The sequence below is a fragment of the Heterodontus francisci genome, chromosome 18 (assembly GCF_036365525.1).
Source record: "Heterodontus francisci isolate sHetFra1 chromosome 18, sHetFra1.hap1, whole genome shotgun sequence".
Taxonomy (NCBI): domain Eukaryota; kingdom Metazoa; phylum Chordata; class Chondrichthyes; order Heterodontiformes; family Heterodontidae; genus Heterodontus; species Heterodontus francisci.
Window position 1 is genome coordinate 51,582,653 of NC_090388.1, and position 123,261 is coordinate 51,705,913.

The 123,261-nt window shown below is 45.2% G+C and overlaps 1 protein-coding gene across 5 annotated transcripts; it reads right to left on the reverse strand.

Annotated features, from left to right (window-relative positions):
- Positions 1–8,176: 8,176 nt before the first annotated feature.
- On the reverse strand, positions 8,177–109,455 carry LOC137379865 (polyglutamylase complex subunit TTLL1-like). 5 transcript variants are annotated; one of them, XM_068051257.1, is made up of 11 exons: positions 109,374–109,455; positions 106,185–106,339; positions 68,026–68,234; positions 46,670–46,850; positions 39,008–39,142; positions 38,382–38,490; positions 36,354–36,497; positions 30,948–31,034; positions 27,850–27,963; positions 11,843–12,006; positions 8,177–9,453 (listed from the first exon to the last, which is right to left on the reverse strand). In XM_068051257.1, the coding sequence occupies exons 2-11, from the start codon at positions 106,295–106,297 to the stop codon at positions 9,324–9,326; spliced, it is 1,386 nt and encodes a 461-aa protein (XP_067907358.1). In that variant the 5' UTR covers positions 106,298–106,339; positions 109,374–109,455; the 3' UTR covers positions 8,177–9,323. The 5 variants fall into 5 exon arrangements, with proteins under 5 accessions (XP_067907358.1, XP_067907362.1, XP_067907360.1 ...); XM_068051261.1 differs by lacking the exon at positions 39,008–39,142; XM_068051259.1 differs by lacking the exon at positions 27,850–27,963.
- Positions 109,456–123,261: the final 13,806 nt, after the last annotated feature.

The following is a 123,261-nucleotide window of genomic DNA, read 5'->3' on the forward strand; positions in this document are numbered from 1 at the left end:
TTGCCATAAGCAAAATAATGGCACGACAGAGTGACAAATCCTCTGGAAAAAATGGTTTCCATCCAGAAGTTTAAAGGAAGTGGGTGAGAACATTGCAGATGTCCTAACTATAATCTTCCAATGTTCTCTCAATTTGGAAACCATTCCTTTAGTTTGGAAAATTGCGCATGTCATTCCACTATCTAAGAATGGTGAGGGGGGAAAACCAGGGAATTATAAACTAAATAGCCTAGCATCTGTTGTTGGAAAATTACTAGAGTCGAAAAATAAGGATAGTGTGACTGAAAATCTTGAAAATTTTCAGCTGATCAGAGAGCCAGCATGGATTTGTAAAAGGTATGTCATGCTTGATGAATTTGATTGAATCTTTTGAGGAGGTGACTGAAGTAGTGGACAGGGAAATGTCTATGGACTTCGAGAAGGCATTTGATAAATTCCCTCAGATGAGATTATTAGCTAAAGTTGAAGCTAATGGAATTGAAGGCACATTATTGACCTACTTAGGAAATTGGCTGAGTGACAGGAGGCAGAGATTCGGGATAATGTGCAGGTACTCCAATTGACAGAATGCGACTAGTGGTGTCCTGACGATTTAGATGATGCGATGGAAAGCTACACATCCAGATTTGGCAATGACACAAAGATAGGCGGCACTGTAAGCAGTGTAAATAGAAATGTAGCATTACAAAGAGATATTGATAGGTTAATTGGGCAAAACTGTGGCAACTAGATTGCAATGTAGGCAAATGTAAGGTCATTCCACTTTAGACCTAGAAAGGATAGAACAGTGTACTTTCTAAATGGTGAAAAGCTAGAAACAGTGGAGGTGCAAAGAGACTTGGGGGAGCAGGTACATAAATCATTAAAATGTCATGAACAGGTACAGGTACAGAAAATAATCTAAACGCTAATGGAATGCTGGCCTTTAGAGGACTGGAATACAAGGGGGTAGAAGTCATGCTTCAGCTATACAAAGCCCTGGTTAGCCCACACTTGGAGTACTGTGAGCAGTTCTGGGCACTACAGCTTAGGAAGGATATATTGGCCTTGGAGGGAGTACAGCATAGATTTACCAGAATGATACTTGGACTCCAAGTGTTATGAGGAGAGATCACACAAACTAGGGCTGTATTCCCTAGAATTTAGGAGGTTAAGGGGCGAGTTGATCTAAGTTTTCAAGATATTATGAGAAAGAATAGATAGGGAGAAACTATTTCCACTGGTTGGGGTGTCTAGGACTGGGGGCATAATCTAAAAGTTAGAGCCACACTTGCAGATTACAGCACTTCAGGTGCAGGTCTAGGTACCTTTTAAATGAGTTGAGGGTTTCTGCCTCCACCACTGATCCAGGCAGCGAATTCCAGACACCTACCACCCTCTGGGTGAAAAGGTTTTTCCTCATGTCCCGTCTAATTCTTCTACCAATCATCTTAAATCTGTGCCCCTTGGTAATTGACCTCTGCGCCAGGGGAAACAGGTCCTTACTGTCTACTCTATCTAGGCCCCTCATAATTTTGTACACCTGAATTAAGTCACCCGTCAGCCTCCTCTCTTCTGAGGAAAACAACCCTAGCCTATCCAGTCTTTCCTCATAGCTGAAATTTTCAGCCCTGGCAACATTCTTGTAAATCTCCTCTGTACTCTCTCCAGAGCAATTATGTCCTCCCTGTAATGTGACCAGAACTCTATGCAATACTCCAGCTGTGGCCAACCAGTATTTTATACAGTTTTAAAAAATTCATTTGTGGGATGTGGGTGTCGCTGGTTAGGCCAGCATTTATTGCCTATCCCTAACTGCCCTTGAACTGGATGGCTTGCTAGGCCATTTCAGAGGGTAGCTTAAGAGTTAACCACGTTGCTGTGGGTCTGGAGTCACATGTAGGCCAGACCAGGTAAGGATGGCAGATTTCCTCCCTTAAAGGACATTAGTTCCAGCATTACATCCCTGGTTTTGTATTCTATACCTCGGCCAATAAAGGAAAGCATTCCATATGCTTTCTTCACCACTTATCTACTTGTCCTGCCATCTTCAGGGACCTGGGGACATGCACTCCAAGATCTCTCACTTCTTCTACCCCTCTCAATATCCTCCCGTTTATTGTGTATTCCCTTGCTTTGTTTGCCCTCCCCAATGCATTACCTCACACTTCTCCGGATTGAGTTCCATTTGCCATTTTTACGCCCACTCAACCAAACCATTGATATCATTCTGGAATCTACAGCTATCAACTACACGGCCAATTTTTGTGTCATCTGCAAATTTCCCAATCATGCCTCCCACATTTACATCCAAATCATTAATATAAACCACAAACAGCAAGGGACTCAACACTGAGTCCTGTAGAACACCACTGGCAATCGCTTTCCATTTGCAAAAACATACATTGACCGTTTCCTGTCACTGAGCCAATTTTGGATACAACTTGCCACATTCCCCTGTATCCCATGGGCTGTTACCTTTTTTTTTACCAGTTTACCATGTGGGACCTTTTCAAATGCCTTACTAAAATCTATGTAGACAACATCCACTACACGAGCCTCATCAATCTTCCTTGTTACTTCCTCAAAAAATTCAATTAAGTTGGTAAGACATGACTTTTCCTTAACAAATCCATGCTGACTATCCCTGATTAATCTGTGCCTAAGTGACAGTTTATCCTATCTCTCAGAATTGATTTTAATAATTTGCCCACTACCAAGGTCAGACTAACTGGCCTATAATTATTTGGCCTACCCCTCGCATCCTTTTTGAATAATGGTACAATGTTCTCAGATCTCCAATCCTCTGGTACCTTGCCTGTATCTAGTGAGGATTTGAAAATGATTCTCAATTTTTTTGAGTAAATTAAGGGTATGTCATTGCAGGGCAGCTCGGCAACGTGGAGTGCTCCTCCTTTGCAATGTGAAAAGTCGGGACACTTCCAGTGTCCAGTGTGCAGGAAGTGTCTCCAGCTGCAGCTACTCGAAATCTGCATTTCAGATCTGGAGCGGCGGCTGGGGACATTGTGGAGCATCCGCTCCCTCTCTAACAGATATTCCGCTTTGAGTACTGTTGGGGGAGATAGCTTCAGAATGCAGCAAGAGCCAAGTCTGTGGCACCACAGGTGGCTCAGCTGCACAGGAGGGAAGGAAAAAGAGTGGAAGAGCTATAGTAGTAGGGGGTTCTATTGTAAGGGGTACAGATAGGCGTTTCTGTGGCCACAAAAATGACTACAGGATGGTATGTTGCCTCCCTGGTTCTTGGCTCAAGGATGTCATGGAGCGGCTGCAGGACATTCTGAAGGGGGAGGGTGAACAGTCAGAGGTTGTGGTTCACATTGGTACCAACGACATAGGTAGAAAGAGGGATGAGGTGCTGCAACAAGAATTTAGGGAGCTAGATAGCAGATTAAAAAGCAGGGTCTCAAAGGGTCTAATTTCTGGATTACCCCCACTGTCACGTGCTAGTGAGTATAGGAATAGGAAGATAGAGCAGATGAATGCATGGCTGAAGACATGATGCAGGAGGGAGGGCTTAAGTTTCCTGGATCACTTGGTCTGTTTTTGATTAGATTTTTTTTTTGATTTAGAGATACAACACTGAAACAGGCCCTTTGGCCCACCGAGTCTGTGCCGACCATTAACCACCCATTTATACTAATCCTACACTAATCCCATATTCCTACCACATCCTCACCTGTCCCTATATTCCCCTACCACCTACCAATAATAGGGGCAATTTATAATGCCCAATTTACCGATCAACCTGCAAGTCTTTTGGCTGTGGGAGGAAACCGGAGCACCCGGAGGAAACCCACGCAGACACAGGGAGAACTTGCAAACTCCACACAGGCAGTACCCAGAATTGAACCCGGGTCGCTGGAGCTGTGAGGCTGCGGTGCTAACCACTGCGCCACTGTGCCGCCTTTTGGCAAAGGTGGGACCTGTACAAGTTGGATGCGTTGCACATGAACCAGAACCGAACCAAGATCCTTTCTGGGAGGATTGCTAGTGCTGTTGGGGGGGGGTTAAACTAATTTGACGGGGATGGGATACAGAGTGGAGGGACAGTAAGGGGTGATGCACAGCCAAATATAGAAGAGAAATTAAGTCAGTCCAGAAGGCAGAGCAAATATAGACCTGTTAAGGCACAAGTGGATAATGCAAGGCTGGATTGCATCTATTTTAACACAAGGAGTCTTACAAGTAAGGCAGATGAATTGAAGGCATTGATTAACACATGGGATTATGATATTGCTGTCACAGAGATATGGTTGACGGACGGGCAGGACTGGCAGCTCAATATTCCAGGGTATAGAATCTTCAGGCATGACAGGGGAGGGGATAAAAGAGGAGGTGGTATTGCACTGTTGATCAAGGAGTCAATTACTGCAGTGAGGAGGGATGATATCTTAGAAAGTTCCTCAAATGAGACCAAATGGGTAGAACTTAAAAACAAAAAGGGGGCAATCACTTGGCTGGGAGTGTACTACAGGCCTCCAAATAGTCAGGGAGAGATAGAGGAGCAGATATGGAGGCAAATCTCAGAGCGGTGTAAAAATAATAGGATAATAATAGTAGGGAATTTCAACTTCCCCAATATCAACTGGCATTGTCTTAGTGCAAAAGGCTTAAAGGGGGTGGAATTCTTAAAGTGCATACAGGAAAGCTTTTTGAGCCAGCACGTGGAAAGTCCAACAAGAGAAGGGGTGGTACTGGACCTAATCCTAGGGAATGAAGCTGGACAAGTGGTAGAAGTGTCTATGGGGGAGTATTTCAGGGAAAGTGTCCATAACTCTGTCAAATTTAAGGTAGTTATGGAAAAGGACAAAGATGGACCGGAAATAAAGGTACTGAATTGGGGGAAGGCCGATTTCAATATGATAAAACAGCATCTGGCCAAAGTGGACTGGGAACAGCTACTTGTAGGAAAGTCTACATCAGAACAGAGGGAGTCATCCAAAAACGAAATAGTGAGAGTTAAGGGCCAACATGTTCCCGTAAAGGTGAAGGGTAGGACAAACAAGTCCAAGGAACCCTGGATGTCAAGGGATATGGAGGATTCGATAAGGGAAAAAAAAGGAGGCTTATGACAGATTCAGAAGGCTGAAAACAGCGGAGGCCCTAGAGGAGTATAGAAAGTGTAGGGGGGTACTTAAAGTAATTAGGAGAGCGAAGACGGGGCATGAAAAAACATTGGCAGGCAAGATAAAGGAAAATCCCAAGGCGTTTTGTCAGTATATTAAGAGCAAGAGGATAACTAGGGAAAGAGTAGGGCCTATTAAGGACCAAAGTGGCAATGTGTGTGTGGAGCTGGAGGATGTAGGTGAGGTTTTAAATGATTACTTTTCATCTGTGTTCACTATGGAGAAGGATGATGTAGGTGTAGAGATCAGGGAGGGGGATTGTGATATACTCGAACAACTTAGCATTGAAAGGGAGGAGGTATTAGCGGTTTTGATGGGCTTAAAATTGGATAAATCCCCAGGCCCAGATGAGATGTATCCCAGGCTGTTATGTGAGGCAAGGGAGGAGATAGCAGGGGCTCTGACACAAATTTTCAAATCCTCTCTGGCCACAGGAGAGGTGCCAGAGGACTGGAGGATAGCGAATGTAGTACCATTATTCAAGAAGGGTAGCAGGGATAAACCAGGTAATTGCAGGCCGGTGAGTCTAACATCAGTGGTAAGGAAATTATTGGAAAAAGTTCTGAGGAACAGGATTAATCTCCACTTGGAGAGGCAGGGATTAATCAAGGAGAGTCAGCATTGCTTTGTCGGGGGAGATCATGGCTAACAAACTTGATTGAATTTTTCATGGAGGTGACTAGGTGTGTAGATGAGGGCAAAGCAGTTGATGTAGTCTACATGGATTTCAGTAAGGTTTTTGATAATGTCCCGTATCGGCGATTGGTTAAGAAGGTAAGAGCCCCTGGGATCCAGGGCAATTTGGCAAATCGGATCCAAAATTGGCTTAGTGGCAGGAGGCAGAGGGTGATGGTCGAGGGTTGTTTTTGTGATTGGAAGCCTGTGACCAGTGGTGTAACGCAGGGATTGGTGCTGGGACCCTTGCTGTTTGTAGTGTACATTAATGATTTAGACGTGAATATAGGAGGTATGATCAGTAAGTTTGCAGATGACACAAAAATTGGTGGTGTCGTAAATAGTGAGGAGGAAAGCCATGGATTACGGGATGATATAGATGGGCTGGTAAGATGGGCGGAGCAGAGGCATGGAATTTAATCCTGAGAAGCGTGAGGTGATGCATTTTGGGAGGACTAACAAGGCAAGGGAATGTGCAATGGGTGGTAGGACCCTAGGAAGTACAGAGGGTCAGAGAGACCTTGGTGTACTTGTCCAGAGATCACTGAAGGCAGCAGCACAGATCGATAAGATGGTTAGGAAGGCATATGGGATACTTGCTTTTATTAGCTGAGGCATAGAATATAAGAGCAGGGAGGTTATGATGGAGCTGTATAAAATGCTAGTTAGGCCACACCAGGGGGCATAGATTTAAGGTAAAGGCAGGAGGTTTAGAGGGGATTTGAGGAAAAAAAAATTAAATTTGAGTGTGGTTGGAATCTGGAACACACTGCCTGAAGGGGTGGTAGAGGCAGGAACCGTCACAAAATTTAAGAAGTTTCTCGACGAGCACGAAACGCCATAGCATACAAGGCTATGGGCCAAGTGCTGGAAAATGGGATTAGAATAGATAGGTGCTTGATGGCCGGCACGGACACGATGGCCAAAGGGCCTGTTTCTGTGCTGGATAATGCTATGACCCTAACATTTAAGAAGTATTTCGCTGAGCACTTGAAACGCCATAGTATACAAAGCTACGGGCCAAGTGTTGGATAATGGGATTAGAATAGATAGGCTTGATGGCCGGCACGGACATGGTGGGCCGAAGGGCCTGTTTCTGTGCTGTATAATTCTATGAATCTATTTCCTCCCTGGCTTCTTTTAACAGCCTGGATACAATCCATCCAGCCCTGGTGATTTTTCCACTTTCAAGGATGTCAGACCCTCTAGTACTTCCTCTCTCATTATGCTTATTGTATCTAATATTTCACACTCGTCCTCTTAACTACAGTCTGCATCATCCCTCTCGTTTGTAAGATTTAAAAAAGTTGGAGAGAGGGTGCCTCCATCTTGAAGCGCCCTCCCTCTTACTTACATCCCATAGTAGCCTGCCACACTTTTCAAGCTGGAACTTCTCTGATTGGCCCTCCAGCTTCAACAGCCTTCCCACCATCCTTATTTGGACAGCAGGCCTGTCTCCATGCCAATTAAAGGGGCTCCCCCTGTGAAAATCACAATGAGTGTCTGTTTCCCCCCAGGTGTGTAGGGCACCAGAAACAGTCCCGACCCCTGTTTCCCACCCCTGTCCACGTCTTCTGCATGCACGCATAAGTTCCCTTGTACATCTCTGATAGGCTCTACCCTTTCCTTAGTTATCCTCTTGCTCTTAAAGTACTGATAAAACATCTTTGGGTTTTCCTTGATTTTACCTGCCAATATTTTTTCACGTCCTCTCTTTGCTTTCTTAATTTCTGTTTTTACTTCACCCCTGCACTTTCTATACTCACCTAAGCTTTCTAAAGTATTAAGTTTTTTTGTGACTGTCATAAGCATTCTTTTTCTGCTTTATCTTACCCTGTATGCTTGTAGATAACCAGGAGACTCCAGATTTGGCAGTACCACTCCTTTTCTTTGTGGGGACATGTCTACACTGTGCCTGTGGAATCTCACTTTTGAACGCCTCCCACTGGTTTGCCACTGATTTTCCTTCAAGTAGCTGTATCCAGTCCACTTTCATCAGATCACCTCTCAGCTCCGTGAAATTTGCCATCTCCCAATTTAGAAATTTTACTCCTGTTTTATCTTTGTTCTTTTCCATAATAATGCTAAATCTAACTGTATTATGGTCACTATGTTCAAAATGGTCAGCCACTGCTACTTCATCCACTTGCCCAGCTTCATTTCCTAAGACTAAATCTAGAATTGCGTCCCCTCTTATTGGGCTTGTTACGTGTTGGCTAAAAAATAAAGAATGATGTCGGAAATGTATGAATTAAGCCAGTTGAAAGTTATTCTGGAAAATAATGTCCTAAATCACATACATTTATATTCTGATTTAAGGAAATTGTGAATATCATCAGTCATATTTTTTGACTGCTGACTATATAGTGCTGTTTTAGTTTCCATAACTCGCTGCATTTTACAACAACGATCCAACTGTACAATAGTAATTCTTTGTCTGCTATGCTACATGGTACAAACACCTGGATAATGACAAAGCCTACAGAGAAGAAAGTTGATACTTTTCACATAAAATATCTTTGGAACATAGGAAGAGGTTGATTTTAAATTTACCTCCATGCCCACCCCTGGCCTGGCAGGAACAATGGAGTTGGGGGTTTAAGATGGTAGGGGGGCTTCCTAACTCCATGTTCCTGCTGTCCCCAACCATCGTAACTTACCATAAGACAGCACAGGCAAGGGAATACTTTGCACTGCGGTGCTAATGAATGAAATTTTAACTGCTGAAATCGGGAAGCCTGCACAAGACCGACCCTGACAGATAAACCACGGTAGGAGTCATATAGGATGGCCAAGTGCTCCCATTAAATATCTGCTCCTGCCCAATGGCTCTAACATCACTCACACCGGTTCTGGGAGGAAACTGTGATGGATCATTTAAGCAGGCCTGGGAGTTCTGATGAAGGGTCGCAGACCTGAAACATTAACTCTGTTTCTCTCTCCACAGATGCTGCCAGACCTCCTGAGTATTTCCGGCACATTCTGTTCTCATCTGGGAGTTGATGGCTTGGGTCTGGGCTTCGTGCTGAGCTATCTGTTAATTGTATCAATTGTTTGATTATATGCAGGTGGAGGATGTTAATTGCGGTCTTACTTGAGCACTTATAAGCAGACACATACTGAGCCTAGTGGAGGATTTTGAGTGAGGAGCTACGTGTTTGTAATCCTTTTACTCTGTACAATAAATGTGAAACTGAGTAAAGATAGGCTCCAGCATTATCCTTCCATAACAAGCTTTCTGGAGTTTAACACTCTTCCCCAGGAGAAAGTGCACAAAAAACTGTTCGAATGGTATATGTGCGAAGGGAAATTTCACCTGCACAATATTTGTCCTATTTTCTCCAAAACATCAAACTGAGCATCAAAATGAATTATGTGACATGCCTAAAATGTGGTCACAGTAACAAGAAGCAAATTGCAAACTAATTTTCATCACTCATTTCGCACAGTTAGGACAGCTGCCTCAATGGACAGCATTGTTGGAGTTTAGCTGCTGCCATCAGTTTCTTCACTACTTTAATATTATTTCCAAGTCGTGGTGATAGGTCGTCCAAAATCTTTTGCTCTTCCACCTTTTGAACCAATGGACTGACCCGGGCGATTTTTCAAGTCACGGTCAGGTCCTTCATTCACTGCTAATTCTTCATCACAGCTGACAAAGAAGCAAAAAAATACAAGCAATCTGATTTAAATAGATTGGCTTTAAAATTTAAAATAGCTATTTGTTTAGCTGAGGATTCATCAGTGATTTTGTACTTTTCTAATCTGCATTATGCTTTGGGTATGATGTAATGGTGAGCAATACATTAGCTTCTATGTATGAGTTATCAGAACCAGGTAAATTTGACAAAAGAATTAAATCAGGAAAACCTTTGAAATGGCATTATGCCTTGAATCTTTCCCTTTAGATCCTCAGGTGTTGTTGAATAATTTGTAGGGCTACAATCTTTAACTAAACATATAGGAGAGTCCTGTTTCCAGGCACCTCTGGGTAGATGGCAACATTCTAAAGCATGATTATGGACCTGCTGTGTCTGTGGGAGTCTAGACTGCTCTCCTTGGACAGGAACATGATTCTTATTAATCTCACCAATCACTGGTGGTCTTGTGCAGGGGGATGAATTGGCCAAGCAGAGGATTTTATGGTTTCTTGACGCTGCCACCACTTCTGTGAAATCTTTCTCCCCAGAGGGGGTTTGTGAATGTCTGAATGAGCAGACTACTCCCATGAAGATGGTGCCCATACCCATGCAAGTCAACCCCACATGGCAGACGCAAAGTTCAAAACAGGGTTCATTTCAAATTACTTTATTGGGTGATGGTTTGGGAGGCCTCCCTATATCTCTCAGATTAATATTTACACTTTGTTTTGACTGTTCATGAGGGAGTGTAGTTTGACTGGTGTAGTTCCAACTAACACCAGGATTGCCTTAGCAGTATTATCCCAATCATTGCCAAACACTCTGAGCAAAAGTTTCCATTTCTGAGGGGAATTTTGTACCATGAGACATTTCTCCTTAGAAATATTGTCTGTAGAAATGGAATCAGATTCAATATGTAAGTATAAAATATCCAGCTATATCTCTCTCACCACTATCTTTGATTCTGTAGCCACCACCTAATACTGATCAACCAGGAGCCATCCTGCCAAAATCTCCAGATCCTATCCCTGAACTCTGCTCCTTCTCTGGATCAGGCTGAGCTTAACTTGTGCAACCTCAGTGCCCTGTTTGACCTTGTGCAGTGCTTCAAATTCCACATGCTATCCATACCAAGACTGTCTGTTTCCACCTCCATAACATTGCCGACCTCTACCTTTCCCTCATGCCTACTGTTACTGAAACCTTCATCCATGCCTTCATCACATAACTCTCAATTACACTTCCTATCAATTTCCCAAGTTCCATCCTACATAAACTGCAATTAGTTTAAAATTCACCCTTTTCCATTGGCTTCCTGTCCCCAAACTAATTGAATTCAAAATGTTTGTCCTGATTTACAAATCTCTTCAGGGTCACTGTCCCTCCCTAACTGCACGATCTTCAGCAGCCCTAGATGTCAGCACATGTCCTTTGTTCCTTTGATTCTGGCCTCCTGTGCATTTCCCTTCCCTCCTTTCCACCTTTGTCTGTTTTGGCCTCAAATTCTGGAATGTTCTCACTAAAGCTTACCACTCTCCCATCCTTCAAATGCTTCCTCAAAACTGACCTGTTTTGACCATGTCACTTTTTCCTCTCCTACTTGGGATTCATTTTCTCTACTGTGAAATGCTTTGTATATTTTACTATGTTAAAGGTAATATATAAATAGTGGAAGTTTCTGCCTTCGATGGATCAGATGTAATATGTCTCTGGTTTTAGATTAAACTCAGTTCCTGTCAGTGCTGACATTCCATCAGTGCCAATCAAATGTTGATATTCTCTCAATGCCAGTTGGTATCATTGAACTCTTAAAATGCAAGGATTTAAAAGCATCTTTAGCACTGCTCAGTGTTGGCTCTGTTTCAGTGTTCTCTGATACTAATGTGTACAAGTCCTAATTGGACATTTCTACATTTTGTAGTCTTATTGCCACTGCATATCTTGTTTGGAACAATACTAAAGTACTCAGCTGTTCATGAACTCAAGGCAAATTTGGCAAGTCATAATATCATGATTAGACCTTGTTGCAAGCTTTTGTTTTGAAGGAGGTAATAAATTTTACCTCAAGGGAAATGAACTAGTGCACTGGCACAGGTTCTGGGTCTTTATATGATTTAGGAAGAGGAGATCACATGTTGCATCAACTATTTGCAACATCAAGACAGCTTTTTCATGTAAATGCTTTCCCCATAATCTATCAAGCGAGGCAATATTTTTATAGTGGATGAAGAATAAAGAAGAAATAGCAATTGGCTTGGATTTATTTTCAAGCTATATGTTAAGGGGTATAACACATGACTTCTGTATTTTCTCAGGAAAATTTTTGTGACAATTTTGATTTCATCAACATTTTTGTAAAAAAAATCCAAAGATTTCAATTATTATTTGTGAATAACTTACAGGATGACGTAATTTCCAAGAGCTTCTTTGGAAGGATTTTTGCTCAACTTGCAATCTGGGATATCACCATTAGGTACAACAATATTCAACGTGTCATTGATGAGATTGTATTTCATGATTCGGTCATTAGCTGTGCTGGATGCCAGTGAAGGAGAAGCATTCACCTACATGGGGGAGAAGTCATTTTATAAGAATGGAAATATATGCAACATTTGAGCTAAAAATTGGATAGAGCCAGTTTTTGAGTGCAGGGACTGTGATGCGTGCTTACTCTGTGCTCACTTGAGGTGATGTAGGTAGCACGCAAACTTCATGCTGTCTTCTCATCGCCATGATTGCAGTTTTCACCCTTTTCCATTGGCTAAACATTCTGCAGACACTGCACGCGCAGCAGGGGCCCAGGTGTGTGCGTGGCTAGCACGAGTTATAGCTAGCCTGCACTTCTTAAAGCCAGTCAACACCTTTTAAAGGGGAGGTGCAGCAGGTGGTGGAACTGTCTGTGAAAGTGTTCCTCAGAAGGAATAAGACTGTTAATGGAGCAGCAGGCCAGAGAGAGGGCTCCGAGGTTCTCTCATATGGCACTGGAGGCCTTAATCCAGGAGGTGGAAAGAAGGAGTGATCTCATATTTCTGCAGTGGCCAGGAGGCTCTCAAGGCATACACTGCAAAGAATATGGGTGCAAGTAGTGACCGAGGTCAATTCAAGGAGTGTGGCCAGAAAGACCTGACAGCAGTGCCGCAGAAAGTTCAATGACCTCAGATGATTAGTCAAGGTCAGTTAATGAATCGTCAAATGCTATATCCTACCCACCGCACCACCGACCTCACATGTCATTCAATGCATCATACTTCCATCACTAACCCATCAGCAATCTCTAGGAATCAGGACTTAAACCTAACGCTCATATGCTCCACATCACCCTCCCACACTTACCAAAATTCGGCAGGAGCTGGGGAATGTAGATTGGGAGCAGCTCTTTGAAGGTAAATCCACATTTGATATGTGGGAGGCTTTTAAAGAGAGGTTGATTAGCGTGCAGGAGAGACATGTTCCTGTGAAAATGAGGGATAGAAATGACAAGATTAGGGAACCATGGATGACAGGTGAGACTAGCAAAGAGGAAAAAGGAAGTATACATAAGGTCTAGGAGGCTGAAGAAAGACGAAGCTTTGAAAGAATATCGGGAATGTAGGACCAATCTGAAACGAGGAATTAAGAGGGCTAAAAGGGGTCATGAAATATCTTTAGCAAACAGGGTTAAGGAAAATCCCAAAGCCTTTTATTCATATATAAGGAGCAAGAGGATAACTAGAGAAAGGATTGGCCCACTCAAGGACAAAGGAGGAAAGTTATGCATGGAGTCAGAGAAAATGGGTGAGATTCTAAACGAGTACTTTGCATCGGTATTCACTGAGGAGAGGGACATGACGGATGTTGAGGTTAGGGACAGATGTTTGATTACTCTAGGTCAAGTCGGCATAAGGAGGGAGGAAGTGTTGGGTATTCTAAAAGGCATTAAGGTGGACAAGTCCCCAGGTCCGGATGGGATCTATCCCAGGTTACTGAGGGAAGCGAGAGAGGAAATAGCTGGGGCCTTAACATATCTCTTTGCAGCATCCTTAAACACGGGTGAGGTCCTGGAGGACTGGAGAATTGCTAATGTTGTCCCCTTGTTTAAGAAGGGTAGCAGGGAAAATCCAGATAATTATAGACCGGTGAGCCTGACGACAGTGATAGGGAAGCTGCTGGAGAAGATACTGAGGGATAGGATCTATTCCCATTTGGAAGAAAATGAGCTTATCAGTGATAGGCAACATGGTTTTGTGCAGGGAAGGTCATGTCTTACCAACTTAATAGAATTCTTTGAGGAAGTGACAAAGTTGATTGATGAGGGAAGGGCTGTGGATGTCATATACATGGACTTCAGTAAGGCATTTGATAAGGTTCCCCATGGTAGGCTGATGGAGAAAGTGAAGTCGCATGGGGTCCAGGGTGTACTAGCTAGATGGATAAAGAACTGGCTGGGCAACAGGAGACAGAGAGTAGCAGTGGAAGGGAGTTTCTCAAAATGGAGACGTTTGACCAGTGGTGTTCCACAGGGATCCGTGCTGGGACCACTGTTGTTTGTGATATACATAAATGATTTGGAGGAAAGTATAGGTGGTCTGATTAGCAAGTTTGCAGACGACACTAAGATTGGTGGAGTAGCAGATAGTGAAGGGGACTGTCAGAGAATACAGCAGAATATAGCTAGATTGGAGAGTTGGGCAGAGAAATGGCAGATGGAGTTCAATCAGGGCAAATGCGAGGTGATGCATTTTGGAAGATCCAATTCAAGAGTGAACTATACAGTAAATGGAAAAGTCCTGGGGAAAATTGATGTACAGAGAGATTTGGGTGTTCAGGTCCATTGTTCCCTGAAGGTGGCAACGCAGGTCAATAGAGTGGTCAAGAAGGCAAATGGCATGCTTTCCTTCATCGGACGGGGTATTGAGTACAAGGGTTGGCAGGTCATGTTACAGTTGTATAAGACTTTGATTCGGCCACATTTGGAATACTGCGTGCAGTTCTGGTCGCCACATTACCAAAAGGATGTAGATGCTTTGGAGAGGGTGCAGAGGAGGTTCACCAGGATGTTGCCTGGTATGGAGGGTGCTAGCTATGAAGAGAGGTTGAGTAGATTAGGATTATTTTCATTAGAAAGACGGAGGTTGAGGGGGGACCTGATTGAGGTGTACAAAATCATGAGAGGTATAGACAGGGTGGATAGCAAGAAACTTTTTCCCAGAGAGGGGGATTCAATTACGAGGGGTCACAAGTTCAAAGTGAGAGGGGAAATGTTTAGGGGGGATATGCGTGGAAAGTTCTTTACGCAGAGGGTGGTGGGTGCCTGGAACGCGTTGCCAGTGGAGGTGGTAGACGCGGGCACGATAGCGTCTTTTAAGATGTATCTAGACAGATACATGAATGGGCAGGAAGCAAAGAGATACAGACCCTTAGAAAATAGGCGACATGTTTAGCTAGAGGATCTGGATCGGCGCAGGCTTGGAGGGCCGAAGGGCCTGTTCCTGTACTGTAATTTTCTTTGTTCTTTGTTCTTTGCTGTAAGCCTCACACCTAAACATATTGGAAGACACACACTGACATTCTTCCCTCTCTCTTGCAGGACAAGGTGGCACATAACAAGAGGGAGCACCAGAGAACCAGCTGCAGACAGGCATACCCTAATTGCCTGAGCCTTTTGGAGGAGACAGTACTACAAATTATTGGGCTAGCAGTGACTGAGACCTTTGCAGTTGGCTTCACCCAGAATATCCAGGATGATGGTATGTTCCTGCCTTATGCACCTTCTCAAGTTGCTATCTGACATGAATTACAAACTGCAGGTGGTTTGACAAGGGGAATCTCTTCCTTTCCACGCAAGCGCCACCACCCCCACCCCAGTCCCTCACCCCAACCGTTCCCTTCTGCATTTATGCTTTCAGATACCTAAAGAACTGCCACCTGGCCAGCCACTGCAGCTTCATGTTGAAGCAAGCAAGCAAGAGAAGACGTCTGATGAAGAAGCAACACCACTTGATCTGACACTCGCTGCCACCAGCTCAGATACTGGCATTATGTGTACGTTAAAGGGTACTATAGAGTCATGAGCAGAAAGTGGTGAGTCACCAGGCACAAGGGAAGAAAGGAGCAGAGGAGGAGTAGCAGTATTGATTAAGGAGAACATTACAATACTGGAGAGAGAGGATGTCCGAGAGGGGTCAAGGATCGAATCTATTTGGTTGAAGCTAAGAAACAAAAGAGGTACTATTACATTGCTGGGTGTATTCTATAGGCCATCACACCAACTAGTGGGAAAGATATCGAGGAACAGATTTGCAAGGACATTACAGAGAGGTGCAAGAATTATAAAGTAGTTATAATGGGGGACTTTAATTGTCCTAATATAGACTAGGATAGTAATAGTGTAAAGGGCAGAGAGGGCCAAGAGTTTCTAGAGTGTTCAAGAGAATTTTGTACATCAGTATGTTTCCAGTCCAATGAGGAAGAAGGCACTGCTGGATCTGGCTTTAGGGAATGAGGTGGGTCAAGTGAAGCATGTGTCAGTAGGGGAGCATTTAGGGGATGGTGACCATTGCATCATCATGTTTATGTTGGCTATGGAAAAGGACAAGGAGCCATCCAGTGCAAAAGCAATTAATTGGGGGAGGGCCAACTTCAATGGCGTGAGAACAGATCTGGCCCAAATAAACTGGAATCAAAGATTGGCAGGCAAAACTGTAGCTGAACAATGGGCAGCCTTTAAGTAAGAGATAGTCTGGGTACAGTTAAGGTACATTCCCACGAGAAGTAAAGGTGGGGCAAAAAGATACAGAGCTCCCTGGATGATGAAACAGATAGAGAGTAAGATGAATCAGAAAAAGGGGGAAGACAACATATGTTAGTTGAATTGAGAACCAGGCTGAATATAGAAGGTTCAGAGGGGAAGTAAAAAAGCAAGTAAGCGAAACAAAGAGAGAGAGAGTATGAGAAGAAACTGGCAGCTAATGTAAAAGGGAATCTGTAAGTCTTCTCTTGGCATATACATAGCAAAAGTGTGGTAAAAGGAGTTGGGCCAATTAGGGACCTAAAAGGGGATTTATGCATGGAGTCAGGGGACATGGCTGAGGTACTAAATGAGCACTTTGCATCTCTCTTTACTAAGGAAGAAGATGCTGCCCAATTCATGGTGAAAGAGGAGTTAGTTGAGACACTGGATGGGCTAAAAATTGATAAAGAGGAGGTACTAGATAGGCTGGCTGTCATTAAAGTTGATAAGTCACCAGGACCAGATGAGATGCATTCAAGGATATGTGAGAAGTTTGGATGGAAATGACAGGTCATAATGGTCATTATCTTCCAATCCTCCTTAGATACAGGTGTGGTGCCAGAGGACTGGAGAACTGCAAATGTTACACCTTTGTTCAAAAAAGGGTATAAGGACAAGCCCAGCAATTGCAGGCCAATTAGTTTAACCTCGGTGGTGGGAAAGCTGTTAGAAACGATAAGTCAAGACAAAATTAACAGTCACTTGGACAAATGTGGATTAATTAAGGAAAGCCAGCACAGATTTGTTAAGGGCAAATCGTGTTTAACTAACTTGCTTGAGATTTATCGTGAGGGACAGAGAGGGTTGATGAGAATAATGCAGTTGATGACTTCCAAATGGCATTTGATAAAGTGCCACATAATGGGCTTGTCAACAAAGAGTCATGGAGTAAAAGGGATAGTAACAGCATGGATACAAAATTGGCTGAGTGACAGGAAACAGAGAGTAGTAGTTATTTTTCAGACTGGAGGAAGGTATATAGTGGGATTCTCCAGGGGTCGGTGTCAGGTGACCCCTGCTTTTCTTGATATATATTAATGACAGGGCACAATATTATATATTAATTGTGCAGGGCACAATTTCAAAATTTGCGGATAACGCAAAACTTCAAAATGTTGTGAACTGTGAGGAGGATAGCGATAAACTTTAAAAAGGACATAGGTAGGCTGGTGGAATAGGCAGACAAGTGGCAGATGAAATTTAATGCAGAAAAGTGTGAAGTGATTCATTTTGGTAGGAAGAATGAGGAGAAGCAATATAAATTAAAGGGTACAATTCTAAAGTGGGTGCAGGAGCAGAGGGACCTGGGAGTATATGTGCACAAATCATTGACGGTTGCAGGACAGGTTGAGGAAGTGGTTAATAAAGTATACGGGATCCTGGGATTTATAAATGGGGCATAGAGTACAAGAACAAGGAAGTTATGATAAACCTGTATAAAACACTTGTTCGGCCTCAACTGGAGTGTCCAGTTCTGGGCACCACACTTTCGGAAAGATGTTAAGGCATTAGAGAGGGTGCAGAAAAGATTCATGAGAATGTTTACAGGGATGAGGAGCTTCAGTTAGGTGGATAGGTTGGAGAAACTGGGCCTGTTCTTCTTGGAGAAGAGAAGATTAAGAGGAGATTTGATAGGGGTGTTCAAAATATTGCGGGGTCTGGACAGAGTAGATAGGGAGAAAGTTTCCAATTGGCCGAAGGATCCAGAACCAGAGGACATCAATTTAAGGTGATTGGCAAAAAAAAACAGAGGCGACATGAAGAAAAATTTTGTTATGCAGTGAGTGGTTAGGATCTGGAACGCACTGCCTGAGAGTGTGGTGGAGGCAGATTCAATCGAGTACTTCATAAGAGAATTTGACAATTATCTGAAGAGAAAAAAAATAAGGCTATAGGGAAAAGGTAGGGGAGTGGGACAAGGTGAGTTGCTCTTGCAGATCCAGCATATACCAGATGGGCTGAATGGCCTCCTCCTGTGCTGTAGACATTCTATGAGTGGTTGCAGACAAGCTAGTGGGAAAGCACATAAGCCAGCACACCAGTGGACAAGGTTGTAGGCTCCAATTCGGTACAGGGCATTGCAGGTGCCTGGAACTTGGAACCCAACTTTCCAGCATGGAAGTGATGACCAACTCCATGACAGCACTTGCAGACCCAACTGTGATACAGCGTCTGGTGGCCAATCTCTCAACTTCCATTGCAACACAGGCAGAAGCCACACAACGTCTTGAGTGCTGCAGTGGAAGCTCAAACTGAGGTCATGAGATCCATGTTTGTTGCTATGTAAGCAAGCTTGGTGCCATGCAGGTTCAGACTGCTGCCATCATGGCTGTGGATACCAGCGCTCAAAGGGGAAATCAGGATCTCATAGCGTCAAGCAATTTGTGCTCCAGCAGGTTACTAGGATTGCTGAGACACCGGCCCAGGGGAGTGGCAGTAGCTCCATGGTGTATGAGCCTGCTGTCCTTTGTTAGGACAGGATTCATGCTCCCACCATTACCACTCCACCAGTGCCCCTGCTGATACCACTTAGCCAGCCAACCCAGACTGCTGCCACCCATGCCAAGGTGGTGCAGTCTGAAGCCGGGCCCTCAAGGCCCAAAACTGCTCGAGGTCATCCTGCAAGGTCACCTGCAGTCTCCCACAGTGAAATTCAGCAGCCTTCCACCAGCCATGCAGCAGCCACTGGGATAGCATTGCATAGGAGCACTAGGCCAGGCAAAGGCACCCACAAGACAGGCACGAAGGGAAAGCACAAAGGTGAATAGTTCAGTTTTGTATGTAAGACTGGAAGTGTTGTTGGGATAAAATTGTTATAGAAATTTTTGTTTGGTGTTTTTTATTGCAGGATTTTGACCAAGAGGACACGGTGTGTTGGTCTGTAGCAGAGGGATGGAAAGTGGGGAATTGTGGAGCAACGGTGATGTGGGGATGTTTTCAGGTGAAGCAGAGTCTGATTAGCCTTCAAAGACAGCCTGCACAGAGCAATGGCATCCTGGTTGCCTCCTCCCTTCTTCCTCCTCTTATTTTTCTTCCTCCCGGGGGACTCACCAAAGACCCAGTGACAAGGGATGCACCCCCGGAAGAGCCAGGTTGTGTAGAACGCAACAGACTACCACAAATTTGGAGACACACTCCAGCAAGGCTTGTACTCCCCCTGAGCAGCCCAGGCAGAGAACCTTTATTTTAAAATGCCAATGGTTGTAGAATGGCGGTTGTACACACACTGCACACGTTTGATAGAGGTATTCAAAATCATGAAGGGTCTGGACAGAGTAGATAGAGGGAAACTCTTCCCACTTGTGAAAGGATCGAGAACGAGTTGTAGCTGAACACGAATTGCAGACACACGAAGCAATCTTTCAAATTGCTCAAACTTCATCAAACATTGACTTTGGGAGTTTCAAAAAGTATGTCAGAATGTTCTTCAGACTGTAATCTCTCGAATGAAATGTTAAAAAAAAATCAATCCCATCCTTTCATCATCATGTTTCTGTTGTGTATTCAGAGTAAAACTAACAGGAAATCTTAACTGGAAGCAGCCATATTGGAAACTTCATTTACACCTCTCGAAAGAGAGGGCAGCCAGGAGGCAGTATACAAAAAATATTACAATACAATAAGCCAGTTTAATACCCTATACTACACACAAAGGATTCCACTCTCAATGTGCAATTGGTATGCAACCTTGCACAGAGCATCATGTCAGTGAATTCCCACCATCCTGGCAACAACCATGAAAATTTTATCCTACGCCAGTCAGCCATTACTGCCATATTCGAGGTGGCTGATTGGTGACATGGACCACTCTATCTTTCCCTAAGCTTCCAACATGGCTGTTTCCAGTTAAGATCTCCTGTTAGTTTTACTCTGAATACACAACAGAAACATGATGATGAAAGGATGGGATTGATTTTTTTTACACTTCATTTGAGAGATTACAGTCTGAAGAACATTCTGACACACTTTTTGAAACTCCCAAAGTCGATTTTTGATGAAGTTTGAGCAATTTGAAAGTTTGCTTCGTTTTTTTGCAATTCATGTTCAGCTACAACTCAGTGAGTACATAATATTAAAAATATGACGCTGGCATATTTTGGGACAATGGGGGAATTCAACCCTAACAAAGTGGATTGGTTTAATTATGAATGAAGGTTCCACATTTGGCTTAAAGCTAACAAAATCGAAGATCATGATAGAGTGAATGTTTTCCTTACCAGGATGGTACCGGTACTTTTGAGGTGGTGTTTAACCAATGTTACCCATGAAACCCCAGTACCTTGCACTATTCTGTGTCAAGAAAACACAAGATGTTAAATGAGAAATATTAATTCATTCATTAACTTACATTAAACTTTTAAGATTTTAAAGTTAACTTTTAAAAAACTGGTAGTCAAGATGGTCACTACAATTTGCATCTGAAACACCCTTTCACATTCCAAGGCCTCCAACAGGAGACAGAAGTCTGAGAAGCCTGGACCCAGAACAATGGCTTGTTCTAAGTAATTGAATTACCTAGGATTGCTTCATTAGTACAACAGTCAAGGCAATCCTGACACATTGACTTTGAAAGAACAAACCCTTCCAAGGGTAAATATTGGCATCCTGGGGTCTGTGGAGCCAACTCTGAACCTTGTATCTCATTAGAAAGTTCCAGAGAATACAGAGTCGGTCATGTGATTGTCCATCTCTGAAAAAGCTGGGAGTTTCCTGGAACAAAGAGACAAGCAGTAACTGAGACTGCAGCAGCAGAAAGGCTGTATGCCTCCCTCTTTCTCTCTAGAAAACATCAAGTTTGAAAACCGTCTGCAACTGTGGACCTACAGTTTGCTATAGAGACCAGGAGAAAAGAACCACCAACAAGTTTGCCTCCAAGAAAAACCTGAGCCAAGCAGGCCAGCCACAAAGTGCACTTTGACCAGCCGAAGACTTCAAGAATACAACTTCATCTAGAAGACCACCGAATCATCCGACCTCACAGACTGTGTATTTAAGTTTCATTTATTCTGGACTCTAATCCAACCACAAAACCTACTTTCCACTCTGTAATCTATTTGTGTGTGTGTGTGTAATTCTCGTGTGAATGTGTGCATGAATGTGTAACGCATTTTTTCTTACAAAATGGAATAAATCCTGTTGCGGTCAAATAAGAGGAAGGGCAAGAGGGGCGACTGTGACCTCCTTTCTCACTTGGCAGTAACATCTGAAATAAATGAGATTCTGGACTTATATTATGGCTCAACCAAGAATGAAATTGCACTCGGTGTTGTACTCGTGGAAGGGAGCAGTTGCCAAATGAGCCTTTTGCAGATTATACTCGAGTTAAAGAAACTTTCTTGTCACTGTGGTTATGGTGCAAACTTAGACATCAACTTTAGAGACATGTTCAAGCTTTTGTGCAAAGACAATAAGCTGACATGGAAGGAGGCCTGCAATGAGGCCACAGCCAGGAAAATTGAAGGAAGAGATTGCAGGGAAGTTATTTTCCTGAGCTGGCAGAGAGGTCCACCAGATTTCAGCAGAACCAGGCAACCAAGTTCACAGACTCAGAGTCAGAAATTTAGATGCTATTGTTGCTATGGTAGCCACCAAATGCTCCCACTTCCAGTCAAAGTTCTATGCCTGTGGGAAAGTTAGTCTTATCCAGACAGCATGTAGGAGCAAAGGAAACAGTAATGCTCCAGATCGTGGTAATGCTTCAGGTCGCAGCAATGCACCAGGTCGAGGCTGTGGTAGACCTGAAGCTAGTTCAGGCTCCTGGAAGTCCTCGAATGCGTATATGATCGATATGGAAACAGAAGTTGATGTTATTGAGCAGGAAGATCAATCTCAGTAAGAGAGCAAGGAAAACAGCATATAGAAGTTGAGAGAAAAAGGGCTGAAGATATAATTCCAGTGCCCGCAGTAAAAATGAAAGTTGGAGAGTCACAATTTACCTTTGTCGTTGAAGCAGCTACAGCAGTGTCTGCTACTTTGGAAGGAGAGTACAAGAAGCCCCTAAGTCCCATTCCCTGATGAAAAACTGGTGTGAAGCTGACTAGTTATTTCAATAATGGTATTCCAGTATTAGGTGAAGTGAGTGTTAAGGTGAACTACAATAATGCATCCTATTATTTGCCGTTGGTAGTAGTAGGACGGAACAAAGTCTCCCGATGGGAAGAAATTGGCTTAAGAACATACATTTAAACTGAGCCGGGTTATTTACGGTAGGGATCAGTAAGAGTATGTCTGACATTGAGGAAGTGTTAAGAGTGCAAAAGTAGTCTTTTGAGCAAAGAGGACCAAATGATAAAAGTAGACACAAGACCAAAGTCAAGATAAATGACAATGTACAGCCAACATTTTGCAAAGCTAGGCCTTATGCACAGTTAGAAGTGGTAAGTTAGGAGCAGGATAGATTAGAATGAACAGGGGCAATTAAAATGTGAAGAGCAGTGAGTGGGCTGCACCCATTGTGGTAGTTCAAAAGCAGTGGGGTCTATTTGAATGTGTGGGGATTATAAACAAACGGTAAATAAGGTGATAGAAAATGATACCACTGCCTACTAGTGATGATTTGTTTTCTAATTTAGCAAATGAAAAGGTATTCAGCAAAATAGATCTGACAAATGCATATTTGCAATTAGAATTAACAGACAAGAGCAAGGAATTGCTTATCATTCATGCACACAAAGGGTTGTACCAGTAGAAATGGTTACCATTTAGGATGTCTACTGCTTCCACAGTGTTCCAGAGCTTCATGGATCAGGTACTGAGTGGAATGAAAGGAGTGTGCTGTTTCTTGGATGACATTTTAATTAGCACTAACACAGAGAAAGAGCACATTGTAAGGTTGAATGAAGACCTAGATTGACTTCGAGAGTATGGCATCAAAGCTAAAAAGCACAAGTGTTGCTTCATGGTGTGAAATGTAACATACCTTGGTCACCAAATAGACGGTGAAGGTATCCACCCAACACAGGAGAAGGTTGAGGGAATTTTAAAAGCAAACAGACCAGAGAACAAAGAAGAACTTAGAACATTCATAGGAATTGTTGTGTATTATTCTAAGTTCATCCCTGAATTGTGTATTGCTCTAAGTTCATCTCCAACTTAGCTAATACATTCGCTCCATTGTATCGACTGCTCAAAGATGGAATGGATTGGGAGTGATGTGTGGAGTGTCAGAAGGTAGTGATGCTGTTTTGACCCCCTATGATCCCGAGAAAGTATTGGTTTTAGAGTGCAATGCCTCAGCGTAGTCGTTAGGTGTGGTGTTATCTTGCATAATGGAAGATGGTATGTAGAAGCCTGTAGCATATGTTTCATGTATTTTAACAAAGTCAAAGCAAAATCACTCACAAGTTGAGAAAGAGGCATTAACGATCATATACTGTGTTACAAAGTTCCATAACTACCTGTACAGTAGAAAGATCACTTTCTTAACTGACCACCAAGGCCTTACAATCATTTTTGGTTCAAAAAATGAAGTACCATCTCTAGCGGTAACACGGCTTCAGTGATGGGCATTGATTTTGATGGCCCATCAGTATGATATTAAATGTCATAAGTCAGTAGATCATACAAATGCGGATGTTCTTTCGAGATCTCCCATGAAGAGTGATTCATTTTTAACCCATGAATTACTGGTAAATTACTTTACATACACAAATGATATGCCAGTGTGTGCCAGAGAAACTTCTGCAGAAACTTACAAGGATGTGGTGCTCAGTAAAGTACTCAATTATCTAATGAATGGTTGGTCTAAAGAGTGTGATGATGAGAAATAGATCAAGGCTGTCTCCTATGAGGTTTAAGAGTCATTATTCCGCCAAGGTTTAGAGAAAGATTGTTAGAGGAATTTCATTAAGAGCACACAGGGATAGTCCGTATGAAAGCAGCAGCAAGCAGCTATTTTTGGTCTCCAAAGGCAGATAGAGATATTGAGGAGTTAGTGGAAAGTTGTTAAGTGTGTCTCAGAATGAGAAATGATCCGACCATGGTTCCTTTCATTCCATGGTCAAATACAAGAAAACTATGGGAACGAGCACCTTTCGATTTCTTTGAAGTGGAAGGTAAAGAGTATTTTGTTTTGGTCGATAGCTATAGCAAGTGGATAAATGTAGAGTTTATGCCCAATACTATGTGCCAAAACTATTGAGGTTTTGAGAAGTTGGTTTGCAATTTATGGATTGCCAGAAGTGTTGGTGCCAGATAATGGCCCACAGTTTACGTCAGAAGAATTTGAAATATTTCTGAGTAAGAATGGAATCAAACATACAGTAATAGCTCTGTATGACCCAGTATCAAATGGTGCTGCGGAAAGAAGTGGACAAATTGTGAAGAGGTCTTTGCAGAAGTGTTTGCTCGGCAGTAACTTCCAGGTTTCTCTTCGACACAGGCTAGACAATTTTCTGTTTTCTAACAGAATAATCCACAGTCTACAACAGGTTACGAGTCAGTGTTTAAACATGCTCCTAGGACAAGGTTTAGTTTACTTAAGCCAGATGTCAATAGCAAGGTAAGAGAAAAGCAAGACAGAGTGAAGATGAGTCATGATGCTCAAGGCATGTAACTTAGAAAGTTCAGTGCAAGTCAGCAGGTAATGGTGAAAAACCACTGAGGTGATAAGAAGTATGTAATTGGAATTGTTGTAAAAAGACTAGGTGTATTCACATATCAAGTGAAGGTTGGAGAGAGACTCCGTCATTGTCATGTCGATCATTTGCTTGAAAGAGGAAATCTGACAAAGGGAGAGCATTTTGAAGCCACATCGGTAAGAGGAAGGAAGTAGGGAGGAGGCATCCAGGACCCCTTCACTTCAGACAGGCTGTCTGTGAGCAGATACTGAGACACTGCTTCCGCTAAGATGTTATCCCATCATCATAGTTGCTGTACAATTCCCCACCTTTCAGTCCCTCATCTACATACCATCACAGCATCCTCTTGCCTAAAATCCTGAAATAAAAGCCACCAACAAAAAACCATTCCACAATAACTTTATCCAACAAACACTTCCAATAATACATACAAAGCAGAAGTTTTCACCCTTTTCATCTGTTTTCATGATTACTTTTCACTTGTGTTCACAATGGAGAAGGACGATGTAGGTGTAGAGATTGGGGAAGGGGATTGTGATATACTTGAACAAGTTAGCATTGAAAGGGAGGAGGTATTAGTGGTTTTAGTGGGCTTAAAGTGGATAAATCCTCAGGCCCAGATGAGATGTATCCCAGGCTGCTATGTGAGGCAAGGGAGGAGATTGCAGGAGCTCTGACACAAATTTTCAAATCCTCTCTGGCCACAGGAGGAGTGCTAGGAGACTGGAGGACAGCGAATGTGGTACCATTATTCAAGAAGGGTAGTAAAGATAAACCAGGTAATTACAGGCCAGTGAGTCTAACATCAGTGGTAGGGAAACTATTGGAAAAAATTCTGCGGGACAGGATTAATCTCCACTTGGAAAGGCAGGGATTAATCAAGGATAGTCAGCATGGCTTTGTCAGGGGGAGATCATGTCCAACAAATTTGATTGAATTTTTTGAGGAGGTGACTAGGTGTGTAGATGAGGGTAAAGCAGTTGATGTAGTCTACCGTAAGGCTTTTGATAAGGTCCTGCATGGGAGATTGGTCAAGAAGGTAAGAGCCCCTGGGATCCAGGGCAATTTGGCAAATTGGATTCAAAATTGGCTTAGTGGCAGGAGGCAGCGATGGACGAGAGTTGTTTTTGCTATTGGAAGTCTGTGACCAGTGGTGTAGCGCAGGGATCGGTGCTGGGACCCTTGCTATTTGTAGTGTACATTAATGATTTAGACGTGAATGTAGGAGGTATGATTAGTAAGTTTGCAGATGACACAAAAATTGGTGGTGTCGTAAATAGTGAGGAGGAAAGCCTTAGATTACAGGATGATATAGATAGGCAGAGCAGTGACAGATGTAATTTAATCCTGACAAGTGTGAGGTGATGTATTTTGGGAGGACTAACAAGGCAAGAAAATATACAATGGATGGTAGGACCCTAGGAAGTACAGAGGGTCAGAGGGACCTTGGTGTACTAGTCCAGAGATCACTGAAGGCAGCAGCACAGGTAGATAAGGTGGTTAGGAAGGCATATGGGATACTTGCCTTTATTAGCTGAGGCATAGACTATAAGAGCAGGGAGGTTATGATGGAGCTGTATAAAAAGCTAGTTAGGCCACAGCTGGAGTACTCTGTACAGTTCTAGTCGCCACACAATAGGAAGGATGTGATTGCACTGGAGAGGGTGCAGAGGAGATTCACCAGGATGTTGCCTGGGCTGGAGCATTTCAGCTATGAAGAGAGACTGGATGGGCTAGGGTTGTTTTCCTTAGAGCAGAGAAGGCTGAGGGGGAACCTGATTGAGGTATACAAAATTATGAAGGGCATAGATCTGGTAGCTGGGAAGAAACTTTTTCCCTTAGCAGACGTGTCAATAACCAGTGGGCATAGATTTAAGGTAAGGGGCAGGAGGTTTAGAGGGGATTTGAGGAAAGACTTTTTCACCCAGAGGGTGGTTGGAATCTGGAACACACTGCCTGAAGGGGTGGTAGAGGCAGGAACCCTCACAACATTTAAGAAGTATTTAGCTGTGCACTTGAAACGCCATAGCATACAAGGCTATGGGGCAAGTGCTAGAAAATAAGATTAGAATAGATAGGCTTTATGGACGGTGTGGACATGGTGGGCCGAAGGGCTTGTTTCCATCATGTATAACTCCATGACTCTATGACCCTTGTGCATCCCCATAATGCTTGTCTTGTGGGTGCCTTTCCCTTGATTTTCAGTGCTACCCCCTGTGGCTGCAGCATGGGTGGTGGAAGCTGCTGAGTTTCACTGGGGGAGACTGCAGATGGCTTTGCAGGTTGACCATGAACAGCTCTAGGCTTTGTGGGCCCAAGCCAACCCATGATGGAGCACTGTGACCTCCAGAGGGCTCAGCTGATACAAGTGTACCTGTCCCCCTCTGGTTCTGCACTTCTCCCTCCAGTAATGGGCCACCTTGTCCTGCAAAGAGAGGGAAGAATGTAAGTGATTTTGTTGAAATGTTTTTGGGTGATGTACCTGCCATATTTGAATAGCTGGAGGTATGTGTAAGTAGCGAGAGGTGGCTGGAAGCATTGGTACATACTGATAATGAGGTGGAGTGTCTAAATATTAGGCCTGAGCTCTGATTGCCAGAGATTCCTGATGGGTGAGTGATGAGGCTGTGGTGTATTGAGTAGTGTGAGAGCTTGGTGGAGCAGTGGGTAGGAGATGGGCGGCACAGTGGCGCAGTGGTTAGCACCGCAGCCTCACAGCTCCAGCGACCCGGGTTCAATTCTGGGTACTGCCTGTGTGGAGTTTGCAAGTTCTCCCTGTGTCTGCATGGGTTTTCGCCGGGTGCTCCGGTTTCCTCCCACCACCAAAAGACTTGCAGGTTGATAGGTAAATTGGCCATTCTAAATTGCCCCTAGTATAGGTAGGTGGTAGGGGAATAGAGGGACAGGTGGGGATGTGGTAGGAATATGGGATTAGTGTAGGATTAGTGTAAATGGGTGGTTGATGGTCGGCACAGACTCGGTGGGCCGAAGGGCCTGTTTCAGTGCTGTATCTCTAAATAAATAAATAAATAAAAAAATATGAAGATACATTCACTGACCTTGTCCACTGGTGTGAGACCATTGAACTTCTTACAGCTCGGCTGCCAGGTCCCTGGGGCCAGACTCCGGGAATTGACTTCCCTGGCCATCTGCTCCCATTCCCTTCTCGTTTCCTGTGGAAACATGGCCGCTGTCCTGTATTAATGCCTCCAGCGCTGCATCAGAAAAACTGGAAGCCCTCTCACTTGCCTGTTGCTGCGTTTTCTGTGCTTTTGCTTCTCTCCAAGTCTTCCACAGACAGTCTATAGCAAATTCTGTGCAATGAATGCAGTTCCCCTTTAAGAGGGTCAGACTGCTTTTAAGTAGTGCAGGCTAGCTGAAACACAAGCGAGCCATGCACACTACTGGACCCTTTTTTCAGCGTGTAGCCAGCTAGCAGCATGTTGCACGCTGGGCTGCATGCTGAAATCATTGAAATGAGGAGGCAGCCCAAATTTGTATGTTGCCTACCTCAATACGACCAGGCATGGGGTGATCACACATTACAACCCGCACGCCCAAAAAAGGCCCTTGATGTATTTTCCCCCAAGATCTTTTACATCCATCTGAACAGGCAGACGGAGACTCTGTAATATTTTGTTGATAAAGGTCACTTGTGATAGTGTAGCACTTCATTAGTATTTCATGGAAGTGTCAGCCTAGATTGTGACCCTGAATTTTCGTGACCCCAGCGATCCACTCCTGGCCTAATTCAAACAGGAGTGCAGCAGACGGGGTACAAAACCACCTGGGATGTGGATATGTTGAGTCCCAATCCAAGGCACAAGGCATTGAAACCTGTTTGGGAGAGAACTTCTGCTCGCCTCAAACATAGCTCATGATATCAGAGTGGATGGGACCAAGGGAGGGAATTCCCCAGCCTCTCTAATGCTGAGCAACCTGGAGTTCAGAATGAGCCCAGTATACAGCAGCAGTCGTGGGGCCCACAGGAGACCAGCCCTGTGTCCTGTCCTGGACCTCCTTTAAAATCTTGGCAGCAGTATGGTTTTCAAACCCTTTGTAAAGATGGCCAGCCAGAACAATCAAATGACTGGTGACATCTGCAGCCTAAAAAATGGCTTGCCAGCACCACTTTTCATATGCTTTTCCTCAGTGAGGGAGTTACGACCTCAGTGAGACCCTTAATGTTAAAACATGAGCTATGAACTCCCCAGACCAATTTAAAGTATGTGACAAGATTCCACGTTTTAAGACTTTTACTATAACAACTAAACTAAAAATCAACATTATCTAAAAAATACTTTGTAAGTAGTTAATACACTAAATTACAGAAAAAGGTATTTCCCTTTAAACTTATTAAAACACTTGAAACCCCACACCAAATTAATACATTACACAGTGTCCGCATTGAAGCAATATTTTTGCAGTTAAAACTCCTCCCAGTTGCAGTGGGTTGGATCTCCCTGTGTCCTTCTCAAAGTCAATGTCCTCTTTGCTCACTTCTTCCGAGCACTTTCGACCTGGACTTCCGTGAATAAGGCAACCTTTGGTGACCCTGTTGGTCTGTTTTCCTCCGCAAACCTCAGCTTTCGATTTAGGTTCATGTCTTAGCAGCCTTTTGCTGTATCATTGTTCTGAGAGCAGATGTTTACTCTCTCTCTTCTGAGGCTGTCACTGCTGGAATTTTTTATTTTCCGGTCTTCCATACTGCCTCCAGACTTAGGAAAAGCCTGTCGAATTTATCCAGAATCAAAAGTCAATAGTCATTTTCCTTTATCAATATTCAGAGTCCATGGTCGGAATTTTACGTGGAGGTGAAGGCCTGCCCACCAGCTGAAAAGTCGGGGGACAGCCCGCCTCCGCCAGGCCTGGAAGCCATGCAGTGATTTTGTGTTGCCCAGGCCCTTAATTGGCCTTGGGTGGGACTTCCACCCCTCTGAGGCAGGAAGTCCCGCATCCAAGAGCTGCCAGCCAATCAGCGGGCCGGCAGCTCTCAGTCCCAGCATCGCCACTGGGATCGGTGGCCACTGCACCCAGCGTGAGGAGCAAGAGGAACGCTGGCCCCGCAAAAGGTAAGTGGTATTTCGGGCCTTGCCAGGGACAATCGGCTGGGCCCCAGCGAGTGGGGTGGAGGTCAATCAGGCGGGCGGGGGGAGGTGCTCCAGCTGGGCAGCTTATGCTGCTGGGGAGTACCCTTTGTGGGGCACACGGTGCGCGATCAGCAGGGACCCTCCCCCCCCCACCCAGGCCTGCAAGGAATCTGCCTGGTATTACTGGGCGGCCTCCTCAGCTGTCGAAGTGCCTGGTTGCCACTGGGAAAATATCAGCAGCAGCAGGAGGAGGCCATTAAGTGGCAATTAATTGGCCACTTAAGGACCTCAATTGACCTGGAGGGGTTGGGCAGGCCGTTTTCTACCTTCCCCGCAGCTGGTAAAATGGCAATGAGGGTAGGTAGGTAGGTGACGGAAACAGCACTCCCCGCCTCCCACTCTATTTGACACCCCTCCCACCCACCCCACCACCTCCAACCCACTTCTGGGAGGGGAGTAAAATTCTGGCCCATAAGCCTGACATAGCAGAACCACCCAAGCCTTCCTTTGTTTCCAGGTGTTAAAAAATCCAACTCATGTTTGCACCTTCAGAGCCCCTGGCTCCCTGTTCATGATCCAAGAGTCTGGGAGACCGAAACCCATTGCTCATCAGATGTTACAACCTTGCATTCTGCTTTCAAAAGGGTCTTTGATCTGGGTTCCTTGTTCGCCTGGTGGCCGAGATCCCTGTCTTGTCTCTAGGTAGAGTCGGTGTGAGGTCACATATCTCCTCTGAATCCTTCTTACATTGCATTAAAAATCACAGTTTTTAAAAACATAATCATACTTCAAAGTCCAGCGTTCATAACAAGTGCCCAATATACACCCATAGTAAGGTGGGTATCTACCATTGTCCTGGTAATTAGGTGATCTGGATGCTCGAAAAGGTCAGGAGCTCCACTGTGGTTCCAATGGTGGAGCAGAATAAAGATTTTTTGGTTGCATTATATACACTGCTATTCAATATTATTGTCCTTTTTCCAAAATTGAATGAAGCAGTTAACAACAGCAGTTATAAATTACTGAATTATGTAAACATCAATCTTCAGTTATTCAGTGCCATTTACCTCAATAAGCCAAGGCTTCAATTTGCTATCAATGATAATGTCATAGCCATAACATTCAAAGCAATGTTTGTCATTGATCATCACTGGCTGCAAAAACAAAAATAAAATTTTCAGATGAAATGTGACAATCTGCGTGAATGTTAAAATAAATGAGATCTTTCAAATTGATGACAATTCACACAGAGTTTTTTTTGTCTCTTGTGCAAGGCTTATTATTAAAAGGACATTTCTTCTGTGTGCAATACAATTACTATTTAATACAAAATGATAATAAGCCCTATATTAGAGACATCACAATACTCTTGTGCAAAATGATTAAAAGCATTCAAACCCTGACAGGCATTTGAAAGCCTTTGTCTCATTGTGAGAGATTAACTCAACCATATATTTTAATTACTTCATTCAATCCCACAAAAGTAAAATACAGCTTTCTCTAATTTAATTATTGTAGATAGATAAGCTTCAGTTCCTGACTTGGCATGATTTTGTCATATAGAGCTAATTGGGCAGAGGTTTTGCCACAGAAACAGCAGTCGGGATTCAGGTCAGGAACCTGCCTCCGGTGGGAAACTGGTTAAAGTCACAATTTTTGCGGGGGTAAGACTTTAATTGATATGCAGACTGGTTCTCTGTCCAATTCGAGCCAGTAGGAGCAGGAACTGAAGTGGTTCAGATGAAGTGGAAACTGATTTAGATTCCCCACGGCAACCATCACTCAGGCTGCTGGTTGTCTTAAGGGAGAAATCTGTGGCTTGTGCTAAAGCCTTCCACAGCGGCAGGGGGAAGCGAGATATCACAGGCGAGCCAGAGGCCTGGCACCCAGCAGGGTTGCCCCTCAATACATCAGTGCCGACCTGGATCTATTGTTGGAAGCCGTGAGGAAGAGGAGGCCACAGGCGCAGATACACTCACTCCAGTGAGTCCTCTTGCCTGTATAGATAGGGTGGCACAAGGTGATGATCACAGGATTAGTGGGCCGGAGGAGGTCCCAGAAGCAGAGGGAGCTGTGGTCAGTTCCCCTTGGAGGAGAGAAGACAGACACAGCCCTGTTCAGCTGGGCACAGGAGCAGGGCCTCAGGAGTTACTGGAAAGGAGGTTCTACCTTGAACAGCAGCAGGAGATGTGTTCCTGCATGGCGGAGTTCCCTGAGGCAGTGTGGGGTTTTGGGCAGAGGATGGAGGAATCCATCCAGCACATATGTGCCACAATGATTCAGGACTATGAGTACATGAGCTCCTCCATAGAGAGAGTGGCCAACCCCTTGGAGAGCCATATGCGGCAATACTCGGAGTGCATGTAGGAACTGTGCACTGACGTCCACTGGATGCATGTGATGCTGTGTAATGTGGACTGGTCAGTGGTACTGCTGGCGCAGAGATCTCTGGAGAGGATGCCAGCTGTGCCTCAGCTGGTGTCCTCTGCCAGGCATCCGGGGCGCCTAGCAGGAGCTGAGGCAGTCACCAAGGAACATAAGAACATAAAAAATAGGAACAAGAATAGGCCATTCGGCCCCTCAAGCCTGCCCTGCCATTCAATAAGATTATGGCTGATCTGCCCCAGACCTGAACTCCTCTTTCGTGCCAGCTAATCATAGCCCTCAACTCCTCGATATTTCAAAAGTCTATCTCACTCTTCTTTAAATACTTTCAGTGATCTAGCCTCCACAACTCTCTGGGGTAGAGAATTCCAGACATTCACTCCCCTCTGAGAGAAGAAATTCCTTCGCATCTCAGTTTTAAATGAGTGTCCCCTTATTCTGTAACTATGTCCCCTAATTCGAGATTCCCTCACTAGTGGAAACATCTTCTCAACATCTTCTCAACCATCTCCCCTTGACCTTCAATGGCGTTACCATGACCTCATTACAGCCTTGGGTTCAAACAGGGACAAAAGAGCTGAACTCAAGAGGTGAGGTGAGAGTAACTGCCCTTGGCATCAAGGCAGCATTTGACCGAATATGGCATCAAGGAGCCCTAGCAAAACTGAAGTCAATTGGAATCAGGGGGAAAACTCTCTGCTGGTTGGAGTCATACCTAGCGCAAAGGAAGATGGCTGTGGTTGTTGGAGGTCAATCATCTGAGCTCCAGGACATCACTGCAGGAGTTCCTCAGGGTAGTGTCCTAGGCCCAACCATCTTCAGCTGCTTCATCAATGACCTTCCGTCAATCATATGGTCAGAAGTGGGGATGTTCGCTGATGATTGCACAATGTTCAGCACCATTCGCGACTCCTCAAATACTGAGCAGTCCATGTAGAAATGCAGCAAGACCTGGACAATATCCAGGCTTGGGCTGATAAGTGGCAAGTAACATTTGCGCCACACAAGTGCCAGGCAATGACCATCTCCAACAAGAGAGAATCTAACCATCTCCCCAATGGCATTACCATCGCTGATGCCCCCACTATCAACATCCTAGAGGCTACCATTGACCAGAAACTGAACTGGAGTAGCCATATAAATATCGTGGCTACAAGAGCAGGTCAGAGGCTGGGAATCCTGAGGTGAGTAACTCACCTCCTGACTCCCCAAAGCCTGTCCACCATCTACAAGGCACAAGTCAGGAGTGTGATGGAATACTCTCCACTTGCCTGGATGGGTGCAGCTCCAACAACACTCAAGAAGCTCGACACCATCCAGAACAAAGCAGCCCGCTTGATTGGCACACCTTCCACAAACATTCACTCCTTCCACCACCGACGCACAGTGGCAGCAGTGTGTACCATCTACATGATGCACTGCAGCAATGCACCAAGGCTCCTTAGACAGCACCTTCCAAACCCGCGACATCTACCACCTCGAAGGACAAGAGCAGCAGATGCATGGGAACACCACCACCTGCAAGTTCCCGTCCAATCCACACACCATCCTGGCTTGGAACTATATCACCGTTCCTTCACTGTCGCTGGGTCAAAATCCTGGAACTCCCTTCCTAACAGCACTGTGGGTGTACCTACCTCACATGGACTGCAGCGGTTCAAGAAGGCAGCTCACCACCACCTTCTCAAGAGCAATTAGGGATGGGCAATAAATGCTGGCCTAGCCAGCGACGCCCACATCCCATGAATGAATTTTTTAAAAATCATTTTTCTCCCTCTTTATTAGCTTTTTAGTCATCCGCTACTGGTTCCTAAAAAATTCCCAATCCTCTGGCCTACCACTAGTTGTCGCCGCTTTGTATGCCTTTGTTTTTGATTGGATACTCTCCTTGACCGCCTTTGTTAACCACGGGTGGTTCATCCTTCTCATCGAGTCCTTCTTTTTGACCAGGATAAATTTTTGCTGAGTGTTATGAAATATCTGCTTAAATGTCTGCCACTGCTCATTCACTGACCTTCCATTAGTCTCTTTTCCCAGCCTGCTTTAGACAACTCTTTCTTCATACCTCAGTAATTGCCCTTGTTTAAGTTGAGGACACTGGTTTGCTCACCCTCAAACTGAATTTGAAATTCTACCATGTTGTGATCGCTACCCCCTAAAGGATCCTTAACTACGATATCTCTTATTAATCCTACCTCATTACACATTACTAGATCTAAAATAGCTTGTTCCCAGGTAGGTTCTGCAACGTATTGCTCTAATAATCCCTGATGCACTCTACAAGTTCATCTTCCATGTTACCTCTGCCAATCTGATTTGTCCAGTCAATATGCTTAAAATCACCTATGACAATTGTAGCGCCCTTCTTACACGCCTCCATTATTTCACGATTTATACTTTGTCCTACAGTGCGGCAACTCTTCGGGGGCCGATAGACGACTCCCACCCGTGACTGCTTCCCCTTTCTATTCCTTATTTCCACCCAAACTGATTCCACATCACGATCTATTGCACCTATATCACGACTCACCACTGCACTGCAACCTTCTTTTATTAACAAAGCTACCCCACCTCCTTTTCCTTTTTGCCTATTTTTCCGGAATGTCGAACACCCTTGAATATTGAGTTCCCAGTCTTGGTTACCCTGCAACCACATCTCTGTAATAGCTATCAAGTCATATTTATTTCTATTTGTGCCTCAACTCATCTATCCTGTTACAAATGCTGCGTGCATTCAGATAAAGAACCTGAAGCTTTGACTTTTTATCATTATTACTCATTCTGGTTCTAATTTCTGCTGCACTCTTCTGCTTATATTTTCTGCCCCTTCCTGTCACACTTTAATTACCGTTCGCCTCTTCACTACCCTGCACCTCTGTTCTCTCGTTTCTTTTTGATTTTTTAAAAACTTACCTTCAATTGAGCCCTCCCCCCCACTAATTCGTTTAAAGTCCTATCAACGACCCTAGTTTTATGATTTGCCAGGACACTGGTCCTGGCATGGTTCAAATGAATGCCCCCACGGGCACCTCTACGACGAGGACGACTACCACATGCATCTCAGCCGCGAGCCACGATGAGTGAGCAGGCTGCTTCCTCTGAGGCCACAAGGGAAGACAGCTTCGCAATGGCTGAGGGCAGAGGCCATCACATTGTGTGGAGCACTAAGTGGGTCACTGGGGTGTGTTCTTACTGTCTCTGTCTACTGTTTTTCTATCTTTGCAGAGTATAAATGATGTCACTTTAAGCCAAACAATTCTGGACGATAAATATAAATGTAATATTTATGGTCATGCCCACATGCTTCTTTTTTTCCCAGCAGGTCCCCCACCTGGAAGCCAGCCTGATTGACAGGTTTGACACCCTGTTGGACAGGGAATGCACCAGAGGAGCAGGTAGGAGGAGCCTGCTGCTGAGATTGCATTGGGAGGGGGTTTGAATCTTGAGATTGGGGAGGTACAATCTAGTGGGGGCTGGGGTTGTGGTCATTGATTTGGGGAAGGACAGGGTCAGCCATCTTGCAGGGGCAGGACATGGTCAGCGATCCCGGCGGACTGGTTTGCGATCTCTGGTGGGGGGAAGTTTGATCCTGTGGGTGGAGGTTGGGTGGGGGGAGGAAAGCAGGTTAGCTTATGGAGCCAGTTGGAAGAATTCCTACTTCACATGGCCCACAAGCAGTGCTAGAAAGGCATTTACCTCGTCCATGCAGCAGTCTTTGCCTCCCTTTAGCTGCCGGGTTTCCTGATGCTGGGGAGACCCAGTTGGTCAGTGTGAAACCTGGAAGACAGATAAAGTCTGAAGCACGCAGTTTCATTATAATATTTAAATGATCAACACATCTTCTGAGAGTGGCTTGGTTGCCTGCTCCTGTCCTGCCTCTATTAGGACTGGAATTTGGTGGGTTGGAGGTGGATTGGGTTTGAGATTGACACTTTTTAAATTTTCACACCCCACCTGACCCAAGCCCACCCACTCTTTGGGGGTTAAAATTCCACCCACAGTGTTGGTTATGTACCAAGTGTTCTTTTCAATGGTTTTACACCTGTTTCCTTCTCTGCATAGTCACTAAATGTCAAAGTTATACTCACAGAAACAGCTTTGAGTGACTGTACAATCATCCAGTGAATTTCATCAAACAGTTTATCAGTGACCTTCTTTCCCCGTGTGCTTTCCAGGTAGAGTTGTAAATTTGCCACAGTCCACTTCCCACCATGAATGGGATTGTAGTCATCCTTTAAAAAAACAGAATCATATTTTAAATGTTTTCTGTCATTGCTCATAGTAAGAGTTCAAAGTAGCTTGCAATGAACATGAATTTCTATCACAAAATTACCATAATTTGCCACTAATTACCAAATTGGTAATTGTGTTCAGAGAAGCCAATGATGGTGGTATGGGAAAAGGAACATTCTCTGTGAAGCAGGGAATTGTACCAGTGTTTGGAGTGGGAATTGGAGGGAGTTGTCCCAAATTACTATTTACTAGGAATGACTAAATTAGTATTGGCAGAGGTTTGGTGCAGTTTTCTCAGCTCGGAGAAAGGGTTGTGATTCAGGAAGACTATACAAGGAGAAAAGGGGAAGAAACTAAGGAGCCGGAGTTTGTGAGTTTGTGCTGTTAGTTGGGGAGTTCACAATTTCTCCTTATGCATAGCTGGTCAATTCCATAAAGTAAAATATAAAAAAAAGGAAAAAATTATTTGTGATGAGCGGTGCTTCCTTGGTACAGCCCTGATGGTCAGGGCAGGGTTTGCACAACTTGACCATGCAAGCTAAATGACCTATCTGCAACCTACACTCCAGTCAATTGAGACTATGCAAATTTCTCTCCTTCCCTATGGAGAACTTTTGGGCTTTTTTGTTAGCTCAAGAATTCACTATGTGGGGAATCACAGGTCTAAAGTTATGTTTTGCTTTCTGCTCACTGTGACACTACAGTCTTGTAGCTATAAAGAAAAAGGAACAGTATGGCTGCGTTTGCTGACAACACAACCACTAGGTGGTGCTGTACTAGCACATGCACAAATGTAGCCTGTTCCACTGAAACATCACTGTCTGTGACGTTCAGGCAGTGCCAGGATTAAAGATGGTGCTGCTCAATTTATCACAGAGAAACAACTGCAACCCATGGCAGCACACAATGCACACATTTGATACTCAGAGAACATTGCGCTATTTAAAGTTTCATTCGAAGGACAGCACCTCAGAGTGCTACACACCCTCCGTAATTCTGTGAGGTTTCAGTGCCATCCCACTCTCTGGCCACTCACTCTCACTTCCCCCCCCCCATCCCGCTCTCCGGTCACTCGCTGTCCGCTTCCCCCCCTCCCCCCTCCCCGCCATCCCTCCAGCCACTAGCTCTAGGCCGCGGGCTGCGCCATTTCCCTCCTTTCAGCCACTTGCTACTACATCGCCCCTTCACCCCTCGCGGCCCGCTTTGTTTCTTCGGGCGGAGCTAGTGGCCAAGAGGAAGAAAGCGGCCTGTGGCCTAGAGCTAGTGTCTGGAGGGTTGGGGAGGCGGGGTGGAAGAGGGGAGCAAGCAGTCAGAGAGCGGGGGGGTGGGGGAAGCGGGGAGCGAGCAGCGGGAGGAGTGGGGGGAAGCGGGGAGCGAGCAGCCGGAGAGAAGGGGGTGGGGGGGGGGAAGCGGGGAGCGAGCAGCAGGAGGGGGTGGGGGCAAGTGAGGAGCGAGCGGCCGGAGAGCAGGGGTGGGGGAGTGGGAAGCGAGCGGCCGGAGAGTGGGAGAAGGAGGAAGCGGGGAGCGAGCAGCGGGAGGGGGTGGGAGGAAGCAGAGAGCGAGTGGCTGGAGAGCAGGGTGGGGGGGGAGAAGCGGGGAGCAAGCAGCGGGGGGGGGTGCGAAGCGGGGAGAGAGCAGCTGGAGGGTGGGGGGTGGGGAAGCGAGGTGCGGGGAGCGAGCTGCCTGGAGTGAGAGCATGCGCCAGTTAACATTTGCCTGTGCCAGTAAGTCCTGGCAAGGCAAGACGTAGGCTGCGTATGCGCAGCATCTCAGAGCGCAGGAGACCGTTTGTGCATATATGTAGCTTGGAGCGCTCTGATGATCTCAGCAGGCCTCCGCGTTGTCAGGACTCACTTTGTTTTTTTATAGCAACCAGATCTTACCCCATGTTTCTGTATAGCAACATTTGTAAGATGCACAAACATGTTGTCCAGTTCATTGGTATTTGGAGTGTATTTGACAGTGCAGAAACGGCAAAAGCCCAGTTTATACCTGGAAAAAAATTTTTTTTTTAATGTATTTTCAATGCAAAAAACAATGAAAACAACAACTGGCTACAGCATTCCAGTGCAAAGATGAAGTTACATTCTGATACTCCAACACCTGGAGACAAGGACTCCTTGTAGGGCCCAGGGAGCTCTCCTACCCCTTCTGGTTCACAAGGATCCCCAAAAAGTAACATTTTTAAACTTACCTTGGCCTCCGCTGGCCACTTTCTGGATTTCTGCCATGGTCGAGCTGTTAGGGTTAGCCCTCCCAGTTACCATTCCCACCAGCTGGAACAGGAGTTAACATCAATGCCATAGTTTCTGTAAGCAAGACAACTTCTGTTTTGCATTGCCAGATATCTGTAGCTCAGCATTAGCACCATGCTTATATGAAGTAAGCTTCCAATGGACGTCTATGTTCAAAAGATGCGTCCACTGTAGGTGCACCCATGGGCAAAGTTAATAAGCTGCAGTATCATTGGAAAATAAAGTGGTTCAGGTTTGAAATCAATTGAACTTACACGTAACATTTTAACGGACGAATTGAAGTCACTAACACATAGAAACGGAGGTCAAACTTCTTCCCACCAATTAGTAATGGACTGTCTATGTAGAGGGAGATGACGTAAGTTTCCTTGCAGGGGGTAGTCACAAAACTGAAAAAGAAATGAAAATCAATAGGGGCATCCCAAGAAGCTGGTGTTAAGTCTTGCATCTAGGGTCCCCTCAGATTGGTGGGCCTGAGGAGCTCATGCAGCAAGGTGAAGTGGGCCCAAAAGATAAGTCTGACTTTTTTTACAGGAATCCAATATGGGCTTTGTAGCTGCTTTTCTCTAACTGCAGACCTTTAAAGTACTTGTGTTCCTGCTACCATTTCCATGTGCAAAACTCTGTACTGGGATGTGACTTAGCCATACCATTGACTCTGCCTACTAAATTGGCATTTTGCCTGTCCAGTGCCTGGGCAATAGAAAGGGAGAAATATCAGGGCCACTAAGACCCATTGTGGGCACCCTACTTGAGGAAGGATGTCAAAATCATGGAAAGGGCGGGCTAACATGATATAGGTAGGCTAGCAGAATGGGCGAACAAGTGGCATATGGAATTTAATACAGACAAGGGTAAGATGATTGTTACAACCGCAGAGGGAGAAACGCATTCTCAGTTCAGTCCTGTCACTCCACAGGTCGCAGCATATTATTAAGCTTTCACACCCATTCAGAAAACAGCCAAATTAAACAGGTTAGTAACCCCAGAATGGAACAGACCAAACCAGATATCTTTAGACAACAACAAATTAACTATTTATTTAAAAACTAAATCTTAAACACTATTAAGATAAACCTATGACTAAAGACCTTATAACTTCTTATTTTAATCTAACTCCCCATTCACACACATACACTCAAAAACTAACAGTAGTTAATTGTTTTTTAAAAAGTGGAGTTTTAAAAAATTAAGAATAAATCTTAAGAATAAATAAAATAAGTAAGTTTTTTGTAGGTCATGTTCCTGATGGATGAGGTCTTCTAATGTGGAAATAGTCAAAAGCCACTCGAAGTCTTCCCGTGAACTTGATGAAAATAGTCCTTCAGAAGATAGGCATTCAACTCTTCGGCTGCAGCAAGCATTAAACAGTTCTTTGAACGATGAGCACAGCAATAAAAACAGTTTTTGAAAAATAAGGCTTTCCTCTTTACTCGGGGAATTAACTTGGCTTGTAGCTCCCTGTAGAATTTCTACAGAGAGAGAATAAACAGCTCCTTTTCTCTTCAGTACGCCTCACTGGAAAGTCTCTCAAAACTGACTGGTTTCTGCCAGTTCCACACACAGCTAAGTGGAAACATTACCAAGTGACCTCTCTCTCTCCTGCTGTTGCCCAGGGTAACAAAAATGCAGCAGTGGCACACTGTGTCTCCAGAACTTTCTCGCCCTTAAAGGTGCACTGTTTTAACATAGTCTTAAAGGCACACACACTGTTTTTAATCCAAGGAGAAAAGTAATTACATGTCCATGACATGATGTATTTTGGCAGAAGGGATAGGGTGAGGCAATATAGTTCTAAAGAGTGTGCAGGAAAAGAGGGACTAGGGGTGGGGGTGGGGGGGGGGGGGGGTGCGTGTGCATCGATCTTTGAAGGTGGCAGGACATATTGAGACAGTGATTAGCAAAGCATATGGGATCTTGTGCTTCATAAATAGTGACGGAGTACAAAAGCAGGGAAGTTATGCTGAACCTTTATAAAACTCTGGTTAGGCCACAACTAGAGTATTGCATCCAGTTCTGGTCACCACACTTCAGGAAGAATGTGAGGGCCCTTGAGATGGTGCAGAGGAGATTTACCAGAATGGTTCCAGTGATGGGGGATTTTAGTTACAAGGTTAGGTTGGAAAAGCTGGGGTTGTTCTCCTTGGAGCAAAGGAGATTGAGGGGAGATTTAATGGAGGTGTACAAGATTATGACAGGCTGAGATAAGTTAAACAGGAAAAACCATTCCCATTAACAGATGGTGCAAGGACTAGGGGACACAAATTAAAGGATTTGGGCAAGAGATGCAGGGGGAATGTGAGAAAGAACTTTTTACGCAGCAAGTGGTAATGACCTGGAACTCACTGCCTATGAGGGTGGTGGAAGCGGAGACAATCAATGATTTCAAAAGGGAAATTGGATGGGCACTTGAAGAAAATAAATTTGCAGGGTTACGGGGTTCAATTGGGGCAGTGGGACTGAGTGGATTGATCCGCAGAGAACTGGCATAGACTTGATTGGCCAAGTGGCCTCCTATGCAGTAAATGACTCTATGACTCTGAGAGCCTTTAGTTAGGGGGAGATATTGGAGAAAATCGGGCCTTTCTCATTGGAACAAAGAAGGTCAAGAGACGATCTGATAGAGGTGTTCAAAGCTATTAGTGTTTATTGATAAAGTAAATAGGGAGAAACAATTTCCACATCAGTGAGACTCTTTTTAGGCTGCTCTGTCCTCTTCTGTTCCTCTGTCTTTTTCATTTCTTATTTCCTTTTGAGTGAGAGATGATGCATGGTACAGTGTGATTTGGTCGGGAAAAAAGCCATCAACAGCTGCAAAAAGCATTTATGGTGGAAAGTGAAGGAAAAATGTAACAGACAATGCACAAAGATGATGGCTTCAGTCTTGCCAGTACTGTCAAAAAACCATGGACACAGGTCTTCATGTAGTACCTGGCTCAGTTTCCCAGTTGTGTCTTTGATGAAGTGCACTCTTCAAGTACGGAGCTCCTCATGAAGTCTTCCTGGGACCTGTGTACCCTGTAAATTGCTTGGTGGGTGGAGGGGGGTAATAAATTGAAGGGTACATGCTTTTTATATGCTTTTTTACTCCTCTCCCTTATTCTTTCCTGTTATCGTTCCTCCTCCATTATAATGACAAACAAATGAGTGCCCATTGGAAATTCCGTACCTGGCCCATTGTTCCTCACACTTTGGTGGGGTGGCAGGGAAGTATCCCAGGCGTCTCGTAGTCTCCCATTGTCTGCGACAAATCTAACACTGGACTGAATTTTCTGATCACACCGCTGGAGCAGTGGCGGGTACACAAAATTGTGGCACTCCCACTTGTCCCATGATAGGCTGTGTGCCGTGATTACATGGCAGGCGGCCATTTTATATAATGGAAGCAGCCGTCCCCACAATCACATGGCAGGGGTTGGCGGGGGCGGAAATGGAGACGGCGTTCTCAGCATCACCTGATGTAGGACCAGGTGCTGGCGCCATCTTTAAAAACCTGCCAGCCCTGCGTTCACTGTCTCCCTGCATTCTATAGACGTTCACTGAAGCAATTCTTCTGTGCTGTTCCAAAAAGTTAATACTCAGCAAGCTGCCCCACTGGGCATCCTTCTGATCATATCAGGGGTCCAAGCAAGATTGGCCCCAATTGGCATCAGTGATGCCTCCCTGCTTATTCTCCCCCAGGCTGCAAGGGAAAGGCAGGAGGTCCTTTTCCCCAGCGTTGGCAAGAAGAGGTCCTCCCGCCTGACCAAGCAAGCCTAAATGGAGATTGCAGAGGAAGTTAATAGCCAGTGCAACTGGGTCCAGTGCAGGAAGAGGGTCAATGACCTCCTGCAATCAGCAAAGGTAAGTGCCATGTTCCAAATTTGCTTGTTGTGATCTGGTTTGTCACTACACTGTATGCCACATGGGTGCCACTGACATTTCAAAGACAGGGAGGTCATAGCAGATTGCTGGCAGATGACTGGCTGCATTTGTGAATCAAGTCTCCCTCGTTCATACCTCGGAGCACGTTAGATCCTTGACTGGTTGAGTCAGTATGCCAGACAAAGCATCCCCAGGTGTTGATGAAGCTCCCATGTTGTGATGTTGACGTTTGGCAATGTTCAATATCTGCATCCTTGCTCTTTCAGAAGAAGACGGCCCATAACGAGCTAGATGGCCAGGACCAGGGGCAGAGTGCCCGACCTGTGTCCTTTAAGTCAGGCCGAAGAGGAGGCACTGTAACTAGCTCGGAGCTAAAGAGGATGCATCATTTCAGACATGGAGCTCAGGGTCCAGGCGCAACAGAGTGACTATTGCCTTTCAGTTAAAAATGCAATAGTCAAGGTGAATTAGCTCTGGCATGCTGTCCTTAATGGGATATATGTAGTCTAACCCACACATATGTTGTTTGCATTGTATCTTGCAGGTTGCCATTTGCAGGAGATCACAGACCCTGAGAGACTGACGACAACCTCTGAGGACGAGGAGCACTCAGAGAATGCATCGTCCCATGATTCTCCTGCACCTTCCACCAACATAGATATTTTCATCTTGGTGGGAATTGCTTGGCTTTACAATCAGGGTCACAATCTGGTGAGATCACAACACATGCGCCCAAGCAGCTGGCAGAGGCTGACAGCCGAGGTCTCTGACAGTCGGAGGACTGTGGGTGGCCAGGTCCAAGCTGAGCCCCAGGCTGTTGATGAGCTTTTGGTTTTGGCAGCACAGGGCATACTGGAGTTGCAGGGAGGGGTAGAGCAACATCTGGCGGAGATGCCAGAGGCCATGCATAGCCTTGAGCGGATGGTGGGGGAGTCCATCCATGCCATTACTGCTGGCCTGTCCCAGGCATACGAGTGCATGGCTTCACCCATTGAGAGGTTGGCGACCCTCTTGGAGAACCACATTCTACAGATGTACCAGGACCTGCAAACCCTCACCTTGGCCATGAGGTCCACTCAGTAGTGGCAGGGTGAGAGAAGGACCAGGAGGCCAAAGAATTATCCAGCTCCTAGTCCTTCTCTGGTGAGCAGGGAGGCTCCAAGGAGCCTCGAGAGGGAGGAAGAGAGGATGCGCTCCACATTTCGGGTCTCCCCTCAGGGTGATTCGAGTGTGCACACCGGCTCCTCATCCCCTCCGCCAGTGAGCCACGCTCCAGCAGCCGCGACATCTGAGTGCACTCCTGCATCAGTGGAGGAAACCTTCAGGCAGCCGGGGCCCTTCAGGCGCCCAGAGGACGCCCGCTGAAGTCATTCCAAGCCAAGGGGCATCATGATCAGCAGCCTGCCTCCAGTCCAGCTGCTGTTGCAGGGGGATATACCAGGCAGGAGCATACACAAACATATAAAAAAGACACCTTGACACAGATGGGTATTTACGGGTGAAAGATATCTCATGTGTAATGTAAATAAAAGTTCATTGGCGCAAATCTTCAGCCTTCATAGATGAATAATCGCATTTCACCATGGTGTGAGTGCAACTACAGGAATCCTTACTACATTGGCAAAGTGACCACTGACATCATGAACATGCCAAAAAGCATGATTGTTTCATTACTCGAATAATGTCACATGGGCATTGGCTGAATTGGATGTTGCCATTCATGCTGGAGGGCAAGATAGTACAGAAGCAGAAAACTTGACAATACATGCATGAGGGTGAGTTTTGGTCAGAAGTATATTTATTGCAAGTCATGGATTTCGGAAACGCTCCATTATAAGGCTCTGCCCTGCCTCCCTTGCGTGCTGCTCAAGATGTCTGCCCTCAATCACTCTGCTAGGATCTTCCATGGCTGATTGGCTTTGTGTGCCCTCTATGTCCTCTGCGTCAGAGGAAGTTTTACATGTCTTCCTCTGTCAATGCCTCCCCCCACTATTGTGCAATGTTATACAAAATGCAGCAGACCACAGCGATATGCCCAACCTTCTGTGGGGCATACTGAAGGGCTCTACCAGATCTATTGAGGTAGCAGAAGCGCATCTTCAGCATACCAATGGCCACTCGATGGTCGCTCTGGTGGAACGTGACAGGCATTGTAATGCTGTTCTGCATCATTGCTGGGGTTCCTTACAGGCATCAGAAGCCATGTCTTCAATGGGTATCCCTTATCCCTGTGAAGGTGAGTGGAGGGGGTGATAAGATGTGGCACCTGGGACTGACGAAGTATGAATGAGTCATGGCAGTTTCCCGGGAAGGGGACACACACTTGTAGGAAGCATTTTTTCTGGTTGCATACTAGTTGTACATTGATGGAATGAAACCCCTTCCTGTTGATGAAGGCGGCTGGTTGGTCTGTGGGAGCCTTGATGGCCACGTGTGCAATCGATCACACCATGGACCTGTGGGAGTTCCGCAATGGCCCCAATTCCAATGGCCCTCTCGGCCTGACTCTCAGGGTCTGTCCCATAGCGTACATACTCTCTGGGCCTCCTGACATACCTGCAGATGTCTGAGTGGAACTGCCGGAGAAGACTGCAGCTGTCCAGAGAGGCCGTCACCAACCTCTGCGCACTGCTTAAAGAAGATTTGCGACCAATGGGTTTTGGTGGTTACCCTATGCCTGTGGCCCTGAAGATCGCTGTGACCCTAAATTTTTATGCCTCTGGATCATTCCAGGGATCCACCGGGGATTTGTGTGGGGTCTCTCAATCCGCAGTGCACCGCTGCATCAAGGAGATGACCAATGCTCTCTGGACAGCCGCAGTCTTCTCTGGCAGTTCCGCTGAGACATCTGCAGGTATGTCAGGTGAGTTCTACATACTCGCTGCTGTAACTGTGCTCTTCATTACGTTCTCAGCTACTGCTGTTCACTTCTAAGAGGCTCCTCCTGCACTGCAGCTGCCTCTTGGGCCCGCCTCCAGCAGATTCACCTCAGCACAGCACTGGGATCCAAGAAAACGGGGTGAATCATACCCATCTCTATCCTTCTTGGACCTTCGGCTTCCTTTAAAGGTTAAATTTACCAATCTCTGCAATGAATATGTTGGAATTTTAGTTCCGGGAAGTCTACATTAGCTCCATGGTATGGATTGATGTTGGACCTGCACCATTTCCAAAAGTGCGGGCCGTCATGAGCAGACCAACATTTCAGTGCCCTGCACTGGCCTTCCAAAAGAAAACCACCGCTACACTTGCCAAGTTTTCCCAACCACCACCCTGCTGCCCTGTCACAGACACACCACTTGCAGAGTTCTCCCAACCACCCACCCTCTGCCTCGTCACAGTCACACCACTTGCAGAGTTCTCCAAAATGCCCCTCACAGACAATGGAGTTGCAGAGTTCTTCCAATCAAACACTTCCCCCAGATAGCAGCGTTAGAGTGAATTACCCTTTCGAGTCACTGATGACTCTCACCTTGGTGCCACCAGCATTTTAAAGACACGAATCTGAAGGTACGTAAGTGCTGCAAACCCAACACAAGATTGCGAACGCCTGGTAAGATCGCTATTAATTATATTCAGATATATGCTAAAGAATGTTTAACATATGTAAATACCAATGCTGTCACAGCGGTGCGGAAATCCCGCCACAGCACTTTGCCGCCTCCGACAGAATCAGAATGCAGCATTACGGCGTTGAGTTCTGTGGTGGACGAATCCACACCAATTCCCCCACCCAAAAAAACACCTGACAGAGGAGCCTAAAATGCAGCCCACAAATGTTCCCAAAATTCATTCCCAGCTCCAGTAATTGGTAGGCAAAGTTTCATCACTCCAGGCTCAAATGTTCCACACCTCCACCAGTCTCAGCTGTTACTGGCAACTGGTATACAGTAAAAAAAATTCTAAGTTACCCCTGTGTATTGCAAGCATAACTCCTGAAATTTCAACACATCAACTCCACTGTGTCTTATTTTGGTATATTCCCCATAAGTTCCTATGGAGCTTATTTACTTTCACAGAGTTAAAATCAGGCCCTATATTTCTATACTCACTTAGGGGCTTTGTTGTCACGAGACCATTTCTTGATTTGTGAGAGCTTGTTGATAAGGAATATTCCTTTTCCCTGAGCCTTTCCACAGGGTTTCATAATCCAGGTGCTGGATGGATTCCTCCTAAATTCTTCCACAAACATGTTATAGTCTGCCGGTAGCATAAATGTAACTGGAACAAAATCTTTAAAAACAAATAATGAATCCTTGAAAAATGCAATTTATGTAACAGTAAATCCAGGTGCATCACAACCAGACCGTGTCAGTGTAAAAAGTACTACCTGCAACTTGCATCAAAAATACTGGGTAGCACAATGTCAATCACATTGGTGCAAAATTTGCAGCACTTGGGCTTAAGGGTCAGAAACCTACCTTAAAATAATGTTTTAGGGCAAATCCTTGATTATCATCACTGGCATGAAGTCACAGTAGTTTAATGGTTAAAATATACTTTAAAAACTGAATTGTGCCAGTTTTTGGGCGCGGGGATCATGACACACAGTTAACCTATGCCCGATCGAAGTGATGCAGACAGTATAGGGGCCCAGGTGTATGTGTGAGTAGCAGGAGTTACAGCTGGCTTGCATTTCTTAAAGCCAGCCTGCACCTCTTTAAAGGGTGATGTATTCTGGTTGCAACAAGTGGTGGAACTGTATCAAAAAGTGTTTTTGAGAGGAAATAAAGAACACCGATGGGAGAGGCAATGTCCTATTTCCACAGAGGTCCATAGGCCCTCAGGCATACACTGTGAGGGGAATGGGAGCAGGTAACCACGGAGGTCAGTTCAAGGAGTATGGTCCCAAGGACCTGGCTGCAGTGCTGCAAAAAGTTCAATGACCTCACACAATTGGTCCAAGGTCAGTGAATGCATCCTGTTACGGCCACGTGATGAGGGGTTTGGGTGGTTCCCACTGTTCAACTCCCACCTGCCCGCAGCAAGTGTTTTTGTTATTAGGGTTTTAACCCTTTTGTGTTTTATTTGCCAAATAAACAGACAGCAACAGGCTTTCTTGTAGGTTTAAAACAGAAGATTAATTATTTATTGAGCAATATGCCTTATCCCAATCTTGTCGCAACTGCACCCACTCACGCATTCACTCGCGCACACACAGATGATAGTGAGGAAAAGGGGTAAGTGGTTTTTAAATGAATTAGGGTTTTGGAGTTCACGGTAAACCTGTTCAATTTTCTTGGCAGTCAATTTCTCTTTAGTTGCAGATCTGAGGTGTTTGTAGATTTGTGTGTTTGAAAGCTCAGTTTGAAGACAGAGGATTACTTCCAATTCACTGCACAGGTTGAAATGTAGCAGGGCGCATTCTTTTTTGGCTTGTTGGATTTTTCTCCCAGCTCTCAGTTGGACAAGCTTTTGTGATACTTCTTCCTGAGTCTCCCACCCTCTCTCCTCAAGGAGCTACCTTAAAAGTTAAAAGTTTCGCACATCTCACCTCAGGGAGATAGAGAGTTTCCTCCCTGTGGTGACCGACAATGGCCCAGTGGCTACTTCACGCCTTCTTTGTTTCAGAAGAACCCATTCAGTTCACAAATGTCTCTTGATGGATTCAGGATGGGTGTAATTGACACCTCTTAGCTTTGAATGTATCCTTTTGTCCCTGCCAGACAGCAGACAGGTTGAATACGCAAACTAGGTCTTTTGAACATTGGTGGCCATTTTGAAACACATTGCCAACTGTTTTTTTAAAAAGTCCATTTTTATAACTCTTCAGGGTGAGTTCTTGTAGTTTCAATCACTGAGCCAGACTGGGGGAAAGGACAGCACATGTACCAGCTCCCCAGAGGGCGAGGTTGCAGATGAGAACTCAGATGAGGACTTTGATGTGGCAGTGTATGGGAAATGGCTGATGGGTATGCACACAGAGCCTGTTGTCACTGTTGAGGAGCATGGACGGGTGCGTCTCCAGTTTGGCACAGAGCTTCACATAGGGCTTGGAGCCCAACTTTCCAATGTGGAAATGGTGGCCAACTCCATGACATGTGGACCCAGACATGATGAAGTATCTGGGGACCGATGCCTCAGCTTCCATTGCAGAACAGCCAGAATCAGTGAAAGATCAGACTGAGGTCATGAGATCCATGTTTGTTCCCATATAAGCCCAGCTTGGTGCCATGCAGGCTCAGACTGCTGCCTTCATGGCTGCAGATACCAGTGTTCAAAGGGGCCTTTAGATTCTCAAAGCATTCCAGTAATCTTTGCTCCTGCAGATTACTAGGATTGCTCAGGCACTGCTTTGGGGTTTGGCAGTGGTTCTGTGGTGCAAGAACCTGTTATCCTCTCACAGCAGGACAGAATTCATGCTTCCAGCATCGTCACTCCGCCAGTGACCCTGCTGATGCCTCTCAGCCAACCAATCCAGACTATTTTCATCCATACTGAGGTCATCCTGCAAGGCGATCTACAGTCTCCCCCAAGGAAAGTTGCAGCCTTCTGCCAGACATGCTGCAGTCATGGGGATAGCACTGCGTAGGAACACTCGGCCAGGCATATGCGCCTGCAGGACAGGCACTAAGGGAAGGCACAAGGGTGAATACTTCCATTTTATATGTATTATTGGATATATTGTTGGATAAAGTTATGAAATGCTGTTTTTGTGATGTCTTTTATTTCAGGTTTTTGGCCAGGAGGACACTGTATAGCAGGCCCATAGCAGAGGGATGGAAAGATGGGGAGGTGTGGAGCAATGTTAATGTGGGGATGTTTTCTTGGGAACCAGATTCTGATTAGCTGCTCACAGACAATCAGTCCAGAGCAATGGTGTGCTGGATGCCTTTCCCCTTCCTCCTCCCCCCTTCCTCTTCTTCTTCCTCCCCCTTCCTCTTCCTCCTCCCCACTTCCTCTGCCTCCTCCTCTTCATCCTCCTGAGGTGTTCACCAAAAGCTTGGTGGCAAGGACTGCACCCTCATGAGAGCTAAGTTGTGTAGAACACAGAGGACCACCACGAATTTGGAGACACGCTTCAGCGGGTATTATAGGGCTGCCCCCGAGTGGTCCAGGCAGTGGAGCTATTGTTTTAGAATGCTGATGGTTTGCTCCATGATGTTCCTGGTCACAGCATGGCTCTTGTTGTACACACACTGTCCAAGTGTGGTCAGGTGGCAGAGGGGAGTCATAAGCCACATCTATACTGGGTAGCCCTTGTCACCAAGCAGCCACCTTCTGGTTTGTTAGAAGTGAGATTGTTCGGATGCTGGGTGAGAGGTTAGATTGAATAGTGCACACATGAAAAATAGACACATGGTCAAGGCTCCCAGTAAATATGGACACAAATCCTAGCTTCTGGGGAAGTGTTAAAGGAATTAAAAACTGAAAATAATAAAATAACAACACAGTACATCTTAACAAAATACCTCCGGGATGGCATTCAATTATATTTAGATTTGATAACTTTCTTTTTCTTGGCATCAAACAATATTAAATAGTTGAATGTCCTATAAATAGAAAACAAAACTAACAGCTGCTGTTCCATAAATAGTTTAAATCCCTTGACTGGCCAGACGTTACATGCTTACAAAGAAAAATATCCTGTCTGTAATGAGCATTAGTTACTAGATGCTTATACAATGAGAAATTTTAAAACAGTTTAAAATAAACATTTTTAAATCAGCACCAAGGTCATTTAATGCATGAAAATCTTTTTTTTTTTAGCAGTGGCAAAGGGCCAACTAATAAATAAAGGAATGGAAAGGGTGCTTCAACATTGAGAGTGCACCTCCTGTGCTATGTGGGAGCTCCAGGATGCTTCCCGTATCCTGGAGGACCATTTGTGCAGGAAGTGTTGTCAATTGCAGCAGCTTGAGCTGCTGGTTTTGGAACTTGAGCGGCAGCTGGGAACACTGTGGTGCATTCACGAGGATGGCAGCTACATGGATAGCACGTTTATAGATGGTCACCCCATAGCTTAAGAGTATGCAGGGAGATAGGGAATGGGTGACCACCAGACAGTCAAAAAGAATCAGGCAGGTAGTGCAGGAGACCCCTGAGTTCATCTCACACTCCAACAAGTATTCAGTTCTGAATACTGAGGAAAGTGATGCTTCACCTGGGGAGTGCAGCCAGAGCCAAGTCTATGGCACCATGGCTCAACTGCACAGGAGAGTACAGGGAAGACTGGAAGAGCCATAGTGATGGATGATTCAATAGTCAGGGGAACAGACAGGCATTTCTGTGGCTGCAGATGTGAATCCAGGATGGCGTGTTGCCTCCCTGGTGCCAGGGTCAAGGATGTCACTGAGCAGCTGCAGAGCATCCTGAAGGGGGAGGGTGAACAGCCAGCAGTCATGGTCCACATCGGAACCAACGATATAGGTAGAAAGAAGGATGTGGTCCTGCAGTCAGAATTTAGGGAGCTAGGTAAGAAATTCGCAAGCAGGACCTCAAAAGTACTCATCTCCGGATTACTCCCAGTGCCATGCGCAAGTCAGTATAGAAATAGAAGGATAAGACAGAACTGGAAAGATGGTGCAGGAGGGAGGGCTTTAGATTCCTGGGACATTGGGACTGGCTCTGGGGGAGATGGGACCTGTACAGGCTGGATGGGTTGTACCTGAGCAGAGCCGGGACTGAGTTCCTTGTGGGACGTTTTGCTAGTGCTGTTGGGGAGAGTTTAAATTAGTTTGACAGGGGATGGTGACCTGAGGGTAGACTTAGTTGGGACAAAATCAGAAATGAAAACGGAAGGCAGAAAATTAATGGATGACTCTGGAAAATAGAAGGAACAAAGGTTAGAAAATTTAAAAAAAGAGTTTGGCAGTGCTCAAGGATATCTATTTCAATGTAAGGACTATAGCAAATAAAGCAGATGAACTGAGGGCACAGATAGACACGTGGCAGTATAATATCATAGCTATGACAGAAACATGGCTTAAGGAGGAACAGAAATGGCAGCTCAATGTTCCTGGTTACAGGGTTTTCAGACGTGATAGGGAGGGGGATAAGAAAGGAAGGGAAGTGGCAATTTTGGTCAAGGAAGCTATTACAGCTGTGAGGAGAGATGATATGTTGGAAGGTTCATCAAATGAGGCCATATGGATTGAGCTAAGGAACAAAAAGGGGCAATCACACGCTGGCAGTGTACTATCGACCAGAAAACAGTCAGAGGGAGATAGAAGAGCAGATATGTAGGCAAATCTCTGAGAAATGCAAGGATAATAGGGCAGTAATAGTAGGGGATTTTAACTACCCCAATATTAACTGGGATAGTTTTAGTGTGAAAGGAATTGAGGAAGCTCAATTCTTGAGGTGCATTCAGGAGAAACATTTTGGCCAGTATGTAGCAAGCCCAACAAGAGAGGGCGCAGTTTTAGACTTAGTTTTGGGAAATGAAGATGGGCAGGTGGAAGGAGTGGCAGTGGGAGAGCATTTTGGTGGTAGTGATCATAATTCAATCAGTTTTAACATAATTATGGAAAAGGACAGAGATAGAACAGGAGTTAGAGTTCTTCATTGGGGCAAGGCCAATTTTACTAAACTGAGGTGTGATTTAGCAAAAGTGGACTGAAAACAGCTACTTGAAGGTAAATCAGTGTCAGAGCAGTGGGAGGCATTCAAAGGGGAGATTCAAGGGGTTCAGAGTAAACATGTTCCCACAAAGAAAAAGGGTGAGACGGCCAAATCTAGGGCCCCATGGATGTCAAGGAGCTTACAGGGTAAGATAAGGCAGAAAAGGAACGCTTATGTCCGACACCAAGAACTCAATACTACAGAAAGCCGAGAGGAGTATAGAAAGTGGCGGGATGAAATCAAAAAGGAAATTAGGAAAGCAAAGAGAGGGCATGAAAGAATATTGGCAAGCAAAGTCAAGGTGAGCCCAAAGATGTTTTATCAATATATTAAGAGTAAGTGGATAACTAAGGAGAGAGTAGGCCCCATAAAAGACCAAAAAGATAACCTATGTATAGGGGCGGAAGATGTTGGTATGGTTCTCAATGAATACTTTGCATTTGACTTCACAAAAGAGGGGGACAATGCAGATATTATAATTAAGGCGGAGGAGTGTGAAGTATTGGATGTAATCAACATAGGGAGAGAGGACGTATTAGCATCCTTGAAAGTTGCTAAATCGCCAGGGCCAGATGAAATGTTAAAAGAAGCAAGAGAGGAAAAAGCGGAAGTTCTGACCATCATTTTCCAGTCCTCACTGGCTACAGGTGTGGTGCCAGAGGACTGGAGAACTGCTAACATTGTACCTCTGTTTAAAAAGACAGCGAGGGATAGACCGAATAATTACAGGCCAGTCAGTCTAACCTCAGTGATGGGCAAATTATTGGAATCTATTCTGAGAGACAGGATAAACTGTCACTTCGAAAGGAACAGATTAATCAAAGATAATCAGCATGTATTTGTTAAGGGGAGATCTTGTTTGACCAACTTGATCAAATTGTTTGATGAAGTAACAAGGAAGATAGATGATCATAGTGCAGTTGATGTGGTCTACTTGGATTTTAGCAAGGTACCACATGGCAGACTGGTTAAAAAAATAAAATCCCATGGGATCCAGGGAAATGCAGCAAGTTGGATAAAAAATTGGCTCAGTGGCAAGAAACAAAGGGTAATTGTTGATGGCTGTTTTAGCGACTAGAGGACTGTTTCCAGTGGCGTTCCGCAAGGCTCGGTACTGTGTCCCCTGATTTTTGTGGTGTATATTAACCATTTGGACATAAATGTAGGAGGCATGATCAAGAAGTTTGCTGACGACACAAAGATTGGCCGTGTGGTACATAGCGAGGAGGATACCTGTAGGCTGCAGGAAGATATTGATGATCTGGTCAGATGGGCAGAAATGTGACAAATGGAATTCAGCCTGGAGAAGTGTGAGGTGATGCATTTGGGGAGGTCAAACAAGGCAAAGGAAAACACAATTAATGGGAAAATACTGCGAAGTGTAGAGGAAGTGAGGGACCTTAGAGTGAATGTCCACAGATCCCTGAAAGTAGCAGGACAGGTCGATAAGGTGGTTAAGAAGACATGGGGAATTCTTTCCTTTGTTAGCCAAGGTATAGAATACAAGAGCAGGGAGGTTATGCTGGAACTGTATAACTCATTGGTTAGGCCACAACTTGAGTACTGTGTGCAGTTCTGGTCACCTCATTACAGAAAGTATGTAATTGCACTAGAGAGGTTACAGAGGAGATTTACGAGGATGTTGCCAGGACTGGAAAAATGCAGCTATGAGGAAAGATTTGATAGGCTGGGGTTGTTCTCCTTGGAACAGAGAAGGCTGAGAGGACATCTGATTGCAATGTACAAAATTTTGAGGGGCCTGGATAGAGTGGAGGTGAAGGATTTAAAGTGATTGGTAGAAAAATTAGAGGGGAGATGAGGAAACCCTTTTTCACCCAGAGGGTTGTGGCGGTCTGGAACTCTCTGCCTGAAAGGGTAGTTGAGGCAGAATCCCTCAACTCATTCAAAAGGAGTCTGGATATGCACCTCAAGTGCCGTAATCTGCAGGGCTACAGACCAAATGCTGGAAGGTGGGATTGAATACGTGGATTGCTTTTCGGCCAGCACAGATACGAAGGGCAAAGTGACCTCTTTCTGTGCCTTAGACTTTCTATGATTCCATGATTATAATAGAGCAGCAGATTTCTGCTGTAGATCTGAATTTCCATCACTCGAAACTCAAATATTTCCACCAATGTATTTACTAAACAGAGTCAAACTCTGAATCTAAAATTCAGATGTCTATTTTTATTGTGCTGACTTAGGGGTGCAAAGAACAATGTGCCAGATCGGAGAACTGTTACTTTGGGAGGAGTGGCAGGACCTGCCAAGTTTGGGTGCATTATAAGAAAACTGAAATCCTGTGGTACCATCTTTTGCCACTACAGGGAGCTCTAATGGTTCACTGAGGCTCCTCTGGCAAATACATTATGTTCCGAAGAAGGGTCACTGACCCGAAACGTTAACTCTGCTTCTCTTTCCACAGATGCTGCCAGACCTGCTGAGTGATTCCAGCATTTCTTGTTTTTGTTTCAGATTTCCAGCATCCGCAGTATTTTGCTTTTACATTATGTTATGATATCACTGTAGAATAACTGAAGATGTAATGTCTTTAACAGTCAGGTCACACTAGTCTTCCACTTAACACTTTTCCACCTCTACATATGCTTGTGCATGTACTTTGTCAATATAGCAACAGTCATCACACTTCAAAAGTGTTTCGAGACATTTTGATTTAAATGCAAGTATTTTTATAATCGTTACATAAATTCCTTCCTAGGCTCAGATTTCTAAATTGCTATATTATATATTTCTTCATTGTATTGCTTATGGCGATTCATTACACAATGCCTCATTTGAAGTAGTGGAGCGTGAGAAAATTGTCTAGGAAAAGAAAATGTGAAATATTTAAGCAATTTGGATGGAAAAATCAAATAGATTGCAGTACAATTGGTTTGAGGCTGCAAATGCTTATTAGGCATTGTAGGATTGAACATAGCAAGATATTATTTTGTGTTTCCTGTTTTCATTTGGGTGGGACAAATTAAAAATCAAAACCAGCACTGTCTATGATTTTAGCTCATTGACAGGTAAAATTTTACGTTTTTAAAATTCCAGTAATTTAATGTATTTTGGAAAAAAGTTTAATGTAAAGAATGAATTACTATAAAAAAAGTATGCTGCAACCTATCTGAAATATGTGAATTATAATCTCATGGATTTTTATGCTTCATTTTGTGCTTTTTAGTTGAAATTTTCTACAGTTCATGTTGCTATTTTCTGTAATAAAGAAGAAAAAGATTTGCATTTCTATTGCGTCTTTCACAATTACAGGGCGTCCCAAAGCGCTTTACAGCCAATAAGTACTTTTGAAGTGTAGTCACTGTTCTAATGCAGGAATCACAGCAGCCAATTTGGGCACAATCAGCAAGATGATAATGATAGATAATCTGTGTTTGTGATGTTGGTTGAGGGAGAAGTGTTGGCCAGGACACCAGGAAGAACTCCCCTGCTCTTCTTTGAAATAGTGCCATGGGATCTTGTATGCCCACCTGAGAAGGCAGACGGGCTCTCGGTTTAAGGTCTCATCCAAAAGGACAGCACCTCCAACAGTGTAGCTACACTACTCACCACTCAGTACTGAACTGGATTACTGTGCTCAAGTCCTGGAGTAGAACTTGAATCCACAACCTTTTGATTCTGATGTGAGAATGCTACCAACTGAACCATGGCTGACACAGTTTGTAATGTGGGTACAATGGCAGTTTGGAGCCCTTGAATTATTGATTGGTTGAGTAATTTTTAACACCATAATTCGGCCACATTAGCGTACCGTATATGGTGTTAGGTAACCAACTATAAAATGGGCTTTAAAACCACAGAGAGCGTACGGTTCACCAGATGATTTCAGGGATGGAAAATTATGACAAACTTGAGATACTTAATTCCACTTAAGCAAAGAAGTCTAGGAGAAGTTTTTAGAGGCTTTTTTAAATGATGAAATGTTTTGATAGGCGAATTGAGAAAGACTATTTCCTTTGCTTAGGATGGTAGTGATGAGGGGATATCAATTTAAAATTGTCACTAAAATAATGAGGAGGGGGGATCAGGAGAAATTGGCATCTGACATCAGATCTAATGAAGAATATTCATTTGAAACTCAAAATTTGTGTTTTTACTTTTTATCTGCCCAACTTGAGCACCTTCAGTGTTTTCTGCATTTTTGCAAGAACAATACTCTATACAAAAAAATATTCTAGGGTCTAATTATGGGTCTGGATTTTCAAATCAGGGCCAGGAATCCGACAGCTGGATGAATTCCAGGTCCCGACCCCGCACCTCAGGTGCGCCGCTCGAGTCATGCTTTTATTAAATGTAGATGCCCTAATTATATTGTGGGCTGCCACTGCCTTGCCAAAGACAGCAGACAGTTCGTTATAGTGTCAGCAGCGTCAATGAGGATGCAAGAGACCATGCAGGAAATATGAAGGTCCAGCGCTAACACCAACGCAAGAAGGTCCATTAAAAAACTGTTTAAAGACAAAGACAAATCAACTTTATTTGGCTCCACGGTGAATCTGACAACTGTGCACTAACATGCACCAGACTGTTCGGGTTTGCCAAAATAAAGTTTAAAAATTCCATTTGGCACCGGACAGGATCCTTAACAAGCACCTTAAGGAACTTAAGGGCCTTTAATTGGTGGCAAATGGGTTTGCTGTTCCACAGCCCCACCACCCCCGCATTCGGCCACTTGAAAATTGCAAACTGTCCCAGAGGTGTTGGGATTCCAAGACGACCTCCGGGACTGTAATTTTGAAATCGTGCCTGCAATTGCCCCCGACCCCATGGCCCTTCGAAAATCCGAACCATGGTGTTTCCTCAAATGATATACAAGCTGCTTATTTAGATGGTTCTTTACCAATGTGTTTTGAAAACCACAGGGGCTAGAAATTTGTCTTTGGTGGCAGTGTAAATGCACAATATTGCATTGGCTACTTGTTTATACCCACTACCCAATATTCAATTCCATTCGAGTCACTTGAACTGAACATTGGGCTGCACATTGTGACAGGCGACTGAGGTGATACCGCGTGTTCTGCGCTACCACCCGAGCGGATCTTTACTTCTTAAACCCTCTCCCCTACACCCTCACCTCCAACAATAAGTGCAAGGAGCTTATGAACCTCTTTGTCACTAAGATTGAGACCTTTCGATCAGCTGCCTCTGCTGCACCCCTCCCTTCCACTAGTCCACCTGGCCAAACTTCCTATAAAGCCCCCCTCCTGTCCTAACCCTGAACTCGCATCTTTCTCTAGTTTCTCTTCTATCTCCCCTCATGTCCTCTCTAAGCTCATTTTGTCCATGAGACCCACCTCCTGCTCCCTCAATCCTATTCACATTAAACTGTTGACTATCCAACTTCCCCTCCTGGTCCCCATATTAGCCAATTTTATAAATGGTTCCCTCTCTTCAGGTGTTGTCCCTCCTTTAAATCTGTTGTCATCACCCCTCTCCTCAAAATCCAACCCTTGACCCCCATCACCCTTGCAAACGACTGTCCCAGCTCCAACTTCCCTTCCCTCCAAAATCCTTGAAAACGTTGTTGCCTCCCAAATCTGTTCGGATCCTCCCCAGAACGCCATGTTTGAATCTCTCCAATCAGAACATTGCTGATATGTATCTCTATTTAAAAAGGGTGAACCTATTGTCCAGGTAAACAACTATTGTCTGGGTAACTATTGTTCAGTCATCCTAATTTCAGTAGTGGGTAAGCTTTTAGAGGCCAAATAATACAGGATAAAATTATAGAAACACATGAGTTAATTGAGGACAGCCAGCGCTAATTTGACAAATTTAGTGGTGTTCTTTGAGATGGTAACAGAGTATAAAAGGACAAATAGCAGAGTCATGGTTAATGGATGTTTTCTGGATTGTAGGAATGTAAATCCTGTTGTCCTCCAGGGGCCTGTATTTTTCTCAGTATAGGTATAAATGATCTGGACTTACAAGAAACACAGGCCTAGAAATATGATCATGCCCAAAATTGGAAAGAAATCAGTGAGTACGCCAATGCTGGAAGCATTGCACCAAGGACATGGCTGCAATATCATAAAAAATTCAATGATCTAACTAGAATTATCAAGGTAAGAAATCTGCTCTCATACTTAATACTGGAGGGATGGTGTAGCAGTCATGGGAAGGAAGAGTGGAGGTCATGAACACTGGTGACTCTGAAGTAGATGCCACACAGGATTGCTTTACACCAAATCCTCATTGTCTTTTTTGACTCCTTCCTCATCCCACACTTCTGCATGACAAGCTCCAGCTATTTTAAAACACCCACTTCTTTCGCTTTGCGGTCCCTCATACAACAAACTAACCTTTGTTCCTCTCCTTCATTTCAGTTGTCAAGAATGTTGGCACCTCTCAGCTTGTGGAGAAAGTGAGGTGCAGTGTTGCAAAAAATGCATCTCCTAATTTTGCTCTTGAAAGCACTTGCTCAGAGACTGACGCCATGCTGTTTTTAGTAATAGGTTAAAGGAGGGATCTGCATATGGTGATTTATCAGGCACAAGTGTGCAGGAGTTAGTGTAGGGGGACAGGACACCACAAGTGTCAGCTTACCGAAATGCACGGTTGCATACCAGTTCCGATGCAAAAGACTTTAATGGGCCAGGCTACTGAAATAGATTGATGAACAGTGACCAGGAAATGTTTGGTGCACATGGTGGAACCCACTATGATAGAGCATCTTATGACAACGCTGACAGCTTCCATGGTAGTACAAACTGTTGCCATGGAAGTTCAGATGACTACTATAGCAGCAAACACTGCTGCCATGGAAGCTGAGAAATGCTCCCTGAAGACTCTCTGTAGATATGGACTCCTGTTCAGTGCCCTCCTCCTCATGGTCTCTGTGCAGACAAAGTGAACTTTAAGGGGTGATCGAACACTACAGAAAATGCCTAGAAGTTAAACAGTAACCAGAAATACTAAACCAGCAACTAACCTGTAAGTACTGCATGATCTCTCTAAATAGCTGTAGCTTGGGGGCCTTCATGCTGGTTAGCAACATGCTGTATTGAGTGAGGCCAGTACATGACGTGTGGAGCACTAGGGTGCTCCAAAAATGGAAATGGACTGTCATCTTCATACATTATTTTAATTTTGAAAGCGCTGATGTGCAATCCTAACACAGGCACTACCTACTATACCTATATGGTGGGAAGTGCTGTTCTGACCTGCCATATTAGGGACTTAACAGGCTTCTTAGAATCTGAAAAATGGGTGTTACGGAGCCCAATTTCAAGGCCATTGGTTTTGGATATGTTCAGTCAGTTTTTAATTAAGCCACTAGAGAAAGAGATTTAAGGAGGGCAGTAAATTTGCTTCTTGTCACAAACAATCAGTGTATTTGCACACTAACAATTTTCTAGAACATTACTGAAAAGCACAGCATTTTTCCTAACAAAGTGCAATTCCACAAACTAACTGAAGCAGTACAATAATGATTAGGCAAACTGCATTTAACTGATCACGGTCCAGCAAATCCAATCCATGCAGCTCCGTCATGAACTAATCATTTAGATCAAACTAAGACAAGGTTTGATCATTATGTTCAGTAGAATTGTAACAGTTGTTTTATGATGGCTCATTTCAGAAAATGCACCACCAAGTGTGGAACTGAACCAGGTTCAACCTCCAGTTTGTGCTAAGCTAAGAATTGGGTAAATCAGTCAGTATCCCTGCTCGGAATCACCATGTGGTGTCTCCTGCCAGAAAGTGCACATGTACAGATTATCAGTTGAGGACAGGATTTTGATCCTCTACACATTCCAATTTCCTGCTGCTACTTGCTGCCAAAATTCAAACATGAAGGATGGCCACTAAAGAGCCATTGCCCATGGAACTAAACCCCAACACTTTCAGGAAAGGGGGAGAAAACTTGTGGGGAAAAGGTTTGCCAAAACCACTGTTTTCTCAAAAATTATTCCATTACACTGTGTAATTCTTTCCCTCCTGCCAACACTATTTAGTTGAGGTTACATGTATTTTTTCAATTCCCTTTAGTTAATCCAGGAAACTATTCAGGTTCGTTCACAAGAATGGTACATTGACACCAGATGGAAAAAATCTAAACTTTTCATTTTCCTTTTAAACTGGGAACTTTAAGCCTATCACATGTTCAACGTTGTTAGACAACTACTGCTGACTCCACAGTCTGGCCTTGTGTGTTTTTCTCTTACTCCCAATTTCTGAATACATCCTGTTGAGAGAAATATCATATATAATGTGGAGTATAATTGGAAGTATAAACATCTCTAATTATTTTAATACAGGAGCTAGTAAGACTAAACTTTAGGCTCATGTGATTTACAAGTGATTTTCTAGCAAACACATGTTTGAGAAGAAACAATTGTGATAGGTGAATGGTATGAAACAGATGAACTATTTTCTCTGGCATTTCTGGAGACTGCATTGAGTTAAATGGAACTGAGCTGAAGAGAAATAGCTGCAGAAACAACCAACAAGCTGCATGCACTGGACAGCCAGACCATTTTTTCCAATACTATAATTAGTGATTCCTCCACACAATCACTTGTTCTACTCAATATTAAGCTCTCAGTTCCAGGCCTGTCTTTTGTACTTGTTGGACATAGAGTGGTAGTAAAAGGAGTGCAGTGTCAAGAGAGTCTAAAAGTTGGGAATTTGGTGAGAGTGGGAATTCGGTGTAGAGGGAGGAGAAGGTGCTGCTTTTTGCCTCCAATACTTGTGGTGGTTTGTGCAAGCTTGAAGCACTAAGTATTTAGATTTTTTGTCCAGTATTTTAGTGCTTAGTGCAAGTTAGTGTGAAGAAGAAAAAAAACTTACAACAAACTAAAAAGTAGCGATAAATAATATAAATAATCTAGACTATGATATGGCAGAGCAGTTTGTGTGTCTAGACTACAGTATATGGGAGTTTGACTGTACCAAGCGAAAGGATAGATCTGCAGTAGTGTCTCTGACATTGAATCTTTCTGCTGAGAGCCATTGAGCTGGAGTATGAGTTGGAGACACTCCGACCATAAGGGAGGAAAGCAGTATCTGGACAGTTTTGCTCCAGATTTCGGTCACACCTCGTAGTGAGATGCAGATTCAGAACGGGGTTGGTGTGACAAATAGTGTGCAGAGTAAGAAGAACTCAGGTAAGATGGAGAACAAGGATTTGCAGAAACTAATCCTATTCAGCAGGTATAATGTGCGTGCTACCTGTGAGGGTAAGGATAAAGGCCGTTGGAAGGACAGCCAGAATGTAGACCATGGCATCTTAGAGCAGAAGACTATCCAAAGTGGGGAAAAGGGGAGGAGGAGTGGAAGTGTAATACGGCAGTTGTAGGGATTCGATAATTAGGGGGACAGAGAGCATCCTTAGTAGGCTGATCGAGAGTTGCAAAGAACAAAGAACAAAGAAAATTACAGCACAGGAAAAGGCCCTTCGGCCCTCCAAGCCTGCACCGATCCAGATCCTCTAGCTAAACATGTCGCCTATTTTCTAAGGGTCTGTATCTCTTTGCTTCCTGCCCATTCATGTATCTGTCTAGGTACATCTTAAAAGACGCTATCGTGCCCGCGTCTACCACCTCCGCTGGCAACGCGTTCCAGGCACCCACCACCCTCTGCGTAAAGAACTTTCCACGCATATCCCCCCTAAACTTTTCCCCTCTCACTTTGAACTCGTGATCCCTCGTAATTGACTTCCCCACTCTGGGAAAAAGTTTCTTGCTATCCACCCTGTCAATACCTCTCATGATTTTGTACACCTCAATCAGGTCCCCCCTCAACCTCCGTCTTTCTAATGAAAATAATCCTAATCTACTCAACCTCTCTTCATAGCTAGCGCCCTCCATACCAGGCAACATCCTGGTGAACCTCCTCTGCACCCTCTCCAAAGCATCCACGTCCTTTTGGTAATGTGGCGACCAGAACTGCACGCAGTATTCCAAATGTGGCCGAACCAAAGTCTTATACAACTGTAACATGACCTGCCAACCCTTGTACTCAATACCCCGTCCGATGAAGGAAAGCATGCCATTTGCCTTCTTGACCACTCGATTGACCTGCGTTGCCACCTTCAGGGAACAATGGACCTGAACACCCAAATCTCTCTGTACATCAATTTTCCCCAGGACTTTTCCATTTACTGTATAGTTCACTCTTGAATTGGATCTTCCAAAATGCATCACCTCGCATTTGCCCTGATTGAACTCCATCTGCCATTTCTCTGCCCAACTCTCCAATCTAGCTATATTCTGCTGTATTCTCTGACAGACCCTTCACTATCTGCTACTCCACCAATCTTAGTGTCATCTGCAAACTTGCTAATCAGACCACCTATACTTTCCTCCAAATCATTTATGTATATCACAAACAACAGTGGTCCCAGCACGGATCCCTGTGGAACACCACTGGTCACACGTCTCCATTTTGAGAAACTCCCTTCCACTACTACTCTCTGTCTCCTGTTGCCCAGCCAGTTCTTTATCCATCTAGCTAGTACACCCTGGACCCCATGCGACTTCACTTTCTCCATCAGCCTACCATGGGGAACCTTATCAAACGCCTTACTGAAGTCCATGTATATGACATCTACAGCCCTTCCCTCATCAATCAACTTTGTCACTTCTCTCAAAGAATTCTATTAAGTTGGTAAGACATGACCTTCCCTGCATAAAACCATGTTGCCTATCACTGATATGCTCATTTTCTTCCAAATGGGAATAGATCCTATCCCTCAGTATCTTCTCCAGCAGCTTCCCTACCACTGACATCAGGCTCACCGGTCTATAATTACCAGGATTTTCCCTGCTACCCTTCTTAAACAAGGGGACAACATTAGCAATTCTCCAGTCCTCCGGGACCTCACCTGTGTTTAAGGATGCTGCAAAGATATCTGTTAAGGCCCCAGCTATTTCCTCTCTCGCTTCCCTCAGTAACCTGGGATAGATCCCATCCGGACCTGGGGACTTGTCCACCTTAATGCCTTTTAGAATACCCAACACTTCCTCCCTCCTTATGCCGACTTGACCTAGAGTAATCAAACATCTGTCCCTCACCTCAACATCCGTCATGTCCCTCTCCTCAGTGAATACCGATGCAAAGTACTCATTTAAAATCTCACCCATTTTCTCTGACTCCACGCATAACTTTCCTCCTTTGTCCTTGAGTGGGCCAATCCTTTCTCTAGTTACCCTCTTGCTCCTTATATATGAATAAAAGGCTTTGGGATTTTCCTTAACCCTGTTTGCTAAAGATATTTCATGACCCCTTTTAGCCCTCTTAATTCCTCATTTCAGATTGGTCCTACATTCCCGATATTCTTTCAAAGCTTCGTCTTTCTTCAGCCTCCTAGACCTTATGTATGCTTCCTTTTTCCTCTTTGCTAGTTTCACAATTTCACCTGTCATCCATGGTTCCCTAATCTTGCCATTTCTATCCCTCATTTTCACAGGAACATGTCTCCTGCACGCTAATCAACCTCTCTTTAAAAGCCTCCCACATATCAAATGTGGATTTACCTTCAAAGAGCTGCTCCCAATCTACATTCCGCAGCTCCTGCTGAATTTTGGTATAGTTAGCCTTCCCCCAATTTAGCACTCTTCCTTTAGGACCACTCTCGTCTTTGTCCATGAGTATTCTAAAACTTGCGGAATTGTGATCACTATTCCCAAAGTAGTCCCCTACTGAAACTTCAACCACCTGGCCGGGCTCATTCCCCAACACCAGGTCCAGTATGGCCCCTTCCCGAGTTGGACTATTTACATACTGCTCTAGAAAACCCTCCTGGATGCTCCTTACAAATTCTGCTCCATCTAGACCTCTATCACTAAGTGAATCCCAGTCAATGTTGGGAAAAATTAAAATCTCCTATCACCACCACCCTGTTGCTCCTACATCTTTCCATAATCTGTTTACATATTTGTACCTCTATCTCACGCTCGCTGTTGGGAGGCCTGTACTACAGGCCTCCCATTATCATTGCCGATTATCATATTTGTCCTTCCTAGGGGGTGCCAAGGTGAGGGACATCTTGAACTGGCTTGAAAGGATATTGGAGATGGAGGAAGAGGATCCAGTTGTTGTGTTCCATGTTGGGACTAACAACATAGGGAAGAGTAGGCAAGAGGTCCTGTTCAGAGAGTATCAGGAGCTAGAACCTCAAGGGTTATAATCTCTTGATTATTACCCGATCCACGTTTAAATTGGCATAGGGCTATGAAGATTAGGGAGGTAAACATGTTGTGAAGGAATGGTGTGGGAAAGAGGGGTTCCATTTCATTGGATACCAACACTAGTATTGGGACAGGATGGATGTTCCAATGGGACAGACTGTGCCTGAACCTGGCTGGGATCAGGATCCTGGCAGAAAGGATAGATAAGGCAGTGATAAGACTTTAAACTAGTAAATAAGGAGGGCTCAGGTGGAAGAGGTAGTCTTAATAATCGTTCAAAAACAAACAAAAAGGAAGAGAGTGGAGTAACAGTCAGCAATAGTGCTTTAGCACTATAGTTAAAGGGAAAACTAAAAGATGTAAAGTGATTCAGCCAGGAGAGAGAAATAAACATGAGTAAAGCATTAGGGTTTGTAGTCCAAGTAAGCATTTTTCATACAAATGCACAGAGTATAAGGAACAATTGCAGGTGCAAATTCAACTTGGAGGGTCTGACATGGTAGCCATTACTGAGAAAGGACTGCGAGATGGTCAGGACTGAGAATTAAATATAACAGGTTAGAAGGTCTACAGGAAAGATAGGGAAAATAGTCTGCAGTATTTCACTTTTTTAATGTTTGGTAGAATGATGGATAGTGTAGAGTTTGTGGGGATGATTGTGTTTTTTGTTGTTGTTTCTGTTGGTGGCAGATGTTTTGGCCAGTGCAGTCCATGTTGTTGATGCTACCTACACTACAAAGAACAAAGAACAGTACAGCACAGGAACAGGCCATTCGGCCCTCCAAGCCTGCGCCGATCTTGATGCCTGCCTAAACTAAAACCTTCTGCACTTCCGGGATCCGTATCCCTCTATTCCCATCCTATTCATGTATTTGTCAAGATGCCTCTTAAACGTCTCTATGGTACCTGCTTCCACCACCTCCCCGGCAACAAGTTCCAGGCACTCACCACCCTCTGTGTAAAGCACTTGCCTCGCACATCCCCTCTAAACTTTGCCCCTCTCACCTTAAACCTATGTCCCCTAGTAACTGACTCTTCCACCCTGGGAAAAAGCTTCTGACTATCCACTCTGTTCATGCCGCTTATAACTTTGTAAACCTCTATCATGTCGCCCCTCCACCTCCGTCGTTCCAGTGAAAACAATCCAAGTTTATCCAACCTCTCCTCATAGCTAATGCCCTCCAGACCAGGCAACATCCTGGTAAACCTCTTCTGTACCCTCTCTAAAGCCTCCACGTCCTTCTGGTAGTGTGGCGACCAGAATTGCACGCAATATTCTAAGTGTGGCCTAACTAAAGTTCTGTACAGCTGCAGCATGACTTGCCTATTTTTATACTCTATGCCCCGACCGATGAAGGCAAGCATGCCGTATGCCTTCTTGACTACCTTATCCACCTGCGTTGCCACTTTCAGTGACCTGTGGATCTGTACGCCCAGATCTCTCTGCCTGTCAATACTCCGAAGGGTTCTGCCATTTACTGTATACTTCCCACCTGCATTAGACCTTCCAAAATGCATTACCTCACATTTGTCCGAATTAAAATCCATCTGCCATTTCTCAATTCTCCAACCGATCTATATCCTGCTGTATCCTCTGACAATCCTCATCACTGTCCGCAACTCCATCAACCTTTGTGTCGTCCACAAACTTACTAATCAGACCAGCTACATTTTCCTCCAAATCATTTATATATACTACAAACAGCAAAGGTCCCAGCACTGATCCCTGCGGAACACCACTAGTCACATCCCTCCATTCAGAAAAGCACCCTTCCACTGCTACCCTCTGTCTTCTATGACCGAGCCAGTTCTGTATCCATCTTGCCAGCTCCCCTCTGATCCCATGTGACTTCACCTTTTGTATCAGTCTGCCATGAGGGACCTTGTCAAAGGCTTTACTGAAGTCCATATAGATAACATCCACTGCCCTTCCTTCAGCAATGATCTTTTTCACTTCCTCAAAAAACCCAATCAAATTAGTAAGACACGACCTCCCCTTCACAAAACCATGCTGCCTTTCGCTAATAAGTCCATTTGTTTCCAACAGGGAGTAAATCCTGTCCTGAAGAATCCTCTCTAATAATTTCCCTACCACTGACGTAAGGCTCACCGGCCTATAATTTCCTGGATTATCCTTGCTACCCTTCTTAAACAAAGGAACAACATTGGCTATTCTCCAGTCCTCTGGGACCTCATCTGTAACCAATGAGGATGCAAAGATTTCTGTCAAGGCCCCAGCAATTTCTTCCCTTGCCTCCCTCAGTATTCTGGGGTAGATCCCATCAGGCCCTGGGGACTTATCTACCTTAATGCTTTGCAAGACACCCAACACCTCCTTTTTGATAATGAGATGACTGAGACTATCTACACTCCCTTCCCTAGGCTTATCATCCACCAAGTCCTTCTCCTTGGTGAATATTGATGCAAAGTACTCATTTAGTACCTCGCCCATTTCCTCTGGCTCCACACATAGATTCCCTTCTCTGTCCTTGAGTGGGCCAACCCTTTCCCTGGTTCCCCTCTTGCTCTTTATATATGTATAAAAAGCCTTGGGATTTTCCTTAATCCTGTTTTCCAATGACTTCTCATAACCCCTTTTAGCCCTCCTGACTCCTTGCTTAAGTTCCTTCCTACTGTCTTTATATTTCTCAAGGGATTCGTCTGTTCCTAGCCTTCCAGCCCTTACGAATGCTTCCTTTTTCTTTTTGACGAGGCTCACAATATACCGTGTTATCCAAGGTTCCCGAAACTTGCCAAACTTATCCTTCTTCCTCACAGGAACATGCTGGTCCTGGATTCTAATCAACTGACGTTTGAAAGACTCCCACATGTCAGATGTTGATTTACCCTCAAACAGCCGCCCCCAATCTAAATTCTTCAGTTCCTGCCTAATATTGTTCTAATTAGCCTTCCTCCAATTTAGCACCTTCAACCGAGGACTACTCTTATCCTTATCCACAAGTACCTTAAAACTTATGGAATTATGGTCACTGTTCCCGAAATGCTCCCCTACTGAAACTTCGACCACCTGGCCGGGCTCATTCCCCAATACCAGGTCCAACACGGCCCCATCCCTAGTTGGACTATCTACGTATTGTTTTAAGAAGCCCTCCTGGATGCTCCTTACAAATTCTGCCCCATCCAAGCCCATAGCACTAAGTGAGTCCCAGTCAATATAGGGGAAGTTAAAATCACCCACCACCACAACCCTGTTACCTTTACATCTTTTCAAAATCTGTCCACATGTCTGCTCCTCTACCTCCCACTGGCTGTTGGGAGGCCTGTAGTAAACCCCCAACATCGGGACTGTACCCTTCCTATTCCTGAGCTCCACCCATATTGCCTCGCTGCATGACCCCTCCGAAGTGTCCCCCCGCAGTACAGCTGTGATATTCTCCTTAACCAGTAATGCAACTCCCCCAACCCTTTTACATCCCCCTCTATCCCGCCTGAAGCTTCTAAATCCTGGAACATTTAGCTGCCAATCCTGTCCTTCCCTCAACCAAGTCTCTGTAATAGCAACAACAAGATGAGCAATTGGAATATATATGTTGAAACTTTATCTTACAATTTTTTAGTTTTGATAATTTGGAATTAACACAGATTACTGTTTTATATATACTGTTAAATCAGTTATAATCATTTGCCACTTTGATCCCAAACAACTACAGGATATACAATATGGGTACCTAAGTGAACATATTTGCCATTTTCATCCTTTTCTGCTAGAGGACCTCCCTCTTTTTCGAGCTCTTTGCGATAACGCTTTATGTTTTTAATCATCAAGTCCTTCCTGGTCAGCTCATAATGGTTGGGGAAGTGGTTTACAATCTGATCATCTGAAAGACGGTGGCCATTTTCAACACTGAAGGCATTCCGGATGGTCTGTACACTCATCCTGCATGGTAAAAATAAGACCAGGGAAAAGATTAACGGAATCTCATTTCCTGTTCGGAAATACAAGTAACATAAAATGCCCAAAACGACATTAGGTATACTGCTGTGATAAATGGGAAAATTCACAGTGATACAGAATGTTTATTTCTCATTTTCATGATGTAAGCGACACTGGCAAAGACAATATTTATTGTTCATCCCCAGTTGCCCAAAGAAGGTGGTGATGGGCCACTTCAGTTCCTGTGTTCCCATAAAGACATTAGTGAACCAGTTGGGTTTTTATGACAATCCAACAGCTGATACAAGTCTTTTTTTTTAAATCCATATGTTTTAAACTGAATTCGAATTCTCAAACTTCCAGGGTGGGATTTGAACTAATGTTCTACTGGAACATTAATCCAGGCCTCTGGATTCCATAACCAGTACACTATCATACCCAAAGCATGTTGAAGTTAAGATACATTGTTCGAATAGGACACTATAGCTGATCTTAACCTTGAAATGCTTGACACTCTCACAAAGTGGATAAAAATCTTGACATCCCTGACTCCAATAAACAAACACAAGGAAATTTGATTGCATTCTTTGGAATTATAATCAGGATTATTTTTATAAAATCTTAAGTACTCTACTTGTATAGATATGAATGGTGTGACGAAAATGTACTTTATGTTGAGTGATGATTTTTAATTCATTGGCTGGAAACCTGAACTGAATTTTTTTTTTTAAAAAGAGATAAAATGTGACTTGATGCTGGCAGCTAAAGATGGCTATCCCAAATTGCATTATTATACTTTCCACATTCCAACGCATTGAGATGGAGACAGCAGGCTGGATCTTGTGTGTAGAAAATGGCGGCCGCCCTGCAAGGGGCCCACACCGCCGTGATTCTGCGGCGGGTGGGCACTTAGCATATTGATGGCAGCTGCCACCACCCCCCCCCCCCAATCATGTGGCAGGAGTGGCCCTGGCAACGCTGTGAACGGCGTCACCTGATTCATGAGCAGGTGCCATGTTTAAAAGGCTGCCCGCCCTGCAAACAAAATGCAGAGTTGCCCCCGTCCCCCCATCTATAAAATAATGCAAAGTTTCCCCCCGTCCCCCACCATGTAAACCCTGAATGCACTGTTGACCGCTCCCCCCCCCCATCTATACTCAAAATGCAGCAGTGACCCCTTCCCTCCCCCATCTATACTCTCTCAGAATGCAAAATTGACCCCTTTCCCTTCCCGGTGGCGGTAGCTTCTCTTGGATGGCAAAGTGAAGGTGCGTGAGTGCCGCATGTCGTTCTGAAGATCGGGAATGAATGGGAGGATCATGCCAGATGACATGGTAATGTTTGCAGAGAGGTTATTTAATTATTCTAACTAATGTCCTGTCACAGATTAGCAGAGGGGCCACTATGGAGCTTCCCCGCCACCAGGAAGATTGGGCCCAGCAATCCCAGTGTCGGGTTCCATGGCAACTGCTGTCACTCTGATTCTCCGGCCCACCCCACCACAGAACCCGACGTCGGGCTGAGCACAAGTTCCAGCCCAGCATGTCTGCACAGAACCATCAAGGACAATGACCTGGGGTATCTGAGGGAACCAGCTATCCTCCAATTAGCAAGGCAACAAGGTATTCAACTGGTAAAGATGAACCACTCAAACCTAAACACTTGAAAAATGGGACCCTAGCTGTGAGAAGGGAATTCCTAGACATGGACTACTTAAGTTGCAAGAGGGAATACACTAGTAGTAACAACCATGCTTGAATCACTGGGTGATGGTCATGTGGCAGGCACACCCTTCATGTGCTTAAGGTGGTGTTTTCTCTGCAGTAAGGAGACAAGCAACTAGAATGCTGATGAAAGAAGACCCAAGTGGGGTCCCTCCTTCCATTCCCCCTCTCCAATCCACCTTGCAAGCTTTGAACCCTGTTTGCTGACTGTGACCACCCAGGGATGCTCCTCCTGCTGACAGAGACCCTTAATGAAATCAGCTAAACTATTGTCTCCAGGAGCACCACCAAATCAGCTATCCACACCTTCAAATCGGAAGCCTCAGGACCACCAAAGGAAAGTCCCACGACCACCAAATTCAGCCTGAAACCAGCTGAGTCACCAACCTCCACATTGTCTACCCCTTTTATTTCTCTGGACTCTAATTTGACCAATCTAAACTTCCCCAGCTCTGTAACCTATTTATATGTGTGTGAGAGAACTTTAGTGTGTGGGTGTGTGAAAGTCGGAGCGTATTTTATTATTTTATTTAGATCAGTTTAAGTACAATAAAGCTAACCTCTTTCTTTGTTAAACTCAAGAAAATCTATCCGAATGGTTCTTTTTATGATCACGGTACGTAAATAGTTAAACACTCACCGAATTAGCAAGTATATCCACTTCAAAAAGAAATAAACCTGTTGCAGTCAAACGAGGAGAGGGAAAAGAGGGGAGCCCTTCGACCCTCCTCACCTGATCATAACAATGGATTGAAGGCTACCATTATGATCAACACATCTATAGAGCTTGGTGGTACATTTCTACACAAAGTGGCACTGTGGTACTGTGGTACAGTCTTCCAGAGAGGTTCTTGGGTTTCAACCCATAGGCCTTAATTCTACCAATTGGGTGAATGACCTGATGTCAGGTGATATTCGGGTTGGTGGCACGCACAGGCGATTTTACGAGGAAGAGCCAATTAAGGGCTGGCAGGTGGGCGAGTTGGCCAATTAAGGGTGGTGGGTCGGTCATAGTGACAGCAGCTTGCTGTGATGCGCCATTTTTAAAGTCACATGTACAGCACTCATGGAGGCTGCAGATACAGGCTACACAGGAAAGGATTTATATCAACATAGGCTGCAGAGGAATAGTTTCTTCATGAGGAAGTATCACTCCAGTGAAGCCTCCCTGGATGTGATCCTACAGGCAGCATGGCAAAGGAGAGAAGTCCTGTTTCCAGCAGACACAAAGAAGAGGCCAGCAATCCTAACGAAGAAGGCATGGCTGGTTGTTGCAGAGATAGCCAGTAGCTCAAGGGTGGTTGCAAGAACCTGAATCTACTGCAGGAAGAGATTTAATGACCTGGTGCAGTCTGGAAAGGTCAGTGGAATTTAGAATTGAAAACTGGAATCCCAGCATGAATTAAAAGGCATCTATGAAAGGCCAAGTGGTTGATCCAAATATGCGGCAACACGAGGCACCAACATCCACACTGAGGCTCCCAGTTCACGTGTGCATGAACCCCATGGTCAGTGATGGGAGAATGCTGCATTTAGATAGATGAATAACAGTGCAGCACATTTACAGTGCCTCAGTGTGACCAGCAATGAGTGGGCCTTTAACGCCACTGGAAGCTCCTGATTAAGGGGAGGCACCAGGCTTGGTTGAAGGAGCAGCTGTTTCACTTAAATCATGACTTTCCAGCAGGAACAGCAGTAGATGAGGAAGAGATGGGGCTTCTGCTATACTGGAAAGCTCAGAGGATGCTCCGCCATCTCAGGACACTGCGTCACTTTATTCCAGTGCACCCTCCACCGGCGCAGATACAGTCACTTCGGTGGGCTTTGTTGCATGTGTAGAATGGATGGCACAATCTGGTGCGCACTGCATTGACACAAAGGAGGAGGTAACAGAGACAGTGACAGCTGTGGCCACTTCCTCTCAGAGGAGTGAGGAGAGGCCCAGCAACGTTCAGCTTCATGCAGATGGTGAGTCTCGGATGTCATCAGCAAAGTGGCAGATGCTTCAGCAGCAGTGTCAAATATGTGGACATCTGTCAGTTTCCAGAGGTAGTGCAGTCCCATGCACAAATGATGGAGGAGTCCATGCATGCCATGTATGGTGCCATGTGAGCACAAGGCATCCTCCATTGAGGGAGTGGTGACCGTCATAGAGAGAAACATGGAGCAGAGCACTGAGTGGATTCAGGGCGTGTGCACAGACCTCCACAGCATGGCCTCATCCATGAGATGTATGGAGCAATGGGTTGGCGAGATGGGCCAGCCATGCATCTCCCCATTGCCAGAAGGTGTCACACCACAGGCAACCATAGGAGTGCATGTGTGGTCTGAAAGGGTTGAAGAGCAGGAGGCTGAAGGTAATGGGGCTCCTCTCAAGGTCTTTGATTGCTGAAGGCAGATCCTGGATCCCTTTGATGGTGATACCAGTGAAACATACCGGTCTGATGACTGAGGCGGCCCCTGCATAGATATAGGCGACCTTGAATGTGCGGGTGCTCAGGCACCCAGAGGATGCCATGGCCATCTCATGCACAAGAGCAAGAAAGGCAGCAGGCTGACCCACATCAACTCCAGGCACAGGGTGAGCACCCGTAGAAGTAACCAGAAGTGAGCGTGTAAATGCATGGACTAGAATTTTAGTTTTCACTGGGTGATAATTATTTGTTAAATGTAGAAGCCTTTAATGTGTTCCAAGGGTTAAAGGTCTTGACATAACTTGTGTATTTATTTTTGTGCAGCAGTTGACAGTGGCCAGATGTGGAATCAAATATATGGACTGTCCGTAAAGGTGTGTGCCTTTGTTGACAGAAGGCCTTGGCACATAGTGCTGACAGGCACAGAGATATGGTAAGGGCCTCTTACGAAAGGTCAGCAAGGCCGTGTCTGGGAGAGAACTTCTTGGTTTGGTGGCCCCTTGCACTTGATCTCATGTGAAGCGTTTGCTGATCAGAGAGCTGCGAGTCTCCCTGCCATGAACGTCAATGCCCACTGAGCTGGGCCTTGTGACACCATTTTCATTAAGCGGCGGCTGCTGAGGCATCTTATGCTCATCCTCCTCCTCTGAGAATGCCGCTCACTTAGTGTCTTCCAGCGCTAATCCGCTCTGGAGTGCCAGGTTGTGCAATGCGCAACAGGCGACAATGATGCAGTTTACCTTGGGCTGTGTATTGCAGGGCTCCCCCAGATCTATCGAGGCATCTAAACCTCATCTTCCAAAAGCCAATGGCTTGCTTGATGGTGGGTGGCCCTTGTAGGCAGATGGCAGCGGTTATATGTGTCATCTGCCTGTGTATTGGTGTTGCATATAGGGGTGAGAAGCCATGTCTTCAGTGGATACCTCTTGTCTCCCAAGATCCAGACATGAAGGAATTGGGGTGGCCTGAGCAGCTGAGGCAATTGGGACTGCCAAATGATGTAGGAGTCATGGCAGCACAGCTGCAAGATATGCTTACAGTGTTTGCAAATGACTTGAACATTCAGGGAGTGGAACCCTGTTCACCAAGGTGGCTGACTGCTCTGGGGGGGCCTTGATGGTCACATGAGTACAGTCCATTACCCCCTGCACCTGGTGGAATCCAGCCATGGCCCAGAAGCTGAGTGCTCTCTCTGTCAGTCCAATGGTATATGGCATCCATGACCTCTTTTAAGCAGCGATGGACCGCTGACTGAGAGATGTTATATAGATCTCCAGATGATCCCTGGAATGAACCACAGGTGAAAAAGTTAAGTGCCAACATCACCTTTAATGCTACAGGCGTTGGGTGTCTGCTACTTCTCAATGGTATCAACTCCTGCTTCAGCATACCACATAGCTCTGCCAACACCTGCTTGGAGAGACGCAGACTTCATAGACATCTCCATGACGCTGATCCTCTGGCGGTACACCCTTTGAGATGGGTAGTGTCTTCTGCAACCATGAGGCTGCCCTCTTACCCCCATGTGCCTTCCCTGTCCATGTCCAATGGCTTCCTCAGCTCACTGGAGCTCACATGGTCGTTGCACAGCTGTTCCATGTGGCTGCATCCCCATCTCTGGACCACTTTTCTCCTCACCGGAGGTGTCAAAATCTGAAAAAATTGACCCCATAGCCAAATGAAGTCTCCATTGCGATGAGCTTCTCAAGAACCTGGTCCTGCCTCCAGTTGGGGAGCCAGCCTGACATGGGCACACCACCCCCCACCCCCCCACCACACACAACTACCCCCCCCTCACCCCGCCCCCACCCCCAGCCTCTGGTCCCACTGCCACGCAGCCTGTAAAATTCTGCCCAAAGTTTCTTACTTGAAGACTTCCCCTCTCAGAGAAAACAGCATGAAGCTGGAGAAAAATCACCCAAAATTCGAGCAAGAATGCAAGGTCAAACACACAAGTAAAAAATCAAAAACATTTTCTACAAATTCTGTCTTGCAATACCTAGTAGTCAGCACTGCTCAAATACTCCAGCTGCTTTATGGGAAGCAGGTCTAAACAGTAACAAATGGGGCCTTCAGGAGTCTTGCACACATGCTGGCACATCAGGGTGGAACATGTCCATTGGGTGCATGGTAGGCCTCAGGACTCAATTGTCCTGGGAGTTGATCGTCAATAGATATCAGCTCAGTGGGGACCAGCCATTGTATTGATAGGCACAGATTCTTTTCTCCATGTCTTTCTTTTTAAAAACAGGGATTCATGTAGGGCTATGGTTCATCAGAATGTGGCAGTGCTAAGGGACCTTGCCCAAGTGAGCATTCTTCATGACTGAACCTGGAGAACTGGCAGGCTATTTAACTGTGGCAGGAGGAGAGCTGCACACCGAGACAAACATCAACTGCTGCTGGAGGACTATCAATTCGGTGAGAGACGCCCTTTGGTCTGCCCGAAACCTGCTGATCTTCCAGCACAAAGAGTTGTCCATGACCGAATGTTGCAGACTGGCACATTCCAAGGTCCAGGACTACGTGCTGAGGGACACACTAAAGCTTGGGGCAGCCACAGCAAAGGCTCAATGCGGAAAGACCACAGTGTAAGGTTGCCCCCACCAAGCTGAACTGAGGGGCTGGATTCATGGGAAACCCCTCGAACTGTATCGGGAAAATTTTGTGTGCTGTAAATGTAAAAATGTATATGGCATGACAATGAAATGGAAGGGTTGTGAGGCAACTCATAATTGTATAGAAGGAAACGGATCACTTTTGCATTGTTTGTATTTTTTGACTTGATGCTGTTTTAAACTGTTTGGGAATGTAATTTTTACAGATTTTTATGAATAAAGTATATTTTGGAAATTAAAAAAAAGGAGAGCTAAAGTGGTAAATTACCCCTGTAATTGTTTGAATTGCTACCTATATACAATCCTAGGGAGTTGCTTAAAAATTAAAATGAAACAGAAACTTTTTGTGTTGCATTGTGTGATTGGTTCTAGGTTACTTCAGTACATTTTGCTCCTGCTGGATCTGCACTGTCCTGATGATGTCTTTCCTGCGGAATAACAATTCCACAAAGCAATATGGGCACCACAGCCTCTAAGGTCATCTGACACAATAAAATGTATTTACAAAACTATTGGAGAAACAAAGTACAAACAAAACAAACCTCAGTAACCTTCACAGCTTGTGTGTGACTTCCACCTTTGTTTTTGCTTCTTCACCTTTATTATTGCCCATTTATTCGCAAGATTTTGAATCCTGATCTTTGCCATTTTGATACATTTGGCCATTGTGTTCTATGCTAAGATTCATGAGATAAAGTATGCAGAACCAGAAGAGAAACCTTATTGACATGGTTCTGAATCTATGTGCTGAAACATGATTCTCCTGCCCCTCCCAGCCAAGTCTCTTTCAGTAGAGCGAAGGGTAAATAAAGAAAGCATCACAGTATGTTTTCTGGCTGTCATGGACAGTGTCACAGGAATGGAGTGAGTAATTGGGGGCTGGATAATCAGCTGCAAATCCTTATTGCTGGATCTGTGCCACTTTTGCTTGGAGCTTCCAGACAAGCTTTTAAACTGATCTAACGTATGTTCACCCAAAAAAGGCATAGGCTTCATTGAAATATTATAGTACATTTAGATTAAGCGCATTGTAATTTTTCATCTGTTTAACACACTTTGTGCTCCATTCATCCATCTGTGTTCGGCAAAAGAAAGTTCCATATATATTTTAGGGGCTGAGGCCTTTTAGCATTTATTTGAATTGTCCAGTTTTACAGTAACTTTTTAATACTGGTGTTTGCTTTTTTGGCAATTTGTGCTAAAATATTTTCATCTTATTTTTTGTCACAACAGGACAGAATATTTATGTGGAATTTAAAATAGCTGAATATTGTCTGCCAATTCATTTGAAGTCTGAATGTAATTGAAGCAATTTCCAAGAAGGGTAGAACAGAAGGATCTGAAAAATAAGTCATAAAAAAGCAGCTTTTATAATGAAAACTTCGATGGGAACTCAGTGAAAGAAGGAAGACAAAAGCAACATACTGCGGATGCTGGAAATCTGAAATAAAAACAGAAAATGTTGGAAATACTCAGCAGGTCTGTGGAGAGAGAAACAGAGTTAATGTTTCAGGTCAATGACCTTTCATCAGAACTGGGAAAATGTAGAAATGTAATAGGTTTTAAGCAAGTGAAATGGGGGAGGGTGGAAAAAGAACAAAAGGAAACATCCATGATAGGGTGGAAAAGAGGAGCGATTAAATAACAAAAGAACTGGTGGTGTAGGGCCAAAGTGAGTGGTAATGGGTCAAGTAAAGAAATAAAAGATGTGTCGAGAGGAAGTCTGAATCCAAAAGCAAAAACAAGAGTAAGAACGAAAGATGCAAAGAAAACAAAATAGGGGCAGAGATTATAGTCTGAAATCATTGAACACAATGTTGAGTCCTGAAAGCTATTAAGTGCCTAATCGAAAGATGAGGCGCTGTTCATCAAGCATGTATTGAGCTTCATTGGAATACTACAATAGGCTAAGGGCAGAGAGGTCAGCATGACTGCAAGGTGGAGAATTAAAATGACAAGCGACCAGAAGCTCGGGGTTATGCTTGCAACCTGAATGGAGTTGATCCGCAAAGCGGTTGCTCAAACTATTTACCTGGCAGGGAGAGAGAGACAGAGGGAAATGTCCCGACTCCAAAAAAGTATGCAAAATCTGCTCCGATTGCAGTCAATGGAGGTCGAGGTCAAGGACGTCCTCCAAGAGGTGAAGAGCCAGCAGGCCTCGCTCTTTGCCAAGGAGGCCTCCAAGATCATCTTCCGGTCCAGAGTCCGCTCCATTGAGCAGGATGAGACATGCTCGCGTTACTTCTTCCAAAAGGTACACAGAGAGAGCTCTGTTATCAGCAGCCTGAAGGAAGAAGATGGCTCGGTAACATCTTCGCAATCCGACATATTAAGGATCAGCAAATCCTTTTATGCTGGGCTGTATGACGCGAAGCCCACAGACAGCACAGCCTCCCAGTCCTTCCTGTCATCTATCACAGAGGTCTTAGATGACAGCAGGAGGGAGAGACTGGACAAGCCGTTAACTCTGGACGAGCTGACAAAGGCCGTCGAGTCCTTCGAGACGAGTAAAACTCCCGGAAGCGACGGCTTACCGGTCGAGTTGTACTCGGCCCTGTGGGACTGGGTCGGCCCGGACCTGCTGGAAGTATATGAGAGTATGCTCCTGACCGGCAGCATGTCAGAATCCATGAGGAAAGCCATCATCACCCTCATTTACAAGCGGAAGGGAGAGAGGGCAGAAATCAGAAATTGGCGGCCCATCTCACTGCTTAATGTTGACTACAAGATTCTGTCCAAAGTCATAGCCAGTCGAGTCAAGTCTGCTCTGGAGTTGGTGATCCACCCCGATCAGACCTGTACTGTACCCGGCAGGAAGATCTCTGATAGTCTCGCGCTACTCAGGGATACGATCGCCTACGTGCGGGACAGGAGGGTGGACACCTGCCTCATCAGCCTGGACCAGGAGAAGGCTTTTGACAGGATATCGCACACTTACATGATGGATGTGCTTTCCAAAATGGGGTTTGGGGAGGGAATCTGCAATTGGATCAAACTGCTCTACACAAACATCAGTAGCGCAGTCTCAATCAATGGGTGGGAATCGAAAAGTTTCCCGATTTAATCTGGACTCAGACAGGGCTGTCCTCTCTCCCCGGTCTTGTTTGTTTGCTGCATTGAACCCTTTGCTGAGTCTATTAGGAAGGATGCGAGCATAAGAGGGGTGACAATCCCAGGCAGCGGAGGCACTCAGGTTAAAACCTCCCTGTACATGGATGACATCGCCGTCTTCTGTTTGGATCCGCTGTCTGTGCGCAGACTGATGAACATCTGCGACCAGTTCGAACAGGCCTCGGGAGCCAAAGTTAACCACGGCAAGAGCGAGGCCATGTTCTTTGGGAACTGGGCTGACCGATCCTTTGTCCCCTTCACTGTCAGGTCAGATTACCTGAAGGTGCTGGGGATATGGTTCAGAAGGGCCGGGGCGTGCACCAAAACCTGGGAGGAGCGAGTAGCCAAGTTACAACAAAAGTTGAGCATGTGGGGGCAGCGATCTCTCTCCATTGTGGGTAAGAACCTGGTCATCAGGTGCGAGGCGCTCACGTTGTTGCTGTATGTGGCGCAGGTCTGGCCCATACCCCACTCCTGCGCTGTGGCAGTCACCCGAGCCATTTTCCGCTTCATCTGGGGATCTAAAATGGACCGGGTCCGGAGGGACACGATGTTCAAATCTCTGGATAAGGGCAGGAAAAATGTACCCAACGTGGCCCTCATCCTGATGACCACCTTCGTGTGCGGCTGCATCAAGCTGTGTGTCGACCTCCAGTATGCAAACTCCAAGTGTCACTACGTGCTGAGGTTCTATCTGTCCCCGGTGTTGCGAAGGATGGACCTGGTCACATTGCAGCGGAACGCTCCATGCAGTTGGACCGTGCCGTACCACCTATCCTTCGTGGAGCAGTTACTGCGGGAAAACACCTTTGACCACCGGTCCATCAGGCAGTGGTCTGCACGGAATGTCCTCAAGGCCCTACGGGAAAAGGAGACGGGGGATCCTGTCGGATGGTTCCCCGAGCAGACCGCCAAAGTCATTTGGCAGAATGCCTCATCACCAGAACTTTCAAACAAGCACCAAGATGTAGCTTGGCTGGTGGTGAGAAGGGCCCTCTCCGTCAGATCCTTCCTGCACGCCCGAAGTCTCGCCCCCTCCGCGCAATGCCCCCGCGGTGGCTGTGGTGGGGAAGAGACGGTTGCCCACCTCCTCCTGGAATGTATCTTTGCAAAGCAGGTGTGGAAAGAGATGCAGTGGTTTTTGTCGAGGTTCATCCCAAGCAGCTCTGTAACACAGGAGTCTGTGCTCTACGGGCTGTTCCCAGGGACGCACACCAAGACAAACATCAACTGCTGCTGGAGCCCTTTGGTCTACCCGAAACTTGCTGCTCTTCCAGCGCAAAGAGTTGTCCACCACCGAATGTTGCAGACTGGCACATTCCAAGGTCCAGGACTACGTGCTGAGGGATGCACTAAAGCTTGGGGCAGCCGCAGCAAAGACTCAATGGGAAAAGACCACTGTGTAAGGTCCCCCCACCAAGCTGAACTGAGGGGCTGGATCCATGGGAAACCCCTCGAACTGTATCGTGAATATTTTCATTTGCTGTAAATGTAAAACTGTAATTGTCATGACAAATGTGAAATGGAAGGGTTGTGAAGCAACTCATGATTGTAATGAAGGAAACTGATCTCCCTTGCACTGTTTATATTTTTTGGTGCTGTTTTAAATTGTTTGGCAATGTAATTTTTACAGATTTTTATGAATAAAGTATATTTTGGAAATTTTAAAAAAACTACTTACCTGGCAGGGGAGAAACCATGATCAGTGGCTTTTGATCCTGGGTATGCTTTGAGTAAAATGGCTATAACCAATCTTCGAGCTTCAGTCCAGGGAGTGCGTAACACTGTTCGGGTGGTGGTGAAGGACAAGGAAGGAGATGCACCTGTTGATCGCACCTTCTTCATCAAGAAAATCCTCATCGATTGCTGTGGATTCCAAGCTACGGACATCTTCTGCCTGCAGGACTTCCCCAACAGTGGATATTTCGACGTGACGTTTACAAATGTGACGGGATGCATCAAGTTCCTGAAAGCATTCAAGGAGAAAGGGAACATGGCGCCACTGTCCATCCTCAAAGCGGAGCCACTCTTCATGCTTCCATCACAACGTGACCGGGTGGTGACAATTCACCTCTACAACCCCCATGTTCCTGTCGTGGATGTACTCACCTTCCTCGCCAGGTACGTCGAGGTGGCCGGCAGCAGCACTGATGTCAACGACCCATTTTGGATTTGGAACAGCAAGCGGCAGGTCAAGGTGACCTTGAAGGTCGATGCCAATGGAGCCATCATCCACCCACCCTCCAGCTTTACTATCGGGGGAAGTCGAGGCTTCTGGGTCTACGCTGGACAGCCCAGAGTTTGTCGTACCTGTGGCAAATCTGGTCACGTGACAGCTAACTGCAGCACAGTCGTCTGCAAGAACTGCAAGAAGGAAGGCCATCAGACCAAGGACTGTAAGCAGAGTAAGTGCTGCAACTTGTGCGGTGAGGCAGGCCACCTCTACAAAACCTGCCCCAAACGCTGCCTCAGTTATGCTCAGGCGGCAAGGTCCAAGAAAAGGCCGGGAGAAGGAACGACGAAGGCGTCTGGTGCTGGAAAGGAGACAAGCAACTCTCTCCGCAGTGAGGAAAGTCTACCTGAGAAGGAGAAGAAAGGGGAGGCAGCTGAAACCAGCGACCCAGCACCTACCCTGTGCCCGGAAACCCCTCCTCCACAGACAGAATCAATGGAGGAGGAGGCAGCAGATGGACAAACAGGTCAGTGGCAAGTGGTACAAAGGAAAACCACAAAGAAAAAATGTCCAAAAGCGGAACAGGCCACCACCCAAACCAGTGGCAAGAGGAGGCTACTGTCTGAGACAGACTACAGCAGCTCCTCTTCACTGGACGAGGAAGTGCCGGAACAACGGCACCTTCAAAAGAGGCAGCAGAACTCAAAGGAGCTGGAAGATAAGGCCCCCCAGCTCCCGGGCACTGGAAGCTGTGATGGGCCCAACGCGCCCCAAACCCAAAGCGCCACACCTAGCGACATGCCCAGCGCATCCCAGCTCCGGGACACCGATAGCAATGACACGCGCACCCCAGCTCTGGGAAGCCGGGAGCAGTGATGTTTTCGAGGAGGAACAGAGGGGAACAGCAGAGGACAGCCCAATCCTTGCTGCCTACAAGACCTCCCGATGTCACCCCAGCGGAACAAACCCTGCATGAAAAACCAGGAGGGGTTTCTGAGCCCAACGATCGTGAAACAGCTTGCGAACACTATGGGTATGCAGGAACATCCCGAAGGACTGGGACTAGCAAGAACAAATGGTATGGGAAGCAACAACTAACTTAAAAAAAAGGATATAAAGATTGCTTCAATTAATGTGCATAGCATTAAATCCACTGTGCGATGTGTTTCAACCTTGGATTACCTCGCCAAAGTCAAAGCCGACCTGCTGTTTCTGCAGGAGTGTGGATTACCACATCTCAGCGCCTACAGGCAATGGTTGCGATGGTGGTCCCACGGGCCATCGATCTGGTCAGGGGGTAATGATTCCCGTTCCTCCGGCCTGGGTATTCTGCTGCGGGGAGGTAACTTCAGCATCTCCGAAGTTAAGGAGGTGGTGGGCGGTCGCCTCCTCATAGCAGATGTAATGTACAACAATGATCAACGTGTACGCCCTGGTTCAATGCAGCGAGTGGCTGACCATCTTCCAGCAGTTCCCACTGCTGCTGGCGACGTCCAGGCCGGTCATCCTAGGCGGTGACTTCAACTGCATCATCGATGCAGCTGGATGATCCGGCAGAGATGGCAGCAAACTGGATGCTACGTCCAGATTCCTAATAGAAACAGTAAAAGATACCAAACTGCACGACGTCTTCAGCAAACCTGCAGATGGAGCGCAGCATAGATACGCATGGTCAAGAACGGACGGGTCTGCCTGTTCCAGGATTGACTTCCTGTTTGTGTCCCATGCTGTCACGGTCAGATCCACCGATGTCAAGCCGGTGTTCTTCTCCGACCATTGCTTCTTACTGGCTGACTGTCACTTACAGGACGACCAGCGGGTTGGCAGCGGGATATGGAAGCTCAATGCTACACTGCTAACCCCACAGAATGTTGAGGAACTCAAAAGGGATTACAAAGGTTGGAGGACCGTGAAACCCCTCTTTGAGTCTCCAGTTCACTGGTGGGAGGCGATTAAGGAGAACATCAAGAGGTTCTTTATCTTCAAAGGTGTTCAGAGGGCGAGAAAGAGACAGAAGGAAATGTCCTGACTCCAGAGAAGTTTGCAAAATCTGCCCCGGCTGCAGACAATGGAGGTTGAGGTCAAGGAGGACCTCCATGAGGTGAAGAGCCAGCAGGCCTCACTCTTTGCCACGGAGGCCTCCAAGATCATCTTCCAGTCCAGAGTCTGCTCCATTGAGCAGGATGAGACGTGCTCGCGTTACTTCTTCCAAAAGGTACACACAGAGAGCTCTGTGATCAGCAGCCTGAAGGAAGAGGATGGCTCAGTAACATCTTCGCAGTCCGACATACTAAGGATCAGCAAATCCTTTTATGCTGGGCTGTACGACGTGAAGCCAACAGACAGCACAGCCTCCCAGTCCTTCCTGTCATCTATCACAGAGGTCTTAGATGACAGCATGAGGGAAATACTGGACAAGCCGCTAACTCTGGATGAGCTGACAAAGGCCGTTAAGTCCTTCGGGATGAGTAAAACGCCCGAAAGCGATGGCTTACTGGTTGAGTTGTATTCGGCCCTGTGGGACTGGGTCGGCCCAGACCTGCTGGAAGTATACGAGAGTATGCTCTTGGCCGGCAGCATGTCAGAATCCATGAGGAAAGGCATCATCACCCTCATCTACAAGTGGAAGGGGGAGAGGGCAGAAATCAGAAATTGGCGGCCCATCACACTGCTTCATGTTGACTACAAGATCCTGTCCAAAGTCATAGCCAATCGAGTCAAGTCTGCTCTGGAGTTGGTGATCCATCCTGATCAGACCTGTACTATACCCGGCAGGAAGATCTCTGGTAGTCTCGTGCTACTCAGGGATACGATTGTCTATGTACGGGACAGGAGGGTGGACACCTGCCTCATCAGCCTGGACCAGGAGAAGGCTTTTGACAGGATATCGCACACCTACATGATGGACGTGCTTTCCAAAATGGGGTTTGTGGAGGGAATCTGCAATTGAATCAAACTGCTCTACACAAACATCAGTAGCGCAGTCTCAATCAATGGGTGGGAATCAGAAAGTTTCCCGGTCCAATCTGGAGTCAGACAGGGCTGTCCTCTGTCCCCTGTCTTGTTTGTTTGCTGTATTGAACCCTTTGCTGAGTCTATTAGGAAGGATGCAAGCATAAGAGGGGTGACAATCCCAGGCAGTGGAGGCATTCAGGTTAAAACCTCCCTGTACATGGATGACGTCGCCGATTTCTGCTCGGACCCATGGTCTGTGCGCAGACTGATGAGTATCTGTGACCAGTTCGAACAGGCCTCGGGAGCCAAGTTAACCACGGCAAGAGCGAGGCCATGTTCTTTGGGAACTGGGCCGACCAATCCTTTGTCCCCTTCACCGTCAGGTCAGACTACCTGAAGGTGCTGGGGATATGGTTCAGAAGGGCCGGGGCGTGCACCAAAACCTGGGAGGAGCGAGTAGCCAGGGTGCAACATAAGCTGTGCGTGTTGGAGCAGTGATCTCTCTCCATTATGGGTAAGAACCTGGTCATCAGGTGTGAGGAGCTCACGTTGTTGCTGTACGTGGTGCAGGTCTGGCCCATACCCCACTCCTGCGCTGTGGCGGTCACCCGAGCCATTTTCTGCTTCATCTGGGGATCCAAAATGGACCGGAGGGACACGATGTTCAAACCTCTGGATAAGGGCGGAAAAAATGTACCCAACATCGCCCTCATCCTGATGACCACCTTTGTGTGCGGCTGCATCAAGCTCTGTGTAGACATCCAGTACGCAAACACCAAGTGTCACTACGTGCTGAGGTTCTATCTGTCCCCAGTGTTGCGAAGGATGGGCCTTGTCACATTGCAGCTGAACGCTCCATCCAGTTGGACTGTGCCGTATCACCTATCCTTCGTGGAAAAGTTTGTGCAGAAAAACACCTTTGACCACCAATCCATCAGGCAGTGGTCTGCACGGAATGTCCTCAAGGCCCTACGGGAAAAGGAGATGGTGGATCCTGTCGGATGGTTCCCTGAGCAGACCGCCAAAGTCCATTGGCAGAATGCCTCATCACCAGAACTTTCAAACAAGCACCAAGACATAGCTTGGCTGGTGGTGAGAAGGGTCCTCCCCGTCAGATTCTTCCTGCATGCCCGGAATCTCACCACCTCCGCACGCTGCCCTTGAAGTGGCTGAGGTGGGGAAGAGACTGTTACCCACCTCCTTCTGGAATGTGTCTTTGCAAAGCAGGTGTGGAAAGAGATGCAGTGGTTTTTGTCGAGGTACATCCAGAGCAGCTCTGTAACACAGGTCTGTTCCCAGGGATGCACACCGAGATAAACATCAACTGCTGCTGGAGGACCATCAACTCGGTGAAGGATGCACTTCGGTCTGCCTGAAACTTGCTGGTCTTCCAGCGCAAAGAGTTGTCCATGACCGAGTGTTGCAGACTGGCACATTCCAAAGTCCAGGACTACATGCTGAGGGACGCACTAAAGCTTGGGGCAGCTGCCGCAAAGGCTCAATGTGGAAAGGCCACTGTGTAAGGTCCTCCCGCCATAGTGAACCGAGGAGCTGGATCTGTGTAAAACCCCTCGGGCTGTATACACCAAAATATGGTTTTGCTGTGTAATGCAAATGTACATTGCATGTAAAATGGAATGGAAGGGTTGTGAGGCAACTCATGTTCTGTATTAAGAAAACTGATCTCTTTTGCACTTTCTGCAATGTCAACTTGGAACTATTTTGTAATGCATTTTTTTTACAGATTTTTATGAACAAAGTATATTTTTGGAAAAAAAAGCTCAATCTGCATTTGGTCTCTCCAATGTAGAGCAGACGGCATTGTGAACATTGAATACAGTATAACTAAATTGAACAAAGTATACATAAATCGCTGTTTCACCTAAAAGGAGTGTTCGGGGGCTTGGATGGTGAGGAGAGAGGAGGTAAAAGGACAGGTATCGCACCTCCTGCACTTAACACAAAGAAAGAAATACTTGCATTTTATAGCACCTTTCACGGCTTCGGGACGTCTCAAAGTGCTTTCCAGCCAATTAAGTATTTTTGAAGCATAGTCATTATTGTAATGTAAAAAGCATGGTGGCACATTTGCAGACTGAAGGCTCCCACAAACAGCAATGTGATATTGACCAAATAATCTGTTCTAGTGATGTTGGTTGAGGAATAAAACTGGCCAAGACACCAGGGGCAATATTTTCCCAGCCCGTTGGAGGTGGGTTCAAGGGTGAGCAGGGTGGGAAAGTCCCAAGTGATCCCACACTCTTCCGGCTTTCCCCAGACAGCATTGAAGGTGAAAGGTGAACCCCCTTGGATCTGTTGGGTATGTAATTAAAAAGTTGTTACATTTGTTAAGAAGTCAATTATGAGCTGCTTTAGCCCTGAATCCTGGATTTTCCAGCCATGGAATCTGTTTTGTGACCTGTCAGCAACTTTCCAGGTCACCGAGCGAGTGCATAACAGGAAGAGCTTCTTCAGTGAAACTGACAAGCGGTGAAGGCTTTGATCATTTATACTGAAGAGCTCCAGCCATGGCCATTGAGATACTGCTGCTGAAAGCACTTCTTTGAGAGAGTGCTTTCACCGCTTGATAAGTGATTGCCAACTTTTTGGAAGGCACTTCACCTGACTAGCACTTCACTCACCTTCAGCTGTACTTCCCTGCTGCCAGTCTTCAGCACGGCATGGGAACAGCTTGTGCAGCTCCACCTTTCACCTCTGCTGAGGGCCAAGAGCAGAGGCCACACCACTGTCAACTGCTCCAACAGCAGTTTTCCAGGTGCCTTGTCCTAAGCCGCATGCCCCTCCACAGGGAAGATGGGATGGACACTACGATACAGCTGGAAGGAGGCAAGAAACTCCAATACAGTCTGTAGGCAGCCGATCAGCTCTGTTGGCATATCTGTGCCTTAAGAGGCTCAGGTTTTCACAGCAGGTTGCTGCTGACCTCTGCAGCTTCCTGAACAAGGCCTCCTTCCCATGCAGCAGATAGGTACACATTGCCAATGGCTGACAAGGTGCCTGGCATGTAGGGCCATCCCCTGTGCCCTGCTCTGGGACTCTGCCTCCCGACAAGTTGTGTGCTCCCTTCTGCAAGGAGAGAATGCAAGGAGATGTGAGTGTTCATAATAGCTTGTGTGCAATGGAAGGAAGGACACCATTTGTGGAGGGTGACTGTGTGAGAGGGCAATAGGCTGAGGGTGAGTGTGCATGTTGGCTGTTCAGATGGGGATATGAGCTGCCTGAAGGGAGAGGAATGAGTGTTGACCTGAGGCATGCTGTGTGGGAGAATGTTGGCCAAGTCAGAGTGTGGGTTTGACACCTCAAAGTGACATGCCATTCACTGGGGAAACCTAAGCAGCTTAGAGTCGGAATTAATAGATATAGTGCATGAATACTTCTTGATCCATGCTTCAAGGAAGCCCTGAGAGGAAATGCTTATCCTGATCTGGAATATTCATTAATGACCCAGGAAATGTACAAGAAATAGAAAGCAGCACACCTCTGCCATCTACAAACTGATAAAGCTTAATGTGACCAGGCAGTCAGAAATATCTAAGACCAGGTGCCAAGTACATAATTTTAGAATAGCTACTTGTAATGAAATAATGGAACAACTGAAATAAATAAATTGGGGAAAGTTGTTCAACAGCCCTTCAGTGGAGGACACTTTTAAAGATATGATGCTGAGCATGCAGGATAAATACATTCCCAATAGCAATAAGATCAGACTAAGCAAACATGATATTAAATATTAATAAATAACACAGTAATAATGTGCACTCCATGAACTGTGTTGAAATAGCTAAGATGAAGTTGAAAGAAATCTAGGATTCTAAGCAGAATCATCACTAAATGCAACCTCTACCACCTAGAAGGACAAGAGCAGCAGATGCATGGGAACACCACCTGCAAGCTCCCATCCAAGTCACACACCACCCTGACTTGGAACTATATCGCCGTTCCTTCACTGTCGCTGAGTCAAAATCCTGGAACTCCCTTCCTAACAGCACTGTGGGTGTACCTACCCCACATAGACTGCAGTGGTTCAAGAAGGCAGCTCACCACCACCTTCTCAAGGGCAATTAGGGATGGGCAATAAATGCTGGCATAGCCAGTGATGCCCACTTCCCATGAATGAATTAAAAAAAACATGTCCAACCAATGTAAAATAGTAGTCATAAAAGCTAATTGGATGGTGAACTACAAAGTCAAAACAATAGAATAGAATTCAGAGGAAATATAATCAAACTGAATAGTGTACTGGCTGATGCTATTGGCAAGGGTCTCAGTTACAAGAAAAGACTTGGGGGGGGGTTTAATTTGGCAGGGGGATGGGATACAGAGTGGAGGTAGAGTCAGGGGTGATGCACAGTCAAATATAGAAGAGAAACTGAGTCAGTCTGGAAGGTAGAGCAAATATAGACCTATTAAGGCATAAGTGAAAAATGCAAGGCTGGATTGCATCTATTTTAATGCAAGGAGTCTTACTAGTAAGGCAGATGAATTGAGGGCGTTGATTAGCACATGGGATTATGATATTATTGTTATCACAGAGACATGGTTGAGGGAGGGACAGGACTGGAAGCTCAATATTCCAGAGTATAGAATCTTCAGGCGTGACAGGGGAGGGGTTAAAAGAGGAGGTGGTATTGCACTGTTGATCAAGGAGTCAATTACTGCAGTAAGGAGGGATGATATCTTAGAAGGTTCCTCAAATGAGACCATATGGGTAGAACTTAAAAACAAAAAGGGGACAATCACTTGGCTGGGTGTGTACTACAAGCCTCCAAACAGTCAGGGAGAGATAGAGGAGCAGATATGTAGGCAAATCTCAGAGAAGTGTAAAAATAATAGGCTAATAATAGTAGGGGATTTTAACTTCCCTAATATCAACTGGGATAGTCTTAATGCAAAAGGTTTAAAGGGGGCGGAATTCTTTAAAAGCATACAGGAGAGATTTTTGAGCCAGTATGTAGAAAGTCCAACAAGAGAAGGGGCAGTACTGGACCTAATCCTAAGGAATGAAGCTGGACAAGTGGTAGAAGTGTCAGTGGGGGTACATTTCGGGGATAGTGACCATAACTCTGTAAGATTTACAACGCTACTTCATCGGAGAACGTCATCAGGATGCGCCGCGGTGCGCACATGCGCAGACGGTCTCATGCCCCCTGCGCATGCGCTGCGGTCCGACTTACCAGGACCGCTTTGCGCATGCGCAGACGACGCGGTACGCGCATGCGCACACAGTCTCTTCATCTCTGCGCATGCGCTGCGGTCCGACCTGCCGGTAAGGTTGTGCGCATGCGCAGATGACGTCATCGCGTTATTTCGTCTTCCTCGCCGACGCGCCAGTTTGGCCTCTGCGCATGCGTCAAAGGTTCGGCGCGACTTTTTGAAAGTGGAAGGAGGGGAGGTTTCGTCGGGCATCTTATCTGAATTATTTATTCGTTTTGGAGACTTGCTTCATTTTTATTTGACACAGGAGATTGTTCCAAGGTAAGTTGCTCTGCCTTTGTAAGTTGCTCTGAAAACATTTCCATTGTCTGGGCCATCGCATGTTCTCCAGTCCCTGTTGTGAGTTGCTCTGAAAACATTTCCATTGTCTGGGCCACCGCATGTAGCAGGATGAAGGCACAGTGACTGTGATTTCTGGCGCCAAACAGTACACACTGCAGATACATGATGGCCAGGCTACCTGCAGCTGCATCTTCTCCATTCAGACTTTGTTGCCCTGCAAACATGCTGTTGTTGTGCAGAGGCATCTGGGTCTGCCTTTGGACAGGCTCGCCCCCAATTGTCGCTGGCGTGCATCTCAGACACCAACGACGACAGGCATGGCTGCTGCCATTGTGATTACAGAGGAACAGCCAAGGCCCCTCAGCCACAATGAAAAATACCGCTTGCTTTCAGATCAATTGTACCAGCTACAACAGGCCGTTCTGCAGAGTGGAACGGCAGCATTCATGAGGAGACTGGACTGGCTGCGGCAACAGACTCTCCGCTGGCAGCAAGGACTGGCTGATGAGATGGAGCCATTTACTATGCCCAACAATTGCCCGGAAGCACCTTCGGATGGAGGTGGCCGCGCGCTGGACATCAGTCACGTGTCACAAACCCTGGATCCTGAGCGTCTCACCCCCTGGCCTAATGATCTGATGGACCATACATATGCCTACCTGTCCAAATCTCCACTTCCCCTACCTGCGGTACCCTCTCCTTGCTGCTCAGTTACACAGTCACCTGCTCCTACACCCATCAGGGCAGTGCACATGGACACACAGTTACCTGCTCCTACACCCATCAGGGCAGTGCACATGGACACACAGTTACCTGCTCCTACACCCATCAGGGCAGTGCACATGGACACACAGTTACCTGCTCCTACACCCATCAGGGCAGTGCACATGGACACACAGTTACCTGCTCCTACACCCATCAGGGCAGTGCTCATGGGCACACAGTTACCTGCTCCTACACCCATCAGGGCAGTGCACATGGACACACAGTTACCTGCTCCTACACCCATCAGGGCAGTGCTCATGGGCACACAGTTACCTGCTCCTACACCCATCAGGGCAGTGCTCATGGACACACAGCCACCTGTTACCCCATCCGACGTTGAAACAACCATGCAGAGCCTTGTGAGACTCCGCAATTGCCAGTTGCTGCCTGTCAAGCAGAGAGGGCGTCCAAAGGGGTGAAGCACTTGGGGAACATTCAGCAAGCAGAGACTGAGCACTAAAAGAAACAAGCATGCCGTGTCCAGTGGTAGCAGAAATGTGAATGCTCTTGCTGTGAACACAACTGGTGATAGTAGTAGGCAGGATTAAATGGGAATGGATGGAAAGACGCACGAGTAACATAACCACTGGCAGGGAACTGCTGGGCTAAATGGCCAGCTTTATGTTCATAGCCCAAAAGAAATGTGCTTCTTTTCCAGCACCCTCACATCATTCATGTTTTCCCTGAGAGCAGCATTGAACCATCACGAGATAGGGGCAGTAACATCATCCTGCCTCCTACAGCTGAGGTGGGTACTAAGTGATTCATTGGCGGTGTTATCAGTACATGCCTTTACCGCAGAACACAAAGCATTCTCAACAGTAATTTCATTGGAGGAAGGGAAGCTCTGACACTGATGTTCTTTCCTTATTTTCTTTCATGTAAAACGTACCCTTGAGAAAACAATCCTTGACACTTAAGGACGGCATTCCAGCAAAGGAGGCAGTGCGGGAGAGGACGCAAGGATGTGCTGATTCCTGCATCTGAGGTGGGTAATAAGTGCTTCATTGGCGACGTTATCAATTGGTGCCTTCACTGCAGAACTTAAAAAGGTGTGCACAACAGTAATTTCAGTGGATGGAGGGAGGCAAGCTCTGACTCTGATTTGCTTTATTTCTTTTCATGTAAAACATGCCGTCGCGAAAACAATCCTTGAGACTTAAGGTCAGCATTCAAGCAACGAAGGCAACTGGATCATGCTGCGGAGCTCATCACGATGTGGAAAGGAACATTGCATTTATGGATGAATTGGGAATGCACATTGGGATGCGCTTGGGGAACATTCACCAAGAATAGACTGAGCTCAGACTCTTGTGACTTTGCCTTCTTCACATGGACAATACAGTAGTGGAATAGAGAGCCAAGCTTTTATTCACCACAAGGCTCTCCAGGAACAATCTCTTTAGCTGTGCATAGCAGAGACTCGGCCTGTCTGTCTAACGGGAATGCTGGACACAACACTCATGTATCCATGCACAGCAGTTCCTCGGATACTTAATGAACTTAATAAAACTTTTCAATAATTAAACCCAGAATTGTTGATGTTTTGTTTTGCATGCTATTTCCCCGACTTTGCAACTGCACTTCAGATATTCAACTATGGTGGGGGGGTAGAGGGAGGGGTGTTTGAAGAGGGGGAGGGGTGGGGAGTGCGGGGAGGGGTGGGGAGAGGGAGCATGCAAAATGCAGGGACCAAACAGTTGCAATGCCTGAAGTACTGAGGAGAAGTAGAGAAAGCAACTGGGTAGGGGAGAAAGCAACTGGATTGGGCATCCGCAGCTGGAGGGAACGGCTGAATGGAGAGGGCCGGAAGCGAGAGGCTGGAGAGAGCCGCGGGGAGCGAGCGTGCGAAGACCTTGGTGTCACCGGGTCCAGGGACTGGCCAGTAAGTCTTTTGCTGTTGTGTTTATGGCGCATGCACAGAAAAAGGCACTCCTCTTCCGTTCCGCTGCTCCCCCCCCACTCTCTCCCCTTCCTCCCTCTCCCCCCAGCTCTCCCCCTCCCCCCTTCCTTACCCCTCCCTCTCCCTCTTTCACCCCCCTCCCCCTTTCTCTCCCTCTTTCTCCCCCCTCCCTCTTTCTCCCCTCTCCCTCTTTCTCCCCCCCTCCCTCTCCCTCTTTCTCCCCCTCCCCCCTTCCTGACCTCTCCCTCTTTCTCCCCCTCTCCCCTCCCTCTTTCTCCCCCTCTCCCCTCCCTCTTTCTCCCCCTCCCTCTTTCTCTCCCTCTTTCTCCTCCCCTCCCTCTTTCTCCCCCCCTCCCTCTCCCTCTTTCTCCCCCCCTCCCTCTTTCTCCCCCCCCCCTCCCCGGCACCGCTACCGCTGGTCTCCCCGCGCTGCTCTCCCCGGCCCCCGCGCTGCTGTCCCCGGCCCCCGCGCTGATCTCCCCGGCCCCCGCGCTGATCTCCCCGGCCCCCGCGCTGATCTCCACGGCCCCCGCGCTGCTCTCCCCGCCCCCCGCGCTGCTCTCCCCGGCCCGCTCCACTCTCTCACTCCGGCCATTGATTTCTGCCACGTGTTTGTTAGGTTTCATCTCTGTGAGTTTTTGAGCAGCGCCATCTTTAGTCCTGGCAGCTGCAACAGTCGCAGGCTGTGACGTTTTCGTGGCACATGCTGTATCTGCGCATGTGCCAAAACAGCGCCACCTACCGATCGCGTTGTCAACAATTGCGGTCTAAGATTTAAGGTAGTTATGGAAAACGACAAAGACAGGTCGGAAATAATGGAGTGAATTGAGGGAAGGCCGATTTCAATATGATAAAACAGGATCTGGCCAAAGTGGACTGGGAGCAGCTACTTGTAGGAAAGTCTACATCAGACCAGTGGGAGTCATTCAAAGAGGAAATAGTGAGAGTTCGGAGCCAACATGTTCCTGTTAAGGTGACGGGTAGGACCAACAAGTCCAGGGAACCCTTGATGTCAAGGGATATAGAGGATTGGATCAGGAAAAAAAAGGAGGCTTATGGCAGATTTGGAGCGCTGAAAACAGCGGAGGCCCTAGAGGAGGATAGAAAGTGTAGGAGGGTACTTAAAAAAGTAATTAGGAGAGCAAAGACGGAGCATGAAAAAACACTGGTGGGCAACATAAAGGAAAACCCCAAGGCGTTTTATAAGTATATTGAAGGTCAAGAGGATAACCAGGGAAAGAATAGTGCCCATTAGGGACCAAAGTGGCAATGTGTGTGTGGAGCCGGAGGACATAGGTGAGGTTTTAAATGTTTACTTTTCATCTGGGTTCATTATGGAGAAGGATGATGTAGGTGTAGAGATCAGGGAGGGGGATTGTGATATACTCGAACAAATTAGCATTGAAAGGGAGGAGGTATTAGCTATTTCAGCGGGCTTAAGAGTGGATAAATCCCCAGGCCCGGATGAGATGTATCCCAGGCTGTTATGTGAGGCAAGGGAGGAGATGGCAGGGACTCTGATACAAATTTTCAAATTCTCTCTGGCCAAAGGAGAGGTGCCAGAGGACTGGAGGACAGTGAATGTGATACCATTATTCAAGAAGGGTAGCAGGGATAAACCAGGTAATTACAGGCCAGTGAGTCTAACATCAGTGGTTGGAAAACTATTGGAAAAAATTCTGCAGGACAGGACTAATCTCCACTTGGAGAGGCAGGGATTAATCAGGGATAGTCAGCATGGCTTTGTCAGGGGGAGCTCGTGTCTAACTAACTTGATTGAATTTTTCGAGGCAGTGACTAGATGTGTAGATGAGGATAAAGCAGTTGATGTAGTCTACATGGACTTCAGTAAGGCTTTTGATAAGGTCCCGCATGGGAGATTGGTTAAGAAGATAAGAGCCCATGGGATCCAGGGCAATTTGGCAAATTGGATCCAAAATTGGCTTAGTGGCAGGAGGCAGAAGGTAATGTCAAGGGCTGTTATTGTGAGTGGAAGCCTCGAGGACTTCTGTGTTGGAGATACGGTCCTGCCACCTGATGCCAAGGATTCTCTGGAGGCAGCGAAGATGGAATGAATTGAGACGTCGCTCTTGGCTGACGTACGTTGTCCAGGCCTCGCTGCCGTAGAGCAAGGTACTGAGGACACAGGCTTGATACACTTGGACTTTGTGTTCTGTGTCAGTGCGCCATTTTCCCACACTCTCTTGGTCAGTCTGGACATAGCAGAGGAAGCCTTCCCCATGCGCTTGTCGAATTCTGCATCGAGAGACAGGTTACTGGTGATAGTTGAGCCTAGGTAGGTGAACTCTTGAACCACTTCCAGAGTGTGGTCGCCGATATTTATGGATGGGGCATATCTGATGTCCTCTGCTATGATATTTGTTTTCTTGAGGCTGATGGTTAGGCCAAATTCGGTGCAGGCAGCCGCAATCCTGTCGATGAGTCTCTGCAGACACTCTTCAGTGTGAGATGTTAATGCAGCATCGTCAGCAAAGAGGAGTTCTCTGATGAGGACTGTCCGAACTTTGGTCTTTGCTCTTAGACGGGCAAGGTTGAACCTGATCTTGTGTGGAGGAAAATTCCTTCTTCTGAAGACTTGAACGCATGTGAGAGCAGCAAGGAGAAGAAGATCCCAAACAGTGTAGGTGCGAGAACACAGCCCTATTTCACGCTACTCAGGATAGGAAAGGGCTCTGATGAGGCGCCGCTATGCTGAATTGTGCTTTTCATATTGTCATGGAATGAGGTGATGCTACTCAGCAGCTTTTGTGGGCATCCAATCTTTTCTAGTAGTCTGAAGAGACCACGTCTGCTGACGAGGTCAAAGGCTTTGGTGAGATCAATGAAAGCAACGTAGAGGGGCATCTGTTGTTCACGGCATTTCTCCTGTAGCTGGCAAAGGGAGAACAGCATGTCAATTGTGGATCTCTCTGCTTGAAAGCCACACTGTGCCTCAGGGTAGACACGCTCAGCCAGCTTCTGGAGCCTGTTTAAAGTGACTCGAGCGAAGATTTTCCCCACTATGCTGAGCAGTGAGATTCCACGGTAGTTGTTGCAGTCACCGCGGTCACCCTTGTTCTTATAGAGGGTGATGATATTGGCATCGCACATGTCCTGTGGTACTGCTCCCTTGTCCCAGCACAGGCAAAGCAGTTCGTACAGTGCTGAAAGTATAGCAGGCTTGGCACTCTTGATAATTTCAGGGGTAATGCCGTCCTTCCCAGGGGCTTTTCCACTGGCTAGAGAATCAATGGCATCACTGAGTTCCGATTTTGTTGGCTGTACATCCAGCTCATCCATGACTGGCAGAGATTGGGCTGCATTGAGGGTGGTCTCAGTGACAACATTTTCCCTGGAGTCCAGTTCTAGGTAGTGTTCCACCCAGCGGTCCATTTGCTTGCGTTGGTCAGTGATTGTGTCCCCTGTTCTTTGTGCAGCGCTTCTGGCTGCTTTAAGAGCTACGGATGTTAACTCGCTGGGGGCTTTCTTGTAGTTCAGCAGTGCAATGCGCATAGCGGCTATGACAGGTTCCAGCTCTTCAAAGTGAGATTGAAACCAGTCTGCATTCCGCTTCACACGTTTGCCATAGGTAGTCATTGCTGAGTCATAGATGGCATCTCTGATGTGGGCCCACTTGGTCTCTGCATCCCCTGTGGGAGTGTTTTGAAGGGCTTTTTCAAGTGAATTTAGAAGCTTACGTAACAGCTGTGGATGAGAAATTCTGCGAGTGTTGATGCGCGGGCGGCCCTTCTGCTTGGAGTGATGCAGCTTCTTTGGTTTGAGTCTAACCTTGCTGCACACCAGGGAGTGGTCGGTGTCGCAGTCCGCACTGTGGAAGCTGCTTGTGATTTGAATGCTGTTTAAAGAGGCTCGCCTTGTGACGATGAGGTCCAGCTGGTGCCAACAACGTGATCTTGGGTGTCTCCAAGAAACCTGGTGACAGGGTTTAGTGTGAAAGAATGAGTTGGTGATGCAGAGGTTATGATAGGTACACAACTCAAGCAGTCTCTGTCCATTCTCATTCATCCTACCAATGCCATAGCGCCCAAGGCAGGAGGGCCATGAGTCATGGTCGGCCCCAACCCTGGCATTAAAGTCCCCCAGCAGGAACAGGTGTTCAGTGTTGTGGATGCTACCAATGATATTATGGAGTTCCTCGTAGAACTGGTCTTTAGCTTCAGGTGGGGAGCAGAGTGTTGGAGCATAGATGCTGAGTAGATGTACTGGACCAGAGGCGGTGAGCAGTTGGATGGACAGTATGCGTTCCGAGACATTTGAGGGTGGCTCTATCATGCTGAGCAAAGAGTTTCTGATGGCGAAGCCCACTCCATGCTGTCTTGGTTCTTCAGGATCCCTACCCTGCCAGAAGAAGGTGTAGTCTTGCTCTCTTAGAGATCCGCTCGCAGGGAGGCGTGTCTCCTGAAGTGCTGCAATGTCCACATTGAGTCTACTGAGCTCGCTGTTAATGATAGCGGTCTTGCGAGAATCGTTGATTTGTGTAAGGCCAGGATACATAGTTCTGATGTTCCAGCTTGCAAAACGAAGGGCTGGTACCTTCTTCCCTTTTTAGGTTGTGCTGTTTGATGCAGTGTTACAGTCCACTTGTCGGGCATGACCCTGAGCTCCAAGCACCCATTGAAGCAGGTGGACTGTGGCAGGACAGAACCTTACTGACCGGGGGCTGCCCGGTTTGAGGCGGGTGGTAGCTGCCCAGTGAGATGCGATGACCTCTCCCACCGACAAAGGCAACCCGTGGCACCCAATCTCTATGCCAATTGAGCTGGACTTATAACCCGTAACTGCTGCCTTCCGTGTTGATTTGGTCGCTGTGAGGCGACTATGGAGTGACCTCTCCATGGCGCATGCCTGGGCGGATGTATGGAGGTTGTGAGTTGCCCAAGCATCAAAACCCCCCTCTCGGCCTTCCTGGTGGGGTCCAAAGGAGTGCAGAGCATGACGTTTGGCACCGGTATGGCTGCAGGAACTGCCGGAAACATGCCAAAGGTGACACATGACCGCCTTCGGGGTTCCGCTCCGGATTTTCTGTCAGGGTTTACTCCCTTAGCCTTGGTCTCTCCCGAGACGCCCACAAGGCAGTGGGGTTGTTAGGGCCCCTACACAGGGGTAGGTGGATGCCGGTGGGAGGACGTGGGGGGGAGGGGGTGCAGGGGGGGAGGGGGTGAGAGGAGGAGGGGTGCGGTGGGAACGGGTGGATGGAAGGGGGTGCGAGGGGGAGCTGGGAAGGGGGCTGCAGGGGGTAGGGGAGAGGGGTCCAGGGGAAGTGGGTGCGAGGGGAAGATGGTGCGAGGGGGGAGCTGGGAAGGGGGTGCGAGGGGGTGGGGGGAAGGGTGTGCGAGGGGGGTGAGCTGGGAGTGGGGAGGGGGGGTTGTGAGGGGGTAGTAAGATATTTCATCATCTCCCACCATTGTCCCTTTTACAATGATGTACTGCTACTGGGATCGGGATCCGGGAGCCGAGCTGGAGTTGTGGGGAAAGTTTGTGTGAAAACAGCACGGAGTCGCCGAGTGAGCGGGAGCCGCTGCCGGGACCATGTGGCCGCTCTTCCTCCTGATCGCCGCCGTGGTCGGGCTCCCCGAGCACAGCCATGTGGCCTTCCTGTCCAGTTGGCCAAGCTTGGTGATCGTGAGGAGGAAAGCCATAGATTACAGGACGATATAGATGGGCGAAGCAGTGGCAAATGGAATTTAATCCTGAGAAGTGTGAGGTGATGCATTTTGGGAGGACTAACAAGGCAAGGGAATATACAATGGATGGTAGGACCATAGGAAGTACAGAAGGTCAGAGGGATCTTGGTGTACTTGTCCATAGATCACTGAAGGCAGCAGCACAGGTGGATAAGGTGGTTAGGAAGGCATATGGGATACTTGCTTTTATTAGCCGAGGCATAGAATATAAGAGCAGGGAGGTTATGATGGAGCTGTGTAAAATACTGGTTAGGCCACAGCTGGAGTACTGTATACAGTTCTGGTCACCACACTACATGAAGGACGTGATTGCACTAGAAAGGGTGCAGAGGAGATCCAGCAGGATGTTGCCTGGGCTGGAGCATTTCAGCTATGAGGAGAGACTGAAAGGGTAGGGTTGTTCTCCTTAGAGCAGAGAAGGCTGAGGGGAGATATGATTGAGGTATACAAAATCATGAGGAGCATTGATAGGTTAGATAGGAAGAAACATTTTTCCCTTAGCGGAGTGCTCAATAACCAGGGGGCATAGATTTAAGGTAAGGGGCAGGAGGTTTAGAGGGGATTTGAGGAAAAGATTTTTCACCCAGAGGATGGTTGGAATCTGGAACACACTGCCTGAAGAGGTGGTTGAGGCAGGAACCCTCACAACATTTAAGAAGTATTTAGATGAGCACTTGAAACGCCATAACATACAAGGCTACAGGCCAAGTGCTGGAAAATGGGATTAGAATAGTTAGGTGCTTGATGGCCGGCACAGACACGATGGGCCGAAGGACCTGTTTCTGTGCTGTATAACTCTATGACTCTATGAAAGATACTTGAACATTCAAACCATAAAATTGTTGTCTGAGAGATGATCTTAGAGAGGTATATAAGATTGTTAAGCATACTGACACAGTTAACTCGTAATATTACTTTAAATTGAACTCGGGAATAGAACTGGGCACACAGATTCAAACTAGTGAAAGGTAGCTTAAGGACTGTTAGCTGGAAATTCTTCTTCACACCAAGAGTGATCAACGTCAGGAATAAACTTCTCAGTAGACCAGTGGGGTTGAGAACCTGAGAATCATTTAAGATGCTACAGTTGGTACTACAATGGGAGGACATTAGGATCTCTCTGGATGGATGAATTAATATGGATGGTGTCATGCACACCAGAAGTGTGATTTTACAACAATCACGGACTAACTCTGAAGAGTTATGACAAAAGGACTTTGTCTTTAAAAACTGAACCTTTATTTTAAAAAGTGAACAATGGTCCAAAATGGCCACTGTATAAAAAGGATTGGCATTTTGTGTATTCAAGCAATCTGACAAAGACAAAGGCAAATCTTCAAAGCCAAAAGATGTTAATGCCATTTTACACCTATCCTAAAACATTCCAGAATTGAATGTCTTCTTCTGAAACAAGAAGTTGTGAGGTAGCCACATCCTGGGCATTGTGCAATCACCATAGATAAGAGAGGATAATGTCTCCTACCAGGAGGTGAGAGGTGTCACCATTTTAACTTTAAAAAGACAGCCAGAGAGAGAGAGACTGTCCCAGAAGGTGGAGCTACTTATAACAGCTTGAACCAGGAAGCACAGTGCCCTGCTGAAAAAATCCGACATCTACAGTATACAGCAGTGAGAGCTAGAAGTAACCCACCAGCTTCAACAGAACCTTCAATCAAGAGAGAAATCTACAGTCATCTCAGGCCTGCATCCATCTAGAACTTGATTCTCAAGAGAATTCAACAGGTTTATCATAACCTTTCTCCCTTTTACTTCCTTTTTCCCTTCTCTATCTGTTTCTCGTGTGTGTGTGTGTGTGTGTGTGTGTGTGTGTGTGAGCGAATGCATGAGTGAATGAGATTGCGACAATTTCGGGATAAGGCGTATTGATCAATAAACAATTGACCTGTTTTTAAAAACCTACAAGAAAACCTGTCGCTGTCTGGTTATTTGAAAAATAAAACACCAAGTGGTTAAATTCTAATGCAAATACACTTGCTGCGATCAGGGGGGTGGGGGTTGAACAGTGGACACCACCACGTCACACCACGTCCGTAATTATCTTTTGTATGTCACTGTGGTTATGCTTACTAATATTGGTGTCTTTGCTCTCGGTCACTGGGAGTGCTGTCAGGCTGTTTGCCCATAAGTATAATGACAAAAAGTGATGTTAGAATTCTGTTCGTCTAGGACACATGGTGCGTCCATGAATTCCCACAAAGCATAGGATATATATTCCAGATGGCTGAGCTGAACTGCCATACCATAACTTTAAAAACTATTTATTACAATTAGAATAAGTAAAATAACTTACCAGTTACTCACCATTCAGCTTCTTCCCCTGTACCAAAGTAGAGCCGATTAGGGACCAGAAAGGGGATTAACACATGGAGGCAGAGGGCATAGCTGAGGTATGAAATGAATACTTTGCATCTGTCTTTACCAAGGAAGAAGATGCAACCCAGGCAATGTTGAAAGAGGAGGTAAGACAGACACTAGAGAGGTTTAAAATTGATAAAGATGAAGTATTAGATAGGCTGTCTATGCTTAAAGTGGATAAGGCACCAGGGCCGGATGAGATGCATCCAAGGATATTGAGGGAAGTGAGAGTGGAAATCGCAGAGGCACTGGCCATAACTTTTCAGTCTTCCTTAGACTCAGGGACAGTGCCAGAGGACTGGACAATTGCAAACGTTACATCCTAGTTCAAAAAAGGGTGTAAAGATAAGCCCAGCAACTACAGGCCAGTCAGTTTAACCTCGGTGGTGGGAAGACTTCTAGAAAAAAATAATTCGGGACAAAATCAATAGTCACATGTACAAATGCAAGTTAATTAAGAAAAGCCAGCATGGATTTCTTAAGGGAAAATCATGTTTAACTCACTTGCTGGAGTTTTTTGAGGAGGTAATAGACAGGGTTGATGAGGGCAACGCTGTTGAAGTGCTGTACATGGACTTTCAAAAGGCAGTTGATACAGTGCCACACAACAGACATGTGAGCAAACTTGTAGCTCATGGAATAAAAGGGACAGTAGCAACATGGATACGAAATTGGCTGAGTGACAGGAAACAAAGAGTAGTGGTTGATGGATGTTTTTCAGGCCGGAGGAAGGTTTGTAATTGAGTTCCCCAGGGATCAGTGTTGGGACCCTTGCTTTTCCTGATATATATTAATGACCTAGACCTTGGTGTACAGGGCACAATTTCAACATTTGCTGATGATACTAAACTTGGAAGCATTGTGAACTGTGAGGAGGATAATGTAGAACTTCAAAAAGACATAGACAAGTTGGTGGAATGGGCAGACAGGTGGCAGATGAAGTTCAATGCAGAGAAATTTGAAGTGGTTCACTTGGTAGGAAGAACATGGGGAGACAATATAGAATAAAGGTTACAATTCTAAAGGCGGTGCAGGAGCAGAGGGACCTGGGTGTATATGTGCACAAGTCATTGAGGGTGGCAGGACAGGTTGAAAGAGCATTTAATAAAGGATACAGTATCCTGTATTAATAGGGGCATAGAGTACAAGAGCAAGGAAGTTATGTTAAACCTGCATAAGACACTAGTTTGGCCTCAGCTGGAGTATTGTGTCCAATTCTGGTTGCTGCACTTGAGTAAAGACGTGAGGGCATTGGAGAGAGTACAGAAAAGATTCACAAGACTGGTTCCAGGGATGAAGAATTTCAGTTATGAAGATAGATTGGAGAAGTTAGGACTGTTTTCCTTGGAGAAGAGAAGTTCTGAGAGGTGATTTGATAGAGGTATTCAAAATCATGAGGGGTCTGGACAGAGTAGATAGAGAGAAACTGTTCCCACTCATGAAAGGCTCAAGAACGAGAGGGCACAGATTTAAAGTATTTGGTAAGAGAAGCAAAAGTGACACGAGGAAAAACTTTTTCACGCAGCGAGTGGTTATGGTCTGGAATGCACTTCCTGCGAACGTGGTGGAGGCAGGTTCAATTGAAGCATTCCCTGCACATTCAAAAGACAGTTATATGAAAAGGAAGAATGTACATGGTTACAGAGAGAAGGCAGGGGAATGGAACTGAGGGAGTTGCTCTTTCAGAATGCCGGTGTGGACATGATGGGCCGAATGGCCTCCTTCTATGCTGTAACAATTTGGTGATCCTGTGATTCTGTAAGAGCCAGCTACTGGAGGCTGAAAAAAGGTAGAAAAAGAAAGGAGCACCTTCCTCACCAAATTCCCTCACTCACCAAACTCCCACTTTACACTCTGTGCAACAATCCCAGCTTTTCCAACCTAACCTTGTAACTAACATCCCACATCACTCGAACCATTCTGGTAAATCTCCTCTCCACCTTCTCAAGGACCCTCATATGCTTCCTAAAGTGTGGTGACCAAAACTGAATGCAATCCTTTAGTAGGGGCCTTTATAAAGGTTCAGCATAACTTCCCTGCTTTTGTACTCGATGCCTCTATTTATGAAGCCCAAGATTCCATACGCTTTGCTAACTACTCTCTCAATATGTCCTGCCACCTTCAAAGATCAGTGCACATGCACCCCCAGGTCCTTTTGTTCCAGCATTCTCTTTAGAACTGTGCCATTAAAGTATATATTGCCTCACCCTATCCCTTCTGCCAAAATGCATCACCTCACACTTGTCTGTTTTAAATTCCATCTGCCACTTGTCTGCCAATTCTGCGAGTCTATCTATTTCCTGTTAGCCACTCCTCCAAGTTTGGTATCATCGGCAAATTTTGAAATTCTACTCTGTATTCCAAGATCCAATTCATTTATGTAGAGCAAAATAAAAGCGGTCCTAGTCACTGACCCTTGGGGAATACCACTGTCTACCATCCTCCAGTCTGAAAAACAACCATTTGCCACGACTCGCTGTTTTCTGTCCTTAAGCCAATTTTTGTTATGTAATTGGACACTAACTCTCCTATTCCATGAGCCTTAATTTTGTTAACCAGCCTTTTATGTGGTACTTTATCAAATGCTTTCTTAAAATCTATATAAACAACATTCCCTTCATCAACTTTCTGTGTTACTTCATCAAAAAATTCAATTAAATTAGTCGAACATGATCTGCCTTTTACAAATCCATGTTGTCTATCCTTAATTAACTCAAACCTCTCCAAGTGTCTGTTGATTTTTTCCCTGATTATTATTTCTAAAATGTTTCCCATCACTGGTGTTAAACTAACTGGCCTGCAGTTGCTCGGACTGTGTTTACACTATTTCCTGAATAAGGGTGTCACATTTACCACTCTCCAATCCTCTGGCACCTCCCCCTTATCTCAGGAAGATTGGAAGATTATGGCAAGCCCTTCTGCTATCTCCACCCTCACTTCCATTAGCAACCTGGGATGCAAGCCATCCAGACCAGGTGACTTATCTACGCTAAGAATAGCCAACTTTTCCAGTACATCCTCCCTCACAATTTTTACCCTATCCATATTTTGTCAGATTCCTCTGCCTTAGTAAACACCATTGCAAAGTACTCATTAGAGGGAATTTTATGCTGTCCCCCATGGCGGGTTTGGGGGAGGGGAGAGCTTAAAATTGGGTGGGATGGTGGCAGGAGGGGGCTCCCCAGCACCTTCCCGCCTCCGCCGAAATTAAGTCCAGGGCGGGAAGGCCTGTAAATGGCCTTCCTACCCCACCGTCAATTGGGGCCCTTAACTGGGCAATTAATGCCCAATTCAGGGCCTCATTCCACTGTCACCACAATTAGCCACGCGGTGGGCAGTCCTGTCATCACATGGGAAGTGTGGCATGAAAAACCATGTGGGCTGCTTCCCTGGTCCGGGGGTGGCGGGTGGTGAGGGGTGCGGGGGTCCCTCGTTAAACAGCACTTAGTGCCTGAACGAGGGACCTGACATCGGGAAGGGAGGGACCCGCTGACAGCCCTCTCCCCCATGACCTCCACCGCACAAGGCTCCTCCTGTCCTGACCTACTTGGCCTGGGTCCAGCGTTGGTTCTGGGCCTCGGGTAGTTGCTCCACTGGCACTAGTCACTACCTTCTCGGTGGCACTGCTCAGTGGAAGAGTAGCTAGCCTCTGATTGGCCAGCAGCTCTCCGAAGGTGGGACATCCGGCGCCAGGGTCCTCAATCCCGTGGAAGGCCTGCCGCTGTCCACTTAAGTGCCTAATTGGCACTAGATTTGGCAGGCCTTCCACAGAACAGGCAACGCGGGTTCTTGGCATTGCTTTTTCCAGACATTACAACCCCCATCGCCAGCATAAAATCCCGGCCATTAAGAATTCTAGCCTTGCCCGCCAGTTCTAAGCATATATTACCCTCTTTATCCCTTATAGGCCCCATCCACCTCTTACATGCCAGTAAAAGATTTTTGGGTTCCCTTTTATGTTGACTGCTATTCTATTCTCATATTCTCTCTTTGCCTGTCTTATTTTCCTCTTCACCTCCCCTCTTAACTTATTGTATTTGGCCTGGTTCTCACTTGATGAATTCACCTGACATGCATCATACACCCTCTTTTTTGTTTCATTATAATCTCTATCTCTCTCATCATCTCTTTCACCCTTGTTGGAATGTACCTAGCCTGTACCTGAAGCGTTTCTTCCTTAAAGGTAAACTCATTGTTCCGTTACAGGTTTCCTGTTAGTCTTTGGTTCCATTTTAACCCTGGCTAGATCCCTTTTCATCACATTGAGCCCTCTTCCAATCTAGACCTTCTACCTTATATTGTTCCTTGTTTTTCTGCATTACTAGTCTAAACCTTATGACATGACGATCCCCCACAGATACATGGTCCACTTGGCCCACCTTATTTCCCTGTACCAGATCCAGCAATGCTTCCTTTCTAGTTGGGCCAAGAACATACTGATCAAGGAAGTTCTCCTGAACACATTTCAGAAATTCCTCCCCCTCCGTTCCCTTGATTCTATCATTATCCCAATCGATATTTGAGTGATCAGAGTCTCCCAATATCACCACTCTATAGTTTTTGCACATCTCTGAGATGTCCCTGCAAATTTGCTTCTCTATCTCTCTTACTATTTGGAGACCCATAGAATACCTGCAGTAGTGTGATCATACCCTTTTTGCTTCTCTACTCTAACCAAATGGATTCTGTCCTTGCCCCCTCAAGGACATCCTCTCTTTCCAACACTACAATGTCCTCCCTAATCAGTGGTGCCACCCCACTTCCCTTTCTTCCTTCTCTATCCCTTCCGAACACTTTATATCCTTGTATATTAAGCACCCAATCCTCATAATTTTTAAGCCACGTTTCCATTATTGCCATTATTCCCATACTATTTGTGCTTGTAGCTCACCAACCTTATTCACTGCACTTTATGCGTTTAAATACATGTATTGTAATCTTGTCTTTGCATTTCTCATAGTTCTTCTCAGTTCATTCCTATCTTATATGGAACTGCTCCCTTCTATAGGACTGTCCAACACTCTCACATTGTGCACCTTATTCCTCTTTTCTACTTCTATATGCTGGTGCCCATTCCCCTGTCAATTTAGTTTAAACCCTCTCCAAACACACAAGTGAACTTCCCCATGAAGACAATGGTCCCAATCCTTTTGAGGTGGAATCCCTCCCTTTTGAATAGGTCCCTTCTGCCCCAGAACTGGTCCCAATTCCCCAAGAACCTGAAGCCCTCCCTCTAGCACCATGCTTCAAGCCATGCATTGGTCACCCTATTTATAGTCTCGCTAGCACTGTACTGGAATATGTCTATGAACGACAAGCAATGAAAGAGCTGTAAGGTTGTGTGAGCAGTAAATGTGGGACAGACTGAAAGGAAACACTTTGTGGCATACATATTTGGAGCATCTATGGTGAGGTAGCCTACATGCTGAGTCTTACTGTCATATTCTATCAGACATGCTGCACTGCTGTTCCTTTAGTGGATGTTGCTCTAGAGTTCCAGGCACACTTTCCTTCATGCACACATCTCAACCAACAATATTTCCACTTCACCACTGTGCCACTCCATCACTTCCTCACAAACTCTGATTGCTGTCCTCACATTTTTTCCCATGCATTGGCTTTTGCCAAACATTTCTGCAGCCTAGTTGCAGTCTTTAGAAAAGTTGAAACAAGTTTTGTCTTTACACACTGCTTGTATACACAATTCCCTCCGATTTCCCAACTTCGTGGCGCCCCAGCACCAGGAAGCATGTCGCCTTAAAATTTATGGTTAATTAGGGCAGATGTTGGATAAATCTGAAAAGCTGGACAAATGACCAAGTATAAAGCACACTTTGGTCCAGTTACACTGCTTCACCACCTGGTCTAGAAATCCTGCAGGAATGAACACTATGGACTGAAATTTATGGTCCCGCCACGCGAAAACAATGGTGGACCACACGTAACAGAACCGCTGCGATATTAAGCACAGCAGCTCATTTAAATAGCTGCGGCGGAGTGCTCACCCCGATGACGTGAGGGGGCAGGCTGTCCATCCCTGGCAATGGTGCTAGCTGCCTTTCGGCAGGCGATGACGCCATTTTTAAAGGGCTTCGAACCCTACATTTCAATTTAAATATTTAAAGAGCGATTGAAGGAAAAATATTTAAAACATTTATTTCGCTTGTCTCCCACGACCCCCAACATCAGGGGGTCTGTAAAATTCAGCCCTATATAACGTCATTGCATAGGGTGTTGCTTTCAACCAGTTCTGGTCCTAATAATTTTTATCCATAATACCAAAGACTGCACCCACAGTAATCAAGTCAGAATTTATGTGCTTACTGTTAAGTACTGTTAAGCTGGGGCGGCACAGTGGCGCACTGGTTAGCACTGCAGCCTCACAGCTCCAATGACCCGGGTTTGATTCTGGGTACTGCCTGTGCGGAGTTTGCAAGTTCTCACTGTGACTGTGTGGGTTTTCGCCGGGTGCTCTGGTTTCCTCCCACAGCCAAAGACTTGCAGGTTGATAGGTAAAATTGGCCATTATAAATTGCCCCTAGTATAGGTAGGTGGTAGGGGAATTAAGGGGATGTGAGAGGGTGATGGGATTAATGTAGGGTTAGTATAAATGGGGTTGATGGTCGGCACAGACTCGATGGGCCGAAGGGCCTGTTTCAGTGCTGTATCTCTAAATAAAGTAATTTACTCACCAATAAAAATTCCAGTCATCACTTTCTGATACCTGGATCCAGCCTCTTTTTTCAAAGTTATTTATAAGCACGGACTTGTCAATATCCGTAACCCATTTCACTTTTCCTGTCATGATCTTTCTGAAGCATGTGAACTGCTGCAGATTCAGTTTACACTGTCAAAGAAAGACACAATACTGTACTCATGGGACAAAACAAAGATCTATAGGAATTGATGTTTCTCCAATAATTTAAAAACAATCTAAGGTACAAACCTTAATGGCAAAATTTCAATCATACATTCATGGATCTTTGTTATTTCTTGAGGGAAACCCTTAACATGTACTGGTATTTTTGTTAGAGTTGAATTTGAGGATATGAGCATGTTCAAATCCCACCATGGCACTTTGTCAATTTTAATTTTATTTTGAAATTTTGGAAATAAAACCTGTGTGGACTATGGGCTGAATTTTACCAGCACCATGACGCCATGGGTTGTGGCGGGGAGGCCCATAAAATGCTAGCAGGAGTAGCCCGCCACGACCCATGACGGCGAGAAGGCCCCGACGGATATTAGCGGCGGTGGCGAGGCCTCAGTGCGGCCCCCCACACCCCCCCTCCCGCCATCTAAATAGCAGGGAAAACACTTTTTATTGGCTGTGGGGATGGTCGGAATGGGTTGAAGGGCAAATGTGAGAATGTTGGGGGGGAAAGTTCAGGTCGGGAATAAAATAAGTTTTCTCGATATAAGGCAATGAAAAGACCATTGGAGGATTGAGAAAGGGCCTCCATCTTCTAATTATTTATTAAAAACAAATGAAATCTAATATCCCTTTAAAAATGAATGGTTTGAAGCCCTTTAAAAATGGCAGCTGCACCTGCGCTGATAAAATTCAGCCCTATATATGACTCTGATCTCACACTAACATGGTTGACTCTTAACTTCCCTCTGATGTGGTCTAGCAAGCTATTCAGTTGTATAAAACTGCTCAAGGAGAAGGCCCACCACCACTTTCTACACAGCAACTCGGGATAAGCAATACATGCCAATCTTGGCAGTGATGCGAATATCAAGAGAATGAATAATTGAAACTCGTGATGGAAATACATTTGTCACAAGCAGATTTGACTGCCCATGTAACTTTAGTAATCATAAATTTCACCTATTTTATAACACCAAGATCAGTAGTCGCATTTTCACCATGGAGTCAGAGGGTTCAAGTCACACACCAGAAGATTGAGCACATAATGTAGGCTGACATTCCAGTGCAGTACTGAGGGAGTGCTGTATTGTCTTTCAGATGAGATGTTAAACCAAGGCCTCGCTTGAGGTTATGGAAGATCACTATTTCAAGTAAGTACAAGAGAGTTCTCCCCAGTGTCCTGGCCAAATTTATCCCTCAATCAAGATCAATAAAACAGGTTGGCCTGGATTTTGCAATAGAAATAATACTGAGGCGATCAGCACTTACCATTGTTATGGAGTAATTCGGACAGCAACTTCAGGAGTCTGCACATATGCAGTTAAATGCAGAAATATGGAAGTCGGTGTCTGATTTGGCCTGCTTCCTCTCAAGTTTCACTACATCAGTACCGATAGAGTCAGCATAAACAAAGGGTGTGAAGTTGTGGTAGTTAGCCACTAAACACACCAGAAAACTTTAGGATTCATGCATTTAGGTGTAATTGAATTTTCAATGGTGTTTTAAGGTTTAATTACTGCCAAGAAACCTCTCTGGCACTGAAACTTTTATTTGATAAGTGTAGAGTCTTGTTCCTTCATAATTTAGTTATTAAAGATACTCAGCAGGTCTGGCAGCATCTGTAGAGAGAGAAGCAGAGTTAACATTTCAGGTCAGTGACCCTTCTTCAGAACTGGCAAATATTAGAAATGTAAAAGCTGCAGTGCTCCAGTGAACATCAACGCAAGCTCGAGGAACAGCATCTCATTTACCGATTAGGCACACTACAGCCTGCCAGACTGAACATTGAGTTCAATCATTTCAGAGTATGACGAGCCCCCCATTTTACTTTTATTTTTAGTTTTTTTTCTTTTTCCTTATTTATTTATATATATATATATTTTGTGTTTATTTTATTTTATTTCATCTTAGTTTGTTCAGTTTGTTTACCCACTGTTTTTTTCATGTTTGTACTTGCGGTTGTTCAATTTAGAGTCCGTTAACACCCTATCTGTACTAATGCTTTGTCTTTCAACACACCATTAACATATTGTTTGCCTTTGCTCCACGACCTTCTGGTCCTCTATTCTGTGACCTTGTCCTATCTACACCTCCTTTGTTATCTCTTGCCCCACCCCTGGTTTACTTGCTTATAACCTTTTACATTTCTAATATTTGCCAGTTCTGAAGAAGGGTCACTGACCTGAAACATTAACTCTGCTTCTCTTTCCACAGATGCTGCCAGACCTGCTGAGTATTTCCAGCATTTCTTGTTTTTATTTATTCTAAATACTGTAGGTTGCCAAGGTTGCAGCGGTTCAAGGAGGTAGCTCACCACCACCCTCTAAAGGGTAATTAGGGATGGGGAATAAATGCTGGCCTTGTCAGCAATGCCTGTATCCCATGAACGAATAAAAAGGTCTTTGAGTAGCTTTGCTGCAAAATCCATACCAATATCTGATCATTATCATATTGCTGTTTGTGAGACTGTGCTGTGTGAAAATCGGCTGTTGCAATTCCTACAATAGTGACTGCACCTCAAAAGTACTTAATTGACAATAAAATGCTTTGGGATATCCGGGGTTGTGAAAGGCGCTATAGAAATGCAAGTTTTTATTCCTGTTTTCTAGCAGCTTCTCATGTCGCTGCAACAGAACTGAATCTGCAACAATCACTGATTCCTGCGGTTGCGAGGTCTGTTGCGCAAACCCATCAGTTTTAATGCAGTCAGAAAATGCATTTCCAAACAAAGTTCTGTATATTCTATTGCACCAGTTTGATGGGTACCGAGTCGATGAAAAGTCACACCTAAGTATTCTCCAAGTAATTTTTCTTGTTATCACGTCCGTTCATTTGTCTGCCTTTCCCTTTTCTCCCACCCTGTTCTTTGACGCAGATCAGCTCCAGTTAAAAAAAAAACTCCACTGTGTATTACCTTTTGAAAGGAAAGAGACACAACCTCTGGTTCTGAGCAGAGATGTAGGTAACTGATAATTCGCGAGCACCCACCGCTCGGGGCAAAACTTACCTGGGCGAGAGCACCGGAAAAGCTGCAACTTCATAAACTTTCTAACCAGCAGTTTATCTGAGTCACTCTGTTTTTCTTTGCATTTTAGGCCGTTCCTTAGCAACCGGTAACGCTGAGCCAGGAGAGGTTGAGAGCGCATGAACTGCAGGATTGCCCAGATTTGAGCTGAAAAGATAAACTGCGAAGTCATTGAGATGGATTAGGCTCAGGTTATTTACATGTTACATTTGTGTTGTTTGTCTATTAATTGTCATCATTTTAAACTCGCTGCAATGTTCCTTTTTTGAGGCCTGAAATCTAAAATACTGCTCCAATATTTTTATTTTTTGAATCTAGATTGCTGCTTAATATTAGTTATGGCTGAAAATGTAGAAACATTCGGACTGACAGAATAGCCTGGGGAATATATAAACACACGTTTTTCTAGTGAAATACGCTCAAGGGGTTACATTTCTTCCGGAAACAACCGTGGCTGTCACTGGTTAAAAAAAGGACTTTTCCAATCCTGAAACTCTGTAATTGTATTGTTACTGCTATCTTGCCGTTTCACTGTTTAGTTTTATTTCAGGACCAGTACTTTCACAAAAAATGGGAAAAATTGCAGAGCACAATTCCCAAAACGTGTTTTTGAATATTCCATAACCCCTACAATAAAATATGATGTAGTCATCATAAAACAGAGGTTATGACCATTTTGATCCTGCTGCCTGACATGTGCCAAACCAAGATTCCTTTCACAACAGCAACAATTTGTATTTCTCTAGTGCCTTAAATGTAATAAAATGTCCAAGGGCTTCACAGAGGTATTATAAAACAAAATATGTCACCAAGCCACATAAGGAGATATTAGGGCAGACGACCAAATGCTTGGTCAAAGAGGTAGGTTTTAGGGAGGGTCTTAAAGGAGGAAAGTGTGGTAGAGGCAGAGAGGTTTATGGAGGGAATTCTAGAGCTTAGGACCTAGGCAGCTGAAGGCACAGCCATCAATGGTGGAGTGACTAAAACTGTGAATGCTCAAGAGGCTGGAATTAGAGGAGTGCAGATATCTCGGAGGGTTGTCGGTCTGGTAGATATTACAGAGATAGGGAGGTACGAGGCCATGGAGGGATTTGAAACAAAGATGAGAATTTTAAAATCGAGCTACTTTTTAACTGGGTGCCAGTATAGGTCAGTGAGCACAGCGGTGAAGGGTGAATGGCATTTGATGTGAGTTAGGACATGGGCAGTCTTTTGGTTGACCTCAGGTTTATGGAGGTTAGTGTTGGAGGCTGGCCAAGAGTGCATTAGAATAGTCAAGTCTAGAGGTAACATGGGCATGGATGAGGGTATCAGCAGCTGAAGAGCTGAGGCAGGGGAGGAGATGGGAGATGTTACAGAGGTGAAATTAGGCAGACTTATTGATGCCGCAAGTATGTGGTTGAAAGCTCATCTCAGGATCAGATATGACATCGAGGTTAGAAACAGTTTAGTTCAGCCTCATACAGGGAAAGGGATGGAATTAGTGGCAAAAGAGTGGAGTTTATGGCTGAAGACAATGGCTTTGCTCTTCCCAATATTTAATTGCAGGAAACTTTGGCTCATTCAGTGCTGGATGTCAGATAAGCAGTCTGACAATTTAGACACAGTGGCAGGGGCGAGAGAGGTGCTGGTGAGGCAGAGCTGGGTGTCATCAGCATACATGTGGAAATGGACGTGTTTTCAGATGAAGTTCTTGAGGGATAGCATGTAGGTTATAACTAGAAGGAGTCCATGGGTAGATCCTTGGGGGACACCAGAGGTAAATGTGAAGGAATGTGAAGCGAAACCATTGCAAGTGATTCTCTGGCTATCATTAGATAGCTAGGAATGGAACCAGGCAAATGCAGTTCCATCCAGCTGGACGATGGTGGAAAGGTGTTGGAGGAGGATGTGTCAAAAGCTACAAACAGGTCTAGAAGGACAAGGAAGGATAGTTTGTCTTTGTCACAGTCACATCGAATGTCATTGTGACTTTGATAAGAATCTTTTCGGTACTTGTGCTTGGGGTGGAAACCTGATTAGAGGGATTCAAACATGGAGTTCCCGGAAGGATGGGCATTAATTTGGGAGGTGGCAACATGTTCAAGAACTTTGAAGAGGAAAGGAAGGTTGGAGATGGGCTGGTAGTTTGCAAGGATGGAGGGTGTCAAGGGTTGGATTTCGGAGGAGGGGTTGATGACAGCAAATTTGAAGGAGAAAGGGTGAGAGAACTGTTAACATTGTCAGCTAACATGGGAACCAGGAAGGGAGATTGGGTTGTCAGTGGATTAGTGCGAATAGGGTCAAGAGATCAGAAGGTAGATCTCATGGACAAGCTGAGCTCAGAGATAGCCTTTTAGTGGGTTTTACATCTGTGTAATGCAAATAATCACAAGATGGCAGACATGTTATTCAGCTAAGTCTTCAAAAATAAAAGTTATTTACAAAATTCAGATCTTTTCATGTAGCTCAGGAGTCTTTAATATTTGATAGGACTAACAATTGACTAACAATGTGAAAAAGACAAGTCTAAAGGCATTGTGTCATAATGTGCAGAGCATTCGCAATAAGGTAGATGAATTTACAGCGCACATAATATAAATGGTTATGATATAGTTGTGATTATGGAGACATGGCTGCAGGGGAACCAAGGATGGAAACTGAACATCCAGGGGTATTCAATATTTAGGAAGGACAGGCAAAAAGGGAAAGGAGGTGGGGTAGTGTTGTAAGTAAAGGAGGAAATTAATGCAATAGTGAGGACGGATATTGGCTCGGAAAATTATGATGTGGAAGCTGTATGGGTGGAGCTAAGAAACACCAAGGGGCAGAAAACGTTGTTGGGGATTGTCTATAGGCCCCCAAACAGTAGTGGAGATGTAAGGGATGGCATTAAACAGGAAGTTAGAGACGCGTGCAATAAGGGTACAACTGTATTCATGGGTGACATTAATCTACATATAGATTGGTCAAACCAAATTAGCAATAATACTGTGGAGGAGGATTTCCTGGACTGTGTAGGTGATGGTTTTTTAGACCAATATGTTGAGGAACCAACTAGACAACAGTCCATCCTAGACTGGGTATTGTGCAATGAAAAAGGATTAATTAACCTTGGGAAGGAGCGACCAGAACATGATAGAATTCTTCATTAAGATGGAGAGTGAAGTAGTTGAATCCGAAACTAGGGTCCTGAATCTAAATAAAGGAAACTACGAAGGTATGAGGCACAAGTTGGCTGTGGTAGATTGGGGAACTTTACTAAAAGGGTTGACAGTGGATAGGCAATGGATAATATTTAAAGAACGTGTGCATGAATTACAACAATTATTCATTCCTATCTGGTGCAAAAATAAAACCGGAAAGGTGGCTCAACAGTGGCTTACAAAAGAAATTAGGGATAGTATTAGATCCAAAGAGGAGGCATATAAAATTGCCAGAAAAAACAGCAAGTCTGAGGATTGGGAGCAGTTTAGAATTCAGCAAAAGAGGACAAAGAGGATGATTAAGCGTATGACAGTAAACTTGCAGGGAACATAAAAACTGACTGTAAAAGCTTCTATAAATATGTGAAGAGAAAAAGATTAGTGAAGACAAATGTAGGTCCCTTACAGTCAGAAACGGGGGAAATTATAATGGGGAACAAAGAAATGGCAGAACAATTAAACACATACTTTGGTTCTGTCTTCACAAACGAGGACACAAATAACCTCCCAGAAATTTTAGGGAAACAAGGGTCTAATGAGAGGGAGGAACTGAAGGAACTCAGTATTAGTAAAGAAATAGTGCTAGGGAAATTAATGGGTTTAAAGGCTGACAAATCCCCAGGGCCTGATAATCTACATCCCAGAGTACTAATGGAAGTGGCCCTGGAAATAGTGTATGGTGGTCATCTTCCAAAATTCTATAGACTCTGGAGCAGTTTCTACAGATTGGAGAGTGGCAAATGTAGCCCCACTATTTAAAAAAGGAGGGAGAGAAAAAACAGGGAATTGCAGACCAGTTAGCCTTACATCAGTAGTGGAGAAGATACTAGAGTCTATTATAAAGGATGTGATAGCAGAACACCTGGAAAGCATAAACGGGATTGGACAAAGTCAGCATGGGTTTACGAAAGGGAAATCATGCTTAACGAATCTACTGGAGTTTTTTGAGGATGTAACTAGTAGAATAAATAAGGGAGAACCAGCGGATGTGGTGTATTTGGATTTTTGGAAGGCTTTTGATAAGGTCCCACATAAGAGATTAGTGTGCAAAATTAAAGCACATGGGATTGGGGGTAATATACTGGCATGGATTGAGAATTGGTTAACAGACAGGAAACAGAGAGTAGGAATAAACGGGTCTTTTTCCGGGTGGCAGGCAGTGACTAGTGGGGTACCGCAGGGATCAGTGCTTGGGCCCCAGCTATTCACAATATATATTAATGACTTGGGTGAGGGAACTAAATGTAACATTTCCAAGTTTGCAGACGACGCAAAGCTGGGGGGGAATGTGAGCTGTGAGGAGGATGCAAAGAGGCTCCAATGTGATCTGGACAAGTGGGTGAGTGGGCAAATAGATGGTAGATGCAGTATAATGTAGATAAATATGAGTTATCCACTTTGGTTGTAAAAACAGAAAGGCAGATTATTATCTGAATGGTGATAGACTAGGAAAGGGGGAAGTGCAATGAGATCTGGGTGTCCTGGTACACCAGTCGCTGAAAGCAAGCATTCAGGTGCAGCAAGCAGTTAGGAAGGCAAATGCTATGTTGGTCTTCATTGCAAGAGGATTTGAGTTCAGTGCGGTCCCTCCCCCATCGCTGCCTGGTGGCGGGCCCTTCATCTGAATATTCAAATTAACAATAAAGACATGTAAATTAACTTACCTGCAGGCGGCGGCCGTCCCACGCCGATTTTATGGCCGCTGTTCGTCCTTCGCGTGCCTTTGGAACTCCGTATGGAGTTCCGAGGCAAGAATATGGTGGGGAAGGGGGAGGAATAAAATTTTCAGGGCGGGAGGGGTGGGGGAGCGGGGAAATCACTTTTTATTGGATGTGGGGATGGTGAGAAGGGGTTGAAGGGCAAAAGTTAGAAGGTTGGGGGGGAGGTTCGGGTACGGAAAAAGGCAAGTGTTGGTCATATCAGGCATTGAAATGACCATTGGGGGGTTAGGAAAGGGCCTCCATATCTTTATTAACTGTTAAATAAAAATTCTGAATACTTTACCTTTAAAAATTAAAATTTCATCTAAGGGCTTAAAGCCCTTTAAAAATGGCACTGGCGCCTGCGCAGTGGCATTGGACGCCGTTGCTGTGGACGCAGCGGCCGCCCCCTCTATGTCATCGGGGGCGGCCGCTCCGCCCCCTCTATTTCAATCAGCCTCCGTGTGTAATATCGTGGGGACTGTGCGGCGGACCTTCCATGTCACAATACAGTCCAGCCCAGAAAGTGATGACAATTTGAAACAACTTTGTTTGGGGTCAGGGGAAAGATTTCCTCAAGGAATGTTCTGTACTCCTTGCTATTTACCCTATTCAGAAACAACACAGTATTATGAAATGTGGTATGGTACAAATTGCCCAAGTGATGAGTTACATGGAGATTGATAGCATTCAAAGGGATGTGCACCAATTAGATAGCTCAAGAGTGTCAGATGAATAAGTACATGTAGAGATGATCAAATGCTGTCTGGAAAAATGACACCTGAATTATCGGCACTGTGGAAAAACCATGCCATGGAAATCCACCACTCAAGAATGAATAATGTAGGGTGTAATTTTGATAGGTTTTTTGGAGCTTTGCTACATTACTTGTTAGGAGAGTGAGGGAGTCATTCCTGCTTTTTTAGGTTCTTATTTTTTTAAATTTGCAGATAAACACATTTAACAGAGAACAACTTACTACAAAACAAAGCTAGAAAACACATTTGACTAACACATTTTTTGGAACAAATGCAGAAGAAATACAATTTAGAAACAAGAAGACAAAACCTTTTCATACAGAATGCGTGACTGCGGAGTGGATCTATTGTTGCATGCACAAAGCATTACATAACCAATGTTTAAGTTATTTGGTCAGCTGTGAAAACTTCAACTTGTCATGAAGATTTTGCTCTACTGATTGTATTGGTGAAACTGTGTTTTATTGTTTACTTGAGTTTATTCTAATCTAGACTACACCCAATGTTTAACAGAAAAATGTGTAGTAACGTGAATAATGGAAAAGGACAACATACTGATTGATGTCTTTCATTATCAGCATTGAAGTACAGTGAGATCATACGTAGGCCATTGATCAGAGACTAGATTTCCTGCATCTCTTTAGTGTGAAACAGGACCTTCATAAATCAACCTGAATGATAAGGAATTGAAGTATTTCATTACTGAAAGTGATTGAAAGAAACTGGGATCAGTCATGCTAAGGGAAGAATGAAGGCTTTTTACTGAAACCGGAAAGACTGGCAGCTCTGCCAACCCTCACCGACTGGGAAAAGAAATCCTGTCCTTCACAGGAACTATACAACAAAAACTTGAAATTATATAGCACCTTTAATGTAATAAAATGTTCCAAGGTGCTCCACAGGGGCTTTATAAAACAAAATATGGAGATATTGGGGCAGATGGCCAAAGCTTGTTCAAAGAGGTAGGTTTAAGGTGCGTCTTAAAAGAGGAAAATGAGGTAGAAAGGAGGAGAGGTTTAGGGAGGGAATTCCAGAGCTTTGGGCCCAGGAAGCTGAAGTTACGGCCACTAATGGTGGAGCAATTAAAATTGGGGATGCTCAAGAGGAGCGCAAATATCTGGGAGGGCTGGAGGAATCGAGGAATAGCGATAGGGAAGGGTAAGGCCATGGAGGGATTTGAAAACAAGGATGAATATTTTAAAATTAGCTTAACCAGGAGCCAATGCAGATCAGCAAGCATAGGGATGATGGGTGAACAGGCCTTGATGCATATTAGGACAGGGGCAGCCAGAGGTTTGGATGTCATCAGATTTACGGAGGGTAGAACGTGGAAGGCCGGCCAGAAGTGCATTAGAATAATCAAGTTTAGAGGGAACAAAGGCATGAATGAGGGATTCAGCAGCAGATGAGCTGAGGCAGAGATAGAGATGGGCAATGTAACGGAGGTAGAAATTGGCAGTCTTAGTAATGGTACAGATATTGTGTTGGAAGTTCGTCTCGAGGTGAAATAAGACACCAAGTTCCTATTAACTGATGGTACGGGACTAGGGGACACAGATTGAAGGTTTTGGCCAAGAGATGCAGGGAGAATGTGAGGAAGAACTTTTTATGCAGCAAGTGGCAATGACCTGGAACTCACTGCCCACGAGTGTGATGGAGGCAAAGACAATCAATAATTTCAAAAGGAAATTGGATGGACACTTGAAGGAAATATACTTACAGGGCTACAGGGATCCGGGAGGAGAGTGGAACTGACTGGATTGCTCCACAGACAGCCAGCCAGCATGGACTTGATGGGCTGAATGGCCTCCTTCTATGCAGTATGTGACTCTATGACAAGATTGCGAACAGTTGTCAGCCTCAGACAGTTACCAGGAAGAGGGATGCAGTAGGTGGCTAGAGAATGAGTTTATGGCAGGGACTGAAGGCAATGGGTTTGGTCTTCCCAATATTTAATTGGAGGAAGTTTCTGCTCATTCAGTACTGGATGTCGGGCAAGCAGTCCGACAATTTAGAAATAGTGGAGGGATCGAGAGAGGTGGTGGTGAGGTAGAGCTGGGTGGAGCTATGAAAACTGTGTATTGTATCGAGACGAACTTCCAACAAAATATCTGTAAACAACCAGAATAGCCTGAAGAAAATTACAAGTTAAAATTGTAAGACCCTCTACCTGGCCTAATTGGTTCTAGTCTTTACTCTGAGTATCAATGGCACACAAAAACTTGGATATTGGGTGCACCTTTATTATATCACTAAGCAATAGTACATACTCACAATAATACTGGTTGCTTAGCAGTCCTGTGAGCCGGAGTCTGTCCCAGTGGTCAATCCGCTGAAGTGTCTTCCATGCGCGACTTCCGGATGGTTGACCACACCACCCTAACCACTGCAGCAAAGATGCTTCTGTGGGCACTTTATATCTTTTTTTTGCTAAGGCCCTGTTCCATATAAGGTAAAACCTGTTTTAAGTCCTTGGTCTGCAATTACCTCACTGTTCTTTTGGATAAACAAGGTATATGGCTACAGGCCTCATGTAAGAGTTTCAAGGCCCACTGCTTCAGATAACAAAGACAGTTTCTCTGCTTCGTTATCTCTAACACTGTTATCAATCCTCAGCCTGGTACAGACAGATATGTTTTTTAGCTCTTAACTAGCAAGGCCTGGATCTCTTCCCTGATGCTAGCACTTTTGCAGTTTTATTAGTTTTGCAGACCTTGCTAATTCTGACAAGGCACTGTCATGACCAGAATTGACCAGCTTGCCTGGCGTTTTCAAGCCCACAGTACAGTTCATTAGATGTCTTCGATCTGGGTACTCCGATGCTCCATGTTGCCAGCATGAGACAGACTCCACTTACTCAGGACTCCACCACAACTGGTCTACATTCATTAATACAAAAGAAATAAAACAACAGTTACATGGTTAAAAAGTGATTCTATATTAAAAGGTAAAATAATACATTAGCTTATACAATTTAATAGCTTATAGAAATTACAAAATAGAAACAAGCCATTCAGCCTAACTAGTTCATGTCAGCATTTAACCTCCATGTGAACAAATAGTTTGATTTATCCACCATGTGGGACTTAACCACTCACTTCTAGCCACTCTGAAAAATTGTCCCTAACACTTAATCTTTCTTCTGTCCCTGCAAATCCACTTTGCTATCGTCCCCTAATTCCAAAACTTTAATCTTCAAGTAGTGATCACCTGTGTGACTGTCAAAGGATTTCCTACAACAACAACAACTTGCATTTATATGGCAGCTTAAATGTAGTAAAACATCCCAAGCTATTTCACAGGAACGTTATGAAACAAAATTTGACATTGAGCAACATGAGGAGGTATTAGGGCAGATGAGTAAAAGCTTGATCAAAGAAGTAGGTATTAAGGAGCATCTTAAAGGAGGAGAGAGTAGTGGAGAGGCACAAGGTTTATACAGAGAATTCCAGAGTGTAGGGCGTCGGCAGTTGAAGGCATGGCACCAACGGTGGAGTTATTAAAATCAGGGATGTGCAAAAAGCCAGAGCGTCGGAGGACTGAGGGGGTGGAGGGGGTTACAGAGATAGGGAGGGGTGAGACCATGGAGTAATTTGAAAACAAGGATGAGAATTTTAAAATTGAAGCATTGCTCAACTGGGGGTCAATGTAGGCCATCGAGCACAGGGGTGATGGGTGAACAGAACTTGGTGTGAGTTATGATATGGACAGCAGAGTTTTGAATAAGCTCAAGCTTATGGAAGATGGGAGGCAGGAGTATAATCGGGTGACATTCCAGATTTGGAAGTATGTGGTATTCATGATGGTGTGGATTTGTAGTCAGTAGCTCAGGATCAAATATGACACCACGATTGCGAACAGTCCTAAAGTTCAGGTAAAATATATCCACTGCATTTCCCCCACCTGCCAGTTCTTTTGCCTGCTCAAGGAATTCTATGAGGTTTGTTAAGCACAATTGAGGCTTCTGGAATCCATACTGGCTTCTTCTATTTTCTCTTTATCCAGGTAGGTTGTAAGTTCATCGTTCTTTAAAATTCTAAAACTTTACCACAGATGTTAATCTAACTGGCCTATAAATACCTAGATTAACTTGGTCTCCCTTTTTAATATTGTATGCACTAAATAGAAGTTATGTTATCCTTATGTTACAAAGTTATGTTATATATATATGTTAGTCATTAATGTTGCTTTTACATTTGTTACGATCAGGTGAGGAGGGGTCGAAGGGCTTTTTCCTCTCCTTGTTTGACAATAACAGGTTTATTTCTTTTTTTAAAAAGTGGATATACTTGCCAGTTCAGTGAGTGTTTAACTATTTACGTGATACAATCATAAAAAGAACCAATTGGACAGGTTTTCTTGAGTTTAACAAAGAAAGAGGTTAGCTTTATTGTACTTAAACCAATCTAAGTAAAATAATAAACTATGCTCGACCTTTCACACACACACACTCTCTCAATTCACACACACACAAATAGGTTACAGAGTGGGGAAGGATAGATTGGTCGGATTAGAGTCCAGAGCAATAAAAAGGGGTATACAGTCTGTGGAGGTTGGTGACTCGGCCGCCTTCAAGCTGAATTCAGTGGTCCTGAGGCTTCCGGTTTGCAGATGTGAATGGCAGATTTGGTGGTTCTCCTGGAAACAGCGATGTGAATGATTTCCTTCACAGGGTCTCTGTCTTCAGCAGTGATAGGCCTAGACGATTATGGCCAGCAGGCAGGGTTCGAAGCTTGCAAGGTGGACTGGAGAGAGAGAGGGAGGAGGGACCCCACTTGGGTTTTTACTTGTCAGTCTCTAACTGATTGTCTGGCTGCTGCACAGAAAACACCAGCTTAAGCACACAGATGGTGGGCCTGTCACATGACTATCACCCACTGATTCAACATGATGGTTACCAGTGTATTCCCTCTTGCAACTTAATCAGTCCATGTCTAGGAATTCCCTTCTCTCAACCAGGTCCTATTATTCAAATGATTAGGTTTGAGTGGTTTGTCTCCACCAGTTTAATGTCCAAATGATAGCCTTAATGTCCTGCTAACGGGAGCAGGATAGGTAGTTCACTCAAATTCCCCAGGTCACTGTTCTTGCTGGGACTGGGCAGACAATTTGTCTCCACCTCGATGCATTAGAAAGTGGATTATAATGATGCAAATTGGGGTGGCCATCATAGCCGCTAGTGGAGTCCCTTCCATCTGTTTCTTTTTCTTTTACGTTTAATTCAGGTTTCCAGCCGGTGGATTAAAATAAATCATCATTCAACATAGCATGCTTCTGTGACACATTTAAAACACTTTTTATTGTGAAACAAGTTCAAAGGGCCCAGATCCTTAGTCTGGGACACCAGCAACAGCAAAATAATAAAGATATGATGTCAAATGTAGTAAAGATACGATGATAGTGATTTGACGTGTTGACCTAAAGTATGCCACCTACCATATCGGGTCAGGCTGCTCAGTAGAATTTCAGGATGCGTGCTGGAAGCGTTTAAAAGCTGATAGTTAGCAAGGACACTGCAAAAGCATTATTAAAAGAGCTCATCCACTACCTACATGTTAAATAGTTGTTTGTTCTGTCAGGCTGCTGGTTAACTACTGAATCTTTTTGACTGTTTTCCGCATTCCACAATTTAATTCTGACTTCTGGGAACAACTTTGTGCTGATAAAGAATTGCTTCTATCTGCTTTACAAACTATGTTATTCTAATCATGGCTGATCTGGTCGGCTGCCTTTGGGGCTGGAGAATGAGGATGAGTAGTGGTAACTTTACTGAACTAGTAATCCAGAGGCCTGGGCCTAGGGATATAGGTTCAATTCCCACCATCACAGCTGATGGAATTTAAATTCAATTAATTAATAAATTCAATTAATAACAAAATCTAGAATTGAAGCTAGTCTCAGTAATGGTGCCACAAAATTATCATTGATTGTTGTAAAAACCCATCTAGTTCACTAATGCCCTGCTGTCCTTACCTTGTCTGGCCTACATGTGACTCCAGACCCACAGCAATGTGGCTGATTCTTGACTGCCCTCTGAAATTCCCTAGTAAGCCACTCAGTTGTCAAGGGCAATTAGGATGGGTAACAAATGCTGGCCTTGCCAGCAATGCCCACATCTCCTGAAAGAATTTTAAACATTCCTAATGGAGAGCAAAGCAGGGCAAAAGAGCACCAGGCTTCTCCTGCATTGTAGACTTCTTCAGGGTTGAAGATGCCATAGACTTACAGGAGGAAGAGAGAAAACAATAAAAAGGAGAAAGAGAGAAAACGGGGAACTATGGATGAGTGAGCTGAACATCAGTAGTAGGCAACATGCAAGAATCTATTATTAGGAACGTGGTAACGGGGACTTAGAAAATCATAACATGGACTTATGAAAGGGAAATTGTGTCTGACAAATCTGTTAGAGTTTTTTGAGGATGTAACTAGTAGGATGGGTAAGGGGGAACCAGTGGATATAGTGCATTTGGATTTTCAAAAAGCTTTCAGTAAGGTGCCGCACAAGAGGTTATTACACAAAATTAGGACTCATGGGATTGGGAATATAGATTAGCATGGATTGAGGGTCAGTTAATGGACAGAAAAGAGAGTTGGAATAAACAGGACATTTTTGGGTTGGAAGGCTGTATCTAGCGGTGTACTGCAAGGATCAGTACTTGGGCTATTTACAATCTACATTAATGACTTAGATAAGTGGACTGAGTGTAACGTATCCAAGTTTTCTGATGATACAAAGTTAGATGGGAAAGTAATCAGCGAGGATGACATAAAGAAGCGGTAGAGGGATATAGACATGTTGGATGAGTGGGCAAGAACATGACAGATGGAATACAATGTGATGAATTGTAAAGTTATCCACTTTGGTAGGAAAAATAAAAAAGCAGAATATTTTTTGAATCGTGAAAGACTGGGAAATATTTGCATTCTGAGGGACCTGGGTGTCCTTGTACATGAATCACAGAAAGTTAACATGCAGGTACAGCAAGCAATAAGGAAGGCAAATGCTATGTTAGCTTTTGTTACAACGGGATTGGAGGATAAGAGTAAAGAAGTCTTACTAGAATTATACAGGGCATTGATGAGGACACACCTGAAGTATTTTGTACAGTTTCCTTAGCAAAGGAAGGACATATTTGCCGTAGAGGGAGTGGAATTGGATTCACTAGACTGGTTCTTGGGATGAGGGGTTTGTCCTATGAGGAGTGATTGAGTAGACTAGGCCTATATTCCCTGGTGTTGAGATGAATGAGATCTAATTGAAACATATGAAATTCTTAAGGGGCTTGAAGGGGTAGATGCTGAGTAAATGTTTCCCCTGGCTGGGGAATCTAGAACATGGAGTCACAATCTCAGCATAAGGGGTTAACCATTTAAAATGAGATGTGGAAAATTTTTTCATTCAAAGTGTTGTGAATATTTGGAATGCACTACTCAGGGAGCTATGGATGCTTGGTTGTTGAATATATTCAAGACAGAGGCCAATAGATTTTTGGGTACTAAGGGAATTACGGCATATGGGGATAGTGCGGGAAGGTTGAGTTAAGGTAGAAGATCAGCCACAATCTTGTTAAATGGTGGAGCATGGAACGGCCAAATGACCTATTCCTGCTCCTATTTCTTATGTTCTTATGACTGCACTCAGGTTACCTCATGTGCTCCCCAATACCAGCCTGGCATCTTTAAGAGAATTCACACCCTCAGTGTCCAGCTTCTCTGCCACCACAGGCAGCACCTCATGCTGGTCTGTGTTTGATTTCTGGAAGCAGTGGTAATTCATTCATCCTGAGCCAATCTTCTGTGCTGCCTTTATTCCGACCGGGCTGTCAGAAGCGAAGCAGAGAGAAAAACAGGAGATAGAGAAACAGAAACGAGAATGGTGACTGTTTAATTTCAGGAAGAACATAAAAAATAGCAGCAGGATTAGGCCATACTGCCCCTTGAGCCTGCTCCGCCATTCAGTACGATGATGACTGATCAACTCCACTTTCCCACCCATCTCCGATAAAGCTCTGCAGACTTTATAAAATAGATATCCATAGGGCAGTGGATTCACTAGAAATATGAGAATGGTTTGGTGGGGCCTGCCAGGAACAGCTCAGTCAGCAGTGAGCTCTGACTGCTGGTTAGCTGCCTGAACTGTTGTGTGGGGGATGGGAGGTGACCTCAGTGTTTGCTCAGGTGTAGCAGCTACAGGTACAAACTGCAGGTTAGAAGCAAGAGCGGCTGC

What these genes read in the sequence shown, in the direction of transcription:
- LOC137379865 (XM_068051257.1), bottom strand. Translation starts at nt 106,297, where the DNA reads ATGACAGGAAAAGTGAAATGGGTTACGGATATTGACAAGTCCGTGCTT. An exon ending in CGTGACAACAAAGCCCCTAA is followed by an intron (nt 39,143 to 46,669) that starts GTGAGTATAGAA and finishes TTTCTTTTTCAG; the next exon opens with TTTTGTGACTACCCCCTGCA. An exon ending in TGAAGCCTTGGCTTATTGAG is followed by an intron (nt 27,964 to 30,947) that starts GTAAATGGCACT and finishes ATGTTTCCACAG; the next exon opens with GAAACGAGAAGGGAATGGGA.